The sequence below is a fragment of the Panthera onca genome, chromosome A1 (assembly GCF_046562875.1).
Source record: "Panthera onca isolate mPanOnc1 chromosome A1, mPanOnc1 haplotype 2, whole genome shotgun sequence".
NCBI classification, from domain to species: Eukaryota; Metazoa; Chordata; class Mammalia; order Carnivora; family Felidae; genus Panthera; species Panthera onca.
In genome coordinates this window covers 124,504,439-124,626,334 of record NC_138339.1, presented here as the reverse complement: position 1 = coordinate 124,626,334, position 121,896 = coordinate 124,504,439, and the positions used below count along the sequence as shown (strand labels likewise).

At 44.1% G+C, this 121,896-nt stretch overlaps 3 protein-coding genes and 1 long non-coding RNA gene across 7 annotated transcripts; 3 read left to right on the top strand and 1 right to left on the bottom strand.

Annotated features, from left to right (window-relative positions):
* The first annotated feature begins 576 nt into the window (after nucleotides 1–576).
* Nucleotides 577–70,140, top strand: KDM3B (lysine demethylase 3B). 2 transcript variants are annotated; one of them, XM_060636010.3, is made up of 24 exons: nucleotides 577–880; nucleotides 16,855–17,022; nucleotides 21,919–22,032; nucleotides 23,537–23,642; nucleotides 25,444–25,568; nucleotides 27,287–27,361; nucleotides 29,731–30,330; nucleotides 33,996–35,232; nucleotides 36,117–36,318; nucleotides 40,457–40,671; nucleotides 41,370–41,522; nucleotides 51,244–51,351; nucleotides 54,237–54,364; nucleotides 55,505–55,784; nucleotides 56,646–56,902; nucleotides 60,461–60,727; nucleotides 61,544–61,715; nucleotides 62,105–62,195; nucleotides 62,333–62,463; nucleotides 63,461–63,580; nucleotides 64,550–64,689; nucleotides 65,181–65,357; nucleotides 65,850–65,984; nucleotides 68,709–70,140. In XM_060636010.3, the coding sequence occupies exons 1-24, from the start codon at nucleotides 686–688 to the stop codon at nucleotides 68,787–68,789; spliced, it is 5,277 nt and encodes a 1,758-aa protein (XP_060491993.3). In that variant the 5' UTR covers nucleotides 577–685; the 3' UTR covers nucleotides 68,790–70,140. The 2 variants fall into 2 exon arrangements, with proteins under 2 accessions (XP_060491993.3, XP_060491995.2); XM_060636012.3 differs by lacking the exon at nucleotides 29,731–30,330 and having other exon boundaries at nucleotides 578–880.
* A 1,750-nt stretch (nucleotides 70,141–71,890) lies between these two features.
* REEP2 (receptor accessory protein 2) lies at nucleotides 71,891–78,591 on the top strand. 3 transcript variants are annotated; one of them, XM_060636026.3, is made up of 8 exons: nucleotides 71,891–72,104; nucleotides 73,960–74,032; nucleotides 74,316–74,392; nucleotides 76,083–76,203; nucleotides 76,440–76,553; nucleotides 76,908–77,049; nucleotides 77,157–77,287; nucleotides 77,373–78,591. In XM_060636026.3, exons 1-8 carry the CDS (start codon nucleotides 72,073–72,075, stop codon nucleotides 77,439–77,441), a joined length of 759 nt encoding a protein of 252 aa, XP_060492009.1. In that variant the 5' UTR covers nucleotides 71,891–72,072; the 3' UTR covers nucleotides 77,442–78,591. The 3 variants fall into 3 exon arrangements, with proteins under 3 accessions (XP_060492009.1, XP_060492008.1, XP_078306742.1); XM_060636025.3 differs by having other exon boundaries at nucleotides 71,895–72,104; nucleotides 76,902–77,049; XM_078450616.2 differs by having other exon boundaries at nucleotides 71,900–72,104; nucleotides 73,881–74,032; nucleotides 76,902–77,049.
* A 4,850-nt stretch (nucleotides 78,592–83,441) lies between these two features.
* Nucleotides 83,442–87,416, bottom strand: LOC132681492 (uncharacterized). Its single transcript, XR_009611079.3, has 2 exons — nucleotides 86,176–87,416; nucleotides 83,442–83,647 (listed from the first exon to the last, which is right to left on the bottom strand). It is a non-coding gene; the product is annotated as an uncharacterized LOC132681492 (long non-coding RNA).
* Nucleotides 87,417–92,806: 5,390 nt separating this feature from the next.
* On the top strand, nucleotides 92,807–96,649 carry EGR1 (early growth response 1). Its single transcript, XM_060636009.3, has 2 exons — nucleotides 92,807–93,384; nucleotides 94,090–96,649. The coding sequence occupies exons 1-2, from the start codon at nucleotides 93,084–93,086 to the stop codon at nucleotides 95,415–95,417; spliced, it is 1,629 nt and encodes a 542-aa protein (XP_060491992.1). The 5' UTR covers nucleotides 92,807–93,083; the 3' UTR covers nucleotides 95,418–96,649.
* Nucleotides 96,650–121,896: the final 25,247 nt, after the last annotated feature.

The window sequence follows — 121,896 nt, the reverse complement described above, 5'->3', positions numbered from 1 at the left end:
ACATTGGTCAATGGAAAGGAACCTATGAAGTACTAGTAGTATAGAATAGGATGGTACCATGTTATGGGCCAGTGAGAAGACAATGTGTCCCAGGGACCAGTGGGGAGAGTTTTCTAAAAGATAATGACAGGACTGATAGGGCATATTTTCAGGATAGGAAATGAATAGTTATTGCGGTGCTAACTGCTGAGCTCAAAACGCTACCTCTAGGTACCTTGCCCCTCAAGCCCCCTACCCCAGTAAAAGTCTTGGGTGTCCGAGGCGGGTAAGCTACAGCCTTCTCACATATGGGACCCCCCAGAAGGAAGGTTGGGACCAGGATGGTACCAAGGAAGACTGAAGGGCCCGCCCACTTCCCTACCCCCGCCTAAACTGCAATTCCCCTCCCTGCCGCAGGGGGCACTGCAGGCCCGGGGGAGGTTGGGGCGGAGCGCTGCGAGGGGCCCGGAGCTGCCGTCCCGCTCCAGAGCGCGGGGGGCGCTGTGCGGGGCCCGGGCTGCGGCTCCGCTCCCGGCCACGGGGGGCGCTGCGCGGCGCCGGTGGTTGGTGGTGGCTGTTGGGGGGGGGGTGGGGGGAGCCGCGGCCGCGGGTGGTGCGGAGGGAGGCCTTGCGGGCGGATCGGGCGCTCAGCGGCAGAGGTGGTGGGAGGCGGCGGGTGGGAGCGCGGGTCTGGCCGGCCCTGGCGATGGCGGACGCGGCGGCCTCCCCGGTGGGCAAGCGGCTGCTGCTTCTGTTCGCGGATACCGCGGCCTCGTCCTCGGCCTCGGTCCCCGCGGCGGCGGCGGCGGCGGGTGGAGATCCGGGGCCTGCGCTGCGCACTCGGGCCTGGCGGGCCGGCACAGTGCGGGCTATGAGCGGGGCGGTGCCCCAGGACCTAGCGGTGAGTGGCGGCCGAGGCAGGCACTTGAGGCCGGGGCTGCGGGGCCTGCGGGCGGCCTCCCCGGGGGCCTTTGTGAGGGGGCGGTGGGGTGGGGGTGACCCAGTTCCTCGCCCCCAGATCTCCTCAGCGCCCCCCACCGGCTCCTCGGCACCCCGAGCTCTGGCCGGCATGGCTTCCGCGTCGGGGTGCGCGCCCCGGTTTCCCCCGGGGGGCAGCCAGGGCGCCAAGAGCTGCTGCCTCCACCCGACAGGCCCCGCCTCCTCAGCGACCCCTTTCTCAGCGTCCCCCCCACACCCCCAAAACACGCCTTGCGAGCAGGCTCCCGAACCCTGGGCTCCTGGGCCCCTCAGAGTTCGGCTGGTGCTGTCGCTGCTCCCTGAAAGACGCGGACCTGTAGTTCGCAGCCTCCCTGGAAATCTGCACCCTGTTCCCTTCCTCCCGGGAGCCCCGAGTGGGGCGGGAATGTGGGCAATTGTGGGAGGCACAGAGGCTGCAGTTGGAGCTGCTCGGGGCTTTTTTATCAGGCAGTTACTTCCTCCTTGTCTGAGCCGGGCTTGGCCTGGCGGTCTCCAGAAAGGCCAGCTCTCAGGACTCTTCAGGCTCCCTTTCTCTTTGAGCTTCTGGGTGACAGGAGCTGCGGTTGTGGCTGTTTTTGATAAGTTTGAGATCTGTCTTAGGAGCGGAATGGGGCTGCTAGGTGGTGCTTTTTTGCTCCCAGCTCGGCTACTCCCTCAACCCTGGGAGAGGTTTTGTTTTGAAACTTTGTGTTGGAGCTTGGGCGTTTTTGAATACTTGGCCTTGGTGTATTTCGTGATTGAAGTTATTCAGTAAAATAGAACTTAACTAGCATTTGGGACCTTGTGTTATTTTTGTTAATGTGGCGGCACAATATTGTCTTTGAGCTTTGGCAAGCCTCTTTAGTTCCTCATTCTGATAGCAGCCCTAGCTTCTCTGTTAAGACTATGAAAATAGGGAGATTCTTTTGGAATGTAATAGACAGAAGGTAAATTTTCGTGATGAACTTGCTTCTGCAGATATTTTATTTGCTGTAAGTGGGAATGATTTCCTGAGATTTGATGTTAATATTGTAGGCTTCTGATACTCATTTTTCTACCTATTGATTAGTGGTGTTAGGCTTTTTTTTTTTTCTTTTTTTTTTTTTCTTTTCCTCTGATATGCAGGCTTTATGGGTTGTTTAGCTTGCGGCTGGCTTAGCCTTTCCTTCTGCTACTTGAGTTCACATTCTTTGATCTTTCTCCATGCTAAATAAGAAAAGGCTGTTTGGGCATTTATGTGGCTTCAGTGGGGCGAATTTATAAAAAGCTACCAGGAATATAAAGGGATGAGGGTGATGCTTAAGGAGGGGATTTGGTTGTAAAATACTCTGTGCTTTCTTTAAAAGATTGCTTTCTAGGTTGGGATGGGGGAGAGGTGTCTATCTCAGATCCAAAAATTTACTCCCATAAATGAAAAACATAATTAGGATCCACTATTATATGCATACTTCGACCTAAGGCCTAGTCTGCCCTAGCTTTTCAATTAGAATTTTATATTCTAGTTGTTTCCTCCATCATATGAATTGCTAATGAGCTCTGCACCTGAAATGGCTACCCATTCACTTTGTTGTTTGCTGAGCTCCCTAAGGACAGAGGTTTTTGAAGCTCACTGAAATGCTGGACACCTACTAAGCTAAATACTGAATAATTTTACCACTGGGCTCATGAAGTGGTTTCCCAAACCAAGTAAAAAGTTGCAGTGATTCTTGGAAATTAAAGTTAAGGGTACATTAGAAGTGTGTTGGGGTCTCATGGAGCTGTGTGCATACAGAAGCAAAGGCAGATTTAGTTTTGAGAATAAACTTAAGCTTGTATGTATATTAAGGGACATAGGTGAGAAAACTACCACAACAAAACTCACAGCCTTTAGAATTTTTCACCAGTTTGCGAAATTGCTCAAGAATTACAGTAGCTATGTTGAGGTTCTGTTAATGACAATGACTAGCCTAGGATGAGAACTGGACATTTGTTTTTCTTTTTCATTAAAGAGATTTCCTTTGGACCCTAGACATGTGGGCCTTTCCAATTTGCACCACACACCGTAGTAAACACAACCGTCTTCCAATCAAAAGTGTTCTTCCTGTACTCACGGGTGGAGTTTTCAAGCAGCTGGCCTGTGATTGGGCAGATTTTCATTCAGTTAGTTTAAGATGTTTTCAGGCATGCTTGGTTTTGAGCATCGCATAGCAGGGCGCCCCCTGTTAAGGATGAGTAATTGAGGGTTGGATGAATGAGTTTTTGAAGTGATTGAAAACACTTTTCAGTTTTAGGCTCCATTAATGGTCTCTTTCTAAATATTATTTGATCCTGAAATCTTTAAAAATGTAGTCCTGCCCCTTTTAATGAACCCTTTTCTGGAAAACAATACCAAAGCCATGTACTTCCTTAAGATGAAATATGAAAATAGAAAAGTCAGGATCCTGTTGATTGGGAGTTTGGTTGGTAAAGGTTTGCTAGAGGGCATTTTCATCTTCAAAGCTATGCTGACAAATAACTACTGAGAATTTTAGATGTAATAGGACAACAGCTTTTTACCACTACCCCCCCCCCCATGGAGTAGTAGCTTTATTTGTATTTCAAAATAGGCCTGTCCTGTTATGTTGAAAAAAAAAAAAATGTGTTGCTGCAAGATTAGTTTAATGGGTTTCTATGCATTTATTTCTGATTCTTCTAACTGTCCTCTTTGTGTTCCCAATCATTACTGGTCCAGATAAGTTGCAGAGACCTTGGGACCTTCATATATGTAGGTGTGGTAGTTAAACACACAGACCAAAAAAAACAAAAAAAAAACAAACATGGGTTTTCCTTTTTTTTATTAAAAGGCAAAACTTCTATTTTGTGAAATGTCTAATAACCAAAAGAATACACAGGAAAAGCCAACAGTATCTTTCACAGGCTTCCACTTTGCAAAAAAAAGGCTTTGCTTGTCTTTCTTAATTTTTTTAAGTAAAAAAGCCCAGCTTGGGGCTTGAACTCACAACCCTGAGACCAAGCAAGGGTCACATGCTCTGTTGACTGAGCCAGCCAGGCACCCCATTATCTTTCTTAATACTGGTACAAAAAATATAAAAACATTCATCTGTATACAAAAGGTTGCTTTTATTAGTGAATAGTATCATACTGCAGCCTTCCCCTCCCCCCCTTTTTTGTAAGGACTTTTTTTTTTTTTTTTTTTTTAAGATTTTGTTTTTAAGTCATCTCTTTACCCAGTATGGGGCTCAAACTTAGAACCCCAGGATCAAGAGTTGCATGCTCTATGGACTGAGCCAGCCAGGCACCCCTCCCCTTTTTTCCATTTACCATTATACCATGGACATCAATACCTATAAATCTTACTCATCCTTTTAGATAACTACATGATATTTCATAGAACGGATGTACCATCATTTGTTTAATCATTCCTCCTTATCCTGGATGTTCCAGTTAGTTATATTTTTGGCACTACAAATAATGCTGTGCTTAATAAACTTGTACACATATCTTGTGTAATCATGGTTTTGTTTCTTTAGTTTAGACACCTAGGAGTGGGTTAGGAATTCTAGGAAGTACATGAATCTTCGGTTGTATTAGATAATACCAGGTAGTTTTCCAGTAAGATGATAGCATTTCTCATGCCCACCAGCAGTGCATACATGCAATGCTGGTTTCCACCTTTCCCATCACTCGTGTCATCAGTCTGTCTTTTTTGGCAATCTGATGGGTGAAAAATAATACCTAGCAGTTTCATGACTACTGGTCTTTTTCTATCTTTATTGGCCTTTTATATTTTTAATGAGTTATATACCTATCTTTTGTCCATTAAAAAAAAAATAGGAGTCTTTTCACTCTGTACAAGTTCTGTGCATCTTAAGGATATTAACCCCTTTATCCCTCAGGTGTGTTACAATTATTTTCTCTCGTTTGTCTTTGAACTTTATGAGTTGTTTTGCCATACAGAAAAACAAGATGTTTATTTTACATCATTAAATTTCTTACACTTTTCTTAATGGTTTCTTTACTTGCTTGGGGATAGCTCCTTGCCCTTGAATCTATGTAAATGTTATTTAATGTTTCTGTATTTTTACCTTTAGATCTTTGGTCTGCCTGGAATATTTTTGTAAGTGGCATGTGCGGTGGGGGATCTAACTTGCTTCCTACTGAGTAATCAGTTGTGGTAGCACCAGTTTTATTAAATAAACTATCCTTTTCTTGCTGTTTGTTAGAATTAAATGATTCTTTTAGTAGCCAATGATTTGTTTTGAATGTGTATCTTAGCTATCGCAGCTATCCAGAATTTGCAAGAGGAGAAGCATATCTGCTTTATTGTTTTTATCCCTTAATCTTTCATCTTTATCTGGCAGAAAGGCGGACTCTAAAGTACTCCTTTCCTTTGATTCCAGATAATGTAATAATTGTAGCAGTGTCCAGGCTAGTACCATGTTTCTTCTATCTGGGAGTCTTCCAAGAGGAATGAAAACTTATCTGTATCTGCCTTATTTTTTTACGTCCTCCAACCTTTCTTCCTTGTCTCAGGCTAGGTGGACTTTAAAATACCTCTCTACTTTGTTCCTAGATAATGATTATAATCAGGTCTAGGACAGTACTCTGTTTCCAGGGCACAATCTCCACCTATGTTCACACAAACGTAGAACTCAGCCCTAATTGAAATGGGAGTTAATGATTATCCTTAAGTGTCCTTTACTTATAATTCCAGGAGTTTAATAAAAATCTGCCTGGTACATGATACACTGTTTATTAAAATAAATAGAATATGTTTTGTGGATCAGTGTACTGTTTACAGAACTGTAAATAAAAGTGAGATTATACAAAAGAATATGTAGTGTTTAAGTGTGAGCCCCTCTAATGTTTTTCATCTTAATTCTCTTAGAGCAGGAGGTCTATTTTTGAACATTAAGCCATCCTTGAGTTTTTCAGGCACTCAAGTGCTTCATATAATTCATTTTAAAAAAAAAGTTTGTCTTATTGTGTGTGTATAATTGTTAGTAGTTCTATCTTAATTTGCATTCTGTTGAGTTTAGAGCTGTGCAGTATGTCCACCAGTGATCACATACTCTGGCCATTTTGTCCATCCAGCATCCTCTCCCTTTAGTGCACAAATATTTCCTCTTAATTACCATTTATTTCTAAGAGTTGCTTCACTAATTCCCCACCTGCCAGGGGCTCAGTCCCTCCTTTAGTACTCGCTTGCCTACTTTTTATCTCCGACTTGTTATGGTTGATTCACTTGCCCCACTTCCCTTCTTGTAAATGGTGGGTGAATAACTGTAAATGGTGGGTAAGTTACGTGGCCTTTTCTGTTGTTAGTGATTTTCTCAACAGCTGGAGTTGATTCCTGTAGGGTTTGCTTCCACAAGGCCTGCGGGACTGACACCTGTTGCTGCTTCTCAGTTTTTCCACTGCCTTTGACAGGTTGGTGGTTTTTAAGCCCTCCCGACCCCACTATCCCGACTGCCAAAGTGTCTTTTACCCTTGTTCTGTAGGTGGATAAAACCTACCTGATGTTCAAGTAGTGACTCATATATATGACCTCTCTCAGTTTTGCAAGGGTAAAAACTCCACTTGTGTGTGTGTGTGTGTGTGTGTGTGTGTGTGTGTGTGTGTTTAGGGGTAATCAGGCTCTGGGGAACTGATTCTCACTAACCACACTCTCTGGAGACTGATTTGTAAATTCGCATATAAGGTTATTAATTTACAGTAGGAGATACACCTATCCAGAGATCTGCACAGAGCCTCTTCCTGGTCTACTCACGAGACCAAATTATAGATACGAAGGACCCTTGGTGTGCAAAGAATCTTATGAGGGAAATTGGGTGTTGCCAAAAGGATGTTTATAGCAAGCAGCCCTGATTCAGTGATCCTCCACTTTCTTAGTATTTTTTGGCTTTTATTGCTTTGGTTCCCCTTTCCTCTTTGCTTTTAATATTAACCATCAAAATCCTATAAAGAGAAAGTTTGTCCATTCCAGGTTCTACCACCTCTATAAAGCCTTTCTGAATCCCCAACATGTTATTTTTTTTCTTTGCTGTTGTAGCACTTTGTGATATACCTCTTTTGGAATATTAATCACATTTTTCTTCTTATAGATATATAACAAGATATATAGCTTATTTCCTCTACTAAATGTAAGTTCCATCAAGAACAGAATGTGAATTTTTCTGTTAGTATTTTTAAGAGGCCTTTTCTGACTACCATATCTTAAAAAGTAGACTAGGGGCACCTGGGTGGCACAGTCGGTTAAGCATCCGACTCTTGATGTTGGCTTAGGTCATGATCTCATGAATCATGGGTTTGCCCCGTATCAGGCTCTGCACTGATGTTGCAGAGCCTGCTTGGGATTCTGTCTACTTCTCTCTGACCCTCCCCTGCTTGTGCTCTCTCTCTCTCTCAAAATAAACTTAATTTTTTTTTTTTAAGTAGACTATGTAGAAGCCAGTATTAGATTGTTAACTTTCATTTCTGATTTCTTACGGAATTTCTGCTCTGTGGCCTCCTGTTTTAAGGTGTTTATAATTGATCTTTAACTTTTTCCTGTTTATATATATATTTTTTTTATTTATTTTTTTAACGTTTATTTATTATTGAGAGACAGAGCATGAGCATGAGCATGGGAGGGGCAGAGAGAGGAGGAGCATAGAATCTGAAGCAGGCTCCAGTCTCTGAGCTATCCTCACAGAACCCGACGCAGGGCTTGAACTCACAAATCGCGAGATTATGACCTGAGCCGAAGTTGGACACTTAACCTACTGAGCCACCCAAGCGCCCCTGTTTATATATTTTTATGGATATGGACTCACTACTAATTTTTTTGTCTTGAGATTATTGGAATCTTATTGGAGACCCCAATCCAAGGCCCATTGTCCACCTGACTTGTCACATTAGAAGCTTTAGATGTTTTATTTTTGTGGTTTTGTGGTAATGCATGCCTGTAATACAAAATGAAATTAATTTGATAATAATTTTAAAAGTCATCCCTGTATTCACAACCAATTAGAAACAGCTGTTCATATTTTGATACATATTTTGATACATATTCATCTAATCTCTTTTTAGAATTGTCAGAAGTTGAATTCGTACTGTATTTTCAGTTTTGTGTTTTGCTATTTTACTTAATGTAGCACTTTTCCTGTATTACTGAAAACTTTTGTATATGGGTAATTTTAATTTTCTTGGGGCTTTATTTTCCACAGGTAACATGTATTGCTCTCGTAAGTGAAAGGAAAACAATAAAAGCTCTTTAAGAAAAATTTTATAATTTTTATTCTGGATAAATTATTTAACTGTTCCTCTTTCATTGAATATTGAAATTGTTTAAGATTTTAGACTTTATCAATAATGCTGTGTGAGCATTTTTGTGAATAAAGCCTTCCCTCTGTTTAAGGTTATTTCCTAGAATTATTGCTAGGAGTGGTTATTATGAAGACCCAGAGTATGCACATATTTAAGATTCTTGATAATATGTTTTCTTGTTTTTAAATCATACCAATTTATAATCTGACCAGTAGTGTGAGTTTCTTAAGGAGTGCATGTTTTTCAGGAGCCCCAAATCTGCTAGACATTTTATGCTTTCATTTCATTTAATCCTTAGACAATCCTTTGAGGTACTTACTGTCCCTATTTATAGGCAAAGGAAATGAGGCTCAAAGAGGCTAAAGTGTCTTGCCCTGGGCTACACAGCTAAGAAATAAGGAAGTTGAGATGCAAATTCAGTTCTTTATGATGCTAGAGCCCCTAAAAACACTATATATTTGTATGCTTGAGGTTTTTTTTAGGCTATCCTTATGATACTCAAGTACTTAACATTTCATATATTGCAGATGTTAGAAATTGGGGTGGGGGTTGATGAGGTTAATTGTTAGAAAGCTATCTCTTGAGAAAAAAAAGAAAGCTATCTCTTGATCAGATGAACCATATAGAAAAAAATTGTTTTATATTTGAAAACAGCCATCTTCTAGACGTGCATCATTCCCCATCTTGGCTGTCAAGATATCCCACAGTTTTGTAAAATAATTTCTTTAAAAAAATTTTTTTTAAGTTTATTTTTCACAGAGAGAGAAAGAGACAGAGCATGGGTGGGGGAGGGGCAGAGAGAGGGAGACACAGAATCTGAATCAGGCTCCAGGCTCTGTCTGAGCTGTCAGCACAGAGCCTGATGGGGGCTGAAACTCATGGACCGTGAGATCATGACCTTAGGTTGGACGCTCAACCTACTGAGCCACTCAGGCACACCTGTAAAATCATTTTTAATAGACTTTACATTTTGTTTAGAATCATTTAAAAAATAAAATTCAGCTGGTAAATTTTACAGATCTTCTTGGCTTTATTCAACAATGCCTGAATCAACAGCATCCCTTCGAGCTGATAGAAAGGAGCTCCAGAGAGCTGTGCAAAATGAAAGACTTTAATAGGCAGAAGGAGGTGGCACAAGGTGGTTATTCTAGCAAAGAGCTGATTGTTTCAGACAAGGTTACCTTCCTTTGGGGGAGAGCAGGGGTCCATCAGGCAGATTACCTCTCTAGTGCTGACTGGGTAATTCCAGATTTACTGGTTTAAGATTCCCTTCCTAGGAGAAGTTAAGTTGTGGTTTGATGACTTGCGCTTAGCACAAGTGACTCCATTTTGGGCTTGTGCCTTTTTTAATGGTATGTAGGTAGGTAGTAAAATTGGAAAACTTAGGGACTTCGGGAGTTGAGTTAATCTTCCATTTCTCTTACTCTCAGCCATCATCATCTGTTATTTTTATCTCTGTAGTTTCTCAAATACACTTTGTTTTCCATTCATATCTTTTTGGATTAAGCCTTTTTCATCTTTTTACTGGATTATCATGACTTTGTAATTGGTCCCCCTGCCTCCAGTTTCTTCTCTCTGTAATTAATCTTCCACCCTGCTACCAAAGTTAATTCTTTCCTTTTTAAAAAGTGTTAATTATTTAAGCATTATATGAATATAGATTTTGTTTTGTTTTTAAAAAAGCATTTACTGATTAAGGCAAAAATGCTATTATCCCCTCTGTCCCAATCCTCCTATTCTCTCACATACACACCCTAAAATCTGCAACCAGCTTCTTTTGCATACAACACATCTTGGAGATCTTTCCATGGTAGTCTTCTAGATGTATCTCATTTTTTAAAACTTCTCGATATTTTTCTATAGTATGAATAAAGTGTTTTGCCATTCATCTAATTATAAAATACTTTGTAATTTCTATTTTGATTTTCTATTTAAATTGAGCATTGAGAAGTTTTCCCCCAGATGATATTATCTTTATAAAACATTGTACCATGTCTTCCCCCTCCCCATTTAAAACTATCAGTGGCTCCCTCAAGGCCTATATCAGGGAACATAAACCCACTTGTGTCCAAGGTACCAGGTGTATGAAAACAGCTAGATGACAGACTAGAGAATATAGTGGGTTGGCAACTGGAGAGTGCAGATACTGCCTACAGATGTTCAATGCACATTAAAAACAAATCAACAAAAAAACCACTCTGCTGGCCAAATATGATACCTTTGCCACCAGGTTTCAGTGCATCATGCATTAACATGCCAATCAGAGCCCTTACAGCTTACTTACTAACAGCTGCCACTGCTGCCTGGAACACTCAATCAGTTTTTATGTTTCTCTTCCTTTGCACCTGCCAGAAAGTCTTTCTCTGCCAGAAGGCAACTTGTCCTTTTAGACCCAGCTTGTATACTACTATCCCTTCTGTGAAACCATTCTAGTTTCTCAAGGCAGATATGTTTTCTAGCCTAACATAACATGTTTGTTATTGCCCTTATTACACAGCTCTGTAATCATTTTTATACCTCTGTGTTGACTCTTTTGGGGTGTGAGTCCCTCCTGCCAATTGCTACCATTATTCACCTTGATATTCTTGGTCAGTAAATGCTCTATATATACATAAGAGATGTTCTATTTTTGGTGAGCATGACTGAATGAATAACTTTATTAATTATAGTAAGAGTAGCCTTAGGCAGAACCAGAACTCAAGCTGATATTAACACAATAAACATGAAAGCTTATATTACTCAGGTTACTAGTTAGTATCTGATGTTATCAAACTTAGGAGAACTTAATTGATTTTATTAAAGAATTTCTTTGGTTTTAATGTCACTAAAATAAATGTAAGTCACATATATACCATAAAAGGAATTTTGAAATGAAAGCAAGAGTTTTACTACTATCTCTCCTTAACTCATGAAATATTTTACATCTACTGCTTGGATTCTAGCTATAGCATGTGTGGTTCTATTTGCTATTTTTATTCTAATAGTAGAAATTTTTAAAAGACTTTTTTAAATAATCAACTCAAACTGTTTTAGTCTTGTTCTATTCAGATTATCAGCCTGTCTTGGTCATCTGTGACTCAGTTCAACCACAGCCATTGATTTTTTTGTTAGTTTATATACCTTCCTCCTCTTCTCTGGTCTTGCCACTACCATTTTAAGAGTTCATGTTGTAGGTACTTTGATCTGAAATTATTGTTTACCTTATATGTTCTCCTTTGTTCCATTACCTAAGCTAGGAAGTAAAGCACAGTGCTAGGGCCAGAAATAAGCCTTAGTGTTCAGAGAACGTGCTTACATATATCCACATCCCATATTGCTCTTAAAACAGATTCATATTGGAGCTCCTGGGTCGCTCAACCAATTCAGTATCTGACTCTTAGTTTTGGCTCAGGTCTTGATCTTGCAGTTTGTGAATTCAAGCCCCTCATCCAGCTCCATGCTGACAGTGCAGAGTCTGCTTGGGATTCTCTCTCTCTCTCCCTCTCTCTGTCTGCTCCACCCCTGCTCGTGCTCTCTCTCTCAAAGTAAAGAAATAAACTTAAAAAAAAAAATAGCAAACATTCATACTGTTAGCCTTGAACTGTAGCTTGATCCCAGAATGTGTAGCACTGTTGTTGTTGTCAAAGTAAACACTTCATTCCATATATGTCCTTTGCTGGGTGGGTTGAAAGTTTATTTCCTTTAAGTTGGGTGAAATCTGGTTTTTCAGTAATTGAACTTTTCCCTGATGTTTTCAGGTAAGTGATGATAGGATTCCTGAATATTAACTTTTTGAGTGTTGAAGTTCTTTTGTAAAAGCAATAAAAATTGTTATAGCTATAGTACAATGACTTCTTTTGGTATTGTATTTGTGTATTGCTATAACTTAGAATTTTGTGACTCGCCTTTGATTTTTAAAGTGGTTTCAGCATGGCACCTTGCCATCAGTCACTATGGAGCCTCAGCCTCTGGCTTTCTGAGTGATGCCTGGTAGCGTACTCAGGGTCAGACTCAGCCAGGGCATTTAATACTCCATGCTGCTTTTCATGCTGTGCAAGGTCTTGTCTGTCCTCCAGCCATCTCCTCCTCTTGATATCAGTTATGTAATGGTATCACTCTGGTTCAAAATCCAAGTCATTTTAAAATTTTCCTTTATCCTTTTATCCAGCCATTCATCAAGCTTGATGATTCTTAACAACCACAAGTCACTTTTCTTCCTAGTCTCACTGCTCTCACTCTAGGTCATGTAAGAATACTCCCTATAACCTTCCCCCAACTCCAGTCTGTCTGTATCCACTGGTTAGTGGCTGAATTTCCTTAAAACCAACTACTCTGTTCATATCTTGACCTCACTTATAAACCCTTTAATGACACTTGTGTGCATGCACACGTATACACACCCCTCCCATTGGCAGCTAGATGAAGCCTCAATTTTTTTATCCCAGTATTCAAGGTTTGCCACATTGACTTTGTTTTTTTTTAAGCCTCATCTCTCACTCCTTCCCCCACAGTCTGCTTATATAGCTCCTGGCCATCCTAGAACTTAAGTGGACTTTTTGGCGGGGGGGGGGGGGGTGGTTAGGGGACTCAGCCCATATCAGTCCCCTCTGCACCCTTAAAGTGATCTCTCCTGCCTCTGAACATCCCCTGTACTTGATTTTTTTACTTTATTTCTCCTTATTTTATGGCATATTATGCTTTTGAATCCATTACTTTATTTGAACTTCACAACCAATCTATGAGATAAGCAAGACAAGTGTGTCTTATCACAGGGGAGAAAACCAAAACTTGAGGAGGGAAGAGTGACTTGTCCAAGTTTTGGGGTTAATAGAGTAGACCTCAGGGTGCCTGTGTGGCTCAGTCGGTTGAGCGTCCAACTTCAGCTCAGGTCATGATCTCGCGGTTCGTGGGTTCGAGCCCTGTGTTGGGCTCTGTGCTGACAGCTCAGAGCCTGGAGCCTACTTCAACTGGTGTGTCTCCCTCTCTCTCTGCCCCTCCCCTGCTCGCTCGCTCTCTCTCTCTCTCTCTCAAAAATAAATAAACATTGGGGCACCTGGGTGGCGCAGTCGGTTAAGCGTCCGACTTCAGCCAGGTCACGATCTCACGGTCTGTGTGTTCGAGCCCCATGTCGGACTCTGTGCTGACGGCTCAGAGCCTGGAGCCTGTTTCAGATTCTGTGTCTCCCTCTCCCTCTGCCCCTCCCCCGTTCATGCTCTGTCTCTCTCTGTCCCAAAAATAAATAAAAAAACGTTGAAAAAAAATTAAAATAAATAAGTAAACATTAAAAAAAATTTTTTTTAATTTTTTTTAAACATTTATTTATTTTTGAGACAGAGAGAGACAGAGCATGAACGGGGGAGGGTCAGAGGGAGAGGGAGACACAGAATCTGAAACAGGCTCCAGGCTCTGAGCCGTCAGCACAGAGTCCGACATGGGGCTCGAACACACAGACCGCGAGATCATGACCTGAGCGAAGTGGGCCGCTTAACCGACTGAGCCACCCAGGTGCCCCATCATTAAAAAAAAAATTTTTTTTAATAGTGTGAAGCTGGTACTCAAATTCAAGTCTCCTGGAACATAAGCCCCAACCTGTGTTTTTTATGCTGCTGCTACCTTTCTTGGTGCCTGAGTCTGCACATAAGTATAAGTTTGATTATCTCTTTCCAATGGTCTGCAAGTTATTTGAAGTTGTGTCTTATTCCCTTGGAACATTTATGTATATATAAGTGAGCCCATTCATGTATTATTAAATATATTGCAATTCATTGTTCTCCTCTTTCTCAGTAAAAATTGTGCTTCTCGTTTCTGAACCTTGTTTCCCCACTGTGTGTGTGTGGGTGGGTATATATATGTGTGTTTAATCAGAAGTGAAGCTTGGTATATTACAATAATAAAACTGGAGCTTTATATAGTGGATTTGATTTCTGGGATAACTTTTCAGCAACGCACTTCACATTCACAAGTATGCATTGACTGTGAAGAGATTAAGCCTAACACTAGGCTACTGCACAGTGCTTTCACACTTTGTGAATATAAGTATCCTAGATTTTCATTTAATTTTACCTTTAATTTTTATGTTGAATAGATGAGAACATGTATACCATGAAAGGCTGATATGAACTCAGTAACAATTTTAATGAATTTGAATTTTATTCATTGTATCATCTACACATATTTTAAAAATAACAGTACATACATGTACTGGAAGCTTCGTGTGAGAAATTTCTTATTGTGCCAAGAGGTTGGAAAAGCGTTGCTTCCCTGAGTAATTACTTTGTTTTCCTTTTAGCTCCTTTCCCCCGTGGGAGGAGCTCCTGGCTCCTCCAGTTGGTAGAGCATGTAAGTTCAAGCCCCATGTTGGGTGTAGAGTTTAATTAAAAAACAACAACAACAACAACAAAAAACCAGGCACCTGGGTGGTTCAGTCTGTTCAGCATCCAACTTTGGCTCAGGTTATGACCTCGCAGTTCATGAGTTCAGATCCGGGGTCAGGCTCTGTGCTGACAGCTGAGTTTGGAGCCTGCTTGGGATTCTGTGTCTCCCTCTCTCTCTCTGCCCCTCCCCTGCTTACACTCTATCTTCTTCTCTCTCGATTTTAAATAAATAAACATTACCAAAAAATTTAAAAAAAAAAGATGCTGACAGTGGAAACTATGCAACTAACCTCCTCATTTTCAAATTGGCCTTTAGGAAGCTCAGAGGCACACGTATCACTCGGTCATACAGCTGTATAGATCCTCGTGGCCAGCTTAAGTTTTCCCTTTTACACTTTCATAGTAACTTCTTGTTGTAGTTTGCTTGGCCTTGATTTTTTTTTTTTTTTTTCATTTGTATTTTGTCATTTTATTGCATGTGTTTCTCAAAAACCAACTAAAATTCTATGAAAATGAAGGGGCTATGAATAAAATAGTCTTTCTATCACCAGCTATAATTTAAGTCCTGGGTGTTTCTATGCTAACTATTGATACCTGTATGCATATGTCTTGCTCTTTATGCTGCATGTGAAACATACTCAGAAGTCAGAATTTATATAGAAAAGCCAAACCTAAGCATACTAGTTATTAGAAAAACGTAGTTTTGGGGTACCTGTGTGGCTCAGTCAGTTAAGTGGCTGTCTTTGGCTCAGTTCATGACCTCACAGTTCAGGAGTTCAAGCCCTAAACTGGGCTCTCTGCTGTTAGCATGAAGCCCACTTCAGATCCTCTGTGTCACTCTTTCTGCCTCTTCCCTCCTCCTGCGGGTGTACTCTCTCTCTCTGTCTCTTTCAAAAATAAATATTTTTTAAAAAGTAAAATTTAAAAAAAAAAAGAAAAATGTGGTTTAGGGGTGCCTGGGTGGCTCAGTAGGTTGAGTGTCCGACTCTTGATTTTGGCTCAGGTCATGATTCCTGGGATGTGGTATCAAGCCCTGCGTCAGGCTCCACATTCAGTGTGGAGCTGTCTCCCTCTGCCCCTCTCCCCCTCTCGCACTGTCTCTCTCTCTCTCTCTAAAGTAAAATAAAATGAAATAAAAGAAAAATGAAGTTTTGTTTAATCTGAATCACTTTTTAAAACTTTCTGCACTGTCTATGTAACTATCTCAAAAAGTAGAGTATCTCTGCTGGGAGGAAGCGAAGTATTGTTGATGTTGACAGCATGCCTCTTCTAACAGGTATGAGATCACTCCTGGCAGGAGCAGTTAAAAAATCCACATGCAGAACTGGGAAGGAACCTTTTTTTTTTGGTGTTCATCCTTTGAATTTTATATCATGTTGATACATCACCTATTCAAAAAAATTCCTCAAAGAAGTTCACTCGGGTGCCTGGGTGGCTCAGTTGAGAATCCGACTTCTGTTCAGGTCATGATTTCAAGGTTTGTAAGTTCAAGCCTTGCATCAAGGTCACTGCTGTCAGTACAGAGCCTGCTTTGGACCTCTGTCCCCCTCTTTCTACCCCTCCCCTGCTTGCACGCTCTCAAAAAAAAATAACATTTAAAAAAATTTTCTGTCATATTCAGTACAAGTGTAAAGAATTTCTCTCTAACCTGTTAGACTATGAGCTCCTTAAGACCAGGAAATATGTGGGGCGCCTGGGTGGCTTGGTCGGTTAAGTGTCCGACTTCAGCTCAGGTCATGATCTCACGGTCCGTGAGTTCAAGCCCTGCGTCGGGCTCTGTGCTGACAGCTCAGAGCCTGGAGCCTGTTTCAGATTCTGTGTCTCCCTCTCTCTCTGCCCCTCCCCTGTTCATGCTCTCTCTCTCTGTCTCAAAAATAAATAAACGTTAAAATTTTTTTTTAATAAATAAATTTAAAAAAAGACCAGGAAATGTGCTAGATTTCTCTATTTCTGAACCTAGCATGGTGTCTCATACATAGTAGGCCCCTAGCTGGTGTGCATAGATGTAAATTGGAAACCAAGAGTTACAAATTTCAATAGGATAACAGCTAAAAATTGCTAACTGTGGATGTGCCCCCTTAACTCTGCTACCCTTTTCAGAGTGAAGCTGAGATCAGCTTCCTTGCTCTGAAATAAGATGGATTTTTATTGAAATTCATCAAAAGGACTTAAAAACAAATTAGAATTTTTCCTAGTCACAGTTTATGTCTGTTTATATATTATAATGTGGGATTTTTCCAAATGTGACCTCCAAACTCCTTTTTATCTCTTTTTGCAGATCTTTGTAGAATTTGATGGCTGTAACTGGAAGCAGCACTCCTGGGTTAAAGTTCATGCTGAAGAAGTTATTGTGCTTCTGCTGGAAGGGTCTCTGGTGTGGGCACCCCGGAAGGACCCAGTCCTTGTCCAGGGTACTCGAGTCTCAATTGCACAGTGGCCAGCCCTGGTGAGTGACTTACTGCCTACGAACATATTTGAGCTTTACTCCTGTACTATAACTGTAACTATGGTATTTATCCAATAGCTGAACTCCTGGGGCGCCTGGGTGGCTACTCAGTTAGGTGTCTGACTTCATCTCAGGTCACGATTTCACGGTCTGTGGGTTCAAGCCCCATGTCGGGCTCTGTGCTGACAGGTCAGACTGGCCTGGAGCCTGCTTCAGATTCTCTTTCCCTCTCTCTCTGCCCCTCCCCTGCTCATGCTCTGTAGATCTCTCAAGAATAATAAATATTTTTTAAAAAATAGCTGAACTCTTTAGAGTTCCCAAAGCATGTATATTCCTAACATACTTTTATTCTGATGCTACTGAAGCAGAAAGTGGGAGATCTTTTCAACTGTGTCTTCTGAACTTGTTTTGTGTTTTTGAAATATAATTAACATACACTGTTTATATTAGGTTTAGGTGCACAGTATAATGATTCAACAATTCTATTCATTACTCAGTGCTCGTAGTGATAAATATTTCTGAAGTTTGACAAAATAATGCCATAAATTTAATCCTCTTTATTTCACTCATGGCCCCACCCATCTCCCCTCTGGCAACCACCAGTTCTCTGTATTAAAGAGTGTGGGGTTTTTGTCTCTTTCTTTGTTCATTTATTTTGTTTCTTACATTCCACAAATGTGGAGTGCCTGAGTAGCTCAATCGATTTAAGCATCCAGCTCTTGATTTCAGCTCAGGTCATGATCTCACTGGTCAGGAGATCAAGCCCTGTGCTGGACTCTGCCCTGATAGTGTGGAGCCTGCTTGGGATCCTCTCTCTCCCTTTCTCCCTGCCCCTACCCATCTTGGCACGCTCGCATGTGTGCTCTCTCTCTCACTCTTTTCCAAATAAATTAACAGTTAAAAAAAAATCCACATATATGTGAAATCATATGGCATTTGTTTTTCTGTGACTTATTTCACTTAGCATTATACCCTCTGAGTCCATTCATGCTGTTGCATATGGCAAGATCTCATTCTTTTTTTTTTATGAATGAATAATATTTCTGTGTGTGTGTGTGTGTGTGTGTGTGTGTTCTTTATTCAGTTATGGATAGACCTTTGAATTGCTTCCATGTCTTGCCTGTTGTAAATAATGCTTCAGGAAACATAGGGGTGCATGTATCTTTTTAAATTTGTGTTTTTGTTTTCTTTGGGTAAACACCTAGTTGTGGAATTCTTGGATCATATGGTAATTCTACTTTTAATTTTTTGAAGACCTTCCATACTATTTGCCATTAGTGTAAATGGTTACACTAATTTACCTTCCCACCAACAGTGCAGGAGAGTTTTTGTTCTCCACCTCCAACCCAACACTTTTTGATACTCTCCATTCAGACAGATAGATGTGAGGTGGTATCTTGTGGTTTTGATGTACATTCACCTGATGATTCGTGGTGTTGAGCATCTTTTTATGCACCTGTTGGCCATTTACATGTCTTCTCTGGAAAAGTGTCTGTTCAGGTCCTCTGCCCATTTTTAACTGGATTATTTGGACAGTTGTTGGTGTTACATATATTAACCCCTTATCAAGTATATCATTCTCTATGTATCTTCTCCCATACGGTAGGTTGCCATGTCATTTTTTGGGTGGTTTACTTTGCTGTGCAAAAGCTTTTTATTTTGATGTAATCCCAATAGTTTATTTTTGCTTTTGTTTCCCTTGCTGAGATGTATTGAGAAAAATGTTTGTATGACCAATGTCTACAAAATACTGCCTTGTTTTTCTTTTAGGAGTTTTATGGTTCCAGGTCTTACCTTTAGATGTTTATTTTTGTATATGTTGTAAGAGAGGGGTACAGTTTCATTCTTTTGCATGTAGCTGTCCAGTTTTCCCGGCACCATTTGTTGAAGAGACTGTCTTTTTGTCATTGTATAGTCTTGTGTCCTGTCTCAGAGATTAATTGATCATATAAGCTATAAGCATGGGTTTGTTTCTGGGCTCTTTATTCTGTTCTGTTGATCTCTATGTCTTTTTTTGTGCCAGTACTGTATTCGATAATATTTGATACTTTTATTTCTAAAGAATTTTTTCACCTTAGTGTTTTCTCATGTAAGGTTGTGAAACAATGTTTGTAATCCTTAAAGCCTTTTCTTTCCATAAGAACTCTTATTTTTTTTCCCAGCCTTACTGAGGTAAAATTGACATATAACATTGTGCAAGTTTGTAACAATATAATAATTTGATATATATTGTGAAATGATTACCACAATAAAGTTAGTTAACATATCCACTGTTCACAGAGTTAACATTTTGTGTGTATGTGGTAAGAACTTTTAAGATTTAGTTTCTGGGGTGCCTGGGTGGCTCAGTCAGTTGAGCATCTGACTCTTGTTTTTGGCTCAGGTCCTGTTCTCATAGTTTGTGAGTTCGAACCCTGCAATGGACTCTGTGCTGACATCATGGAGCCTGCTTGGGATTCTCCCTCTCTCTCTGACCGCCCCCCCCCCCCCCATTTGCATTCTCTGTCTCTCTCAAAATAAACTTAAAAAAAAAGAAAGAAAAGATTTACTTTCTTAGCAACTTTTAAGTATATGTTATTGTTTTTTTAATGTTTAATTATGTTTAATTAATAACATTTAATTATTTCTTTTTGAGAGGGGGAGGACCTAGCCAACCTAGCTGCTCAGGCGCCCCACATCATTGTTAACTATAGTCACCATGCTGTATGTTAGAACCCCAGAACTTATAACTGAAGTTTGTACCTTTTGACCACATTCACCACATTTCACATTCCCCACTGCCCACACCCATAGGAACTATAGATCTACTCTAGGTGTTCTTTTTTTTTTTCACACGTAAGTGAAATCATATAGTATTTCATTTGCATATGTGACTTATTTCACTTAGTTTAATGCCCTCAGGTTTTATCCATGTTGTAAATGGCAGGATTTCCTCCTCTTTTTTTTTTTAATTTTTTTTTTTAATGTTTATTTATCTTTGAGAGAGAGAGAAAGACAGAGAGCATGTGGGGGAGGGACAAAGAGAGTGGGAGACACAGAATCTGAAGCAGGCTCCAGGCTCTGAGCTGTCAGCACAGATCCCTACATGGGGCTCAAACTCACAAACCATGAGATCATGACCCAAGCCGAAGTCAGACGTCCAACCAATTGAGCCAGCCAGGCACCCCAGATTTCCTCCTTTTTTATGACTGAATAATATTTCTGTGTGTGTGTGTGTGTGTGTGCGCGTGCGTGCGTGCGCGCGTGCACGTGCATGCACATACACCTCACATCATTCCCTGTATCCGTCCATCACTGGAGGCTTAGGTTGTTTCCATATCTTAGCTGTTGTGAATAACACTGCAGTGAATGTGGGTGTGCAGATAATCCTTTGAAATGGTGATTTCATTTTCTTCAGATACATACTCAGAAGTGGGATTGCTGCATCATATGGTAGTTCCGCTCTTAATTTTTTGAGGAGCCTCCACACTGTTTTCTATGATGGCTGCACCAATTTATAGTCCCACCAACTGCACAAGGGTTTGCTTTTCTCTGCATCCTTGCCAGCCCTTATTTTATTGACTTTGATGATATGTCTTCTAACAGGTGTGAAGTGATGGCTTCTTGTGGTATTGATTTGCATTTCCCTAATAATTAGTGTTGTTCACCCCTTTTTATATACCTATTGGCCGTTTGTATATTTTCTTAGGAAAAATGTCTATTTAGGGTGATTTGCCCATTTTTAAAGTCAGATTATTTGGTCTTTTGCTTTTGAGTTGTATGAGTTCCTTATATATGTATTTGGATATTAACCTCTTGTGTGATACATGATTTGCAAATATTTTCTCTCATTCCTTACGTTGCCTTTTCATTTTGCTGATCATTTTTTTGCTATGCATAAACTTTTTAGTTTGTTATAGCCCCACTTATTTATTTTTGCTTTTGTTGTTTGTGCTTTATTATTGTTATTATTAAGTTTTGTTTTCTGAAGTTTGACAAAATAATGCCATAAATTTAATTCTGAGAGTATCCTTTTGTTTCTATCCTGTTAGCAAAGTAAAGGCATAAATGGCTACATTTAAAAAAAACCTACTTCTATGGCTAACCAGATCAAATAAATATTATTCAAAGCAAATTTTCTACTTAATTGATTATATGTAACATCATTTACTATACTCTCCTTTTTCATTTTTTTTTTTTTTTCCAGTTTATTCATTTTTGAAAGAGAGAGCGTGAGTTGGGGAGGGACAGAGAGAGGGAGACACAGAATCTAAAGCAGGCTCTAGGCTCTGAGCTGTCAGCACAGGGCCCGACTGAGGGCATGAACCATGAGATCATGACCTGAGCCAAAGTTGGACACTTAACCGATGTAGCCACCCAGGCACCCCCTTTTTTGTTTGTTTTTAAGTCCATTTCCAATTGAACTTTTGGAAGAAGCTCAAATGGACATGGGCCCCGGGTGACTTTTATAGGCTATTCATTTATGAGACAGCAATATGAATTCACCCATGAGCATTTATACCAGTGATTATTTTACATATCTCCCAAAGATTTTAGGAGTTCTAGAGACGATAATGTTGTAAGTCTTTATTTTGGGAATTTACTGTAATTTAGCCCTCTTGAAGCCTGGCAAGATTAGTCAGATCCCTAGAGGGAATTGGGAATTTCTTATTCTTTGTGTCCTTTTCAGCTGTAAATAGGAGTATTGGGCTGAGTTTCTGCTCTAGTTTGCTTCCTATGATTATTTGTGGGGTAGATGATGGGTTGGGAATGTTTTATGCTTTAGTTTATCTGTATTTACTGGGGTGAAAGATATATTAATGATGGATACTGTCTCTGAAGTTAGAGATGTGGATGAATTGTTACCTATTTTCTTTTCCAAGTTCTAATCAATTTCTTGTCATTTCTGTTTCACAGACTTTCACTCCCCTAGTAGATAAACTTGGTTTGGGTTCTGTGGTTCCAGTTGAATACCTTTTGGATCGAGAGCTTCGTTTCCTGTCAGATGCTAATGGATTGCATCTGTTTCAGGTACTTAATACTTCCTCTAGTCCTAAACTTATTTCCCTCCTTGCTAATTTGTTTGTTGATTATAAATATGTTTCCCCTTTTCTTTTAGTATTGAAACAAGTGCTTCCATTAATTCCCTGTGCATTTTAAAGCTTTTCTGCTACCTTGAAAGTCCATTCAGTGGCTGAGACTTGTTTCCTCTTCAGCACACCCCACCCTACCTTGAAACCACTTAAGACTTATGACCACAATTCTTTTTATTATTATTATTTTTTTTTAATGTTTTCATTTTATTTCTTAGAGAGAGTGCATGCGAGCAAGCAGGGGAGGGGCAGAGAGGGATAGATACAGAATCTGAAGCAGGCTCTAGGCTCTGAGCTGTCAACATAGAGCCTGACATGGGGCTCAAACTCATGAACTGTGAGATCATGACCTGAGCCAAAGTTGGATGCTTAACTGATTGAGCCACCCAGGTGCCCCAAAGACCACAATTCTAAGGGTCTCCTCAGAAGGTGGTTTCACAGAGGTGGCTGCTTGTATAACTTGAGGGGGTCTGTACTTAGGTCAGTGGCAGAGAGGCTGGGAGTTGGGGCTTATTCCAAGCAGCATTAAATATTAAAGAGCTTAGGCGTATCTCTACTTAGAAAGAAAAGGGGTAAAATTAGTAGTTTAAACAAACTAGCATCTGAGTTAGAGTTTGAAAATTTTTGGATGGTAATATTTATTTCTCACTTGTAAGATTTATTGTCTGAAGGCTAAAAATTAGGAAACTTCTAAGTTTTGCTGTCTTATTGAGGCAGCCAAGAACAGTATTTCCTTAACTGTGTTGTGGGAAATATTAGTGATGATTTCTTTGTTGATATGTCTTCCTTTCTCTTTCGGCTTCACTCCCTCTCACCACCCTTACTTTATTCATCTTTGCAATCTTAGTGTTTATATGAGTAGGCACTCAGTAAATGTTGAATAAATATCAACATATACCAAAAGATTTACATGGAATAAAATATTTTGTGGTCATATATGTGTGAGAAACCTAAACAAATTTTTTTTTACATGTCTTGTCAGAGCCTTTCATCTGCTACAACATATAGAAAGATAGAGTATATAGTATTTCCTATAATTAAATGATCCGAGCATCATTTTTTGCAGAACATCTCATGAGACTAGGGTTCTACGGAACATTCTTTGGTGGGGCGCCTGGGTGGCTCACTTGGCTGAGCATCTGACTCTTGATTTTGGCTCAGATCATGATCTCACAGTTTTGTGAGTTTGAGCCACATCTGGCTCTGTGCTAGCAGCGCGGGGCCTGCGTGGGATTCTCTTTCTCCCTCTACCCCTGCTCACGCTCTCTTTCTTTCTTTCCCTCAAAATAAATTTAAAAAAACAAACAAAAACAAAACAAAACAAAAAAAAACATTCTTTGGCACTGTCAGTATAGAGCTCCTCAAGGGTATGATTTTCTCACCTGGTTAGATATTGCTATTTATTTTAATATTCGGTTGTTTTCTTTGTTTGTCTTTACCAGATGGGAACAGATAGCCAAAACCAGATTCTTTTGGAACATGCTGCACTGAGAGAAACAGTTAATGCTTTGATCAGTGACCAGAAGCTACAAGAGATATTCAGTCGAGGTAAGAACAAGCAGTCTTCTGTCCTTGAATCCTGAATCAGGTATGTGGTCAGTGTTGAAGTGATAGTATGGGAAAGACACCATGCAACTCTAAACATTTGTGTTTCTTCTTGTGGGTAGAGTCCAGAGTATTTCCAGTTAGCAAGATCTCTAGAATAGATGGGAAAAATAGAATCTCGCTCAGACCCCAGTTACCTCTTTAAATACATTTCATAATATCCAGTTTTGTTGTGAGTTTTGTTTTGTTTTGTTTTGTTTTCCGTTTCCTAAATAGTTACCAAGGACAAATCTTGTACTAAACACAATGTTAAGGAACTAGAGCTAGAAAACCTCTGCCCTTATTGAGCTCAGTGTCTGTGAGATTCCTAATGACTAATAAGACCAGTAACATAAATCACAACCTAGAGTGCAAGGTACATGTTCATAAAAGAAGGTATCCACAGACTCATTCACATTAACAACATGTTATTTTTTTAAGAATTAAAACAAAAGAATCCTTAGCTGTTTCCAGTTCAGATACAGATTTTGCCCAAAAGTCTACATAAAGAATATTTATCCTTCCCTTAGTGTTGCACATCTACTCCTCTTTTTTTCTGAGCCTCTTGAAAATAATGATTTTCAGTGAAACAGGGTCCTTGGTTCTCTTTGTCAAACTGTATCTGAATGGGTAAAAGTAGGAAAACTGGCTTATTTGGAGAAGGAGAGTATCAGCATAAAGTGATGTTTAATGGTCAAGGAAAGATATGAAGGAGGAAAGAATGTGAGAAAAACTTGATAGAAGAAAACTGGACAGAATGAGAAGTGAATATGTATGTGGATACATAGAGAAACATTGAGGAAGCTTCATTATAGTTGTGAGAGATAATAATTTAAAATAAGTGATGACTTAACTATATAGTCTCAAATGTATGAGATAATGCAGAGGAGAGAAACTGTCCTTCTTGGAGGGCAAATGAAATTGCAGGTTAACATTACCTGCTGATAAAGTAATATCTTTAGAACTTTGTTTTCCTAGGAAGGCAGGTGCTATGTTTGTTCAGACTATTACTAGTGCAGAGGCTGGAGACTTCATAAATGGAACTCTCCACCTATTGCTATTGAAAGTCAGCAGAGTACAGATGGTTATCTAACATTCCTATGGTCACATGACAAAATAGTATGTTCAACTTACTGACCTCCCTTTTTTGTTGTTTTTAATTTTTTATTTATTTTGAGAGCAAGAAAGAGCGCGCCAGGCAAGGAGGGGCAGAGTGGGAGAGGGAGAGAGGGAGAGGGAGAGGGAGAGGGAGAGAGAGAGAGAGAGAGAGAGAGAGAGAGAGAGAATCCCAAGCAGGCTCTGCACTGTTAGGGCAGAGCTGGACTTGGGGCTCGATCCCACGAACTGTGAGATCATGACCTGAACTGAAATGAAAAGTTGGACACTCAACCAACTGGGCCACGCAGGCGCCCCACTGACATTTTTTTTATATGTGTATATCAGATGAGATACGTCTGATAAATTTTCTTACTACCTGTAGTTTTTGTTTGTAAGTTTTGTCTTCCTTCTATTCCTTCTAGAATCGGAAGTTTCAGATAGGGTGAAATCAGATTTGGAATGCTACAGAATCTCCACATAGAATTTACAAAGATCATGAGGAAAAATTATTTTGTTTTTAAGTGGCTTAATAACCATTTTATTCAGCTCTATACAAGAGAACTGAAAGTGCTAAATATTTACACCAAAGTTTTCTTTCTGCTTTTAGAAAGAACCATGAATTATAACTTTGCCAAACATTTTCAGTACTGACTGATCTCTCCTGTAGGTCCCTACAGTGTTCAAGGTCACAGGGTCAAAGTATACCAGCCAGAGGGGGAAGAAAGTTGGCTCTGTGGTGTTGTAAGCCATCAAGACTCCATCACCCGTCTTATGGAAGTGTCTGTAACTGAGGTGAGGTTTGGGGTTATTTCCTTTACGATTCATCCATCCTCTTACAGAGGGTGGTGTAGAGAAAGGGAGCATTTAGCTATATGTAAGAAGACTTAGGTTCTGTCTCCAGCTCTTTCACTTAATGACTGTATGATCTTGAGAAAGGCTATTCAACTTTCTTAACCTCTTTGCTCTCATTTGTAAATTAAGAGATAATTAGGTAATCCCCCAGCCCCACCTCAGCACTGTTTTGGGAACTGGGATAGTAGATCTGAACGTGCTTTGCACTCTGTAAAACAGTGTAAAAATGTGAAGTAGAATTATCATTATTTTATCATATCCATAAAGGTTAGTAGTTTAAAATCTAGTCAGTTAACATTTGCTTCTGTAATGCTTATGCCACTCCCCTTTGGACGGTGAACAGTATCTAGAGCGACCTGGAGAATTGTCTCAGAAAAACAATAGATGAATGGTTTTTTTTAACTTATTTTTGAGAGAGAGAGAGAAAGAGAGCGTGAGGGAGGGGCAGAGAGCGAGAGGGAGACATAGAATCTGAAGCAGGTTCTAGGCTCTGAGCTGTCAGCACAGCCCAACGTGGGGCTTGAACTCTTGAACTGCAAGATCATGACCTGAGCTGAAGTTGGATAGGCTTGACTGACTGAGCCACCCAGGCGCCCCTAGATGAGTGTTTTGAGGCAAACATAAATGTATTTATCTTTGAATTGGTTTCAGAGTTGTTCTTAACCACATATAATGTAAGCATAAATGATTTTACTTAATTTTTTACTGAGTTTTCAAAAAAATTACTAATTAATATTCATTTTAAAATTTCAAAAATACACATATATAAAGTATATATTGGAAGCCACCCCTTCCCTCAGGCAAATATCACTCCCCTCAGTGGTAACCACCAGTAACAGTTTGGTATGTATTTTTTATATTCTTCCAAATATCTTCTGTGTGTATGTGTAATATTTGTATGTTATCTATTTATGTGATATATATATGAACCATACTTTATTAACAAATGGAATTATACCATACATATAGTTCTTTACCTTTTTTACATAACTGTAAATTATCAGTATCTTTCTTGTAAATATACATAGAAACTTGCCTTATCTACTGAATGGGTATGTCATAACTAATTTAATCTAAAATTGGTGGACATTTACATAATTGCCATTATTTTCAGTAATACAAATAATGCTGCAGTGAATATCCTTAAATAGGTATCATTGTGTACTGCCACACATTGTTTATTGGAATAAGTTTTTACATATATAATTTCTAGATCATAGGATATGCACATTAAATCTGACAATGTCTGTCAAATTGGCTGCTCCCTAATGCTTTTATTCTTTATTAGTAGAGTGATTCCTTTAATGACTTGATTCTGTAGGTTTTTACTTTGATATGTACAGAATAGGAAGATTTTAGAGATGTAGAATTTGAAATTAACGTCTCTAAAAGAGACACTTGGTCATTGAATTCAATTCTTTCATTCATGTAACAAATATTTGAATGCTTACTGTATTCTAGACCTTGTTTTGGATGTTGTTATTCTGGCAGTGAATGAGATTGCGGGGATTCCTGGTTTCATGGAGCTTTCATTCTATTGGGGGAGTAGAAATAGATAATTACATGGATTAAAAAAATACATAATTATATCTTTGGACAGGGCTTAAATCTTTTTCCTCCCCTTTTTCATATTTTCTGCTATCCTTCTCCTACTCTAGAGTGGTGAGATCAAGTCCGTAGATCCCAGACTGATCCATGTGATGCTGATGGATAATTCAACTACTCAGAGCGAGGTACAGTAATCAACTGAGTCTCTGAGACTCATGAGCTTTCTTTATCTTATTATGCAGATTCCTCATGTGTGTGTTATCCATGGATGCCCTTTGGGTCTCCATTCTGGCCACTGTACATTTCTTGCTCTCACCACAGTCTTATCTACTTAAGGGAAATACCGTCTCAAGCAGGAGTTGTAGTCTAAGAAAACCCTTTTAATCATGACTGTGTTGCCTAGCCTTTTTAAAATCCATGGCCTAACAATTTCTTTTTACAGTCATTCAGGACAGATATATTTGAAAGATACACTAGACAGTTAAAGCTGTAATAAGCAGTAGTAATATTTATAACCCATCGAGTAATAAGAAATGGAGAAGATGTATCCTCTTTTTCTTTTCATTAGGTGGTAGTGAGCTCCAAGAAGTCTGAAATTTTGTACTCCAAGAAAACTCAAATCAAACAGGTGCCTAGTTCAGTGCTCAGCACACAGTGGATTACTCCATAATTACTGTGAACCAGGCCAACTCTTGGTTCATTCAGAATTATCATAACCCAAATAAAGATACATAATAAATCAGTACCTAAATCAATCAGGAATCCTGTTTGAATTTCCTTCAGTAAGACATTGAGTATGACAGCCATCTATCCACATATTCCTGACAGTCTCTTAGCATCTCTGTAATATTGCTGTCTTGGCCACTCCTCTGCTAAGTAAGTATACATTTCTTCACATTTATCCAGTCATTCTTGACTTGATATAACAAGATCAAATTAGGAAAAGAAGAATCAGGGTTGAATTCAATATCTTTTCACTACATGTTATATTGCCACAAGTAGGATATGCCTTTTGACTATAAACATGACTGAAAACACTTTTTACTTTGAGGGTGTGTTGGGCCCCTTTCTTATTCCCTTCCTTATTTCATTCATTCATTAACTACTACTTACATGCCAGCCACTATTCAGCTGGTCAGATATAGCTGGAGAGTACTAGTCTCAGTGTCTTATGCCATCTACTCACATGTGAGGAGCTCACTGTAAGTAGGACATACATATAATTTCAGGGAAGTTGCTGTGAGCCAAGATGAGCAACTTGGCTGGATGTGTTGGATAGAAGATCTGTGGTTTCCACAGCAGACTACCAACAGTATGGGAGGAACAGGAGTAAATCTTGGGTTTGGTTAAGAGCAGTAGAAGGAAATTAAGGAGAAAAGATGCAAATGAAGGCAGCAAAAAAGAGAGAGAATACAAAAGCTAGAACTGGCAAGATGAAATATAAAATTTGAAAAAGTTACAGTTATAACTATAGTAATGGTTACAATAAAAATATAGATCTGCTCAAAGATTCTATAAATATTCAAGAGCATTAAGAGTAGTTTAATGAAGTTGGTAAATATTAATGGCTAAATAACTACATATCACTAGCTTATTACCAGCCCAACACATGTTATTTGAGTAAAACTATCTGAAAGTTAACTGAATAAAGCTAAAAAAAAAAAAATTGCTTCATGGTGGGATACCAATCTAAGAATGTTCTAGACATAAGTTCTTGCTGCACAAAGATTGTTTGAGAGAATGGTACTGTGTTCCTAGCCCCTTTCCCCATGCTCTTGTCGGGAGAGGAGTTTATTCAGAGATAGGAATCATGTCTCCTAATCTACCTTTTAAGGTTGTTAGGCCTCTCAAATAAGACATAAGTAAGATTTCATAAAATGGGCTGAAATTATTGGAAAAGCTGCGGGATTTGGCTGTATGGTCTGTGGTAGCCTCCCTTTTTTGCTTTCCTGTGTCTAATACTTTGAAATAAGTTCTGGAAATTGAGTATTTATAGTGTCCACAAGAGCAATCCACGCTTGTCTTTGTTGGGCTCACTTTTCCTTTGGTCACAGACTCACCACTGTTAGTCGTCTTATTGCTAAGTTGTCCCCAGTTTTTTAGTGACTTCTGGATAGAGGAGATTTTTATATTTCAATACTTGAAATGCGATTGTCAGGCAAACAAGGAGAAAAATATGAAAGAAAGCAGATTTTTTTTTCATCAAGGGGCAATTGAGCTCCCAGCCTAGCAATAGCAGTCTTGTTTTATAAAAGAAATTCCACAAATTTTTAAAGCCCTCGAAAAAGTACATTTGAGGAAGCATTTTATTTAAGGGGAGGGTTTGCCAAGTGAGTGAACTTGTAGTAACTCTTATCTTGAATATGTGTGTAAAATGAGTCACAGGAAGATTGGAGCTTTCTGACTAAGGGGATGTCTTAGAGCTGGCATTGGAATGTAGCAATCTGCCTGCTTTCATTGTCTGCTTCTAGAGATGGGAAAGAGCTAATGGTTTATGGTTTTCACAGGATGGAAGGTTCCTTGTAATAAATCTTTTTTGAATTTTGTTTTGTAGGGGGGTACGTTAAAAGCAGTAAAATCTTCCAAAGGAAAGAAGAAGAGAGAGAGCATAGAGGGGAAAGATGGCCGGAGGAGGAAAAGTGCTTCGGACTCTGGGTGTGACCCTGCATCAAAGAAATTAAAAGGAGACAGGGGTGAAGTAGACAGTAATGGGAGCGATGGAGGTGAGGCGAGCCGAGGGCCCTGGAAAGGAGGGAATGCCAGTGGAGAGCCAGGGCTGGATCAGAGAGCCAAGCAGCCACCGACTACATTTGTCCCCCAGATTAACCGCAACATTCGCTTTGCCACTTACACCAAAGAAAACGGCAGGACTCTGGTGGTACAGGATGAGCCTGTAGGTGGGGACACACCTGTACCTTTCACTCCATATTCTACAGCCACAGGTCAGACACCTTTGGCCCCAGAGGTGGGTGGAGCCGAAAACAAAGAGGCAGGAAAAACACTGGAACAAGTTGGCCAGGGCATGGTGGCTTCAGCAGCTGTGGTCACTACCGCCAGCTCCACCCCAACCACGGTGAGGATCTCAGACACTGGCCTTGCAGCAGGGACTGGGCCGGAAAAACAGAAAGGCAGCCGGTTACAGGCCCCAGGAGAGGTGAGTTGTTTCAGGGGCAGATGTGCAAGATTTGGGTTCATTCTTTTACCCTACTTTATTGTTAACACATTAAGAAGCATCTAAAATGCCACAGGAAAGGAAGTATTTCTGACATGTGCTTAAATTGTGCTCTGAACAGTCCTTTACTGCTCATTGGGCAAATGTGTATATTTTCATAACTTTATCAGCTATTAAAAGTCACCCGAACAATTGCACTAATCAAAAACTGATGATAAAACCCAATTTAATGAGATATTAAAGTAGATCTGATGGGGAATCTTTTTAATTCAATTATCTATTTAGTTCACACAGTGGTTGAGCCTCTACCAGGCCTATGAGAGACAAGGTTAATGAATTACAGTGTTGGTAACAGTGAACACTATAATTAAGGCTATGTGAGAGCGACTATTACCATCCCCTGTTTTTAGTTCATCATTTTCTATGATATTTTCCTTTGAGGCTGGGCTTCTTTCCATGGTTTGATATAGCTATAAAAGCGTTTTGGTTTTTTTTCTTTTCTTTTCTGACTTAATCTTTTTAAGCCTTACTGGAAAATTTGATGGAATTAATCACAGTAGTATCCAACTTCCTATGTTTTTTATCTGATTTGCATGTATTGTTGCTGAAATGGAACTTCCGTTAAATAAAAGTTAACATTGGGGCACCTGGGTAGCTCATTCGGTTAAACGTCCCACTATTAATCTCAGCTCAGGTCTTGATCTCAGGGTTGTGAGTTCAGGCCCCACATTGGGCTCCACACTGGGCATGAAACCTACTTAAAAACAGATAGATGGATGGATAGATAGATAGATAGATAAACTTCTAAAAAAATACAAGTTAAATTTGAAACAATATCAAAATCATTTCTCACAGTCTTGACTCTTGTACACCACAGAATGATTTATGATGCTAGTCATTTTCTTTCAAGCTGGCTGTTTCTTCAAGCTGGAATATGAAATACAAAAAGTACTAAATGATTTAATTATGTATAAGAAACTACTGTGTGCTAAGTACTGTATATTATAGACAAGGAATTGAAATCCCTATTTGAAGGAGCTCACATCTTAAGATGGAATCATTATAGGCATAACAATGCCAGATAAAACATGGCATATACATTTCATCTGAGTTCGTCCCCTCCTAGCAAATGTGATTTGTGAATCCCTAGTGTGCAAGGATGGGCAGGGAGGTGAAATGTCCAGGCAGAAGAGAAGGTTTGTAAATGCAGATTTCATACTGATAAATGGTTTGTCCTTTGTTAGTTGACCAGCATTCCCAAGAGAAGTAGGTGAGGATCTTAAGTGAATTTCCACTGTGTATGTCATTATATTGCTCAAACTAATTAAAATCCACTCCATGCCGAAGGCTGTGTAGATGTAAAGGGGGTTACAAAGTAGACCAAATTTTATATGCTGGGAGATCCACTGAATGCTATTATTCTTGGGGTAGCAAAGCTGATTAGAAGAAATGTGGATTCAAAGGGCATTTCTTTTCCAAATAGATTGGAGAAGTTTCTGTGACTGTATCAGTGATTTTGGTAATGTGTCAGCCTAGGTATTCTCCTGGGATATGATTTAGAAGTACAGAAAAGGATGTTTCATTATGGTATCACATCTAAATTAGGGACATAGCCCCCAGGAAATTTCTTGCCCTAAAAATTAAGTTGAAATCAATTTGTCATCACTTTCTTATAAGAAGAGGATTTAGAATTTAATCATGTGAAGGAAAATGAAAGACCATCCAAATTATTTTGCATTCATGTGTATATTTATTTTCAAAGGGTAACTTTAGTAGTGAAACCTAAGCTACCCATGCTGGATCCTTGGAGTCATGCAGGTGTCAAGGCTTCTGGCCAAATTCTGCTTAATGAAACAACAGACAATTCTTAGGGCTGTGTCTTTCTTGTCTCTTCTTTTTAGTAGTTGATTAGTGGGAAGGAAAAGAAAAAGTATAATGGGGTTACTGGCTGGCTCAGTTGGTAGTAGAACATGTGACTCTTGATCTCCGGTTCATGAGTTTGACTAAGTAGAGTTTACCTTAAAGAAAATAAATAAATAAATAAATAAATAAATAAATAAATAATAAACAACTTTAAGTTTTTAACTCTAAAATGCCCTGAAGCAGCCTCTGTAGCAAATGTCAACTGGAGGCAAGCCATAGGTGGCATGCCTGGTTCTCATGCCTCTGTGCCATCCTCAAGGAAAGTCCTAATGTAGGCTCTTCTTGCATATTTAATGAGTACCTTAAGTAAATTAACACCTGTTTTTGAACAATAGACCTTTCATTTATCTGGGATAATTTTTTTTTAATGTGGAAAAGTAATAACCATTCGATTTACCATTTTAACCATTTAAAGTGTTCCAATACTGTAGTATTTAGTACATCCACAATGTTACACAAGAATCACCACTTTCTAGTGGTGATTTTCATCACCCCAGAAGGAAACCCCATATCCGTTAAGCACTCCTAGAATAATTTTTACTTGCCATGTTTTAAAATGAATGTTTAATGGTATCCTACTACTACTACCTGAAGGTTGATTTTAAATGTTCAAACCCACCTGTGGATGAATGTTTCCCTCTTTGCATAATATGTATGAAAGTGATCCTCCCCTTCTTTATGCACACACCTTTTATTTACATGCAGAAGTTAACATTAACAAGGTGAAAGAAAGGAAAATTTTTTTTCATTCTCCAATTTGTTAGGCTGAATGCTTTTGTTTGGTGGGTGTATCAGTATCTATACTTTTCTTGTTTGGAGGCTTGTTAGATCCTAATGATAACAGAAGGGTTCAGTAATGAGTGCTTTGTAATTCAACATCTTTTTTTTTTAACATCTTTTATTTTGAGAGAGAGTGAGTGAGCACGAATGAGGAAGGGGCAGAGAGAGAAGGAGACACAGAATCTGAAGCAGACTCCAGACTCCCGAGCTGTCAGCACAGTCTAACGTGGGGCTCGAACCCACGGACCGTGAGATCCTGACCTGAGCTGAAGTCGGGCACTTAACCGACTGAGTCACCCAGATGCCCTGATAATTTAACACCTTTAGGTCTAACTTTAATTGAAGTAGATACTCAACTTTTAGATTGATTTGGACGCATACATAAATGGCCAAATTCTAAAAGGGTCCATCTTGGGGAGTTTCAGACTAAGAAAGAGAATATTTTTCCTTGTTATGGGGCAGAAGTCACTTTTGTAAAATGGGCAGTTAGTTTAAATAAATCGAAACTTTGACAGTAGCTAAGATCATTGAGGGAGATTAATATAACAGGGTCACTAGGTACATTTCAGAGTAAAAGCTAGTATCTGTCTGTTCAGGAATCCTTTTCTCCAATTCCTGGTAGAATCTTCATTTCCAAGTAGAAACTGAGAATCCTACACAGCCTCCTAGTACTGTGACAGCCAGTTGGCTAACAGTCAAGGGAGTGGCAGGGTGAGTGACATCCTGCTGTCTCTAGCTCACCTTGTTAAAGATGCCCTCTGTGTGGTCTGTGGCAGGTGTCATCTCTAACACTGGTAAAATCTAGTTATAAGAGCAGTTTTCATGGAATTGTAGGGAAGAAAAGTTGATTTGACCCACAAGAAATGTTGGCCTAGGCCCAAGAAAGAGGTGGTAAGGTTGTCAAGAGAAACTAGAATTACTAATTCAGGCTATCTTCTTTTCAGAATTCAAGAAGTACTGTTCTGGCCTCTTCTGGATTTGGAGCATCTCTCCCAAGTTCATCACAACCTTTGACTTTTGGAAGTGGAAGGAGCCAGTCCAATGGGGTTCTAGCCACAGAGAATAAACCTTTGGGTTTCTCTTTTGGCTGTAGCTCTGCACCAGAGTCTCAGAAAGACTCTGATCTCTCCAAAAACTTGTTTTTTCAATGCATGTCCCAAACTTTACCCACCAGTAACTACTTCACTACCGTTTCAGAGAGTTTGGCTGATGATTCCTCCAGTCGAGACTCATTCAAACAAAGCCTTGAGAGCCTGTGTAAAGGCAGATCGGCTCTTGGAGCAGACACTAAATCAGGCTCTAAAGCTGGCAGCTCTGTGGACCGGAAGGTGCCTGCAGAGTCCATGCCCACCCTCACGCCAGCCTTCCCACGGAGCCTCCTAAACGCCCGCACCCCAGAGAGTCATGAAAATCTATTTTTACAACCCCCTAAACTATCCCGAGAAGAGCCCTCTAACCCTTTCCTAGCATTTGTGGAGAAAGTTGAACATAGCCCTTTCAGCAGCTTTGCATCTCAGGCGTCAGGTAGCTCTTCCTCTGCTACCACTGTCACCTCTAAGGCAGCACCCAGCTGGCCCGAGGCTCACTCTTCTACAGATTCGGCATCTTTAGCAAAGAAGAAAACCCTCTTCATCACAACTGACTCCTCCAAACTGGTGTCTGGTGTTCTGGGCTCAACTCTTACCACCGGGGGTCCGAGCCTCTCTGCCATGGGGAATGGCCGCTCCAGTTCACCCACCAGCAGCCTCACCCAACCCATTGAGATGCCTACTCTCTCCTCCAGCCCCACAGAGGAGAGGCCAACTGTGGGGCCTGGGCAACAGGACAATCCCCTCCTCAAAACCTTTAGTAACGTCTTTGGCAGGCACTCAGGCAGCTTTCTGTCCTCCCCAGCAGATTTTTCACAGGAGAACAAAGCTCCTTTTGAAGCTGTGAAAAGGTTCTCACTGGATGAGCGAAGCTTGGCTTGCAGACAGGACTCAGACTCTAGTACCAACAGTGACCTATCAGATTTGAGCGACTCTGAGGAGCAGCTGCAGGCCAAGACTGGCCTGAAGGGGATTCCAGAGCACCTGATGGGGAAGCTGGGCCCCAATGGGGAGCGCAGTGCTGAGCTATTACTGGGCAAAGGCAAAGGGAAGCAGGCCCCAAAGGGCCGGCCACGGACCGCCCCCCTGAAAGGTGATCTTGCTGGGCTTATTCATGGGCTTGGCTCTGGCACTGGCTTCGAATGCCTATTGTGGTCTTGGGCAGCAGAAGCCCTTTCTTTGATGGAAAGTTCTGTAATCACATAGAATAACATGGCCAAAAGGGCCTATTAGAGGCCCCTCATCAGACCTGTTGGTTCAGGGCAGGATTGCATCTAAACCCCAACACTGTAAGAGGGATATCTACCTGTATAATGAGGACAGAGAAAGGGAAGACCCCTGATACTCCTTTCAGTCAAGAGTTCTTTCCCGGTGTTTTTCTCATCCCTTTCTCCTTCTCTTTGGCCCATCCTCTTTAATTTACTTTAGAGGAATTCCTGAGTACTGGACTCTGTTCTCACATAGCAGCCTTTCATAGACTTAATTAGGCAAAAAGAATCACCCCTCAAATTTACTTCTCTCTGTTACATATATCAGGTTTTAACACCTCTTCCAAAAGCCATTAACTCCTATGCCATGAGCTTCTAGCCCAGGAATGTGTAAGGGCAAGCGTCCATTACTATTGTCATTAGGAATTGGTACCATGGGGGCCCAACAGTCTGTGATTAATAGAATAGTCGTATCCTGAAAGTCTAGAGGCAAGTGGCTACCTTCTGCCTTCTTGGGTTTTCCTCACCCATACCAGAGTTGTTTCCTTATAATGGGGCAATGCCCACAAATTCTCCATGGTCCTTAGCTTCCTTTTGAAGCCTCTTAGCTCCCTCCCTTTCTGTCACGGCTGGACATGATGCACACAAGCCCAGCCATGGCAAGGAGCAATGACCCAGGCCAGGACAAGAATTCATCCCCAAGAGGATTATGTTATTGGGTCTCATTAATACCAATCATGACCAACCGTTTCTCCTTCCCTTGCCACAGTTGGCCAATCAGTGCTAAAAGATGTGAGCAAGGTGAAGAAGCTGAAGCAGTCTGGAGAGCCCTTCCTGCAGGATGGGTCATGCATCAATGTAGCTCCTCACCTGCACAAGTGTCGGGAATGCCGCCTGGAGCGGTATCGGAAGTTTAAAGAACAGGAGCAAGATGATTCCACTGTGGCCTGCCGCTTCTTTCACTTCCGGAGGTACCCAAACCTGCCTGTCTCCTTCCCACTTTCCGTTAGTGATATACAACTCCCACTCTCTGAATCTGTAAGCATATGTCCAGTCTATTCCTTGTTTTCCTTAACCTGTTTGCTCTTGAGTCTTTGCTGAGGCTCTATCCATAGTAGCCATTCGGTTTGGATTGTGAAGTGACTTGTGGCTTTGTCCTTAGGGAACTGAATAGCTCAGCCACTGGCCCCTGAACTACGTTGAGTCATTCCTAATTTGGATTCCATTTGAAACCAGTGGTAGAAGCAGAGGATGCTATTTTGTATTATGGATGTGTCTGACCCTTTATTCCTCTACAGTGCTAGAGTAACTTGAGTCTCAGGGAGAAAGGCAAGTAAGATGAGGAGATATGTGAAGTGTCTTTGAAATAGATATAACTGATGAAAATCCTGGGAGTATCCCTGCTTTTATCAAACAGCAGATAGTCACTTTTTTCTGCTTGATAAACTTAGAAAAAGAATTTCTTCTAAACAATCTTCCAAGAATTCTTAATTTTTAAGAAACAGAAATCCAAATGATTTATCCACATAGTGTAGCTTCACTTATTCTGCAAATGTTTACTGAACACATACTCTGTGCCAGCCATCGTTGTAGGCATTGAGGATTAAACACTGTATAAAACCATAAAAATCTAGCCCTTAAGAGGTTTGCTGAGGAGGCAGACAATAAATAAGGAAAAGAGATTAAATGTATGGCATGTTAGCTGTTAATAACTGAGAAAAATAAGGACAGGAAAGAGGATTGAACTGTGGGGACGTTAGAAAGCCAACAGTTTAGTGAGGGGTTTTTGTTTTTGTTTTTTTGAGAGAGAGCATGTGCATGTGAGCGAGGGAGAGGCAGAGGGAGTAGGGCACAGAGGATCCAAAGCAGGCCATGTGCTGATAGCAGTGAGCCCAACGCGGGGCTCGAACTCACGAACCACAAGATCCCGACCTGAGCCAAAGTCAGACACTGCACTCACCGAACCACCCAGGCGCCCCTAGAGAGGCTATAGTTTAAATAGGATGACTTGAGAAGATAAGTAAGACTTGAGTAAAGACATGAAGGAGGTGAGGGAGTGGACCACACATGTCTCTGAGAGACAAGTTTTCCGGGTAGAGGGCACAAGGGCAGCTGTCCTGAGGTTGGAATATTCCTGGTGTGTTTGTGGACCTAGGGTGGCTAAAATACAGAATGGGGGCAGGGGAATTGAGGTCACAAAATTAATGATGAGTCCATATTTTAAAGGACTAATCTAAGGGCCTTGGCTTTTGTGCTGAATAAGAAGTCATTGGAGGTTTTGAGTTGATGAGTGACGCTGAGGAATGTTTTAAAGGATCACTGTGACTACCTTACTGAGGATAGATTATATTGAGGCAAAGGCAGGAGCACAGAGAAATTAGGAGGCTGTTGGAATTATCCAGGTGAGAATGACAGTAGCTTAGTGATGGAAGTGATGAGTCCAGTTGGAGTAAGGATATATTTTGAAGGTAGAACTCACAGGATTTTCTGATTGATCAGATGTAGAGCATGAAAGAAGAAATGGATTCTACAGCTTTTGACCTGAAAACTGGAAAAATGGGACTGCAATTTACTGATAAGGAGATTCCTTAGGGAAAAGCGGGTTTGGGGAAGAAAATGGGAACTTTTAATTTGGGCATGTAAAATTTGAGATGCCTATTAGATTTCTAGATTGAGGGGCACCTGGGTGGCTCTGTCGGTTGAATGTCCAACTTTTGATTTTGGCTCAGGTCATGAAATCAGGGTTTGTGGGTTAGGGCCCCACATTAGGCTCCATGCTGACAGGGCAGAGCCTGCTTGGGATTCTCTCTCTCTCCCTCTCTCTCCCTCTCTCTCTGCCCCTCCTCTGAATTAACTAACTCTCTCTCTCTCTCTCTCTCTCTCTCTCTCTCTCTCTCTCAAAAATAAATGAATAAACTTAAAAAAAAAAAAGATTTCTAGATGGAGGTGTTGAAAGGGCAGCTGGAAACTCAACTCTAGAGTTGAGGGGAGAAGTCCAGGCAGATAAAAATTTCGATGTCATCAGGTATTTAAGCCTAATTGAGATCACTGAAGGAGTCCAAATGTAGACAAAGAAGAGAAGCATTCCTAGGACCGAGTCCTGGAGTTCTCCCACATTGACAGATGGGAAAGATGAGGAGGAGCTAGTAAAGGCAGCTAAGAAAGAACAGCCAGTAAGGTATCCTGGAAGGCAAGTGAAGAAAGTATTTCCAGGAAGGAATAATGAACTCTGTCAAATACTGGGGATTGGGTCAAGTCAGATGAGAACGGAAAGTGACCGTTAGATTTAATGAGGGGTAATGACCTTATCAAAAAACAGTTTTGGTATGTTGGTGAGGGAAAGCCTGATTGGAGTGGAGTAAGAAAATGAAAGGGAAGAGGAGCTGGTAACAATCAGTATAGACAACTCGGTCAAGAAACATTGCTCTTACAAGCAGATAAATGGAGGGGGGTGTGGGATCGAGAGGATTTTTGAGATAGAAAATTCTTAGAGAATTTTTGAGATAGTTCAAATACAAGAATGATTCAGTAGAGAGGAAGATAGATGATGTAGAAGAAAGAATATGTGGAGGGCTGCCTACGTGAGAGGATGTAGAGGATGTAGAGCATAGGTGGAGAGATTGGTCTTCGCTGGGATCCTAGTTCATTCCTAGCAGCAGCACGTCAGATGGAACATGGGCCCAGTTGCAGGAAGGCATGGTAGTATGGTGTTGGGAACTTGGGGGACATCTCTTCTGACTTCTTGTATTTTCTCCATGGAATACATAACAAGGTCCTCATGAGAGAATTATATTGGAGGTTAGAAAAGAAAAGAGAAGCTACGAAACAGGCATCTAGGAGAGGGCATGCACCAGGAAACTGTTGTAACTGGAAGGCAACATGAAGGGCTCAGCTGACATAGTTAGACGTGAATTTCAAATGTGACAATGAGCATGGCTATTTTCCTCTGGTCACGTTCAGTGGTGTGGGTGCACACCACTCAGGTGGATAGAGAAACTGAAAGATGTTTCTTGACACAGCTTTTTAAAGAACCCAGACATATTAAGTGTTAATAATAAACCTTTCTACTATTGCAGAGAATGTATACTGTGTTGGTCAAATAGGGTGAAAATTCGTTTTTATTTTTATTTTTTTGTTTTGTTTTTATTTTTTGAAAATGAGTTTTTAAACAAAATTTGGGGGCACCTGGCTGGCTCAGTTGGATAAGCGTCTGACTCTGGCTCAGGTCATGATCTCATGGTTGGTGAGTTCAAGCCCCACATCGGGCTCTGTGCTGACAGCTCGGAGCCTGGAACCTGCTTCAGATTCTGTGTCTCCCTCCGTCTCTGCTCCTCCCCCGCTACACTCTGACTCTCTCTGTCTCAAAAATAAATAAACATTAAAAAAAATAGATAAATAAAATTTGGAGGGGTGCCTGTGTGGCTCAGCCAGTTAAGCATCTGACTCTTGATGTTGGCTCAGGTCATGATCTCACAGCTCATGAGATCAAGCCTCACGTTAGGCTCTGTGCTCACGGCGTGGAGCCTCCTTGGGATTCTTTTTTCTCCCTATCTCTGCCCGTATCTATCCCTCTAACATTCTTTGTTTCTCAGAATAAATGAATAAACTTAAAAAAATTTTTTTTTCCTTTTTTTTATTTATTTATTATTTTTTTTTTTTTTTACGTTTATTTATTTTTGAGACAGAGAGAGACAGGGCATGAACGGGGGAGGGTCAGAGAGAGAGAAGGAGACACAGAATCTGAAACAGGCTCCAGGCTCTGAGCGGTCAACACAGAGCCCAATGCGGGGCTTGAACTCACGAACCGCAAGATCATGACCTGAGCCGATGTCGGACGCTTAACCGACTGAGCCACCCAGGTGCCCCTTTTTTTTTCCTTTTTAAATATGTCTACACCCAATGTGGGGATGGAACTCATAAACCCAAGATCAAGAGTCACATGCTTTTCTGACTGAGCTAGCCAGGTGCCCCACTAGGGTGAAAATTCTTAATGCACTCTAATGCCTTTTAAGGCTCATTTAATTTTTGTAGATCCTAGGCTTTTAGGTGTGTTTTAGTTTGCATGGCTGCTGTTTACCATGTATTTGATTATCTGCCTTCCTATCTCAGGTTGATCTTCACTCGAAAGGGAGTACTCCGTGTGGAGGGGTTTCTGAGTCCCCAGCAGAGTGACCCTGATGCCATGAACCTGTGGATTCCCTCTTCCTCCCTTGCAGAAGGAATAGACCTAGAAACCTCAAAATACATCCTGGCCAATGTTGGGGACCAGTTCTGCCAGCTCGTGATGTCAGAGAAAGAGGCCATGATGATGGTGGAGCCACATCGTAAGACACCCACTTCCTTGTCTTCCAGGCACTTCTATTTGGGAACTTGTATTTTCTGTTACGTCACAGGAGTAGAAAGAGTGACAAATGGCATTCTCTGTGGACAAATTAAGACTGATAAGACTTCTCTTTGTAGCAAACTAAGGAGCTGAGGCTCTAACTATATCCAGCAGACATTATTCCTTCCTTGATCCCTGTCTGGGTTTGGGTCACTCTAAATACTTTGAGTTTGCTTTGAACCTATTTGTATTAGTAAGTGATATTATATGGTTTGTGAGTAGATGAAGTGCTAGCAGGTACGATGTTTCATACCTAGAACCCGCTGTTATTCAGACACTGATGATGTTTCCATATCTGTGAGATACTGTACCCTATTTCTACACCAAGGAAAATTCTCCCAAGACATTATACCCTACATTTCAAGTGAAGAATCCTCTTATTTCAGACTCCCCCACATTGACATTTTTACAGTATCTTTAAATAACAACACGTGGCATTTATATCGTTGACACTTGTTTAGAAATATTAACAATTCCATCTATTTTGTTTCTCTTACATTTATAGAAACACCAGCTTCTTGCATCTTTGAGTTTGATTGCTGGACAAAACAGTTTGAGGAGCAGTCAGTGGATCTGTAGTCTTTTACTGTTATTCAGGATGATCAATGCCAACAATATCCCTCTTCCTCTTTCCACCAGAGAAAGTGGCATGGAAGCGAGCAGTGCGTGGTGTGCGGGAGATGTGTGATGTATGTGAAACAACTCTCTTCAACATCCACTGGGTTTGTCGCAAATGTGGATTTGGGGTCTGCCTTGACTGTTACAGGCTCAGAAAAAGCCGTCCGCGCAGTGGTGAGCAAATATTGTCCTGTTCAATTCTAAAGGTAACCTGTCATTGGAGGTATGGGACTTGAAGCAAGAATGGGTTTGTGCCCCCATTTTAGCTGCTTAGCTTCACTCATTTTTGTTGCATTATGAGGCGTTATGGTTGCCAATATTCCAGCCTAACTGGGAAGGCTAAAACAATCCAAGGAAAGTTATTCTTCATCTTCCCTTGTGTGTTTTTTTTTTAACAACATCTTTATTGAGATATAATTCACATGCCATAAAATTCACCCTTTGAAAGTGTACAATTCAAAAGTTTCTAGTATATTCTCAAGGTTGTGCAACCATTTCCACTATCAAATTTCACTTTTGTCTTTCCAAAAAAAAAATGTAACCCGTAGCACTAACTCCCTATTTTTCTCCCTCTCCTCAACCCTTGGTAACCATTAATCTTCTTACTGTCTCATCTCTCCCTGTTCTGTACATGTCATATAAATGGAATCATACGATATTTGGCCTCCTGTGACTTGACTTCTTTCACTTTAGCATACTGTTTTAAAGCTTCATCCATGTGATAGCATGTATCATTAACTCATTCTTTTGTGTTGCCAAATAATATTCCATTGTATGGGTGTATTATATTTTGTCTATCCATTCATTAGTCAGTGGACATGTAGGTTGTGTCTGTTTTGAGCTATTATGAAAAGTACCACTATGAACATTTGTGTACAGGTTTTTGTGTGAACATAGGTTTTCATTTCTTTTGAGTATATACTTAATGGATTTTATGTGTTATATGGCAGTCCTATGTTTTTAATTCTTTCAGAAACTGCCAAGTTGTATTCCATAGTAGCTACATCATTTTATAATCCCACTAGCAATGCACAAGGCTTCCAGTTTTTCCACGTCTTTGCCAATGCTTATTATTGTCTGCCTTTTAGGTTATAGCCATCACAGTGGCTATGAAGTAGTCCCTGTTTCATTGTGTGATTCTGATTTGCATTTCCCTGATGACTAATGGTGTTGACCATCTTTTCATGTGCTTGTTGGCTGTATTCATCTTTGGAAAAAGGCTATTCAAATCTTGTGCTTCCTTTTTTCCTTGCTTTATCTTACTACTTGCCCCTTAACCTCATCCTTCCCTCTTCAGAGATATTGTGCAACCATTGGAACATGGTGGTTTAGAGGTATGCAACTGGGATTTGAATCCTACTTCCACATCTTTTATACCACCTGTGGTATCTTGGACTATTTTCTTAATCCCTCAGAGCTTCAGTTTCCTTATCTATAAAACAAAGATAATATGAGTATTTCTCTCACAGCATTGTTGTGAGGATTAAATGAGATCATGTACTTGAAATGGTTAGCACAGGGCCTGACATCCACTAGGTACTATGTGTTATGTAGCTGTTAGATCTTCCACTTCTGCCCACGAAAGATTAACTTCTACAGGAATTGCCCTCCTGCCATAAACAATAAGAAAACCAGACTAAATATATGAAATCATGGATTTAGACATTGGACAGCAGGCAGCATGAGTCTGTCTCTTAAGAGAAGGGAAGAAACAAGGCACATCCTACAATTGCTCCCGTTTACTGCCCGCAGGCAGTTTCCAGGCTGTAGTAGAGGGAAAAGCAACTACACCAGTTTGACAGTCTCACTGAGCTGAAACAGAGATAAGAGTCTGAGAAGAGTGAGGCAGAGTGCTGAAGACGTTAGAGCTGCAGAGAGATCACCTCAGTTTTTGGCTCTGTAGTGATCTGCACACACATGAGGTGAAACTCCTTAAGGCCCAAAAAGGAACTTTCAGAAAGCAATTGACTGAATAATTTCCAGAACTTACCATTTGTATCGCCACAAGCCAGACTGGAAAGACTCTGGATAAGAGTGCACAAGGGTCACGTTTTAGCAGTGGGACTAATGTAGTCCCAGAATAATGGCTGCTGTGGAGATGCCATAACAAAGTGTAAAGCAAGCCTTGGAGGGATCAAACTGATCTGCAGGTTACTTAACTATGCACCAGACTAAAATCAAACATTCTTTAAAGGATTACAACAAAATCCAGTACTCTGAAACATTAAAGTCACAAAGCTCTGCATTCAATCAGGAAAAATCAGGGTATGAGTAATAATCAGCTAAATGGCTGGCTCATTCGGTAGAGCCAAGGTCTTGAGTTTGAGCCCCCCAATGAGGATAGAGTTTACTTAAAAAAAAAAAAAAAAAAAAAAAAGCATAATCAGGTGTGAGTCTCTTAAGTAAATGGTGCTGAGAAAACTAGACAGCTACATGCAAAGGAATGAAACTGGACTACCCTCTTACCCCATACACAAAAATAAACTCAAAATGGATTAAAGAATTAAATGTGAGACCCAAAACCATAAAACACCTGTAAGAAAACACTGGCAGTAATCTCTTGGGCACTGGCCATAGCAACATTTTTCTGGATATGTCTCCTCAGGCAAGGAAAACAAAAGAAAAATAAATGAAAGCTTTTGCACAGCGAAGGAAACCACCAACAAAACAAAAAGGCAACCTTCTGAATGGGAAAAGATATTTGATATTTGCAAATGATATATCCAATAAAGAGTTAATATCCAAAACTAGAATACTTACACAACTCAACACCAAAAAAAAAAAAAAAAAACCTAAAACTGCCCGATTAAAAAGTGGGCAGAGGACCTGCATAGACATTTTTTCAAAGAAGACCTACAGATGGCCAAAAGATACATGAAGACACGCTGCACATCACTCTCATCAGGTAAATGCACATAAAAACTACAATGAGATACCACCTCACACCTGTCAGAATGACTAGTATCAAAAAGACAAGAAATGACAAGTGTTGGGGAGGGTGTGGAAATAAAAGGAACGGTTGTGCATTGTTGGTGGCAATGTAAATCTGTGTAGCCACTGTGGAAACAGTGTGGAAGTCTCTCAAAAAATAAAATACAGAAATGCAATCCAGTAATTCCACTACTGGGTAATTACCCAAAGAAGATGGAAACACTAATTCAAAAAGATATATGCACCCCTATGTTTACTGCACTGTTATTTACAACAGGCAAGATATAGAAGTAGCCTAAGTGTGTATATACATATACACACCTACATATACATTATGGAATATTACTTGGCCATAAAAAACTATGACATCTTGCCACTTGCAGCAACAGAGATGGACATACAGGGTATTACACTAAGTGAAATAAAGATACCATATTTTTCACTTACATGTGGAATCTAAAAAACAAAACAGGGGTGCCTCTCTGGCTCAGTCACTAGAGCATGCATGTCTTGATCCTGGGAACATGAGTTCACGCTCCACGTTGGGCATAGAAACCACTTTAAAAAAATAGGGGTGCCTGGGTGGCTCAGTCGGTTAAGCATCCAGCTTTTGCTCAGGTCATGATCTCATGGTTTGTGAGTTCAAGCCCCACATTGGGCTCTCTGCTGTCAGTGCAGAGCCCGCTTCACTTCCTCTCTCTCCCTCTCTCTCTGCTCCTCCCCTACTCTTGCTTTCTCTCTCAAAAATGAAACTTTAAAAAAAATAAAAATTAATTAAAAAAAAAAACAAGACAAACTCATAAATGCAGAAAACAAACTAGTGATTGCCAGAAGGGAGGCAATGGGGGTGGGGCGAGTGAAATACGTATCAGGGATTAAGCAGTACAAACTTCCAATGATAAATAAGTCAAAAGGATGGAAAGTATGGCACAGAGAATATAGTCAATAATATTGTAATGACATTGTATGGTGACATATGGCAACTACATTTATTATAGTGAGCATTGCATAATGTATAGAATTGTCAAATCACTGTGTTGTACACCAGAACTACTTTAGTATGTTAACAGTACATGTCAACTATACTTTAGTGATAAAGTTTTGTTAAATAAAAGAATAATCGGGGCGCCTGGGTGGCGCAGTCGGTTAAGCGTCCGACTTCAGCCAGGTCACGATCTCGCGGTCCGTGAGTTCGAGCCCCGCATCAGGCTCTGGGCTGATGGCTCGGAGCCTGGAGCCTGTTTCCGATTCTGTGTCTCCCTCTCTCTCTGCCCCTCCCCCGTTCATGCTCTGTCTCTCTCTGTCCCAAAAATAAATAAAAAACGTTGAAAAAAAAAAATTAAAAAAAAAAAAAGAATAATCAAGTATGCAAAAAAAGAATGTGACCAATAATCTGGGGGAAAGAAACATTCAATAGAAACACATCCAGAAATGACAGTGATGATAGAATTACTGTAAAAAGGCCTTAAAGCAGCTATTATAAATCATATGAATATATTTAAAGACATAAAGGGAAGAGCACCTGGGTAGCTCAGTCATTGAGCATCCGACTCTTGATTTCAGCTGGTTGAACATCCGACTCGATTTCGGCTCAATTCATCATCTCACGGTAGTGAGATCAAACCCCACGTTGGGCTCCACACTGGACATGGATTTTCCCCCTCCCTCTGCCCCTTCCTCACTCAAGCACATGCTCACTCGCTCTCCCTCTCCCTCCCCCTCCCTGTCTCTCTCTCTCTCTCAAAAAATAAAAATAAATACATAAAGGGAAATATGAGAGAAATAGAAAATACATAAAAGACCCAAATAAATGGTCTAGAGATTAAAAAATCCCCCAAAAATTATACTAGGTGGGATTAATGACAAATTAGATACTGCACAAGAAGCTGAATTTAAAGATGTAACAATAGAAACTATCCAAAACTAAGCACAAAGAGAAGAAAGACTTAAATTTATAAGTTAAAGAGTGCCTTGTTTATGTATAGGAAATATCAGGCAGAAATGGTCAGAGAGCAGATACAAAAAAATACCTGAAAAATTCCAAAAATTTTCCAAATTTGATGAAAAGCTATAAAACCACAAATCAACAATAAATCTCAGAAGAAGCATGGGCACATGGGTGGCTCAGTTGGTTAAACATCCAACTTTGGCCCAGGTCATGATCTCATAGTTTGTGTGTTTGAGCCTCTTGTCGGGCTCTGCTGACAGCTCAGAGCCTGGAGCCTGCTTCCGATTCTGTGTCTCCCTCTTTCTGTGTCCCTCCCCTGCTTGCACTCTGTCTCTCTTTCTCAAAAATAAACATTTTTTTAAATTAAAAGAAAACCACACCAAAGTACATCATTACCCACCTTACTGAAAAGCAATAAGGAGAAAATCTGAAAATCACAAGAGGGAAAAAAAGTACTTTATATATACAAACTAACAAAGATAAGAATGACAGCCAAGTTGTCAGAAACGCTCTTCCACTGAAGACAACGGAACAGCATCTTAAAGTGCTGAAAACCAATTATTAACCTAAAATTCATACCTAGTGAGAATATCTTCAAAAACGAGAGTGAAATAGTCTTTCAGACAAAGAAAAGCTGGTAGAATTCATCACCAGCAGATTCACAGTGCAAAAGCAGGGGAAAAAAAGATATAGTAAGGGAATTTGGATTTACACAAAGGAATGAAGAACATCTGTGGGTAAATATGTGAGTACATATAAAAGACTTTTTCTTATTTTTAAACTTTTTAAAAGATAATTGTTTAAAGCAAAAGTAACAAAGTAATTTGGGGCTTATAATGTGTAAAATTAGGGGTGCCTGGGTGGCTCGGTTAAACGTCCAACTTCGGCTTAGGTCATGATCTCATGATTTGTGGGTTCAAGCCCCGCATTGGGCTCTTTGCTGATAGCTCAGAGCCTGGAGCCTGCTTTGGATTCTGTCTGTCTGTCTTTCTGTCTGTCTGTCGTGTCCGTCTCTCTCTCTCTGCCCCTCCCCTGCTTGCACTCTGTCTCCCTCAAAAATAAACATTAAAAATTTTTTTTAAATGTGTAAAATTAAAATATGTAATAGCACAAAGGAAGGGGAAATGGAAGAATATAAGAATCTTACACAGTATGTGAAGAGTGGTATACTATTTGAAGACAGACTGTGGTAAGCTAGAGATACTACAAACCCAAGAACAAACAGTAGCAAATAAAGAGGTGTATATAGCCAGTCAGCCAAAAGTGTAGACAAAGGCAAATCATACAAAAGCAGTTAATTCAAAAGAAGAAGGAAAATGAAACAGTATATACAATACAGATCTGTACTATATCTTGCATTCAGTTTTCTTGGGGTGGGTAGTATAATTACCAAAAAAAAAAAAAAAAAAAAAAATGTCTATAAAGGTCTTGGGAGGGAAGTGATAAAGAAATAAGGGTCGAAAAACACTGAACCTAGGTATAGATAGGAACATCTTACATAATGCAAAAGACTGAATATTTCTCCTTAAGATCAGGAGCAAACAAAAATACCTGTTTTCACAGCTTCTATTCAGCACTGAGCCGGAGTTACTAGTCAGCATGAGAAATAAAAGACAAAGAAAAGCATAATGCCATCCCTCCCGCAAAAAGCATATACTGGAATGAAGTAAAAAAAATTTTTAAGATTTATTTATTTTTGAAAGAGAGACAGCAAGTGAGGGAGAGAAGGATGGGACAGAAGATTCGAAGCAGACTCTACACTGACAGGAGCAAGCCTGATGCAGGGCTCGAACTCATGAGCCGTGAGATCATGACCTGAGCCAAAGTCAGCCATTTAACCAACTGAGCCACCCAGGTGCCCCAAGTAAAATGTGTTTTATTCTCAGGTGACATGATCATCTATATAGAAAACCCCAAGGAGGGCTCCTGCCTGGCTTGGTCGGAAAAGCATATGGCTCTTGATCTGGGGCCATGGGTTTGTGCCCCACGTTGGGTGGGGCGCCTGGGTGGCTCAGTCAGTTAACTCTCTGAATCTTGCTTTCAGCTCGGTTCATGGAATTGAGCTCAAAGAGCTGCGCTGAGCTCTTTGCTGAGAGCATGGAGCCTGCTTGGGATTCTCTCTGCCTCTCCCCTGCTTGCACTCCCTCTCTCTCTCTCTCTCAAATAAACTTAAAAAAAAACTTAAAAAAGAAAACCCCAAGTAATCTACAAAAAAAGCTACGAGAACTAATAAGTGAGTTTAAGCAAGATTACTGGACAAACTGAACAAAAATTAATTATATTTCTATATGCTGTCAATGAGCAACTAGAAATTGAATTTTTAAATTAATATCATTTATAGTAACATCAAAAAACCATGAAGTGCTTAAGGATAAATTCAATTAATAGGTAAGAAACACATGGGGTGCCTTGGTGGCTCAGTTGATTGAGCATCCGTCTCTTGATTTCGGCTCAGGTCATGATCCCAGGGTTGTGGGATGGAGCCCAATGTTAGGCTCCGTGTTCAGCATGGAGCCTGCCTAAAATTCTCTTTCTGTCCCCCACTCACACTGTCTCTCTCAAAAAATAAATTTAAGGGTGCCTAGGTGGCTCAGTTGGTTGAGGGTCTGACTTCAGTTTGGGTCATGATCTCATGGTTCATGAGTTCAAGCACCATGTTGGGCTCTCTGCTGTCAGCACAGAACCTGTTTTGGATCTTCTGTCCCTCTTTCTCTCTCTCTCTCTCTCTCTGTCTCTCTCTCTGCCCCTCCTCTGCTTGCATGTTCTCTCTCAAAAATAAACTTAAAAAAAAAAGACTAGAATAACGAAAACAATTTTGAAAAAGAAGGCATTTGGAGGATTTATACTATTTCATTTTAAGACTATACAGCTACAGGAATTTAAGGCACTGTGGTAATACAACAGCAGAGATGTACACACATATATAGTCGGCTGATTAGGTAATGAAGGTGCCAAGATAATTCAGTTGGGAAGAGATAGTTCAACAAACGGTACTGGGATAATTGTGTATCTGTACTAAATAAAGTGAGCTTTATTTGTTTATTTTTTAGTGTTTATTTTTGAGACAGATAATGAGTGGGGGAGGGGCACAGAGAGAGGGAGATGCAGAATCTGAAGCAGGCTCCAGACTCTGAGCTGTCAGCACAGAGCCTGACGTGGGGCTCAAACTCATGAACCGTGAGATCATGACCTGAGCCAAAGTCGGGTGGACACATAACTGACTGAGCCACCCAGGCGCCCCAAATGAGCTTTATTTTTACCCACACGATATATCAAAAGTAAATTGTAGGCCTAACCATAAAAAGCTATAACTACAAAATTTCTAGAAAAAAAATAGGAGAAAATCTTTGTGTCCTTGAGTTGGATAACTACTTGTATGGACACAAAAAGCAAAAGAAGAATTGTTATCAAATTTGAAATATTTTGCTCCTCAAACAACACTTTGAGTAAATGAAAAGACAAGCCACAGATTGGGAGAAAAGATTTGCTGATTCCCTATTTGTTAAAGGACTTGAATCCACCATAAAGAGCTCTCACAACTCAGTAAGAAGACAACAACCTGATTTTTAAGTGAGCAAAAGATTTGAACAGATACTTTATCAAAGAAGATAGATCAATGGAAAATAAATGCATTAAAAAAATTACCACTACTCATTTGGAAAAGGAAAAAATAAAACCGTAACGAGAAACCCCTCTACCCACTTAGAAGACTAGAATTTTAGAAACTGACAGTACCTGGTGTTTCCAAGAATGTGGAGGAACTAGAACCCTTAACAGTTGCTGGTAGGAATGGAAATTGGTACCATCCTTTTGGAAAACGGTATGACCATGTCTTATAAGTTTAAACATAAATTTTCCATATGACCCAGCATCCCACTTCTACATGTTTATGAGAGAAATGAAAATGTGTCCACACATGGGGCACCTGGGTGGCTCAGTTAGTTGAGCGTCCGACTGCAGCTCAGGTCATGATCTCACAGCTTGTGAGTTTGAGCCCAGAGTTGGGCTCTGTTGCTGACAGCCCCGAGCCTGGAACCTGCTTCGGATTCTGTGTCTCTCTCTCTCTGTCTCTCTCTCTCTCTCTCTCTCTCTCTCTCTCCCCCCCACGCTCATGCTTTCTCTCTGTCTGTCCATCTCATAAGTAAACATCAGGGGCACCTGGGTGGCTCTCTTGGTTAGGCGTCTGACTTCGGCTCAGGTCACAGTTTCACGGTTCATGGGTTTGAGCCCTGCGTCAGGCTCTTTGCTGATGGCTCTGAGCCTGGAGCCTTCTTTGGATTCTGTGTGCCCATCTCTCTCTGCCCCTCCCCACTTGTGCTCTGTGTCTCTCTCAAAAATAAACACATAAAATAAACATTTTTAAAAATGAGAAAAGAAAATATGTCCACACAAAAGATTGTACTTGGATGTTAATAGTAGTTTTATTCATAATAGCCCCAAATTGGAAATAATCCAACTGTTCACCAGCTGGTAAATGGGTAATAAAAATGTATATCCATACCACAGTATAGTATTCAGCCATGAAAGGAAATGAATTGCCAATACATGAACAATATGGATGAATCTCCAATCATGCTAAATGAAATAAATCCAACACAAATGACTATATACTGTATGCTTCCAGTTATATGAAATTCTAGAAAAAGCAAAAATGTTAGTATTAGGAAGTTGACCACTGGTGACCAGGGGTTAAGAAAAGGCTAATGACTTTAAGCAAAGGGCTCGAAGGAACTTTAGGAAGGAAGATGGAAATGTTCTATGTTATGATTGTGGTAGTGCTTATGCAGCTGTATACATTCATGAAAATTCATGGGAGTGCACACTAAATTGTTGGATTTTTTGTATGTAGATACAATAAATAACAGTAAATCAGTGAAGTCGATTTTTTTAAGTTAGATACTATCTTCTTTGGCTGAAGAAAAAAATGGCCTTTAGGATCTGAAACTCTGACTCACTAAGAGGGATACATCTTATGACCCTAGTAATATAAATAAAGTCGTTTCATTTCTGTTTCAGAGACAGAGGAGATGGGTGATGAAGAAGTTTTCTCCTGGTTGAAGTGTGCAAAGGGGCAGTCCCATGAACCAGAGAATCTCATGCCTACACAGATTATCCCTGGCACAGGTAAGGGAGTTCTTTTTTTTTTTTTTTTTTAAGTTTATTTCTTTTGAGAGAGAGAAAGAGTATGCAAGCAGGAGAGGGGCAGAGAGAGAGAGAGAATCCCAAGCAGGCTCTGCACTGCCAGTGCAGAGCCAACTTGGGGCTTGATCCTATGAACTGTGAGATCCTGACCTGAGTGGAAATCAAGAGTTAGATGCTTAAATGACTGAGCTGCCCAGGCACCCAAAGGAGTTCTTTTTTAAATTTGATGAAAGAGTGGCTCCTGGCTGACTCAGTCAGAGGAGCATGTGGCTGTCGATCTTGGTGTCATGAGTTCGAGCCTCACATTGGGTATTGAGATTACTTGAATAAAAAAACTTAAAAAATAAATAAGTAAATAAATAGGGGCACCTGGTTGGCTCACTCAGTTAAGTGTCTCACTCTTGGTTTAAGCTCAGGTCCTGATTTCTGGGGTTTGTGGGATCAAGCTGCGCATCCGGCTTTGCTCTGACAGCAGGAAGCTTGCTTGAGATTTTCTCTCTCCTTCTCTCTCTGTTCCTCTCCCACTTGCACACTCTATCTCAGAATAAATAAACCTTAAAAAATATTTTTAAGCAAAGAAAAAAAAAATACGTAAATTTGGTGGAAAAAAAGTTTTTTGTTTTTTTTTTTGTTTTTTTTTTTTTAATGTTTATTTATTTTTGAGACAGAGAGAGACAGAGCATGAACAGGGGAGGGGCAGAGAGAGAGGGAGACACAGAATCTGAAACAGGCTCCAGGCTCTGAGCGGTCAGCACAGAGCCTGACGCGGGGCTCGAACTCACAGACCGTGAGATCATGACCTGAGCCGAAGTCGGATGCTTAACCGACCGAGCCACCCAGGCGCCCCGGAAAAAAAGTTTTTTATTTAGTTGAGGTTTAATTCATACATCATAAGATCTGGTAAAATGGTTTTATCTCAGCCTGATTTTTGTTAAGCTTCCCCAGATTTTTCTGAGTATTTGAATCTTCAGATATGTGTTAGATTCTATGCAGCCATTGCACACACTATGCCTCACCTTTCAGGTTAGAGAAGTTGGTTACTTTTCTACATAACATTTTACATTCCTGTGGTTGGCAGGACCAGAATAGAAAAAAGTCCCACATGCTTCCAGAAAGACCTTTGCTTTTAGGCTTGTAAAAATCCAGCTGAAGGTAAGCAAACCTTTTGAATCCATGAAGGCAGCCTATGAATGGTCATGTTTATGTCACTATTGAAATCATTATTTCAATGATTCCTCCAAAAAGTGTGTTTTCACCTTCCATACTTACAATAACACACATTGAAGATGGTCAATCTACTGCCTATATTCTCCTCCAGTGTGGCAGAGGGCACTCGTTGGATCCTTTATACCCCAGCGCTTCCAAGCAGAGGGGCTCCTTCAGGGCACTGGTAGGATGCTTGCTCCCTACTGATCTAAGCATTGGTTAAATGTTCACGTTAAGTTTACATTGGTCTGCTTTTTCCCCACTTTTCCTTTTTTTTTTTTTTTTTTTTTTTTTTTTTTTTTAGATATAAGTTAAAGTATATAAATCTCACGTGTACAATTTAAAATGTTTACATGGTCGAGAAGCCTGGGTGGCTCAGTGGGTTGAGCGTCTGACTTCAGCTCAGGTCATGATCTCATGGTTCGTGAGTTCGGGCCCTGCATCAGGCTCTGTGCTGACAGCTCAGAGCCTAGAGCTTGCTTTGGATTCTGTGTTTCCCTCTCTCTCTGCCCCTCCCCCACTCAGGCTCTGTCTCTTTCTGTCAAAAATAAAGAAAACTAATAAAAAAAAATTAAAATGTTTTACATGCTCTTGAACAGAAGGGAATCTACCCCCTAGAGTTTCTCCTGCAAGACACCTTAATATTTACTGTAACAGGGAGAGAGTGTAACTTGTTAAGAGTACACAGAACTTTAGGCTAGTTATACTTGGGTTAAAGTATTAGTACTTCCATTTACCAACTATATGTATTTGAGAAATGATGTTCTCTGAGTATCACTTTCATCATCAAAAATTGAGAGTATGGGGTGCTTGGCTGGTTCATTTGGTGGAGTATGAGACTCTTGATTTTGGGGTTGTGCGTTCAAGTCCCACATTGGGTGTAGAAATTATTTAAAAACTAAAATCCTTAGGGGCACATGTCTAGCTCAGTTGGTAGCATATGGCACTCCTTATTTTTATTTTTTTAATGTTTATTTAAATGTTTATTTAATGTTTATTTAATGTTTAATGTTTATTTTTGAGAGATGGAGACAGAGCATGAGCAGGGAAGGGACAGAGAGAGAGGGAGACATAGAATCTAAAGCAGGCTCCAGGCTCTGAGCTGTCAGCACAGAGCCCAATGCAGGCTCGAACTCACAAATGGTGAGATCATGACCTGAAGTCTGACGCTGAATTGACAGAGCCACCCTGGTGCCCCGCACATGGACCTCTTAATCTCAGGTTTGTGAGTTCAAGCCCCATGTTGGGTGTGGAGCCTGCTTAAAAAATGAACTTAAAAAAATAGTCCTTTTTTTTTTTTTTAAGTTTGTTTATTTCGAGAGAAAATGGGAGAGGGGCAGAGAGAGAGAGAGAGAGAGAGAGAGAGAGAGAGAGAGAAAGAATCCCAAGCAGGCTCCACAGTCAGCACCAGAGCCAGACTCGGGGCTCCATCCCATAAACTGTGAGATTACAACCTGAGCCAAAATCAAGAGTCAGATGCTTAACCGACTGAGTCACATAGGTGCCCTAATAAATAATATCTTTAAAAAAATGTTGAGGGTAATAGCTGCCACCTCATTGAAATGTGGGTAAGGATTGAGGAAGATAATGTAAATGAGATCGCTAGCACAATATCTGGCACATAAAACATTCTGAGGCTTCTGTTGCTCTCTTTCTCCCAGCTCTTTACAATATTGGAGACATGGTACATGCTGCCCGGGGCAAGTGGGGAATAAAAGCAAACTGCCCTTGTATTAGTCGGCAAAACAAATCTGTGTTGAGACCTGCTGTCACCAATGGGATGTCACAGGTAAAGTGGTATGTGTGGGTATGAATGAGAGAAACTTCTCTTCTTAGTACCAGGAAATGCCCCATTTTCACCTGTGTTGTCCTAGGCTACTGTAGGATTCCTGAGGAATTAGGGGATGGAGAAGCCTATCTAGAGAGAACCCCCAAAAAGTTACTCAAGGGATTTTAATTCCCTCCAGCTGGTATGAGTTTCTCTTTATTTGTCTTTAAAACCAATTCAGGCTGGGTTGATAAGTAGCACAATGAGATTCTTTTCATCTTGTCAAGATTTATACCTCAGGGTCCTTGTATAGGTGAAGAGTATAAAAAAGGTTAACAGGAAGGCAGTCCAATATGTGTGCATGGTCCCTGTCCTTGTCATGTTAGGTACTGAGGACAGAAATATGAAGATTGGCCTGCTGAGCTGGGATCATTCTACTCTGAAAACAATCCCAAGCCTCCAGAGAGGCAGTGGTTTGCTCATTGCTCTATCAGAGGTGGAGGTCATTCCGGTTTGATGGTAACTGTTTTGAACAAGAGGCCGTTTTAAACACACACGCACGCGCGCGCACACACACACACACACACACACACACAGCTAACTTGCTTATATTTGGAGTGCTTTCCAGGAACACTACTAATTCATGGTCTGTAGGAGGTACAGGAATTAAGGCTGAGGGATCTCAAGATATATTTTCAATAGAGTTGACATATTAGAGCAAATCATGTGGAAAATTCAGTAATAGAATAGTAAACATTTATGGAACATTGATGTATGCCAAACACTCTACTAAGCTCTTTGCATATACTATCTCATTTAATACTCAGAACAGCTTTATGAGGTCACATTTTAATCATCGGTTTACCATTGCAGAAACTGAGCCTCAGGCATGCTAAATAAATATATTTTAATATTTTAAAATAAATTGTATTATTTATTTTTATGTTCACTGATCTTTTCACAGAACCAAGCATAGTTTCTGTCATGTTGTAGGACTCCTTAAATATGTGTTAAATTAATCAATGAATGAAATAGTTTATGAGACAGTTTCAGGTTGTTTTCCCAGACTTTTTTAGTGTCAGTAGCCCTTGCTATGTGTTTGTTTTTTTTTTTTCCTACACAAGAACAGCACTCTAACCATGTTGGCCTTCTGTGCTTTAGCTCCCTAGCATAAACCCTAGTGCCTCTTCTGGAAATGAAACCACTTTCTCAGGCGGAGGAGGAACTGCAGCAGTAACAACATCAGAGACTGACCATGTTCCCAAAGCTGACAGCACTGACATCAGATCTGATGAGTCTCTGAAAGCAGATAGTTCGACTTCAAATAGCAATAGTGAGCTAAAAACCATCAGGCCCCCTTGCCCTGACACAGCCCCCCCCTCATCTGCCCTGCACTGGTTGGCGGATTTAGCAACTCAGAAGGCTAAAGAAGAAACAAAAGGTGAGATTCTCGAACACAAGCCTCTGCCCTGCCTTTGGGTGGAACCTGGACTTATTCCCGGATTCTTCAAACTCACACATGACCATCCATGTTTATGAAACATGATGCTTGCTTTTTCTGGGTAATCACATAAAATGAGGGAATTGCTTTCAATATTTTTGCAGAAGTGGAGCTTTTTTAAAAAAGACATATGCCTGGGTACCTGAGTGGCTCAGTTGGTAGAGCATCCGATTCTTGATCTCAGGGTGATGAGTTCAAGCCCCACATTGGGCGTGGAGTCTACTTTTAAGAAATAAAACATAAAACTTCAAAAGAAAAGGCACATGCCTGGGCTGTACCCCAGACCTCTTTAGTCAGAATTGATAGGAGATTTTTATTAACCTTCCAGTTGGTTCTGTTATGCAGCCAGGGTTGATTTTCCATGGGCCCAAGAGTTGCCTGGGGAATTATTATAAATAGAGATTCCTGGGCCCCACCAGAACTATTAAATGACATTCTCTTAGAGTACAAACAGGAATCTCCATTTTTAGTAAACACTCCAGGTGATTCCAGTACAAGTATTCTGAAGACCCCCTTGCAGAAACACTATGTTAGAAAGTGAGGGAGATGAAAGATGGATTGGAACAAAAGGAAATTTGAAATCCAGATCTGGTAAAGGAAGGAAGAAGTAGGAGAGCTTCTCCTTGGCCGTGATCCTGCTATAGTCATAACCTTGTCAAGGTTGGCCTGGACAAACTGTGTGTAGTTTGTGGACCAGGGCAGGGGAAAGTCCTCCTCCCCTCTTGGCTCATTTTTAGGAGTCATTTGCTTGCTGGGTATTACTTGTCATGCCTAATGCTATTCCTGGTTATGTCCTTACAGAAGCAGGGTCCCTGAGGTCGGTGCTCAGTAAAGAGTCTCATTCACCCTTTGGGCTGGACTCGTTCAACTCCACTGCAAAGGTCTCTCCATTGACTCCAAAGCTTTTTAACAGTCTGTTACTGGGTCCCACTGCCTCCAACAACAAAACCGAAGGCTCTAGCCTTCGAGACCTCCTTCACTCCGGACCCGGAAAGCTTCCTCAAGCCCCCTTGGACACAGGCATACCCTTCCCCCCGGTCTTCTCTACATCCTCAGCAGTAAGTGTCCTTTCTACAACTCTAGCCTTTGCTGCTTTTCCAAGGAAGAGCCATCAGAGATCTGATAACTGGATTAGAGTATATATGGGTAACTTGTGTTATCTGTGTTGTCTGTCCAACTGACAAGTTACTTACATCGCGTTTGGGAAATGTTTGAGATCCGTTTAAATAGTGAACCTTGGGGCGCCTGGGTGGCTCAGTCGGTTAAGTGTCCAACTTCAGCTCAGGTCACGATCTCACGGTCTGTGAGTTCGAGCCCCGCGTCGGGCTCTGGGCTGGTGGCTCAGAGCCTGGAGCCTGCTTCTGATTCTCTGTCTCCCCCTCTCTCTGCCCCTCCCCCGTTCATGCTGTGTCTCTCTCTGTCTCAAAAATAAATAAACGTTAAAGAAAATTGTTTAATAAATAAATAGTGAACCTTTTGTGCCATGTTAAGAAGTCAATAGGGGCACCTGAGTGGCTTGGTCGGTTAAGCGTCCGACTTCGGCTCAGGTCATGATCTCACGGTCCGTGAGTTCGAGCCCCACATCAGGCTCTGCTGACAGCTCAGAGCCTGGAGCCTGTTTCAGATTCTGTGTCTCCCTCTCTCTCTGCCCCTCCCCTGTTCATGCTCTGTCTCTCTCTGTCTCAAAAATAAATAAACGTTAAAAAAAAATTTTTTTTTTTTTAAAAGAAGTCAATAGAAATTGAGACATTGAAATTTTCAGTCAGCAGGAATCACTATTTTCTTGACAATAACAGGCATTATTATTTTTTTTAACCTAGACAGTACATTCATACTGCCTTTTCTTGGGTATCTGTAATAGACACCTAAACCTAACACATCTAAGACCATATGCCTGATCTTCTGCGTATAAGCCTCCTTCTCCTGTAGTTTCCTCTCTTGGTCATGAGCATCTGCATTCTTCCAGTTGCTTGGCCAAAAATCTTGGAGTCATTTGGGACTCCCCTCTCTCACATTTCCTATCTAATCTGCCAGCACATCCTTTTAGTCTGATCTTTAAAATGTATGCAGGGGCACCTCAGTGGCTCAGCCATTTGAGTGTCCAGCTCTCAATATCAGCTCAGGTCGTGATCCCAGTGTCATGGAATCGAGCCCTGTATCAGGCTCTGTGCTGAGCATGGAACCTGCTTAAGATTTTCTCTCTTTCCTTTTGCCCCTCTCGCTCTCTCTCTCTGTGTCTCTCAAATAAAAAATAACATGTATTCAGAGTCCACCCATTTCTCATTAGCTCCACCACTTCCTCTCTGGTCTGAGCCAACATCCTCTCTTGCCTGCATGTTTGCAGTAAACTTCTTACAGGTCTCCTTTATTTCTTCCCTTTTCCACTCTATAGTCTATTGTCAACACAGCAGCTTGAGTGGTTCTTTTTAAATATGAGTGGTTTCATTGACATGATTTTTGTTAGCTCTGCTGAAAATCCTTCAAGGGCTTCCTATTTCTCTGATAATATAAACAGAATCCTTTCAGTGGACAATAATGCTCTAGCTTTATCTGTGCAAGACTTCTTCCTTGCACTTATCTGACTTCACCCACCACTTTCCTTGTTCACTCTGCTCTGACCACACCCACCTTCTTACTGACCGTGACCAGGCAAGAATCCCTCTTCAGAGCCTTTGCGCTTACCCTTTTCTTCCACTTGGAACTCTCTTTGCCATGTAACCATATGCTTGCTTCATCATTAATTTCATCTCCTCCCTTCTGAAATGTCACGTCCTGTAAGCCTTCTTAAACCACCCTTTGTAAAATCCATCACAGCTCCATCCTCCATATCTGTTTTCTCTGCACTTACTATTTTTTCCATAGCATTCATTACCATGATTGATTTGTTGTCTGTCTTCCCTTTCCTTAAAAGATTTTTGACTGTTTTATTCACTGCTGTATCACTAGTGCCACAGTGTTTGATACATAGTAGGTATTCGGTAAGCATTTACTGAATGAATGAATTCACAAGATAAAAATTTAAATGATGTAGTGAAAAGTCTCCTTCCCATCATCATCTCCCAGCCACCTGTTTTCTTTTCTGCAGGTCAGTCATTGTATGGTTTTTTTCCTCCTTTTTTTACTCAGATGCTCTACACCTTGCTTTTCTGTTTTCACTGTGTATTGTCTTAGAGATCATTTCAAGCAAGTACATAAATATATTTCTCATTCTATTTTATAATTAGTGGCTAAAATTCAGTGAGCTGTGGATGGTTGAGCCATGTACGATGTGGGTTATTTGTTTCTTTTGCATTAGTGACTTGAAAAAATTACTTTTGGCTCTCTTTTATATGTACTTGCTCTGACCTTCAGTTCTCCTTTTTCTTTTTTGATTTTCCCAGGAAGTTCTATGATTACATGTACTTTGTACAGATAATAATTAGTGATACTTCAGACTTAGGAATACTTCAGGCTTTTTATAAAAGCCCTCTCAGTTCTGTGACATTAGGTATGTCACTTTGATTTTTGAGCCTGGTGATTTCATCACCTGGAACGTGTGAGAGATTCTCAGTGGGGTGATAAGCAAGGGAAGAATTGAACATTAGGAGACTACTTTCAGAATATTTAGTTCCTTTTGAATACTTTCATTTACCACTTTTTTGGGGTATACTCCCTGGTTAAAAAACAAACAAACAAACAAAAAACCACTGCCTTGGCACCTGGGTGGCTCCGTTGTTAAGTGTCCAACTTTGACCCAGGTCATGATCTCACAATTCGTGAGTTCAAGCCCCGCGTCAGGCTCTGTGCTGACAGCTCAGAGCCTGGAGCCTGCTTTGGATTCTGTGTCTCCGTCTCTCTCTACCCCTGCCCCGCTTGCACTCTGACCCCCTCTCTCTCTCTCAAAAATAAAAATAAACATTAAAAGAAATAAAAAACACTGCCTTGGGGCGCCTGGGTGGCTCAGTCGGTTAAGCGTCCGACTTCAGCTCAGGTCACGATCTCGCGGTCCGCGAGTTCGAGCCCCGCGTCGGGCTCTGAGCTGATGGCTCAGAGCCTGGAGCCTGCTTCCGATTCTGTGTCTCCCTCTCTCTGCCCCTCCCCCGTTCATGCTGTCTCTCTCTCTCTGTCTCAAAAATAAATAAACGTTAAAAAAAATTTTTTTTTAATTAAAATAAAAAACACTGCCTTGATAAGTCACTTTATTACTTAGTTGAAGTATCCTTGGGCATGCTAGCCAGAAAAAAATTTATAAGCCTCAAAGTAAATAATCTTTTTCACTCAGTTAAAGCATTTTGTGATCCTTGTGGTCCACATGCAAATCCTTAATACAAGGCTGGATGGTAAAGACATTTCTTAGGTCTCTAGGCTCTTGAGGCAGATGGGATCTTTGCATACTTTTCTTGCATAAATGTAAAGCACAGTATAAAAGATGGAAATTTAAGATACTGACTTCATAAACCCCCATTCAATTACAAAAAGTATCTCAGAAAAAAAAAAAAAAGTATCTCAGAAACGTTTGTGAAACTTAATCAGGTAAGTCAGAACTCCTTCTTGTGAGTACAGTTGTGAGACAGTTTTTTGAATGCTCTTCTCATGGTGCCTCATTCATACTTACCTGATAGAATTGTATCTGGCAGGGAGTGAAGAACAAGGCCAGCCTACCCAACTTCCTTGACCACATCATTGCCTCAGTGGTAGAAAATAAGAAAACCTCAGATGCTGCAAAGCGGGCCTGTAACTTGACTGATACCCAAAAGGAAGTGAAGGAGATGGTGATGGGGTTGAATGTGCTGGACCCCCATACATCTCACTCCTGGCTCTGTGATGGCCGACTTCTGTGTCTTCATGACCCCAGCAACAAAAACAATTGGAAGATCTTCCGGGAATGTTGGAAGCAAGGCCAGGTAAGTAAGGATAAGTAGCTACCAGGACCAGCTGGCTGCTTGCCCACCACAACTACAACAATAGTTTCAATTCTGTCTGGGAGATTTTTTGACAGGGAGATTGAGACATAGTAAGTTCACCGAAAACTTCCTTGCTACTTCGATTTTACTTGGATTTTAAAAAATCAGAAGATTCCTGAAAATATATTGTGGTTCCTTCTATTTCTAAGCTTTATAGGTCTGTGGTCTGAAAAGGGTAGTTGAAATTTCTGGGAAGTGGTGATCTGGCATTAATGACACTTTTAGAGGAAAATCCTTAAGTGTGATAGGGGTAAGGTGAAGGTGGGTAGAAATGGGTAGTACAAAAAAAAAAAAAAAAAAGAAATGGGTAGTACTTTTCTAGGTAAATGTTCCAAGGCTGCACAAATTTGGATGATAGTGTGATAACACTTCCTAATTTTTATACTTTAGCAGGTGCTTGAAAAACGGGGAGGTTATGGAATTGTCTGGATAGTTCTTCATTCTCACTGTGAGGAAGTATTCTCAAAGTTGCATTAGTCAGCTTTTTGTTCTCTCACCTCAAAATAGTGGTAGATACCAGAGCAACAGAAGTAATTTCTGTAGCATGCCTCCCAGCATGAAACTCAAAAATTATAATGGAGAAGTGGTTTCCATTTCCTGCACCTGACATGTTGAAACCTATAGATTCTGAAGCTGGGACAGAACAGTAAATCATCATGAAGAAGAGGTTGTCCTCAGGAAACCTATCCTGTCCTTGAGCTCTGAGCTAAAAAGTATTTCCTAAATCGTTCTGATTGGCATATTTTGTTTCCGCAGCCAGTGTTGGTTTCAGGGGTACATAAAAAGCTCAAGTCTGAACTCTGGAAGCCAGAAGCCTTTAGCCAGGAATTTGGAGACCAAGATGTGGACTTAGTGAACTGCAGGAACTGTGCTATAATTTCCGATGTGAAAGTTCGGGATTTCTGGGATGGCTTTGAGATCATATGCAGTAAGTAGTTTTTGATGAAGGCAGACTGGAAAGGAAGTCCAGCTCTGCCCTTGGACACAAATCATACCCCCTTGGCGGGGGGACAGTCTGTCTTGGTGCCAACCAAGCTAGCTCTCCTGGCAATCATTGGCTCCCAGAGCACACCTGGGCTTAAGCACCTTCTCCCATGGGTTGTGTGGAGCACTTTCACTCTTGAGGCTGGAATTCTTGTGAGATGGAAAAATATAGCATGTGTTAAATAAAGCAGTGGGCGAGGAAAACAAAGCTCACCTAGTCCATTAGGACGGGTTATAAGTGTGAAAATAAGTTAGTCTCCTAAAACTTGCAGTCTTTGGAAAACCAGGCAGCAGCCAAACAAGCAGATTGTGGGAGTGCTGTCTGTCTTTCAGAGCGATTAAGATCAGAAGATGGGCAGCCTATGGTGCTTAAACTCAAGGACTGGCCTCCTGGGGAAGATTTTCGAGACATGATGCCCACAAGGTTAGTGAACTACAGTAGGTCATCTTGAGACCCTGTGCCTTGCTGAAGCATCACAAAGTAATGATAGAAAAGTGGACTTTGCCTCTTTGCTTTTTTCCCTCTTAACAAGCTAAGTCAGCTTTCCTGATCTTCTGTAGGTTTGAAGATCTGATGGAGAATCTTCCTCTGCCAGAGTACACCAAACGAGATGGCAGGCTCAATCTGGCTTCTAGGCTACCCAGCTACTTTGTAAGACCCGATCTGGGCCCCAAGATGTACAATGCCTACGGTATGAAGAAGCTAAAGCCGTAATTGCCCTTTTGGGATACTACTGTTCCCCATTTCACCTATAGAGGGAGATATTTAGTCAGGGTCCTGTGTAGAGCTAATAGAGCACAAAGTGACAGGTGCTAAAGAATTTAACAGTAGCCATAATGGTTTGAGGTTTGTTTGTTTGTTAAGATTTTTTTTATTTTTAAGTAATCTTTATACCCATTATGGGGCTTGAACTTACAACCCTGAGATCAAGAGTCACATGCTCTACCAACTGAGCCAGGCACAGGCCCCAGGGTGGATTTAAATGCTATGGCTTTTGTCATACTGATTTGTATCACATCTATACTTTGTATATCTACAATAATTAGAAAGTTTCCTCTCAAACATTCTGTGCAAGAAGACATGATTCTTAGTTTTTAAGAGCCTTGATAAAATAACAGTGAAGAAGACAGAGTTCCATACCACCCAGCAAGCTCTTTGTGAAGTCACAATAAGGCCGTAAATCACTGTGAAAGCCAATTCTCATTTGTATGTCAGTAATGCACATATCTGTTTTTCTTTTAAAGGAAAGATTGTTGGGGTGCCTGGGTGACTCAGTCAGTTTAGCATCCAACTTCAGCTCACATCATGATCTCACAGTTCATGAGTTCAAGCCCTGCATTAGGCTCGCTGCTTTCACTGCAGAGCCTGCTTCAAATCCTCTGTTCTGCCCCTCTCCTGCTCATTCTATCTCAGAAAGAAACATTAAAAAAAAAAAAAAAAAAAAAATAGAGTGTTGTAGGGAGTGGAATTGGTTCAGTGAATGGCCAAAACTATAGTGTCAACCGAACTAGAAATCAATCTTAAAACACTAGAAAAGAGATGAGAGTGATTTTTTTTAATAAACAGATATACTTCACTCTCCCTGTTACCCATTTAAGAACATCTTAGAGTATGTTCTCACTTGTAGAGTTGGTATGGATTTTTCACAATATTGCCCTCTCACCCTGCATATCCTCCTTTTCCCTCAGGCTTAATAACCGCAGAAGATAGAAGAGTTGGCACAACAAACCTTCATTTAGATGTATCTGATGCAGTCAATGTGATGGTGTATGTTGGGATCCCCATCGGGGAGGGTGCTCATGATGAAGGTACTATTTCTATATACCCACTACTTCAGGATGGTGAGGCTCAACATCAGGAGTAGAATCGGGTGTCTTTCTCCTCAGGGCCTATGCATAGTAGGTGCCCAGTAGATGTTGCTAAGTGAAAGGAGGTTTTAGGAAAGAAGAGTGGTACTTGTGTATCTCTGACCACAGTCATTCTCTTTCTGGGAATGCTCCCTTTTCCACTGAGTATAGAGCATCAGAAATAGGAGCAAAGAAGGAAGGGTAGTCTGGCTCACTTGCCATCAGCCAGATCGGTTTATCAGATGATAAAGCCAGCTTATTTGCGCAGAACGAAAGCACCAAAGTGATATTTTGCTGCATTTTTACTCCCTGCCATCTCAGTATAAAATTAATATGTGTTAATTATGGACATTTTAGAAAATGTACAAAATGTTAAAGAAATACGTAATTCAAAATCTCACAGTTCAGGGATTATTGGTGTCATTATTTTGGATATTTGCTGCCACACATTTGCTTTTAATGCGATACACCTGCAGATCCTTCCGTTAGTTGTCCTTTAGAGGATCATAATAGACAAGCATTAGAAGTCTACCCTCTTAACTTGCCAGAGAAGCTTTATGTTTCATGGCCTTATATCCGTAGAACCCTAGAGTTTATAAAGAGGTCTTGAAAAAGTACATGGAGTCTGTCTACTTACAGCAGGAAATAACCTGCATGTTGAACATAAGATGTGGCTAAACAGTTTGAGCAAGAAATATGTTTTAAAAGACTACTCTCCCTCCAAAAAAATGCAGTCTCTATTAAGGAAGATTTAGGGTTGCTCTTACTGTGTATAGAAAGCTTAGGCAAATATGAGTTTTGATTCTTTGATTCTACCTTACATTGCTTCAGAGAGATGGAGAATAGTAGAGACTAAGCTTGTTTGAATTGAACATTTTGCTTTACTCAGAAGAAGTGAAATGACTGGAAAAGTAATTTTGCTCTTTTCAGAGGTACTCAAGACAATTGATGAGGGAGATGCTGATGAGGTGACAAAGCAGAGGATTCATGATGGAAAGGAGAAGCCTGGTGCTTTGTGGCACATCTATGCAGCCAAGGATGCAGAAAAGATCCGGGAATTGCTACGAAAGGTATGCCCCCAAGTAGGCTATCCACTCACGGATGAAGGGTCTGGGGGTGATGAGACCACCTGTTTAGGTTTCTCGTGTGGGGTTTCTTGGCTTTTAAGACCTGTACTTTTGGGACGGCTGGGAGGCTCAGTTAAGTGTCTGACTTTGGCTCACGGTTTGTGAGTTCGAGTCCCGTGTCTGGCTCTGTGCTGACAGCTTGGAGCCTGGAGCCTGCTTCGGATTCTGTGTCTCCCTCTCTCTCTGCCTCCCCTGCTCATTCTCTGTCTCTCTCTGTCTCTAAAAAATAAATAAATGTTAAAAAAAAAAAAAAAATTAAAGACAGGTACTTTTTGTCCAAATGCCCTGAAGGCCTGAATCCACACCTGGAGGGTGTTGAATAGAATAAAGCAGAAGACTTTGGCCCCACTAGGGACATTGCTGCAGGAAGTTGGGTTTATGCTATAATTTTTACGCATTGATTTTTCCATCTTTGGGTTTGGTTATGGCTTCAGGTTGGAGAAGAGCAAGGCCAAGAGAATCCCCCTGATCATGACCCAATCCATGACCAAAGTTGGTACCTGGACCAGACCCTCCGTAAGCGACTCTATGAGGAGTATGGTGTGCAAGGCTGGGCCATCGTTCAGTTCCTGGGAGATGCTGTCTTCATACCTGCTGGAGCCCCACACCAGGTGGGTTCCACTGGATTCCATCGGCTTCCTTATTTCTGAGTTTCCTACTAATCTGGCAATAGATACATATAAATGGCTGCATTAGGCTGACTGTTCTTAAACTGCAGCTTCTTTTTTGCTCTTTAAGTTTCTTCAGTGTAATTCTCAATGCACGTTTGAAAATTTTTAAATAAGGGAGAAAGTTAAAGTCCCAACTCGGCTACCTGTGCCATGCCCCTTTTCCATCCCCTCACCCGGCTTTCTCCAGAAGTAGCTTGTGGTTAACAGTTTGGTGTATATTTTTCCAGATCCTCTTCTGTGAGAATACTAACATTTTCATTTATAAATATATACTTGGAATTTTTTTGCTTTTGTTTTTATGACAATGGAATATCATAAGCATTTCTCAAGTTTGGGGGGTTTTGTCTTCTTTTTAAAACTATATCATGGATATTTTCCATATATTGCTGAACATCTCAGGGCTCTTTTCCCTCTGAACTTTTCCTCTCCCAGGTGCACAATCTATACAGTTGCATAAAAGTAGCAGAAGACTTTGTATCTCCAGAACATGTAAAGCACTGTTTCCGCCTGACGCAGGAATTCAGGCATCTCTCTAACACTCATACAAACCATGAGGATAAACTGCAGGTAAATAACTCCTCCTTCACCCCCACTCTCTCTCCTTATCTCCTGCTTGCCTACATACATAGGATGAGCATTCTGCTTTCTGAGGGTATTCTATGGGAGGTATTACTGGAGAGATGATCCTCTTCCACAGAGTATTTAATGAGTCCTCTTCCGATTTGCTTTTAGAGGATACACATCTATTAACCTAGTCATTTCTGCTATCATCTTCTATTTCTCTGCCCCTGGGAGATAAAGTATTTCAGTGTTAATAACTGACTAGACTGACTTTTCCCAGTTAGATGGCGAAAGCACTGTGGCAGAGTGTTCCAAGCATGTTTCCAAGAAGGGCATTTCCCCAGAGCTGCTTCTCACAGCATGTTTCTGTGCAGGCTCCATTCCTTAATGCCCTGCTAGGTACTGCAATCCATATCCCTAAGAATTGTTGGGTGCTTTAGTAGCATTAAAAAAAAGAAGAAGAAGAAGGAAGCAAGATTTCCCAGGCAGGACTTCAGCAATCTGAATATAGTCTCCCAGCCTCCCGCAGGTAGATTCAGACATCTTCAACCCTGAGTCTCCTCATTTTTGCTGTTCCTTTTTAAAAATTAAGAACATTTCAGGCTGCCTGGGTGGCTCAGTCGGTTAAGCATCTAACTCTTGATTTTGACTCAGGTCTTGATCTGTGGGTTTGTATTCCGAGCCCTGCCTCCAGCTCTATGCTGACAGCGCAGAGCCTACTTTGGATTCGGTCTCCCTCTCTCTCTGCCCCTCCTGCTTACACTCACTCTCTCTCTCAAAAATAAATAAACTTAAAAAATTTTTTTGAACGTTTCAACCTTAAAGTTCTTATTACAAAGTACAATCACATTGATAGATAACATTGATATTATAGATATAATGCAAATATGCAGACATATGTATTTTCAGATCTCAGCTCCATTAGGTCTCTACTTATAATATGTCACCTCCAACACTCTCAATCCTCTGTCACTGCTCTATTTTTGTCTGTAGTATTTTTTATTGTCTAACATACTATGTATTTTTTCTGTTTGTTTGTATCCCTACTAGAATATAAGCTATTTAAGCTCCATGAAGGCAGGAATTTTACTCCTTTATTCACTGCTTTTCCCTAGCATGATATCTGATACATACTAGGTACTCAGTAAAAATATTTGTTGAATTAGGGGTGCCTGGGTGGCTCAGTCGGTTAGGCATCCGACTTGGGCTCAGGCCATATTCTCACGGTTTGTGAGTTTGAGCCCCATGTCGGGCTCTGTGCTGACAGCTCGGAGCCTGGAGCCTGCTTCAGATTCTGTGTCTCCCTCTCTCTCCCTGTCCCTCCCCTGCTCACACTCTGTCTCTCAATAATAAATAAACATTAAAAAAAATAAATAAAAAAAATATTTGTTTAATTAATACAAAAATTATTTTTTTTTAACGTTTATTCATTTTTTGAGAGTCAGAGAGAGAGGTTAACACAGAATCTTAAAGAAGGCTCCAGCCTCTGAGCTGTCAGCACAGACCCCGAGGCAGGGCCTGAACCCACAAACCGTGAGATCATGACCTGAGCCGAAGTCGGAGGCCTAACTGATTGAACCACCTAGGCGCCCCAATACAAAAGTTTTTAAATAAAAAATAGCAAAAGGGAGCTTATGTGCCCATCCTTCACCTTAAGAAATAAAGCATCCTATACATACTTATTATACAACATACACATATAGAACAACTACATTATTGAAGCTTCCATATACACTTCCCCATTCTGTCTCTTTATTTCCCTCCCCAGAAATAATCACTATCTTGGTTTAAAACTGTCTTTAGCCTGTTCACTTAATTTTAGTAACTCTAACTATTCCTTCCTGCTTCACGTGTAATATGTGTTCTTCTTAGACAAAATAGAAAATATTTTTTCTCAGTTTCTCATCTGTAAAAATGGGGATGATAATAACAGAACAGACCTCAGGGGCACCTGGGTGGCTCAGTTGGTTGAGCGTCCGACTTTGGCTCGGGTCATGATCTCATGGTTCATGAGCTCGAGCCCTACGTCGGGCTCTGTGCTGACAGCTCGGAGCCTGGAGCCTGCTTCACATTCTATGTCTCCCTCTCTCTCTGCCCCATCCCCACTCATGCTCTGTCTCTCTCTGTCTTAAAAATAAATAAAACATTAAAAAAAATTTTTTTTTTTAAAGAATAGACCTAATAAGACTGTGGTAAGGATTAAGTGAAAGTCCACATAAAAAGCTTAGCAATAGGGCACCTTGGTGACTCAGTCAGTTAAGCGTCGGACTTCAGCTCAGGTCATGATCATGTGGTCCATGAGTTCAAGCCCCACGTCAGGCTCTGTGCTGACAACTCAGAGCCTGGAGCCTGCTTCGGATTCTGTGTGTCCCTATCTCTGCTCCTCTCCCACTCACACTCTGTCTCTCTCTGAAAAATAAACAAACATTTTAAAAAATTAAGCAACAAAAACAAAAAACTTAGCAATAGTGTGCCCAGCATGTACTAAGTACATAGATGATGGTGATTATATAGCCTTTCAAATGATTTCATCATTCTTTTTTGAATATAGACCTTCTATCCTCTGTGATTTGTAAATCATCTATGGGATTGATTTGGGAAGTATGCAGTCCTCGTTGAAGGATTTCCTCACTCACTAGTAGGCTTTATAGGTTGTTTAAAATATATATCTTCATTTGAGAATATAATATGAGGCCACCATGAACTGACTGTGCCGATTGCTCTCTCCAGGTGAAGAACATCATTTATCACGCAGTGAAAGATGCTGTCGGCACCCTCAAGGCTCATGAATCCAAACTGGCAAGATCTTAGGCATGGAGAAATTGTTAACTCCCCTGTGAAGCAGGTCTTTCACTCACAACACATACAGGGAACGGCAGGGTTCTCTGCTGGAGCAGAGGCCCTTCACTGGGAGCCTGTGTGGTCAGTATTACAAACTCTCCAGCCACTCTTTTCTACGCTGCCTCAACACTGAAGGTTGACCCAGGAAAGTCACACTGTTCACACACACAGTTTCAGACTCCAAGCCAAGGGTGCCACATACCCATCCTGTGGTCTTTGGGACTCTGAATTGCCTGAACATTGCTGGGCTTTCCTGCACATTCTCGTGACTTGAGATTCATGGAAACCGGGAATGTGGGCACACCTTTCTTTTCTTTGTTCTCTCGTGCCTAGTTAAGTGGGAATGTGTTTGGAGGTAGGGGGAATCACATAACTGGTACAAGTAGGGGCTAATTGCTTAAACACACCTGGTAGAAGCCTGACAGTGTCTCTGCACGTGACCTCTGACACAGACCATCCCAGGAGACGGGGTGAAGCCATTCCCCACAATCTCTCTCGTGAACACTGGAGTCTTGCAGGACCCAGGGAGAACCCACTGCTTTTCCCAGGAGGCTCCAGGATTAGGAAACGTGTGTATTTAGTGAAAAATAGGTTTGTAGTGAAATAGTTACTATTTCATGAAAGTAGATATTTTTAGAATTTTTGAAATACCACAGTTGTTTTCCTGGATTATGAGGAAAGGCACATTACATTTAGTCTTCCTTTCGATAAAAATCTTTGAAGAATTATGATTTTTAGAAATCACCTGCCCATTATAGCACAAAATCAGCCAAAGCAGAATTGAAAAGAATTGGCTTTTTAGGATTCTTTTAGTTTCTTCCCTTCCCATCTCAGTCCTATCTTGAGGGAACAGCCATCTGAGAAAGAACTTTGTCATGTCTGAGCTGTGGTGTGTTTTACCGATACACACACTGGTGTCGCAGGAACCATTTTCACATATTACCAGCGTTCCCTTGGGACTCCTCTTAAATTTCCGAATGCAAAGGAAAGTTTGATTTCCTACATGAGTCTGTTTGGTTTTTTGGGTTTTTTGTCCAAAAATGTTTTCAGCAAAACTTTCCAACTCTGTGGAGTTTTATTAAGAATTTATTTGAAAACGATGGAATTCATTAGCCCATAGATACATTGGAAAATGTATCTATCTTCTTTCCAGCTGTACTGTAGTGCCCTGCAGGCTTGTTTATATGTTCACAATTACCTTTTTTTTTTTTTAATAAAAGTCATTTACTGTAGAATACTTTTAATTTCACTTTCTGTATTTTAATTTTGTTGAAGGGCTGATTGGGATTTCCATGTTCTTATTAAAAATCTAACAAATCTGTTTGGAGTGGACTAAATTCTTCTGTGCCGGCCATTCTAAAAAGCAAAGGCAGGTTGAGGGCGGGGTTGGAGGTGGCGAATGGTTCATTTTCTGACCTTCATTACATTGCTGCATCCGATTACCCTTTACTTCCTGAATTTGTGCCCATTTGAGAGAGGAAAGTGCCAGGTCATTGTGGTTTGTGGGTTTGGGGGGTGAAGGGAAAAGAGTGGCAGAAAAGATGGGTTTTCCATTGTTGATGCTATGTGAATGGAGTGGGAAAGATGAGGTCTTTAACCTTCCTAGAGCAGCTGGGGGTAAGCGCATTGGGGGACAGCCTGAGCAAGGTTTTGTGTGATCAGTGATGAGGTTCCTCAAAGCAGGAGGCCCAGCTGCCCACATATGAAACATGTGGCCCTAGGTCCACCTCAGTTGGTGGGAAAAGACCCAAATGGATTTTTTGTTTATAAATCAGCAATTAAAGTAGCTTGAGGAGTAAGGACAGACTACATTCCAATTAGAAAAGGCCTTTTGAAGAGGAAGTTGTAAAGAATAGCAAGAGGGGTCATTGGAGGCTGCTTCTCCAGACTCTGTTGGAAAACATCTTCCAAAGTGTTTGAGCCTGGAAATACAATTATCAGGGTGGAAATAGACCATTGTGTGGTTCAAGGATACTGAGTTTGAATAGGACCATAACTGAAATACAGAGCTCTGAACGTGTCCTTTCAGGCTGGATGGGCACGGGTCGAGGCTGTGGTCACCAGAAGACTCACACCTCCACTTAAAGAATGCAGAAGCTTTGAAATGGGACAGGAAAGGAAAGCAATGGGGAGAAAGGGGGTTGCAGAGGTTGGAGCTTTGTTGCTTTGGTGAAAATCAGGAGGCGGGCTAGCCTACATTCTGGATATAAATGTCTTCAGAATTAGGGCATACACTGCTGCCAGCATTTGCTGATGGGGGTGGAACTGGAGGCCCTAGATCCATCTCCAACCCAGACGCCATGCCTCCCTACCCCTTTGTTTAAAGAGGGTCTACCCCTGGGTATTCACCTTGAGAGCCTGGGCTCTGTCCCTGCAAAGCTTAGCAAGCGACAACGTAAAAAAGCACATCAGAGTGGGGGACGGGTCCTCCAACAGGATTGATTGGTAGTGGCCACGAAGGGGTGAGGTGGACAGGTGTAGCTATAGCTATACCTTTGACTTGAGAAGTTCTTGGGTGGGTGTCTACAGGGCCTGTAATGGAGGAAGACAGTTTGCTAGTCAGCAGTTAGGAGAAGTGGCCTGATTAAAATAGACTTCATGGGTTCATACCTTAGCATGACTTAGTGGTTTTGTGACCTTGGCAAATTATTGAACTTCCCTAAGCTTCCCATTTCCTTATCTTCAAAATGAGGATAATTATAACCTCTGCCTTATGAAATGAGGATTCAGTGAAATAATGCATGTGAAGCTCTTAGCTCAGAGGCTGGCACAGTAAGCACTCAATAAGTCCTAGCTAGTATTCCTGGGGGAATGTTTAAACCTTTCAGCCTGATGTGGGCAAGGCAGGAGGAGGGCTAGGACGTCAGGATGGAACCTGAAGGCCTGTAAGGACCTCAAGCCACGGCTTGGAATCCAAGGAAGACGAACAAGCGATTAGACGAAGGCAGGGCGGTGAGGGTCAAAGGCGCATGCCCGGTGATAGCAGGTGCAGGGGGGCGCGCCGCCGCCGCCGCCGCCGCCGCCGCCGCCGCCGGCGGGCCTCCCCTTTAAGAGCCGCCGCCGCCCACGGCCCGCCGCTGCGGCAGGGACCTCCCCTTTAACCGCGGCTGCTCGGCACTTCGCGGCCCCCGCGGCGGCTGCTGCTGCGGCTGCTGCTGCTATTGCGGCTCTTGCTGCCGCCGCCGCTCGACCTCCGGCACCTGCATCCTCCGCTCGGGCCGGGTCCCCGCCCCGCGCCCCGCCCGGCCCCGCCATGGTGTCCTGGATCATCTCTCGCCTGGTGGTGTGAGTGCGGCGGTGGCGGGGCGCGGCCGGCAGGGAGGGGGATGGGGAATGGGAATTGGGGGCTGAGGGGTGTTGAAGCCCAGCATGGACCGTTCCGTGGCTTCATACAACAGAGTCCCCTAAAGGAACATCGTTCCTATTTGGGGTTCCCAGAGACAAGACATGGAAGAGTAGGACCCAGGACCTGAGGGGGGAACATTAGAGGAGCATAGTAAGCCTGGCTTCCCACCCCTTTTATTTTCAATTTTCGGTGTTCCTTCATCCTAGGGCTGGGCAGCATGGCTTGATTTATGAAGGGGAGGCAGCATGTCCCCTCCCCCACCTAGCAGATCTGGGCTGAAGGAGCAACTCAGACCTGGGCCGTCATCTTCATGCGGGGAGAGGGCTAATGGAAGAGCGGGGAGCCAGACAGGGCCTCATCATTCCATTGCTTAGGGCCGTAGTTAGCAGCCTTGGCCTCCTCTCTCTTGCACTATCAGGACTCTAGAGATGAGGGCATAAGCTCTGAAGGCCCCCCAGGGAGGACATCTGGGTGTTGGGAAGCAGAGATGCTTGGAGGACAAAGTGTGGGAGGTAACCGGGAGGGGATATGTGTGCTCAGCCTGGATTTGTGAAAGCCACAGAGGGGAGGGCCTTAGGTGGCCTTCATTCCAGGCTGCCAGCTACATTGTGGAGCTCTGTCCCTGCTCCTCCCCCAGGCTCCAGGAGGGAAGCCTGCTCCCACACCCCACACTTTGTCCTTGAGGACTCCACCCCCGACCCCTTCTCCACAGGTCGGTTTGAAAGTATCTTGCCTGTAAAAGGCAGGTCCCTGGGAGAACAGGCAATACCCACACATGGTCAGGGGGCTGGGCCCAGCAGGGGCTTTGCTTGGGCCTCAGCCAACCCCTACCCTGGCTCAGGACCCTGCCCCAGGACCCTGCCCCTCAGCCTCTACCGCGGGGGACTGACACCCCAGAATTCCCTCCCCCTGCCTTCTTCCCATTCAGTGCTGTTATGTGCTTGTATTCTGGCTCCCTGTCACTGGAGTCTCCCTCCTTCCTCTCCCCCATCCCACCCCAGAGGTTATCCACAGGCGTCATACCTCCCTGTGCCCTTCAGAGTGGCTGCTTCTCTCTTGCCTGGATGAGCTCCCTGGGGAGCATCAGTCTTCTCCTTCCCTCACCTGTGTCCTATATATGGTCTCTCTAATGGGATCACTACCAGGTTGTACTCCAGCTAGGGCCTCGAGCCCAGGACCCTCCCCTGAGCTTGGTCCAAGTGTACTTATGGGGGAATAAACCTTTTGCCCCTCTTAGGGCCTCCTGCCCCTGTGCCCTCTATGCCCCAGGTCCCCAGAGCCACAGAGGTGCCTCTGATTGCCACATAGAGTGCCCTGTTACGTGGTATCTGGTTCCCCTACAGACCTGGCCCTAAGCAGCCTGGCTCAGAACTAGAGGTAGAAGGTAAGGGCAGACAGGTATGAATGAGCACAGTATCTGGAGAAGGGAGACACCCTGTTGCAGTGACCAGACCCCCACTCCCCACAATACAGATAACCAGTGATCATGGGTGAAGATACCACATTGGACCCTCTGGCCTCTGGGTCTTTCTTTACCTAAGGGGCTGGAGAAAAACTGAAAAACAGAGAGGCGAGAGACATCACCTTCACTGGCTGGGGACCTCCAAGCTTGTCACCTGAGGCTTAATGGCTTTGACTGTAACCACTGGCCTGAGTTCATCAGTCCAGTTGATGTGGCACTCTGGAGTTCTGTCCTTCTCCCCTTACCTACCCAGGGACTGACTGATGCAGAGCTGGGAGGGAGAGGCCACTGCTCTTGGCCGAGGGGACCAGTAACCATGCCTGCCTCCCTAGGCTCATCTTTGGCACCTTGTACCCAGCCTATTCTTCCTACAAGGCCGTGAAGACAAAAAACGTGAAGGAATATGTGAGTTTATGACCCTTTAATCTCCTACCCACCCCACGTGGCAAAGATAGGCCAGTGGATCACAATACAGACAGTAGTGACTTTGTGCCAGTGCTTCAGCACTAATGAGACCTTACTTCAAGGAAGTTCCTTTGTGTTCCCTTTCCCCTGTGGTGTGATCCACAGGCAAAGTTGAGGTCCCGAGTGTCCCTTCCCCACAACACCTCCAGCATAGTTGGCAAGAGAGATGGGGTCCTGGGTGTTCCCTCAAGGCCCCAGCTAATACTGCTCTCTGTACCTTCAGGTGAAATGGATGATGTACTGGATCGTCTTTGCCTTCTTCACCACGGCTGAGACACTCACGGATATTGTGCTTTCCTGGTGAGGTCCAGCATCCCCAACCTGCATCTCAGGGTCCAGAGTTTAGACTCTCTACCCCCACCAGCCCAACAGAAGATTGAGACCCAGGGTAGAGTCCTCCCACAGTTCCATGGGGTCCTGGATGTCCACTCTCCCCCCGTGCAGGCCTGGCTTAATCAGTAGAATAAGAGACCCAACCCCCACATTTCTACCTGATGATAGCCAAAGCACCATAATAGAATTCAGGAAACCTGCTTCTGCCAGACATCCTGTATGACTTTGGGCAGGTTTCAGCTTCCTAGGTCTCAGTTTCCTTATTTGTAAACTAGGCATATGATTCAATCTTATAGACATTCAGTGCTAGTATTTCAAAGCACTACTAGACTATGTTGTGAACCCTTGAAGGACAGAGAATGTCTTAATCACCTATATGTATGTTCACAGCAGGAGCTCAAAAAATGTGTACTGAGTGAGCAGATACCTCTTGGAAGAGAGTACTAACAAAGCACAGAACACTAAATCAAGAGAGAAGAGAGTTTTATGGAGAGGTAGAGAACAAAAGATGATTGCATTGGCTTGCAAGGGCCAATGACCTTTGAGAAAAATAGTTTTAGCAGAAGTTGAGTAGGGTTAGATTAGGAAAGAATAGTGGGTTAAAAATTGTGAGGACAGTGAGCATAGATGCTTCTTTTTTTTTTAAGTTTATTTATATTTATTTTTGAGAGAGAGAGAACCAGCAGGGGAGGGGGAGAGAGAGAGGGGTCAGAGGATCTGAAGCAGGTGCTGTACTGAGAACAGAGAGCCCGATGTGGGGCTCAAACTCACAAACTGCAAGGTCATGACCTGAACCAAAGTCAGACACTTAACTGACTGAGCCACCCAGGAGCCCCTAGCATAGATGCTTCTTGCCACAAACAAAGGAAAGTGCTTTGTGAGGATGTCGGAAACATGAAGGAGTCTGGCCTGAGGAGAAGGAGCCAGGGAATGGACACCAATCCTTAAAAGTAAGAGGCAGCAAAGAATGGGATCCAGAGCACAGCTGGAAAAGCTTCAGTCTTCCTTGTGGGAGGAAGGGCAGGAAGAGAAGGGGGTGAGGACCCAGGAGTGGACCTGGGAGGTTAGGAAGCTCACCTTTGTGTTGGCCCTGGGATAGACAAGCAGGAGTGTTCTATCAGAGTGAGAGGCCTGGGACTCCCAAAAGAAAAATGTGCAGAGAGCCACTGCAAGGGGAATTCTGCTGGAGGCACTTACCATCCCCCTTGGAATCTCAGCTATGCCTCCCATTTTCCTTGAGATTAGAAATGCCAAGGGGCACCTGGGTGGCTCAGTCAGTTAAGCATCTGACTCTTGATTTGGGCTCAGGTCATGATCTTGTGGTTCTTAAGTTCTAGCCTCTCATCAGACTCTGTACTGACAGCCTGGAGCCTGCTTGGGATTCTCTCTCTCTCTCTCTCTCTCTCTCTCTCTCTCTCCCTCTATCTCTGCCCCTCCCCTGCTCACACTCTCTCTCTCGGTTTCTCTCAAAATAAATAAATAAACTTAAACAATTAAAAAAAAGAAGGAAAGAAAGAAGGAAATGCCCAGTCTCCTGAGCCACATGGGAACCCCAGTGCACTAAGGGGTGGGGAACCAGGCAAGGTCTTGCAGGGGATCAGCTCACCTCCTGACTCCCTATCCCAGGCTCTGCCACTTGCCTCTGTCCCACCCACAGGTTCCCCTTCTACTTTGAGCTCAAGATCGCCTTTGTGATATGGCTGCTGTCCCCTTATACCAAGGGCTCCAGCGTGCTCTACCGCAAGTTCGTGCACCCGACACTGTCCAACAAGGAGAAGGTTTGCCTCCACTCTCAGCTGACTTCCTAGCCTGCCCCAGGCCATGGCAGCCCAGTGTCTGCAGCCACGTCCATTCCTGGCTCTCCTTGTGGGCACCCAGAACCTGAAGTGATCTGGCAGGGCCCTGGCCTCCTGGAGCAGGCAGTGCCTTTGTCTGGGTGTGAACAGGGGCAGGGAATGGCCTAGCCAGCAGGGACCACCCCTCACCTCCTACTCCTTCCCCTCCCACCTCTCAGGAAATCGACGAGTACATCACACAGGCCCGAGACAAGAGCTATGAGACCATGATGAGAGTGGGCAAGAGAGGCCTGAACCTGGCTGCCAATGCTGCAGTCACCGCTGCTGCCAAGGTGAGATGGGGGCAGACCAGGCTCCCAGGGCCCCACCTTGCTCATTTCATCCCCCTGGCCAAGCCTCTTTGCATCTAACCTGTCCTTGGTGCTGTGATGGTTTGGGGCTTGTGCAACTCAGGGTTGTAGGCCTGGTTCTAACACCTTCCAGCCAAGTGACTTCAACTCTCTGAGCCAGTTTCCTCAACTGTCCAAAGGGAAATGATGGGCCTTTCAGTGCTGCCAAAGGACTGGGTGAGGATAGTGTGAGGAAAGCACTGAGCTCAGTGGCTGCCCGTGCTCTATAGTGACCTCTATCTCCACCCCGCCCCTTCCTCCGGTTCTCCCGGTGCGTGGTGGTGACCCTAGGGCCAGGGGGTGCTATCAGAGAAGCTCCGAAGCTTCAGCATGCAGGACCTGACCCTGATCCGGGACGAGGATGCACTGCCCCTGCAGGGGCCTGACAGCCGTCTCCGACCCAATCCTGGCAGCCTCCTGGATACCATTGAGGACTTAGGTACAGGCAGGGCCCAGGACTGGGCAGAGGGAGGGGGGACCTCAAGGGCATGGAGGCCAGGTAGGAGAGCCACCAGACCTCTGTTCTCCTTTCTTCCCCCAAACCAGGAGATGACCCTACCCTGAATTTAAGATCTAGCACAAACCAGGCAGATCCCCGGACAGAGACCTCTGAAGATGATATGGGAGACAAGGCCCCTAAGAGGGTCAAACCTGTCAAAAAAGTGCCCAAAGCTGAGGTGAGAGCCCAGGCCAGAGCAGGGGGAAATGGGGAGGGGGTGTGACCCCAGGCTGAACCTCTAACTTCTTCTCTCCTTCCCACAGCCACTGGCTTCCAAGACACTGAAGACCCGGCCCAAGAAGAAGACCTCTGGTGGGGGTGACTTGGCTTGAGGTTCTGACCCCCCGGAGGCTGCACACTGTGCCAGTAACCCACACGCCTCCGGCCCCAGGGCCCCTCAGATGGCTGTTTCTGGTGCCTGCCCAGTGACCACTCCTCTGGAAGGGCTTGGAAAAGGGGAGGGAGGCCCTGCTATGGGGGTGGAGGGTAGAGGCTGGAGGAGTTACTGAAGACTGAGCCCCCCAAGGAGGCGGGGGCTCCTTAGAGCCCAAACTGCTATTCTCCCTGCTCCAGTCCTGCTCCCACCCACCCAGTGCCTTGCTGAAGACCATGGCCATCCCCTTTTCTGAGGTCCTAATATGCCCCCACTGCTCTCTCCGGGCTGGGGGAGCAGTCACAGCCCAGACTGACCAGAGATGGGCCTGAAGGCACCTGGGAGACAGGGAGGGAGAGGGGAAGGCTTCAGAGAACTTGTGGCACAGGCCACAGATGTGAATGGAGGACAGGGGCTTAGCATGTGCTTAAATGACCAGGATGATGAGGCCAGAGCTGCAGCTGGGGGCATTGGATAGGGCTGTGTGCTACATGTCCCCACTAAAAAGAAGTGGGGTCCTAGGGGTGTGAGTGTGTGTGTGTGTGTGTGTGTGTATCTTTCTAGGTCTAGGGCTGGGAAGATTTTGAGTAAAGGACTTTCCTGCCAGCAGTGACCATCCCCCACCCTAAGCCCCACAGCTAGCTGGCCCTTCCCTGCTTTCAGCCCTCCCTCCTACTCTCAGAGCCTCAGAGGAGCTCAGCCCAAGAGAGGATGAGGCTCTGAAGGCCTCTTATCTCCTCCTCTGCCCTTGATACCCTTTTGCTTCCTCCCATTCCTGCCCTGCCCCTGGGCTGGGCTCCTCTACCCCTCAGGGCCCATTGTAGAGGGCCCTGCTGAGCCAGCTCCTTTCCTCCTCACCTGGGGGCCCATCTTCCTTTTCTCCAGACTCCTTTTCCTGTGCCAAGCAAACTGAGCCCATGTAAGCAGGCAGACCCTTATTAGCCCAGCCTTTGCCCCACACTCTACCCCAGCTTCTGCCGTGGCTTCAGGAGGAATGTGTGAAGAAGAAAAGAAATATTGGAGCCAAAGTGCTTCCAATTCTATGAAAAGAGGGTGCCCATTGGACCTTTGGCACTGGATGAGCCAATAAACCAAATTCTGGCACCTCATATATTTTGGCCTCTGTACTTTGTTCTTGCTCCTCCAGTCCCCAGGTGGGAAGGACCTCAAGTAAAAAGCAGGGCTCAGCTATAGGAGGAAGGGGGGACAAGGTCAGAATGTGAGACCCAAGAGCTCTGATCTCCAAGATAAGAGATAGGTTTGAGCTGGTCCATCTGGGAAAATGGTTTGGAGGTTCAAGATACAGCCAGAGGAGTAGGAGGGATCATGACTTATGAAGGCCTAGGGGTCTCCAACTGTCAAGGTTGTCTTGTCCCTTGGAATTCTGCCCAGAGACCTCCATCCCCAGTGGACCTCCTGGTACCTTATGGAAAGTGTCAGTATAAGCTCTGAGGATAAAGACCCCCATGAGTGTCCCAGGGAAGAGGGAATAGGATTTCGGGGTTGCTGGGCAAGGAACTGGTTGGCCATGCTGCTTAGAAAGGCTTAAGAATGTTGGAGGAGGGCTGAGAGGGAGAGACTCTGAAAGGAGGAGACAGGCTGAGGGAAGAGGTAGAGATGGGGAACCAGCCTCACAGTGCATGTCTGAGCCTGGGGACAGAGAAGGATGACAGGACACCAAGGACTGGAGACAAAGAGATAGTCCCTGTGGCCCCAGGAGGAAAGGCTTGAGCCCTGGGCTGCTTGGCTAGGTTGGAGGAGACAAGGAAGGAGGCTGCAGGGCATGGGGTCTGAGTCCTTGGGAGGTAGAAGACCACCAGGGGCCAAGGGGAACAACTGGCTGGGGATAAGCCCTGCAAGGCGGTGCCCAAGAGAATGGAAAGGATGGCAGAGGAGCAGAGGCAGCATGGGAAGAGAAAAACAAAGGGAAAGAGTGGAGAGGGAGGGGGGAGAGAGCAAGGCAGGGAGGAGGAAGGGAGAAGGAAGGGGAGAAACAGTAGTGCAGCTTTGTAGAAGGAAAATGAAGGAAGCAGAGCATGGGGTGTGGCATGGGGTGTGGCATAGGGTGTGTGGGGACCTAGCCCCAGGCTCTGGACCCCACAGTTGGCAAAATGCCCCTACAGCAGACTTCCCTCTCCCTTCCCCGGCATCACAGAGGTATGTCCTCTCCAGCCTCACACTCAGGCCAAAGTGGCCAAGAACTTCCTGAACTGAGGTCATGGTGGAGGTGGAGTGTGAAATGCCCTTTTCATCTTCTCTGGAATCCTCCAGTCAACAGCCCTCTGAAGGTCATTCTTTTCACCACTGGCCTCTGAGCAAATTGGTCCCTTCCTCTAGAAAGGAGAGGATGCGTCAGGATAGGATTCAGGGAGAGACTCCTTTGTTCTAGAAAGATCTCGAGAGAGTAAGATGCTGCAGTCTCATGCTAGCAGCTACCATATGGCCAGAAAACCAGGTTAGGCCCTCCCTAACCTAAATCCCATTTGCTGCATAACACACAAATATGAACGCGTGTGCATGGATGCACACAGATACATGCTTGCACCCACAGTGACCACTTGCTAAGAAGGTCACTGACAGATTCCCCACTGCCAGGCTCTCCATGCACATCTGGGTTTCTCTGTGTCAACAGGAACATGCTCAGATTTCCAAGCTCCTTGGTCCGTTGCCGTGGAAACAGTCTCCTAGAACTCGGCACAGGGCCTGGCCCCTGTGGTGCAGGGGAGGAGAGGAAAGATGGAGGGTGACAAGAAGATGGAGGGATCAGCTTCTTGGAGGGGCAGGCAGGACACATTTGGGTCTAGGTGACATCTTGCCATCTCATTCCTTAGGACCACCTTCTCTCTCCCCTCCTCCTCAGTAGACCTCTAGGCCAGGGGAGTGGGGAAGAGATGTCACAAGACAGGTGTATGGTTAAAACTATGTGGAGAATTCTTGTTCACTCCCTGGGTCCCCAGTGAGCATTGAGAGATATTAGCTTTTGAGTGGGAGCTAAGGTCTAGCCCTCTGTCCCACCGTGCTGGGGGACACTGGACAGCCCTCCAGGCCTGAGGTCCCTGGATAGAATGTCCTCATGGCTGGAGCTGCTTCAGCTGGCTCCCCCTCTCTTTCTTGTGTGTGTCCCACACCCAAAGAACCTGCTTAAAATGGGATTTCCAGGCTGTGACGTCAGAGGAAAGCCAGCAGCTCCAGCCTGTGCCAGTTCTTCCTTGATCAACAGAGCTGAGCCCAGTCTTGCTCAGCCTGGAGGAAAGGGGGTTGGCAGAGGAGGGAGTGGATCCAAGGGCTCTAGGCCATGGACACCGTATCAGTGGCATCCATGATAATAGGGAGAGACTGTAATAGGAAGAGTCAGGCCGAAGCCACTGCTGGCTTCCCCACTGCCTTAAATTTCAGCCATTTCGTGATCATTTCCCTCCCAAATTCCTCTAGTTTTTCCCTCTCTGAGCTGAGATAGGCCTGTCTGGTGGAGAAGGGCACTTTAGTATTAGAGCCATTTGGGTTCTGCCTGACAACTTGTCCCATATCTGGGCTGGAGGCAGGGATGGGTAGGAGGGATACCAGCAAGGAGGGGGGAAAAAGCCCACTAGGTGGCGCAGCTCACTCCCAGTGTGGGATTCCCAGCCCCTGAAGGGGAGAATCTTTTCCTGCTGTCAGTCAGCCTTATGGTCTGGTGAGCAGGGTGTCTCATGCCCCACTCGCTGGAGTTGTAGGTTCATGAAGAAAACATTCTTGCAGGTGCATGGAACAACTATGGATTTTCAAGCAATTACTTCCTAAACCCAGATTGTGTACCACCCCCTGCACACTCCCCAGGAGAACGTCAGGCCCAAAGGGCAGGTACTCCCTTTTGGTGAGAATCAGGCACTGTCCTAGAAGCAGGGAAGGTGACAAGCTGACTCTGGGAGGGTCCTGCAGCCCAAGGGACCCAACATGAGTTTCTGAAATGACATCAACAAGGCCACTGGAGCTAATTTCAAGGTCAGGTGAGGAGAGGAACCCAACAGGTGGCAAGGGGTGGGGAACTTGGGAGAGGCAGGCTAGGCCCAGAGGGATGGCAGCTCGCCTGACTGCAGGACTCTTTTGGATATTATTTCCCTGATGGCCATAGTGACAGTCCCAGGCCAGGCCCAAGTGTTTGTGTTTCCTGTCCCTTCCCTTATTTTATCTGATCCACTATGAGATTTAAAAAGGAGAAAAAAAAGACCCTAATTTCCAAATTCTGGAATCCCAAGGTACTTCTACAAGAGCCAAGGTTGGGCCTCCTTAGTAACCTACCTTTCCCTGACCTCCTTCCCAAACTGACCCCACCAGCCCTGCATCCCTAATGAATTACCCTCTCCTTTTGTCCCAGCCAGATGAGTGATCAATAAATAATGCTGCCTGAAATATTGATGGTGAGTTTTACACTAGCATCCCTTAGCTGTGCCTGTCATTGGGGAATTTGAGAGCTGACAGAGAAATGCATGGCCACCAGAGAGCTCTTTTCTATCTCTGCCAAGAGGGGGTCTTTCTTTGCCAAGATTTCAACCTGTTCCCATCTCAGCCAGAATCATGACTCATTCCCATCAAGTAAGATGAGGACTCAGCCAGCAACCTCCAACCTGGGAAGAGTCAGGTAAGCTAAACAAAGCAGAGACCCTTCCTGATACTTTTGTCTCAAGACAAAGAGATCCCATTTCCTCTGTTCCATGTCCATCTTGGACCTTCCAGGTCCAGCTCTCTGAGCAGGATCTCAGAAGGAGAACTGCAGGTTCCCTGTCCCCCAGGTTGACTGTTTAAAGCATGAACAGAAGGACTCACATGCTCCCAGACTTCTCTGGTCCAAGTCACTGTCATCTAGTTTTGTTCTCCCTGGAAGAAGGGTAGGGGAGAGGAGGAGCAGGTAGAAACTCTTGAGCCCTGTTGAGCCTGACTCACCCGATGCCAGGGCCCTCCTTGGCAGAAGCTAGGCACACTCAGATCTTTGCATGCACAATGCCCTCGGCCTAGGCACTGTAGTTCTGCTCCACTTGGTCAGCTGCTGCATACACTTCAAGTCTCAGTTTAGAAGTGACGTCCCTGCCCCATCCTATCCCGGTCCCTGTGGCATTCTGCTCTTCCTCCCCAACACCTCCCCCTGTTTGGTCATTGCCTGTTTCCCCACCAGACTGAAAGCCAGGGCATAGGCAGTGAGTGGGTCTACCTGATGCACCACGGTTTCCCCAGCATCTAGCAGGGGTCTGGGCACACAACAAGCACTCGGCACATTTTTGCGGAATGTTCTAATGATGTCCTGTAGTGCTTTTCCACTCCTGAAAAAAACATCAACCTTCAAACTTCACCGTCTCTCTTGACTGAGCTGTTTGCCTGCACCGGAGGATGGGTGTCTGCACTAAACAGCAGCAGCCCAGATCAGCCTCCCTTGCTCTCACTTCTCCTGCATGTGTTCATGCTCATTTGCTCTCCTTTCTCTCTCACACACACAGATGGGAGTCAGCTTTCCAGCCACATTCAGTTCTCACTTTAATTCAAAAGCTAAATTGGGAAGAAGAGCAGCTTCACACTCCTAATTTAGCCTGGGAGAGAAAAAGGGAGACAGCCTGGATTTGCCAGGGAAAGGAGAAAGTTGGGTGTGGGGTGGGGAATGGTGGCAAACATACCCATAGCCTAAGGGAAGACAATGAAACTCTTACCACCCAGCTCCTAAAAATAAACCATCTACAGCTATGACCCCAGAGTGACCCTTATTAAGCCTCTTTCCCATACAAGTGCAGCCATTCCGGGCATTCCCCCAGTCTAGGGGTAGGATTAAGGGAGGCAGAGATTGTGGTTATTAAAACTATGAAAAGAGGGAGATGCTGCTGCTTTGGTCACTGGTAGTACAAAATCAGGAAGTCCTTCTTAAATCTAACTTTAATCCCTCTTTTGATAGCTGAAGTGGATGATGAATAAAAACAGTCTGCAGGTACTTGCCCACTAATATTCATAGCAGTGTTATTCACGAGAGTGAAAAGGTGGGAACAGTGGCGCCTGGCTGTCTCAGGCGGTTAAGCATCCAGCTCTTCATTTCAGCTCAGGTCATGATCTCATGGGTCATGAGTTTGAGCCCCACGTTGGGCTCCATGCTGGCAGTTTGGAGCCTGTTTGGTATTCTTTCTCTCTCTCCTTCTCTCTCTGCCACTCCTGTGCTCATGAAAAACAAATAAATAAACTTAAAACAAAACAAAACAAGAGGTGGAAATGGTCTAAATGTCCATCAACAGATGAAGGATTAAACAGAATGTGGTATATACATACAATGGAATATTATTCAGCCTTAGGAAGGAATGAAGTTATGACACATGCTGCAACATGGACAAAGCTCAAAAACATTATGCAAAGTGAGATAAGGCAGTCAAAAAAGGGCAAATATTATGATTCCACTTACATGTAGTACCTAGAATAGACAAATTCATCAAGACAGAAACTATAATAGAGGTTACTAGGCAGTGGTGTGAGGGAGCAGGATGGGTACAGAGTTTCTCTTCAGGAAGATGAAAAAGTTCTGGAGATGGATGAAAGTGATGGTTGCACAACATTGTGAGTGTACTTAATGTCAGTGAATTGTACACTTAAAAAAAATGGTTAAACTGGTGGGATGCCTAGCCAGCTTGGTTGGCCGAGCCTGCACCTCTTTATCTCCGAGTCCTGAGTTCAAGCCCCACGTTGGGCATAGAGTTTAGGTTTCAAAAAATGATTAAAATGGTAAATATTATGGTATGTATATTTTATAAATGTCTTTATTTTATTTTATTTTATTTTATTTTATTTTATTTTATTTTGAGAGAGAGACAGCACAAGCAGGGGAGGGGCAGAGAGAGAGGGAGAAAGAGAATCCCAAGCAGGCTCTGAGCTGTCAGCATAAAGCCTGATGACACAGGGCTTGATCCCACGAACCATGAGATCATGATCTGAGCTGAAAACTCAGGTCAGACTTAAGAGTCGGACACTTAACCGACTGAGCCACTCAAGTACCCCTATGGCGTATATATTTTACTGCAATACATTTTTTAAGAAGGCACTGAGTCCAATGTTGGCTTGAAGACTGTCACCCTGCCATGATGACTCTCTGAGGCATGACCAGAGGGAAACTGAGTCCTAGAAGTTCAAAAGACCCCTCCCCTTACTCACAGGGACAGAAATGCTGCTTCTGCCTGGAGTACAGAGAAGAACCCTCTGGGGCATTCCTAAGGATAGGAGCTAACTCTGCCTACCTCTTATCTCTTCTTATCAGTATGATAATCTGGAGGGAAGTTCTTCTTCCTGGCTCTGGATTCCAGCATCCTCTTCAGTCACTTCTTTTGACTTTGCCCTAAACAGGGTTCTTATATGGGTGTAGTAGATAAGGGGATGGTTAGAGAAGGGAAAAAGAGAAGACCCTTCCATCCAGCCTCTCCCACTTCCCTGTGGCCACTGTACCAAGGAAAAGGGATGTATGCACCTTTGGGCTGAGCTGCCTGTCAGTAAATTTGGGTGTCAAATTTTCTTGCTCTCTGCGTCTGTCTGGGTAGCACCTGAAGGGAGTGTGTGATAGCTGGTACTGATGCATCCAGACCTCACCCTCTCTCCTAGATGACTACATGATTTCCTGCCTGGTCTCCCCACCAGCACTCCCCACCCAGCCTCCTGCAAAATGGCCAGTTGGCTCCCCAACTGCCTGGGAAGCACTTCGGTGGGTAGGAGATGATTAGGGGTTCCACAGTCACTAAGCTTCCCCTATGATAGCACATTTCACACTGTTGTGATTGCCTGTTTATCTGTCTGTCTCCCACACCCAGACTACAAACTGCAAAAGAGGAGTCACCTTTTTACTTCTTTTTGTATCTTTAATACCTAGAGGAGCAGATGTTTGATAAGTAACTGTTGAAATGGTCTGTTCACATGTCTGTCTGCCCTACTCGACTTGACTCAAGAATCCCTGGAGGGTGGGGGTGCCTGGGTGGCTCAGTTGGTTAAGCATCCAACTTTGATTCAGGTCGTGATCTCAAGGTCTGAGTTCAAGCCCCATGTCATGCTCTGCGCCGACAGCTCAGAGGCTGGAGCCTGCTTCAGATTCTGTGTCTCCCTCTCTCTCTCTGCCCCTCCCCTGCTCATTCTCTCTCTCTCTCTCTCAAAAATAATAAATAAATGTTAAAATGTTTAAAATAAATAAATAAATAAATAAATAAATAAATACAAATAAAGAATCCCTAGGGGTGAAAGCTTTGTCCAGTTCATTCTGGAACCCCAGAGAACATGTTGTTCTTGGTATGACTTTGGTTTCAGCCAGAGGTTCTGAAGCCAGACTGTCTGGATTGGAATCCTGGCTCCCCCATTGCTCAGCTTTCTGACCTTAATCAAGTCACCTGCCCTCTCTGAGCCCCCTTCCTCATCAATGACATGGGGGTGAGAATAGTACCTACTTCATGAGGTATTGTGAATACAAATGTCTGTCAAATGTTTAGCACAGAGCCTGTCACATTGTAAATGTGTCTTATGGGTGAGGTGGGGGTAGAGAATGCAGCTAGATGTTAAGAAGAATCAAAAAAAACAAGCACCCACAGCTCATGGCTGCATCCTGGTATTTGGGGGTAGGGGGTGAGGCCAGTGCCACAGTGACACAACCCCAGGGGCTGCCTGTCCCCTACTTCCCTCCCCCTCCCACCAGGTCTACAGAGTCCAAGCTCAGCCACCATGAAGCTGAGCACCCCGGCGCTGGGCTGGGCGGCGGTGAGGGGCCAGAAATAACCGCCGTTGCTATTCCTGCTTTTCTAGGCTGGATGGGAACGCTGCCTCTCTCATCTAAAGGCTGCTCCAGACTTCCTGCACATCAGTGGGCTCTTATGTAACGCTCCCCTCCCTCTGCCTGCCCAACACGCTTCCAGAGATTTCTGCAGCCAGCTTTGCTGCACACTCAGCTGAGGGGTGGGGAGAGCAAAGAATCCACCACCGGCCAAATTGTCCTGTAAGTCCAGGGTCTTGACAGCCCCAGGCCTGGGAGAGGATCCACACAGCACAGGGCAGAGAGACTGATGTCCAAGGACAGCAGCCTCTTTCTGCATCTGCAGGTTACTCTGAGGCAGAAAGGACCAGGAGAGCCCTATCTGAGTGTTCACCCTCTCCCTCTGCCCAAAACAGATGCTCTGTGCCAAATTATTATGCTTTAGTGTCTCCACTTTAGACCTAACCTGTGTCTGGCACACAACCCATCAGCCAGACTCTGAGGATGGCAACACAGACCCCAGCTCTCTCAGGCAGATCCCCTAATCTTGGCCAAATCCTCCATGTCCCTTTCCTGAAGCTCCTAGAACCCACCCCGAGCATGCCAGGTACCCTCTTCAGAGCCAGGGGCCCCTGTGCCTCAGGCCTCAGCATCACTCTCCATGAGCCCTTCTTAGAACTTGCCCCTCTCTGGGCACCTGTCAGTTAAACATCTGGCCCTTGGTTTTAGCTCAGGTCGTGATCGCAACATTCTCGGGATTGAGCCCTGACAGCATGGAGTCTGCTTGGGATCTCTCTCCCCATCTCTTTCTGCCCCTCCTACGCTCTCTCTTAAAATAAATAAACATTTAAAAAAACATTAAAAAAAAAAAAAGGACATGCCCTTCTCCACCTGGCTTAGGAGTCAGGGTTTTCCTCTGGCACCCGGTTTCCCCACCTGTAACTGGAGCAAAATACAATGGCTTCACACTCCAACACCTCAAGGGGATTTTCTCTTTTATCTCCCCTGGTCATTCTTCATGTCTCCATTTCTCCTCTTCTGTCAGTGCACTTTCTGTCCCCTCATTCGACCCCCCACCAGATCTGGCCTCTCCAGAGGTTTCTCCTCACCTCTCACAACCCTTCCTTCACAGGGTGGGAGTAGAGCTGTACCCAGACCTATTGAAGGCCAGGCCATCCATATTTCCGGCAGAACCCATCAGCCATCGGAAAGTGTGACAGGCACCCCAGACGGAACTGAAGGGAGAGTCACTTCCTGAGCCCCAGGCTGGCCACAGCAGTGGCAAACCACGATCTGAGCAGCACATGTGGGTGCTGACGTAGTCGGGGTTGAGGAGGAGGAAGTGGCAGTGGAAAATGGGGCTTGTTTTCCTCTGACAGATGCTGGGTGCTCAACAATGGGTCAAGTTTCTGAGACATAGTGATTCCCACTGGCTTTTGCTTGGAGCCCCAGATGCCCTGGGCAAGCTCAGTTCTGCTCTCACCTCTGTTCCCTACTCCTCTCCTGCTTGCAAGGAAAGTCGGAGTGTAGACGGCAGCCCAGACCTGCACCCCTTCCAAGAGCTTCTCACCTTTTCCAGGGCTTCTGGCACCAGTCACCCAGGATGCAAGGTGTGAGAGTCCCACACTCATCCCTAATGCTCCTGGAAACCCTGTAGATCCCAGGTCAGGGTGCAGGAGTGACTCTGAGTCTTGTTTACCCCCAGTTTCATTTCCATTAGAACCCAGGCTGGTTGTCAGGTTTGTTGGTCACAAGTTAGGTAGGTGCTCAAAAGCCCACCTGAGATTTGGCTCCTTGGGAGGGGTCAGTTCTTTTCACTCTGTCTCCTCCTCACCTTCCAGTCCTCCCCCAGCCCCCACCCATGAGAGCAACCAGGGGTGTGCCATTGCCCAGAAGACAGAAGAGAATGGGGATAACCTAGATGCTTCCAGCTGTATTGCTGAGAAGGCAGGCCCAGAGCATAACTCTATCCAGGGAGAAGACTCTCAGACCCTCCTTCTCACTGGTTTCCCAGTCAGAGAGAGGGCTAAGGTCTGTGCAGTGTGTAGGGGCTTTGAGCCCGCTCCTCTCAGTGCTCTTCAGGGGCGTATACCATGAAGGCAGAGCAGGGTAGAAAATGATACCTCCTCCTCTGTATGAGCTATAGAGGGCAGAATAAGGGAGAAGAGGGTGGAGGGGTACAGTTGAGCCCTAAACATTCTCACTGCCCATACCTTAGCTTGAGGCCCTAGACTGATCGCAGCCTTTCCCTCCTGAGGCCTTTGCACAGCTGTTCCCTTTGCCTGGAATGCCCTCCCCACCACACTCCTCTATGCACAGTTGGTTTCCTCTCATCCTTTATGTCTCTGCATAAATGTCACCTCTTCTGAGATGCTTCCCTCACCTCTCTAGTATGTTTTATTTACCATAATCTGAAATCATCCTTTTTATTTACATAGTTGTTTACTTGTGTCACTGAATAGCAGTTTCCAAGAGGGCATAACTCCATCTGCTTTCTTCATTGCAGAATCCCCAAGACTTAGAATTGTTTCTGATACAAGCAAGGGCCAATAAACCTTTTAAAAAATAAATCAATGTGTTTTTTTGTAAATGAATGTTTTACTCAGCCTTACCTCCTGCTATCTCCCAATTGAAACCCTCTCTACTCTAGCGCTTTAAAAAAAAATATTTATTTATTAATTAAAGTTTATTTATTTATTTTTAGAGAGACAGAGACAGGGTGAGTGGGGGAGGGTCCGAGAGAGAGGGAGAAAGAGAATCCCAAGCAGGCTCCATGCTGCCAGCACAGAGCCCAATGTGGGGCTCAAACTCATGAAACTGTGAGATTATGACCTTAGCCAAAACCAAGAGTCAGATGCTTTACCAATTGAGCCACCCAGGTGCCCCTGAATGTTTATTTGTGTGTGTGTGTGTGTGTGTGTGTGAGAGAGAGAGAGAGAGAGGGGAAAAAAGCGAGCCAGAGAGGGGCAGAGAGAGAGGGAAACAGAGGATCTGAAGCTGACAGCAGAGAGCACAATACAGGGCTCAAACTCACCAACCATGTGATCGTGACCTGAGCCAAAGTCAGACACTTAACCAACTGAAGCACCCAGGTGCCCCTTAGCTCATTTTTTCCAGGCAGATCACACAAGGACTGTTCTGGCCAACCTCCCCCCAACCCTGGTCTGAAAGTGCTTCACTTCCTCACCACAACGTTTGGTTCTTCTCATGTTCGCTCTCCTCTAAAATCTTTTTATCATCTTTGTCCCCTTCCCTGGAATCTCTGCCTCCTCTTATCTTCTGTGTTCTTCAGCACAACTGACATTTGGAGGCTAACAGGGCTGCTTCCTATTCTTAATTCTCTTGCAACATGGAATCCAGTCTTCTTTTACCTAACTGTAAGCTTCTTAGAGGCCGGGGTGTATGCCATAGGCCTTCCTAATCCTTGCCCACAGAAAGTCCTCAGAAAAGTTCTTTGTTGTCGTGGAAAATGGGTGTATTAATCAGAAACTGCTGGATTGTGAGTAACAGAAACTGAAAGGAGCCTATTTTATTAAATCAAAAAGAAATGCATTGGCCTGCATAACTAAAAACCTCAGGCTGTATCCAAAGACTTACTCTCTGTATGTAGAAGCCTTCTATGTTTTCCTCTGCATTGGCTTCATTTTCAGGTAGGCTTTCCAGTCCTCATGGCAAGATGGCCTCCAGGCTTACATTCCATTGGCTTAGTACCATCAGAGAGAGAATTGCCCTTTTTCAAGAGTTCCAGAAAAAATCCCAGAAGTGCTTTTCATTAGCCTTGTTTGGGTCATGTGCCCATCCTAACTCAGTTGCTCTGGCTAGGGACATGGAATGGTCCTAGGATGGAGCATTCTAGATGGATGGCCAGGTGTGGGTGACATACCCACTCCTAGGTCTAGAACAGGGTTGTCTTCCTCCAACCACATGGACTGGAGTGGTTCCCCAAAAGAAACCGTTGTCTGGGGAACAATTATGAAAAGAGAGGGGAATTGATGTTACATATGCAAAACAAAAGATATAGACTATAAGGATTTCCATTGCCCAGCTTCAGTGAGGATCTGAAGATAACTTAGGTCAACTTCCACATGAGAATCATAGGGGAATTGGTTTGTTCTGGCTGTGCTCTTGGGATCTGGGCAGCTCCCCAGGGACAGAAGGAGGATCCTAGCTAAGATGAGGAATCCACTCAGTTCAGTTCTGGCACTCACAAGGTCAGAAAAATTATGACTCAGTAGGTCTAAGGTAAAACTTCTTCTTCTTTTTTTTTTCCAGAGCTCCAGAAGTGATTCTGTCACACACACAAGGTTGTAAAATTCTGTTCTAGGAAGTGATGTTTTACTTCAGCAAGAAAGATTCAGATTAGCTCTTCAGGACATGTCCCCTGTGTTAGAATTGGAATGTTTCTCCCTTTCTGCACAGTTTTTCAGAAAAGGATCACTGGAGTTTGCTTGGAGGCTGAAGACGGGTGGGTGAATTGTGGGTGACCCTGTGGGTCAAAAGCCCCTGAAAATAACAATAGTCACTGTTTATTGAATGGTAATTCCAAGGCAGGAACTGTGCTTTGGGACTTCAGTGATGTCAGTCCATGTAAGCTTCAATTTTTCACAACAATTCTTCCATGTGGGTATCATTAACATTAGCTCTATTTTACAGTTGAAGAAAGTGAGATACAAAAAGCCTGGCCAAGATACCCAACCTGGGAATGGCATTCAGACACAAGGCCATCTGACCCTGACTGGCAGGAGGCCTCAGAGAAGATACATCACTCATGGCCCTAATGGACAACACGGTTAGGCATTAGGAGTGGGCCTCTCACCATGCCCTAGCCATTTGGGTTGGGGAGCTCAGAGCACACAGGTTCATTGCTAGATTCCTTAAATAGATTTTTATAAGAAAATGTGTGTGTGTGTGCCTGTGTGTGTGTTGGCATGCGTGTGTGCGTGTGTAGAGGATAGAGAAGGATGAAGCCCAAAAGTTATTGCCCCTCCCATTTAAACCCCAGGACTCTGACCTGTTTGGGTTCACAAGGACCCCAGTCCTACCCCCGTCCGTCCCTGTGTCCTCAGCACCCTCCTTCCACACAAATTTTGTGCTTTCTTTTTAAATTCAGAAAAACAGCACCTCTCTGGATTGAGAGCTAGAGCAGGAGCCTTCCCCTCTCGGAATCCCTGTTTTCTTGGGGTGCGCATTTAAATGCGGGGGTAGGGATGGGACCGAAAGGGCTTCCCCATTCGCGTCCTGCTCCTGGAAGACCTGCGGGAATCGTTCCCGCCTACCCACCCCCGCCCTCCCGCCCTTAGGCTGGTTCCGGGAGGGAAGTGTTATCTCGCCTGGAGTCTGGGCGCCTCGGCGGTGGCGGCTCCCCAGGGACTGCAGGGAGAACCCAGGCTGCGGCGCCTGCTCAGTTCGCGCTCACTGCGTCTAAGGCTCCCCCGGCCTGGCTACGCGCCCAGCACAGGAGCAGGGAGGGGGAACCCGAAGCCGGCGGAAGAGCCCACTCGGCCCGGGGCCCGGGGAACTGAGCTGGAGAGGGGACCTCCAGGGGGCAGCACCAGGCCGCTAAGCAGGTCCTCTCGGTGCCAGCCTAGGGGTCCCCAGACAGCCCATAGGGAAGCCTCCTTTTCAGATTGCCGCATTGCCCGCCCATCTCCATTTGTTCTGGATAAAGGTGGGAAAGTCTCCCACCACCACAAGGACCACCAGCTCCTGGTTGAGAAGCTCCTGGTGGCCCACCGCAACCCAAAGAGACCTAGGGAACCACCTAGCGAGTATTTCCTAGCCTCAGTTTCCCCCATGACATCTGGAATGGCTTCGTGCCATTGGTCAAGGCCGGGGGGTCAATGCCCCGCCTCTCCTGGGCGGCCTCTGCCCCGGCCAGCCCAGCCGCTCCTCCCCTTAGCTCCCGCCCCGCTCCCACGGTCCCAGAGGTGGGCGGGAGGGCCCTGGATGACGGTGGCAGAACCCCGAGCCGACTCGCCCTCGCCCCCGCCCCGGGCCCGGGCTTCCCCAGCCCAGTCCCCGCTGGGGAGTCGCCTGAGCCGCGATGCGCCAAGCGCTACGCGCCCGGAGACCTCCACCAGGGCGTCCCCAGCTCTTGCGCTCATTCTGGCTCCCGGGGAGGGGGAGGGGGGGCAACCAGGGAGCAGCGAGCAACGACCCGGAAACACCATATAAGGAGCAGGAAGGATCCCCCGCCGGAACAACCCTTATTTGGGCAGCGCCTTATTTGGAACGGCCAGATATGGCCCGGCCGCTTCCGGCTCCGGGAGGAGGGAAGGAGGCGGAGGGAAGAGGCGGGGGCAAGGCTGGGAACTCCGAGGCAGCCTGAGTCCGGGAGTCCCCAGCTGAGGCTTGAGTCCTAAGCTTTCTCGAAGCCTAGACGCCCAGGGTCCAGGAGTCCGCGCAGGGGCCGGGGTGAGGGATGGCGGTGCCCACAGCTCTAGGATAGGGGGCTTCACGTCACTCTGGGTCCTCCCGGCCGGTCTTGCCATATTAGGGCTTCCTGCTTCCCTTATATGGCCATGTACGTCACGACGGAGGCGGGCCCGTGGCGTTCCAGACCCTTCAAATAGAAGCGGATCTGGGGAGTCGCGAGAGATCCCAGCGCGCAGAACTTGGGGAGCCGCCGCCGCCGCCTGCTGCCATCGCCACCAGCTTCCGCCGCCGCAGGACCGGCCCCTGCCCCAGCCTCAGTAGCAGCGCCGCGTCCACACCCGCTGGCTGCGAGGGCGAGCCTAGAGGCCCCACCTGCTCCCGCCACAGTGTGCCCTGCGTCCCGCATGTGACCCGGCCAGGCCCCCGAGAGTGTGTCCCCCGCAGCCACGGCTCCGGGCTGCGCCCACCCGCCCCAACACCAGCTCTCCAGCCTGCCCGTCCGGGATGGCCGCAGCCAAGGCCGAGATGCAGCTGATGTCTCCGCTGCAGATCTCCGACCCGTTCGGCTCCTTTCCTCACTCGCCCACCATGGACAACTACCCTAAACTGGAGGAGATGATGCTGCTGAGCAACGGGGCTCCCCAGTTTCTCGGTGCTGCCGGCGCCTCAGAGGGCAGCGGCGGTAACAGCAGCAGCAGCAGCGGGGGCGGTGGAGGTGGAGGGGGCGGCAGCAGCGCCAGCAGCAACAGCGCCTTCAACCCTCAGGGGGAGGCAGGCGAGCAGCCCTACGAGCACCTGACCGCAGGTAAGCGGTGGCCGACGCCGAGGATTAGCCCCTTCGCCACCATCCTGGCATCCAATCCTTCCCCACAGCCTTGCAGCGCCCCCTTCACCGCAGCAGTGCTCCTGGACCTCAGGGATGCAAGTGGGATTTCCCTTCCCTTCCTCGCATCCTTAGGGTCATGTGCTAGAGGGATACCTGGGGACACCCACCTCACCCTCACCCTCCTTGTCCCTAGCGGTGCGCAGAGGAGCGAGCTTCTGTTTTGGATGGAGAGCTCGGGCTGCGTGGGTGGGTGGAGGGGGGAGGGCTTGTTTTGAAGAGCAGGGCTGCGCCCCCCTTTCTCCAGACATCCTTGCGTTGCTTGCCGCCTGTGCCCAAGGAAGGGCCGTGATCCGTGCCCAGGGATGTCCTGGCAGCCCGGGGTAGGGGGCGCGCACTAGCCGCGGCGGAGGGGTTGCTGGCGGGAATCCCTCCGTGGCGCAGCCGCCGCTGCGGAGCGCGGTGAGCTGCAGTGGAGGGGGATTCTCCGTATTTGCGTCAGCTGTTGTTGAAATGGGCTCTGCCGCTGGAGCGGGTCCAGGAACATTGCAATCTGCTGCTATCAATTATTAACCAGCTCAGGAGTCAATGGTAGCCAGCCCGACCTCTTGCCTGGCAGCTCGGGTCCTCGTCCTCCAGTGATTGCTCTCCAGTAACCGGGCCTCCTCCCTCTCTCTCTCCTGCCAGAGTCTTTTCCTGATATCTCTCTGAATAACGAGAAGGTTCTGGTGGAGACAAGTTACCCCAGCCAAACCACCCGGCTGCCCCCCATCACCTACACTGGCCGCTTCTCTCTGGAGCCTGCACCCAACAGTGGCAACACCTTGTGGCCTGAGCCCCTCTTCAGCCTGGTCAGCGGCCTCGTGAGCATGACCAACCCACCGGCCACCTCATCTTCAGCACCATCTCCAGCAGCCTCCTCCTCCTCCTCTGCCTCTCAGAGCCCACCCCTGAGCTGTGCAGTACAGTCCAATGACAGCAGCCCCATTTACTCAGCAGCACCCACTTTCCCCACACCTAACACTGACATCTTCCCTGAGCCACAAAGCCAGGCCTTTCCAGGCTCGGCAGGCACCGCGCTCCAGTACCCGCCTCCTGCCTACCCTGCTGCCAAGGGTAGCTTCCAGGTCCCCATGATCCCTGACTATTTGTTTCCACAACAGCAGGGGGACCTGGGCCTGGGCACCCCAGACCAGAAGCCTTTCCAAGGCCTGGAAAGCCGTACCCAGCAGCCTTCACTCACTCCACTGTCTACCATCAAGGCCTTTGCCACACAGTCGGGCTCCCAGGACTTGAAGGCCCTCAATACCACCTACCAGTCCCAGCTCATCAAACCCAGCCGCATGCGCAAGTACCCCAACCGGCCCAGCAAGACGCCCCCCCACGAACGCCCCTATGCCTGCCCCGTGGAGTCCTGTGACCGCCGCTTCTCCCGCTCAGATGAGCTCACCCGCCACATTCGCATCCATACTGGCCAGAAGCCCTTCCAGTGTCGCATCTGCATGCGCAACTTCAGCCGCAGTGACCATCTCACCACCCACATCCGCACACACACAGGCGAGAAGCCCTTCGCCTGCGACATCTGTGGGAGAAAATTTGCCAGGAGTGATGAACGCAAGAGGCATACCAAGATCCACTTGCGGCAGAAGGACAAAAAGGCAGACAAAGGTGTTGTGGCTTCTTCTGCCACCACCTCCCTCTCTTCCTACCCGTCCCAGGTGGCTACCTCCTACACATCCCCAGTTACTACCTCTTATCCGTCCCCAGCCACCACCTCATATCCATCACCTGTGCCCACCTCCTACTCCTCTCCTGGTTCCTCAACCTACCCATCCCCTGTGCACAGTGGCTTCCCCTCACCCTCAGTGGCTACCACATACTCCTCCGTTCCCCCTGCTTTCCCAGCCCAAGTCAGCAGCTTCCCTTCCTCGGCTGTCACCAACTCCTTCAGCGCCTCAACAGGGCTTTCGGACATGACAACAACCTTTTCTCCCAGGACAATTGAAATTTGCTAAAGGGAAAGGGGGAAAAAAGGAAAAGGGAGAAAAAGAAACACAAGAGACTTAGGACAGCAGGAGGAGATGGCCACAGGAGGGGGTTCCTCTTAGGTGAGATGGAGGTTCTCAGAGCCAAACCCTCCCCCTCTACTCTACCCCAGGGTCGGCGTGGAAGGTCTATTGGCCTGCAATCCTCTCTGCCCGCTTGCCCTTCCTCCCCCGTCCCTACTCCCTTTGACTTCAGCTGCCTGAAACAGCCATGTCCAAGTTCTTCACCTCTTTCCAAAGAACTTGATTTGCATGGATTTTGAATATATCATTTCAGTATCATCTCCATCGTATGCCTGACCCCCTGGTCCCTTCAATGCTAGAAAATCAAGTTGGCAAAATGCGGTTTGGGCCGTAAGAGCCCAGCCCTGCACCCTTGTACAGTGTCTGTGCCATGGATTTTGTTTTTCTTGGGGTACTCTTGATGTGAAGATAATTTGCATATTCTATTGTATTATTTGGAGTTAGGGCCTCACTTTGGAAAAAAAAAAAAAAAAAGAAAAGCCAAGCAAACCAACGGTGATCCTTTATTTTGTGATGATGCTGTGACAATTAAGTTTGAAGCTTTTTTTGAAACAGCAGTCCTTGATATTAATCAGAGCATGTGTCAGAGTGATGTTCCGTTAACTTTTTTGTAAATATTGCCCGACTGTACTCTCACATGTGACAAAATACGGTTTGGTTTTTCTTCTTTTTTTGGAAAGTTTTTTTTTTTTCGTCCTTTTGGTTTAAGGAGTTTCACGTCTTGGTGCCTTTTGTGTGCTGCGCCTTGCTGACAGCTTGACTCATGCCGTAGTGAGGGACGTGCTCACCTCTAGCCTTAAGGGGGGCAGGGAGTGATGATTCGGGGGAGGCTTTGGGAGCAAAATAAGGAAGAGGGCTGAGCTGAGCCTCAGTTCTCCAGAATGTAAGAAAACAAAATCTAAAACAAAATCTGAACTCTCAAAAGTCTATTTTTTTAACTGAAAATGTAAATTTATAAATATATTCAGGAGTTGGAATGTTGTAGTTACCTACTGAGTAGGCGGCGATTTTTGTATGTTATGAACATGCAGTTCATTATTTTGTGGTTTTATTTTACTTTGTACTTGTGTTTGCTTAAACAAAGTGACTGTTTGGCTTATAAACACATTGAATGCGCTTTATTGCCCATGGGATATGTGGTGTATATCCTTCAGAAAAATTAAAAGGAAAATAAAATAGTTGTGGTTGGGTGCGTGTTTCCTGGGGTGGGAGAGGGGGCGGCCCTTTTGTAGCCATCTTTATCGAGGGTTTTGAAGGGCTTTTACAGAGACAGGGAGATTCCTTTCTTGTTTTTTAAGATTTTATTTTTAAGTAATCTCTACAGCCAACATGGGGCTTGAACTCACAACACTGAGATCAAGAGTCACATGCTCTGCAGACTGAGCCAGCCAGGCTCCCTGGAGACAGGGAGATTCCAGTCAAAGTCGTGCCCGCTGTGTGTCACTGGAGTGAATTTTTTGAGAACTGTGTGTGGGTCTCTTGATACTGGGCCTTTTCCTTAGTCTAGCAGACTGGAACCTTAACTTGGTTAATTAAAGCTGAAGAAGGCTACAGGTAGAAATGGAACATGAAGGGCACCTGGGTGGCTCATTCGGTTGAGTGTCCGACCAGACTTCGGCTCAGGTCATGATCTATTGGTTCTTGAGTTCAAGCCCTGCGTCGGGCTCTGTGCTGACAGCTCAGAGCCTGCAGCCTGGCAGATTCTGTGTCTCCCTCTCTCTCTGCCCATCCACTGCTTATGCTTTGTCTTTCTCTGTCTCTCTCTCTCTCTTAAAAATAAACATTAAAGAAAAAACAAAAAACAAAAAAATAAAAAGTGGAACGTGAGTGCCCAAAAGCAGTGCTATTCTCCTGGCCCCAAATGTTTGGCCGACCCTGCCCCCTATCTCTACCCAGGGTTGGGGAAAGCTATGTTCTTGGGAGTTCCTGCCATATATACTTGGGGGAGATAAAGGGTGGGCCTGAGGGCTTTGGGAAGTAGTAACAAGGCTGGAGCTGACTCAGCCTCTCTTTCCCATTCTCCACGTCCCCAGAAACCTGAGGGTATCGAAGAAGCCTAGAAGAGGCGAGGGCCAGTTCTCAAGCCAAGAATCCTTCCAGGAAGAAATCTAACTACTTGCCAGCTGGAGCTGCGATCCTTGGCAGCTTCTGGGGAACACAAGGCAGAGTGGGCAGGAGGCTGGCCTGGTATTTAAGGTTCCCATCCAGACCAAGTCTGTTCCCATTGTGTAGGAGGCCTGAGGTTCTAGGTTCCCTAGCCCCAGCTCCCTGATGGTGCACACTCATGGCTGGAGCAATTCTTATGGGTTTATTAGCATCTTCTGCTCTGTGAGAGGCCTTGAGCTGGTCACAACAATGTAGACTGTTGAGGACACGGATATGTAGGCCAAAAATTATAACATGGTGTTATATAATATGGACAAGCATGGTGCTCTCTGAGAGCAAGGAGAAGGACACCCAACCCCCACAGGAGCTTAGGAAAGGTGGAAAAATTGAGTTGGGAAGGCTAAGTAAGAGTCAACTCAATTGACTTACTTTTTATGTGTGAGCTAGGGAGGGTGTTGGTGAGTTTTTACCTGGGAGAATGAATGAATGGGTAGATTACTGAATGCAAGCACTACCTCCAGCCCTGATTTGAGTCTTCTGTAAATGGGTCAGACACTACCAACCATTGGTCATTTGGGTACAATAGATTTGATGTCCTGGAATTCCCAAGCCTTGGATCCTGTCAACTTCTGATCCTCCCAGTCAGGAACAATGAAGTATATTCTATACCCAGTGTGGTTATCAGCCTTTGAGTGAGGGTGAGGTCTAACCTGCGTCCTCCATTCCTTCTCCCTCTGAGGGTCTCCCACACTACTTCTGAAGCCAGGGAAATTCCAGAAGTCTCCTGGCATTAGTCCAATTCTTTCTCTTCTATTCTAGCCCTCAGCCACCAACACTGTTGATCTCTGCCCTTTCCCATGATACCACACTGCTCAGTCTAGAGCAGGAGCAACCAAGCCACCTTCTCCAGCTAAGGTCACATCCCCATGAGCGTTCTGGCAAAGTTGCCAGGTCCTGATGGGACAGTATTTGCATTGACACACCTTTTCCCAGCCCCACCTACCCTTCCGCATCTCACTCTGGCCCCAGAAACACAAGTCTATGCCTGTAACACAGTCTTAATAATTTCTCACCACAGACTACCAAGGCAAGGGTGGGCACGGGAGGACATGGCAAGAATAAAATATGTAAGAAGGAGCAAAGAAACTCTATTCCTTTAAAGCAGAAAATCTCCTATGTTATTACAATGCATTAGAATCATTTTCCCAAGCCCCATTCCCAGAGCATCTGATTCTTGAGGTCAAGGTGGGGGCCTGGACCTGGTCTTGACAACAAGCATGCCAGGCAACTCTGATGTAGAGGGTTTGTAGAGAAATTCTGCCAGTATTGCCAGCTAATTTTTATTAGTCCTGTTACCAGGGTTCCTTTGGATTCTGTCACTTGAAACTCAAGTTTCTCTGCATAGCTGAAATAGGGCAAGACTAAAAAATTGCCCCATTTTATAGTCCTATAGTATTAAAAAAAAAAAAAAAAAAGGAAAGTATTTTAACTCCTGCTTCTGTGAGGGAAATCTGAAACCAAGGGCACAGGGTGGTGCTGATAAAAGCTCTATCATCATAAAGGCTGAGGTTTAGGAAGGGACCCAGATAGTGTTGAACAATTGATTGCTACCTGGGGACATTGTCTAGGGCTTCAAGGATGTTGAGGACAGAGGAGTGGGGTGGAAGAAGAGAAAGGGCAGGGCAAACTTGGCCAGCGAAGGATAGGTTTAGATTCTGAATTTTAAAAAGAACCTGGTTTTAAGGACCCTTGACCCTTCTTTCTAGTACCTGAGAGGTACTCTTTTCTCTTGAATTTCAGGAATGTTGAGTCTATGAGGCTTTCCATTTGGAAAGATTCTAAGCACTCAGGCAGAGTTTAGCCTGGTTGTCAGGCTGAGTTTGAGGTGTGCTTCCTTCCTTCTACCTACCCCCCTCTTGGAACCTCCAACTCTAGGAAGCAGGAATGGGTACTAGAGGGTTAGAGGTGGTTCCTGCAATGTCCCTCTCACTCCCTATCCCTGCTGTTTTCCCTGGTTCAGCCACACTTAGTGTAGTTTGAAAGGCAAGGAGTAAGCAGAGCAAGATCTCAGTGGTCCTAAAGGACCAATGAGGCCGAGTCTAAAAGAATCAGGCACTGAACAAACAAGGTTTCAACATTTTATCTGTTAGCGTCCAGGTGCTATTAAGATTTTTGCCTCCAAATAGCAAATCTAGCCCTTCACTGCAGTGAGTTTTCTTTCTATCTCCCTTTTCCCATTACTAGAACCTAGGAAAGCCTTTTGAGACAAAGCTTACTTGAGAACTTCTCCTCGGTCAAGTTGGCAGCTCAGCTTCTCAGTTGTAAGTAAATCTATTTCATTTCCTTTTTTGGGGAGCTATCTCAGACAAGCCTATTCTCCTCAGTGCTTAGGTTATTTATTATTATAGCTTTTTTGAGTACAACTGATATACAATAAACTGTGCCATTTGATGAAGTCTTGATGTATGTGTTCGCAGGTGAAACCATAACCACAATTAAGATAATGAACATATCAGGGGTGCCTGCCTGGTTCAGTTGGAAGAGCATGCGGCTCTTGATCTTGGGGTCATGAGTTCAAGCCCCATGTTGTGTATAGAGATTATTTAAATAAATAAATACTTAAGAAAAAAAGATAATGAACACATCCATCACCTGCAAAACTTTCCTTGTGCCCCTTGGAAATGTTTCCTTCTTCCATCCCTGTCCCCAGGCATCCACTGATCTGCTTTCTTTTGCTGTGTAGATCAGTTTGCATTTTCTGGAGTTTCATAGAAATTCACTAATTCTGTATGTACTCATTTGGGTCTTGTTCTTTAACCTAGCATTATTATTTTGCGATTCATCCATGTTATTGCTTACATAAATAGTTCACTCCTTTTTATTGCTGAGTGGTATTTTGCTCTATGGCTATAGCACAATTTGTTCACCCTTTCACCTGCGGATGGACATTGGGGTTGGTTCCCTCTGGGGCTATTATAAACAAAGCTGCTATGAACACCTGAGTACAAGTCTTTGTGTGGATGTGATCCCATTTACTCCACAGCCCCTGTTCTGACTCCTTCTTCCCACCATGTCCCCATTTACTCACCTCCCTCTTACTAGAAGCAATAATTCCCCACCTTCCCCCACACTCACATAGTGAAGGCCCAGCCTTCTAAAAGAACTGCTTCATTTAATCTTTCCTCATGTAAACAGAGCCAGCCCTTCATCATTTTTATTGCCCTACTTCAAACTCCCTCCCATTCATTTATACCTTCTGGTAATGAGACGTCTGGGGCTAAGCAACGTATCCTGTTGCTATTTATTCAGCTTAGCAAATGTACATGAGTCCTTGGTGATACTACTCTAAGGTACCTGGTAGAGGGTGGACTACGTATCGATGAGGCATTTCTACCTCATAAGGAGGAAGGAGCTAAGCTCAAATGGTGTGGGAAGCTGCCCTAGGGTACTAGTCCTTTGAGGTTATCTGTCCATGTTATTACTATATCCTATGGGCTCTTCCCTGGGTGGGTTTTCTGAAACACAGGCCCCACTCACTCACTAGTTGTGAAAAACACTATCCTACCAAATTCCCACTTCTCAATTCTGAGGTAATGTAACTATAGCTTCTCTTTTTCTCTTCTTTGGGCCTAGGGAGCCTAGAACTGAGGAGCAGCCTGAGAGTGGAAAGGGCAGCTAAGGCTCTGTGTTCTCAACTCTGATAAATTGGCACTTGTTGCCTTCTGGGGTATGAGTTGGGGTTGGGGTAAGGAGAGATGGCTTTACTTATTTTAGAAAGTTATCTTGGGATGCCTGTGTGGCTCAGTCAGTTAAGCGTCAGACTTCAGCTCAGGTCATGATCTCATGAACCCGGAGATCATGACCTGAGCCAAACATTTAACCAACTGAGCCACCCAGGAGCCCCAAGCAACCAACTCTTGATTTCACTTCAGGTCTCACCATCGTGAAATCAAGCCCCGAGTCAGGCTCTGCATTGACAGCACGGAGCCTGCTTAGGATTCTCTGTCTCCTCTCTCTGTCCCTCCCCTGCTTACACTCACAATCCACTCTCAAAATAAGTAAATAAACTTAAAAAAGAAAAAAAAAAGTAAAGACTATCATTTAAAAAAATATCTTTTTTAAGGGTGCCTGGGTGGCTCAGTCGGTTAAGCATCCGACTTTGGGTCAGGTCATGATCTCACAGTTTGTGAGTTTGTGAGTTTGTGAGTTTGAGCCCCACGTCCGGCTCTATGCTTACAGCTCGGAGCCTGGAGCCTGCTTCGGATTCTGTGTCTCCCTCTCTCTCTGCCCCTCCTCCGCTCTCTCTCTCTCTCTCTCTCTCTCAAAAATAAACATTAAAAAATTTAAAAAAAAAATCTTTTCTTTCCCTGTCTTTGAGTGCCCATTCTCCAGGTGGGCTTTGCAGTGTTAATTCTACCCTACAGATCTGTCCTCCATCCTTATAGGTATACATCTTGGGTCCTCTCTCCTGCCACCTGCCTTGGCCTGTGCTCTGACAAGATCCTCTGCTCGGAGGACACAGCCCTCTAAGATTGTGGTGCTGATTTGCAAGCTGGAGGCCTAAGAGCAGGCCTTATGGTAGTGGGGGTGGAGGTCTTCCTAAGATTTGCACTTAGGGACTCATTTTGAAAGAAGGGACTTTAAAAATCTGAGGAGGCAAATGCATGGAAATGAGTCTCTGCTGGAGTGTCTTGTCCCATCTCTGTGACCCAGGTAAATCAGTCTGCCCACCTGGGTTAGAGTGCCTCCTCACTTCCCAAACAAACCTGGAAGTCGAGTTGCCGCAGAACCACCCACAGTGGGTGCGCTGCTTAGAGAAAATGATTTTAGCCTTCTCTGAAACTCTTTTCTCCTTAGAACCAACTTCTCACCCTAGAATCTTTTCAGATCCAATAACCAGACTCCTGAGAACCAAACTTTACTTCATTTATTCAACAAATTGGTGGAACATCTACTAATGCTACCTGGGAGCATCTCCCAGGGGTCTGAGAGAAAGAGAAACAAATCCATCCCAGCCTGCCAATCACCTGTGACTCTCTTTAGAACCAATTTTGGGTTCCCTCAAACTGGCTTCTCAGTCACAGTGAATAACCTCCAGCTTTCTTATCAGAACCAATTGTCAGTCATCTCAACACCAATTGTTCATCTCAAACTGTGTTCTCAGAACCACCTCTTCACTATTCTCAGGTCCACCTGACTTAATAATCCTTCCCAAATCAGTGATGAGGCTAGCAGTACCTTGGTGAGTGTTCCCAATCTTCTATGAATGATGTAAACACAACTTTATGATTGCCCCCAAGTCTCTATAAAACAGAAACCCTGAAGTGGTAACTGCTTCCAGTCCTATTTCAGCAGCTTCAGAATTTCGTTCCCTCAGATTTGTGATGACTCCCCGGAATTATCTCCTCAGAACCATATTTCTTTCTCTTCAAAGCCAGATTTCATTTTTGGCTAATGAGACTGCCAAGGTCCTTAGAATTTTCTTCTCAGAAGCATGTTGATTCTATCCAGAAACACTTTTTTCAACGTCCTCAGACCCAACTGTCAGGCTTCATAAAGCTGTTCTTTTTAAGTTATTCACCCATGTACCACTGTCTTATGGGAAAATGTGTATTTTCTTCTTTTTCAAATAAAACAAATTTTCTTCCTGATTACAAATATACTCATTGTGAGGAATACAGAAAGTCTTACCTTTTTCACTTTGACCACGAAACTCACACACTGGTGGAAGGAAGATAAACTGGTATAAGCTGTCCCGAGGGCAATTCAACAATGTGCACCAACAGCCTTATAAAAGTTCATGCCCTCTGACCTAGCAATTCTTCCAGGACTGCTGTTAATTACAGTATTTTTGGTAATGGAGAAAAACTGGGAACAACATAAATGGCCAAGAGATGATGGCTGAAATAAATTGTTATCTGATGGGCTATCATTATAAATCATGTTCTAAAATAATTATTAACCTGAAAAAAATGCCTACAATATAATTTTAAGTGATAAAATAATGTATAAAACTTTATATGGCATGATTTCAATTTTATAAAATATACACATGTGCACACACATACATCAAATGTTAATGGTTGTTACTTCTTTGTAAGTTTATTTATTTATTTTTGAGAGAGAGGGAGAGAGACAGCACAAGAGAGGGGGAGGCAGAGAGAGGGAGAGAGAGAGCCCTAAGCAGATTCCCTGCTGTCAGAGAGGAGGTTCAAAACAAACTGTGAAATCATGACCTGAACTGAAAGCAAGAGACAAATGCTTGACCAAATGAGCCACCCAGGTGCCCCAATTCTGATGGGTTTATGGAAACTTTTTATTTAATTTTTATACTTTTCCTTATTTTTCAAATAAGTAGGTATTTTTTAAAGTTCATTTATTTGTTGAGAAAGAGACAGAGAGAGCAGAGGAGGGGCAGAGATAGAATCCCAAGCAGGCTTCGCGCTGTCAGCACAGAGCCCGATGTAGGGCTAAGTCTCATGAACTGTGAGATCATGACCTGAGCCAAAATCAAGAGTTGGATTCTTAATTGACTGAGCCACCCAGGTGCCTCTGAGCAGTAGAAAATCATTCTAGGGGTGCCTGACTGGCTCAGTCAATAGAACTTGAGACTCCTGATCTCAGGATCATGAGTTCAAGCCCCATCTTGGTCATAGAGCTTACTTAAAAAACAAAACAAACAAAACAAAATATTTTATGCCTTAAACTTTCACAGTGTTATATATACATATCAATTGCATCTTAAGAAAGCTGGTAAAAATGTAAAAAAGACGGGCACCTAGCTGGTTCAGTATGTAGAGCCATACATCTCTTGATTTCTGAGTTGTGAGTTCAAGCCCATGTTGGGTGTAGAGATTACTTAAAAATAAAATATTTGAAAAAAAGGGAAAAAAGGAAAGTCATTCCATTTATGAAAGAAAATGAAAAAAATAAGACTAAGAAAATAATTATTTTTTAGTATCTGGTGTGATGTACAGGTCTTCATGAAGGTCCTCTGATAGAGTATTCTCTCCCCCTGCAGTGATCTGCCCCTTCATTTGTAAGGTGTTAGAGAAGAGTGCTAAAGAAAAAAGAAAGATTTTCTAGAGATTTAGGGCTCTAGGTCCCTTACTATGTGGACACAAGTTGGCTGTTTCCCTGTAGGTGGGTCATCTATTGGGACTGACAGGATGGAAATACCAGAGAGCTGCTACTGGCTTCTAAATTTGAGGGATGTAGGTTTTTTAAAAATCAGGAAGGGTTGTGATTTTATTAATTCTCTGAGCTCTCTCAACTATGTCTTAGAGAACTCTTGAGATCTTAACCCACCATTGAATTATCTCTACCCCCATATCTTCCCCCCCTTTTTTTAATTTTATTTTTTATTTTTTAAAATTGACATCCAAATTAGTTAGCATCTAGTGTAACAATGATTTCAGGAGTAGATTCCTTAGTGCCCCTTACCCATTTAGCCCATTCCTCCTCCCACAACCTCTCCAGTAACCTTCAGTTTGTTCTCCATATTTATGAGTTTCTTCTGGTTTGTCCCCCTCCCTGTTTTTGTGTTATTTTTGTTTCCCTTCCCTATGTTCATCTGTTTTGTCTCCTAAAGTCCTCATATGAGTGAAGTCGTATGATTTTTGTCTTTCTCTGACTGACTAATTTCACTTAGCATAATACCCTCCAGTTCCATCCACGTAGTTGCAAATGGCCAGATTTCATTCTTTTTGATTGCTGAGTACTACTCCATTGTGTGTGTGTGTGTGTGTGTGTGTGTGTGTGTGTGTATATAGGACATCTTCTTTATCCATTCATCCATCAATGGACATTTGGGCTCTTTCCATACTTTGGCTATTGTTGATAGTGCTGCTATAAACATGAGGGTGAATGTGTCCCTTCAAAACAGCACACCTGTATCCCATGAATAAATGTTTAGTAGTGCAATTGCTGGGTATTAGTAGTTTAGACTAAGTTTAAGTAGTTAAGACTTAGTTTAGTAGTGCAATTGCTGGTAGTTCTATTTTTAGTTTTTTGAGGAACCTCCATACTGTTTTCCAGAGTGTCTGTACCAGCTTGCATTCCCACCAACCATGCAAAAGAGATCCTCTTTCTCCGCATCCTCACCAGCATCTGTTGTTGCTTGAGTTGTTAATGTTAGCCATTCTGACAGGTATATTTCCCCCCTTTTTTTTTTGAGGGAGTGAGAGAGACAGAGGGAGAAAATCTCAAGCAGGCCCCACCCTCAGCGTGGAGCTTCATGCAGGGCTTGATCCCACAACCCTGGGATCATGACCTGAGCCAAAATCAAGAGCCAGAGGCTCAATCAACTGAGCTACCCAGGGGCCCATTCCCACTTCTAATATACAATTCATGCATACCACTAAGCTCAGAACCTTTCTCTTAAATTTCTTTCTTCTACTTATTACTGAGTTGATATTAACCTGGTGATCTTGTTAGTTATTCTTTGATCAGGCTGCTTGCTTTGTTGTGTCCTAACTTAGTAGGCACATAAAGGGACAAGTGCAGGTCTGGGTAACTGGGCTATCCAAAGTCTATGCTGCTCCTTCAGCCCCCGTCTGTTGTCCAAAAAACATTTATCAAATACCTACTTTATGTCAGACCCTGAACATGTAGAGATAAACAAGATAGAGTCTGGGGCAGCACAGAATTGGGTGTGGGGGAAATTTAAACATAAATAATACCTTACAGTGTGATATATCAGAAGCACGTACAGAACAGGGAATGGCTAATTCTGTCGAAGAGAAGGAGACATGTGTAAAGGGTGTGAAAGAAAGATTGGGAGTTCACAGAAGGATTTGCAGGCAAGGATTTAAAGGCAAGGGAGTCGGGGCGCCTGGGTGGCTCAGTCGGTTAAGCATACGACTTCAACTCAGGTCACGATCTCACGGTCTGTGAGTTCGAGCCCCGCGTCGGGCTCTGGGCTGACGGCTCAGAGCCTGGAGCTGCTTCGGATTCTGTGTCTCCCTCTCTCTGACACTCCCCCGTTCATGCTCTGTCTCTCTCTGTCTCAAAAATAAATAAACGTTAAAAAAAAATAAATAAAGGCAAGGGAGTCAGTATGTTCAGAAACCAGTGAATTACTGGCGGCCAGGAATCAAGGAGAGGAGGGTGAGGAAACAAGGCTGGAAAGGCAGGTCAGGACCGGATTTGGAAGCTTGTACTTTTCCTAGAGGCAACAAGGAGTCAGGTGTTGTTAGAGGGAAGATCAACAACTTAGTATGACTGTGTTTCTTGGTGTATGAAAGGCTATACTACTTCCTGGCTCCTTGGGAGGGTCCTGGTACCCTTGCAATTTAGCTATTGCAATAATAACAGTAGTGATTACAATAATTTGGGCTGGTCACTTCAGATTGTGCATATGTTCTTTAATTTCAGCTTTTAATAAAGTAGGAGTCATCTCAAATTCAACTATTCGATCTCAGCCCATTTTCCTTCAAAGAAGATAGACTTTCTAAATATACTCCAATTTAATGGATAATCCAAGCCTCATATATATTTTTTAAGATTTTATTTTATTTTATTTTTTATTTTTTTAACGTTTATTTATTTTTGAGACAGAGAGAGACAGAGCATGAACGGGGGAGGGTCAGAGAGAAGGAGACACAGAATCTGAAACAGGCTCCAGGCTCTGAGCTGTCAGCACAGAGCCCGACGCGGGGCTCGAACTCACGGACCACGAGATCATGACCTGAGCCGAAGTCGGCCGCTCAACTGACTGAGCCACCCAGGCACCCCTAAGATTTTATTTTTTAAAGCAATCTCTACACCCAGTATGGGGCTGGAAATCACAACCCCCAAAGAGTTGTATGCTCTACCGAGTGAGCCAGCCAGGTGCCCCGTAAGTCTCATATTTTTTAAGTTTTTAAACATTCACAAAAGTAGGAGAGAATAGTGTAATAAACCTCTCTGTATCTATCAAGTAGTTCAACAACTGTCATTTCACAGATGGTCTAGTTTTGTCTCTACCACCCTCCTCTACCAGCACACACTGGATTGTTTTGAAGCAAATTCTGGACATTATATAATTTCATGTGTAAATACTTTAGTGTATTTAGTATACACACACACACACACACACACACACACACACACACATATACATATATATGTATGTATATATATATATATTTAATTTCATTTATTTATTTTTGAGAGAGAGAGAGATAGAGAGAGCACATGAGCAGAGGAGGGGCAGAGAGAGAGAGGGAGAGAGTGAATGCCAAGCAGGCTCCCAATGCGGGGCTCAGTCCCATGAACCATGAGATCATGACCTGAGCCAAAATCAAGAGTTGGACACTTAACTGAGCTACCCAGGTGCCCCACTTAGCATAATGTTTTTAAGGTTCATTCCTGTTACACTATTCATCAATACTTCATATCTGATTTTGGCTGAATAATATTCCATTGTATGAATATGCCACATTTTTGTTTATCGATTCATCAGTGGATGGACTTTTGGATTGTTTCCACTTTTGCCTATTACATAATGCTAATGCTATGAACATTATGTACAGATTTCTATGTGAATATGTTTTTAGTTCTCTTGGGTGGTCTCTTTTTGTGATGTTAAAATTAATTGGTGGGCTTAAGTATTATTGGTATTATAAAGTTCCTTCAGTCTTTGACCCAATAGAATCCCTGATGATTGATGATCCTTGTCTAAATCCTTATCTCACAGAGGTTACAAAATGGTGATTTTATTATTCTGTCATTCCATTTGCACTTATTAGCCAAAATTTGACAATAAAGACTTTAGACTAAATCAAGTTGTTAAGGGTTCCTTGGCTAGTTCAGTCAGTAGACCATACAACTCTTGGTCTCGGGGTTATGAGTTTGAGCCTCGCATTGGGGGTAGAATTTTATTAATTAAAAAAATTTTTTTTAATTTTTATTTATTTTGAGAAAGAGAGACAGAGTGTGAGCAGGGGAGGAGCTGAGGGGAGGGAGACACAGAATCAGAAGCAGGCTCCAGGCCCTGAGCTGTCAGCTCAGAGCCCAAACCAATGAACCGTGAGATCACAACCTGAGCCAAAGTCGAACGCCCAACCGACTGAGCCTCCCAGGCGCCCCTAGAATTTTATTAATTAAAAAAAAAAAAAACATAGCTGTTAAAAAAAAAAAAAAAAAGGCCAGGATAAATACTTGCCTGTTCTCTTTCTTTCATCAAATAATGATATTTTATAATTTCCTGTATGGAATCTTAGTAATTTCTGGGTCCCTACATGGTCAAGTCTCTAGGTGGAGTTACAAATAAAGAATTATAATCCTGGAGACGCCTGAGTGGCTGGTTGGTTGAGGGTCTGACTTCGGCTCAGGTCATGATCTCTCGGTTCATGGGTTTGAGCACTGCATCAAGCTCTGGGGTGACGGCTTGGAGCCTGGAGCCTGCTTGGGATTCTGTGTCTCCCTCTCTCTACCTCTCCCCTACTCGTACTCTGTCTCTGTCTCTCTCTCTCAAAAATAAATACAACATTAAAAAAAAAGAATTATAGTCCTGGAGCCAGGGAATAAAAATGGTATTTCAATCTCTACTTGAGGAATTACAGGGGATCCATTTAATTCCCCACAGTGACCCTTGATAAAATTCCTCCTAGTGTTCCTTTTGCAACCCATCTCTTTGTCTCCTTCCCTTCCTTGTTCTTTTTTTTTTAAGTTTATTTATTTTGAGAGAGAGAGCGAGAGAGCATAGGCATGTTTGTGCATGAGATGGGGAGGAGCAGAGAAAGAGGGAGAGAGAGAATCCCAAGCAACTTTCATGCTCAGCATCAAGCCAGACAGGCCTCAATCCCACCATTTTGAGATTATGACCTGAGCTAACCTCAAGAGTCAGATACTCAAACGACTGAGCCACCCAGGTGCCCCACCTTGTTCTTTATTATACAGATCAATTTAGCCTCTCTGCCCCAATTTTTCCTTCTCCCAGCCTCTCAGGCTCTACATCTCATTCTCTGTTTCTAACCAGTAATGACCCCCTTCCCTTCCCTAGCATTTACGATTCTATAGTTTAAAAGATCCAGGAATTGGTCTGGCAAAGACCAAACTCTATTTATTTACAAAATTTTTTTTTTAATGTTCATTATTTTTGAGTGAGAGAGACAGAGCATGAGTGGGGGAGGGGCAAAGAGAGAGGGAGACACAGAAACAGAAGCAGGCTCCAGGCTCTGAGTTGTTAGTACAGAGCCTGATGTGGGACTTGAACCCACAAACTGTGAGATCATGACCTGAGCTGAAGTCGGACGCTTAACCGACTGAGCCATCCAGGTGCCCAAGATCCAACTTTAAACTAGAAAGTGGGATAGGATTCTAAATTGTAAAACATTTCGTGGATGGGCAAGAGGAGAGAAAAAAATGGAGGAACATTCATACTAATAAGTCTTATTATCTTCACGTGTATTTTCTGCAGTGAACATGCATAAAAAAGACATAAATGGAATAAAAAATACATAAAAAATATTTTAAACATAAAAGAGATGATAGGGAAGGAAATGAGTACTATACTTTCTCACTTTCCAGTTCCCCTTCCTCTCTAGATAGACTGACTGCTGCATCCTTGACATTCCAGGGAAAGTGAAGTGGAACCTTTTCTCTGACTCAGGATTTCAAGTGTTTCCCACCCCCACAGCCCTGCAGCATGGGTGGGAGTGGTGGAGTTGGCTCCTGTAACAAGGCAGAGGAGCCTTTGGGAGAGGGCCCAGGGAGCCCGCCTAGCTGGAGAGGCTGCCACTCTGTGGTCTCCCTGATTGATTGCTGGGTTCTCCAGACTCTTCTCCAAAAAGTACCTCCCTTGGGCATTAAGGAGCCCTCCTGAGGGCTGTTCAATTTATGTTTTTGCATCTCTTCCGGAAATGTCAAGGCGTGGGGAAGGTAGAGAAGCCCTCTCAAGGTTCCTTCTTGCCTTGGGAATCTGGATTGAATGTAATGAGAGCCCTATGACACAGGGCCCATGTTACCCTGGCCCATCTGTCTAGACCCTAGAAATACTCTGGTGGCAAGTCTGAACTAAAGCAAGTGAACATTCTTGGCCAGGTTTTTGCCTGTGTGGCCAGCACTACAGAAATGTAGGTGTGGGCAGATTTTTGTGGTTTCAGCCTATGTGAGAAGGAGCCCTGGAAGATGTGGAGAAGCCTTGGTGTCAGCAAGGCCAAGTAGTCAAGCTCTAGAGTCACATGCTCTAGAGTCACACATCAAATTGTAATCCTTTACTCTGCCACTTATATCACTTAGTGATCACAGACAAGATCCCTACTTCTCTGATCCTCAGTTTTCACCTGTAGAAAATGGCCACAATGGTTTCATCTCATTGGTTTGTGGTGAGGATTATATAAGATAATGTCTACAGAGTGCTTGATCCACTCTCATTAATTGGGAGCTATTTTTATTGAGGAGCCCATAAACCTCAGTTTCCTTATCTACAAAACAGGGATAACGGTGGGATCTACCTGAGGGAAGGGATTCAGATAATAAATAAGGCATGGTCAGCACACTATAAATAAATATTAACTATTAACACTATTAATACTTCCTATGTTGGGGCACCTGGGTGGCTAAGTCAGTTAAGCATCCGACTCTGGATTTCAGTTCATGTCATGATCTCATGGTACATGGGTTCGAGCCCCACGTCAACTCTATGCTGACAGTGTGGAACCTGTTTGGGATTCTCTGTCCCACCCCCCTCTCTCTGCTCCTCCCTCAGTCATGCTATTTCAACAATAAATAAAATAAACATTAATAAAAATACTTCCTATGTTTTGCTTGAGGTCATTACCTGGTAGTACCCTCCTCCTACTGCTTTCTTCCTCACCCTGTTCCAGTTGCCAGTACTCTTCTCATTTTTTTGGACAGAAGACTTGCAGAAAGAAAAATGATACCTATGAAGTAGCACATGAGGAGACCATGAGGAGATCCAGGAGTCTCTCTCCCTCCTGAGACCTGCCTCCTCTTCTCTCCCACCACAGTCAAATCCAGGCTTTCCTACTAATGTCTCTCCTGGGCAAAGCTCTTGCCCAAGGGTTCATTTTAGAGTCTTCCATAATCTCGAGAGGATCAGTATTAATCTTCCCCACCTACAAAATGAGTGACAGCTTGAAGCCAAGTGCTTCCCAGCCGGGGAAAAAAATGGAAGTTTCCTTTTTTTCTGTGTGTCTCTCTTCCCCTCCTTTTTGCGGGGGAGCTGAATGTGCTCACTCTGGAGGGACTGAGGGAAGCCGGGGCTGGCTGTAATGCAATTTTGCCTAGACGAAGCTGGCAGCTGGGAACCACTTTCCCTCAGCTTGCCCTCTGCCGGGGAAACTCCATGATGAGACAAGGCAGCTGGCAGGGGGAAGCCTCAAGTTTGAGGCTGCTGCTGCTGCTGCTGCTGCTGCTGCTGCTGCTGCAATGCCACACAGAGCCACACAGGACCTCGTGGCCATGGAGATTGATGCTAATGCCCATTTTGTTCCTGTGGACCTCATAGAAGGGCAGTGCCTTGGGTTCCTGGGGGAAGGATTTCTCAGTAGCAGGATAGTAAATACAAAGGAACACAAAACCTAGTAAAAAGTGCGAGATTGGGAATCTGAACACCAGGGTTCAAGTCCTGATGCCACCACTCCATGGCCATGTGATTTTTGGTCAAGTTGTATAAGATCTTTGTTTTTAGTTTTTTCCATTTGTAAAATGTCCTAATACCTCTCTCATAGGGACTGTGGGAAGAATTAGTTGAAATAATGTATGTGAAACTGCAACACAGGAAATGGTTAATAAATATTCATTTATTCCACAGAGGGACTGAGGAGAAAGGAAATCATTGGATTCTGGAGGCTTTCTGGTTTATCAGCTTATTCTACAGAATTAAGCACTGGGCCTCATGCCATTTGTTGGGTGCCTGATTTTAGTGAAGATGTGTGTTTACCATTCACTATGAGATGTCGAGAGGCCCCCTAAATATTCTGGGCCTCAGAACTGGTTTCTCTGGGCGGCAGAGGATCAACATGTAGGACAGAAGGAACCTGTTCTTCAGAGATCCAATCAGCGTGTGCCTTAGGCCCTTTGCTGCTCTCCTGAACCAAACCTCCTTTTGTGCCACCAGCACCATGTCCCCATTCTGGAGGAGGCCAGAATGACACAGCTACGTGTCACCCAATGATCTATAGAGCAGGGAAGGAGCTATGTCCCTGCTGGAATTGAAAAACATCCTTGAGGGCTGCAACTTTTATAGGGAAGGTTACCATGCCAACAACAGCCTCCTTGCCCAACAAGGATGAAAGGAAACAAGGCCGTGGGTGACACACATCTATTGTGTATGTCCACAAACTTGCCTGGAACCTCTTAGGGTTGCAGCTCAGCAGGATGGGACTTCGACTGAGAGGCAGGAAGATTCAGGTTAGATATAAGTGGGACTCCAGGACAGGGAAAACTGATGAGGGCAGGGCAGGGACAAGGGAGGATTGGGAAATGTATTTCTGAGATTGATACCCATCTCTTGCTGAAATGTGTGGGTGTGGTAGTGACAGGCTGTGGGAGGGTACGGTGTCCTAGATACCAGGTTCTGGCTGTGATGGGAACTTCAACTTCCTATAAGTTCTTTTGCCCTTGCCAGACTGTCCAGGTCACCTATGCTCTGGGAGTAGGTAGAGAAGAGCAGCAGCAGGGAAGACAGGTTATTTGGGTGGTGGCTGAACTGAGAAAGGGGGGCATTAGGGCCACACACACTTCTGGCAAAGGTATCATATCTTGGCAATAAGGCCCCAGAGATGCCAAAGAAGGGACAGAAGAATGGCCAACTACTCAATCCCTTCATATCTTCTCCCACCTCCCATTTGGGAAAGCGCACCGAGAACTGAGGAACTGACATCAGTTCAGCATTTACTCAATGTCAGGTACGTTATGCACACACAGGCTCCATTTCATTTGATTATCATTACAGCCTTGCAAATCAGAAATTATTTTCTCCATTTTACCTATGAGGAAATTAAGATTCAGGAAAGGGAAGTACCTTCCCAGCATCAACCAGTTGGTAAGAGAAGCTGGGGTTGGAGCTCTCTCGATGTGAACCTCACAGACTCGAAGGGAAAACTCTAGACCTTAAAGTTGCCTTATTTTCTTCTGGAGCGGTCTCTTCTGAAGCCGTCAGCTCCCATACAGCCTTTCATTCAGGCTCCCCAGTAGTTGGCGGGGGAGGGGTTTAAGGGACACAGACCGTGGGTGACTGGGAAAACCGCCCCCCCCGCCCCTGCCCCCAGCCCTTCAGTTGTTAGGGTGACAGACTGTCACTGCGGGCCTGGCTCGCTCGAGGAACTGCTTAACTGGTGTCCTCTCATTTTGTCCCCACAATCCTCGGAAGAGGAATCTGAGAGACAAGGTGCTTGGCCCAAGGTCACAGAGCGAGGGCATGGTGGAGCTGGGAATCCAGCTCGGCTCGGCCAGGCGTCTAAGCCGGGCTGGATCCCCCGCCGCGCCGGCCCCCGAGAGTCCCCTGCGGCCCCCCCATTCCTGTGGCCCGGGCCCGAGGAGTGGGATGGAGTAGGAGGGGTGGGGTAGGGGGCGCGGGCCGCGGCCGGGGAGGGGCCAGAGGCCCGGGCGCGCGGTGGGGGTGGTACGGAACAGGCGCCGGAAGCTCGCTCCATTCCGGGCGGACTGCCCGCCCCCGGCCCATGCCCGCCCGCCCCTCGCCATGTATGGCGCTTCCTCCCCGGGCCCTACAAGGCGCTTCCTCCCGGTCCTAGGCCCATACAAGGCGCTTCCTTCCCGGCGCGTCTGGCAGACGGCCCGCGGGCGGCTGTGGGCGGGAGCCAGCGGCCAGGGGATCCGCTGCCAAGGAGGGGGCGGCTGGCGGCGCTGGGAAAGCGCGGCCTGGCCTCTTCGCGGCCGGGCCTGGCTGAGGTAAACGCGGACAGGCGGACTGAGGAGTCTGTATGTAGGCATGGTGTCTTGCTCCATCCCCAGGTCTGAGGTTCCCACCGGCCCCACCGGTTTCATTTTTTTGGCCCCCTCTTCTTCCCCATTTCTGAACACAGCACGCCTTGCTGGAGATCCCTCCGCGGTTGCCAACCCCGGGCCTGAAGCCCCAAATCCTAAACAACGGTGTGAGGGCCTACCGCTCCTCCCTCACTGCTCCCCTTACGTGTCGCAAGTGGGTGTTTGTTATTTGTTCTTGCCGCCCTCCTTGCTGTTTCTTGAGCCTTCTTGCCTTTACTCAAGCTGTCTGCCCTCCCTGGAGTGCCTTTCCCAGGTACAACTGCTACTCATCCTTTACCTGGTTGAGACATGCGGCCTTCTGGAAATCCTTCCCGCCCCCAACTCCTAGGCACGTTATGCACTTAACACAGTATTATATACCTTTTTATTTATTGAGACTGCTGTTTGATCTTACTCCTCTTTGCATTCCTGGTGCCTAGCTCAGTGAGTTATATCTGGGTGAGGAGAAAGAGGGGGAAAGGACCCCATTTTTAGGCCAACTACACCGTTTTTTAGGCCGTTTCACCTTGGACAAGCGTCCCTGACTTAAGGCTGGGCCCCTAACACGCTGTGCGGTGCATCCTGTGGTCTGGAAGTTTGTGAGCCCCAGAACTCTATCTACATCAATAGTTTGACTCTGTAGAGAAAATTAGAGGGATGGTGTGGGGTCAGCCAGAGCTGGGGCAGGTATACAGCTGCAGTGGGGATGAGGTCTGGAGCAGGGCACACTGGGTGCCCCTACCACCCAGAATGGCCTTTGCTCAGCCTGACAATTCTGGTTTATCCACTGCAGGAACCAGCAAGTCCTTACAGGCCCTTCCAACAGCACCTCCAGAGATTTAAACGTGGTTCAATCACATGGTTACTCTGATCTGTCTGCCTGGAGATGAGCACAGGTCAGAGTGAGGGACCAGACCTCAGCACAGACCAAACCAGCAGCAGCAGCTCAAACGCCACCCTCCAGCTCTTCCAGAAGTGCAACACATCATCAACGTACAGGCATTCTGGTGGACCAACCCGTGAGACCCTGACTGTTCTGCTTCAGGTGAGGCAGGGAAAGAAAAGCTCAGTAGGGAATATGCCCTGGAAGGGGCTTCTAGCACCAAGCAGCCTCTAGACTTGATCACTCACAGGTTTCCAGTTTTTTGGTTGTGCACATGTGTGTATATGTGTGTGCGCACACACACACACACACACACACAGTGAATAAGGTCAAAAGATAAGGAGCTTTGTTGTTTTCCCTGACTCCAGGTGGGCTGAGTGCCTGTGAATTGGATGCATGGAGAGGAGATGATCTCTGAAGTCCAGGACTGAGGGTTTAGGGGTTAGCTTTTGGGGAAAAAAAACTGGGTTTCAGGGCCTGGACTGCACACCCAGGGCCTAGGATTCCGCTGGCCTTGTTTTCCCTTCTAAGGCTTCAGGCTCCTAGCAGCCTCCTCTTCCCAACTATTGTCTGGGATTGTGGGTAATGTAGTCCAGGGGCCAGCTTCTGTGTGGTGCTTGTTCCTGCCCTTCCCTCCTCTCCTCTCCTTCCCCCTTCCAGCCACCACCCCCTTCTGCTCCAGGCTGAGGGCAGCACTGGGTGAGAAGGCGGTGCTTGCTCCTGCAGGGCTGGGAGATCCCCTGCTGGAAACCAACTAGCTATTTATAGCTGAGCCTAGCAGAGGGGGAAGGCCTGAGAGAGAAACCAGGGAGCTCCAGCAGCCTCCTCTCCAGCTACAGAATTTACAGGAACCCCAGGCCTCTGCTGGGCAGGTCTTGTGTTCTATTCTGGGTGAAAGGGCTTTGAGCCTCAGAAAGCCTATGAAGCACTAGGGATACTGGGTTGCTCCTTGCTTTGAGAGAGTGAGGTTACTACTTGGGCCTCTCTAAGGGTGGGGATATTTGGAACCCGGAAACTGATAAGCTGAGATTTTTGCAAAAAAAAGTCAGTGTGACACCCGGTATGATGGTCACCTAATACTTACATACATTTTTCTTCTCAATTGTTTTCCTGTGCTTGCTTTCTCAACCAAGTTATTATCTTTAAGGACAGGAACCAAACCTCTTGTCGGTAACACCAATGCTGTCTTCATGCTATAACAAGTGATCTTGCCAAAAGGAAAACCAAACCCTCCCTACCAAGAATGGGTTGGGTGTGATTTTTATTCCCACCACTACCCAATCCTTCTCCCAGTGCCCTGTGCCTTTCTCATCGGAGCACCAAATTTTTATTTGACTGGGTTCTTCACCAGATTGGGCAGTCCTTATTGACATGGATGGGTCTGTCTTGTTGACTACGATAGCCCCATTGCCTAGCATCATAAATAATTGATGAATGAATATGAATGAATGAATATGAGACTATGATAGCCAGTACTGTTTGTGGAGTACTTGATACATACTTGTCACATTTATTTATTTATTTTTGAGAAAGAGCACGAATGGGTGAGGAGAAGAGAGAGAGAGAGAGAGAGAGAGAGAGAGAGAGACTCCCACATGGACTCTATGCTGACAAATATGGGGCTTGATCCCAGGGACTGTGAGATATGACCTGAGCCATAATCAAGAGTCTGAGGCTCAACTGAGCCATCCAGGAGCCCCTTCACTGTTACATTTAATCACAGGGTTTTACAGGTTGGAAAACAGCTCTAACTGTTTAAGTATCTTTCACCAAGATCTTGTTAAGTGGTAGAGTTGTGATATGAACTAGTCTGACTTCAGAGTATTGCTTAGCCATGGCAAGAGGTTGCCTTTATGCTGGCACCCAGTAGGTACCTCTGGCTCCCAAGCAGATAGATGGGTGAGGTGGTTAGATGAGGTGGGCAGACATGGTTGACCTGGCCTGGCCCCATGACACAGCTAGTGCAACCAGCCAGGAGAGCTGCCAGGGAATCCTCAGAAGCTTAATGAGAAAGACCTGCCCTTATCTGCCAGAGAGAAAGTTCTGAGGCAGGTGCCATGGGGGCTGGAAATGGCAGACAGGCTCTGAGGGCTGAGCAGTGGTGTTGGGGGGCTCCTCAGATGTTACCAGGGACCTCTTGTTTCTTGAGTAGATTTTTTAGTCCTCTTCTTCCTTCAGTAATTTTCAACGGCATTTGACTTGTATGTGACCATCTCTTCTTTTTTATAAATATTTTTACTTATTTTTGAGAGAGAGAGACAGAGCACAAGTGGGGGGAGGGGCAGAGAGAGAAAGAGAGAGGGAGACACAGAATCCGAAGTAGGCTTCAGGCTGTGAGCTATCAGCATAGAGCCCGAGGTGGGGCTCGAACTCATGAACCCCGAGATCATGACCTGAGAGGAAGTCAGATGTTTAACTGACTGACCCACCCAGGTGCCCCTGTTCATCTCTTATACCCTCTCTCTCGGCTTATATGTTTTGAACAATGTTCTAGTTGGATATTAAGTGCTTCAGGGCTCAGCCCCATGCTCTCTTCTCACATATAAAACAGATTTGAAGTTTGAAAAACAAATCTGAGTTTTCATCTTCTTGCTTAAAACCCCTGAATGGCTTTTCATAATCTTTGGAATAAAATTTCAAATTCTCAGCAAGGCCTTGAAGCTTAGCCTGTTCTGTGCTTGCTGGCCTCTCTTCCAGTTTCATATTCTATCGCATGTCTCCTTCATTCTTTGAGCTTCTTCCACACTTCCACACTGAGCTTCTTTCACCTACCTCCTCAACTGTACTCTGTCCCACCTCCCAAGTGTTCTCACTTTGTTTGGGATGCTCTTCTCTTCTTTGCCTAGTTAACTCCTTTGTGCTCAGTTCAAGCATCAGTGTTTTTTGAAAAGCTTTCTCTGGACTCTGGCCAGGTCAAAGTCCTGTGCAACAGGTGTTAATTGTAATAGGGATTTCACATTCATTGGGGTGGTCCACTGGCCTGGAAACCCACTGGGATGGCAGTTGTGTGTTTTTTGCTTCTGACTGTAATGTAGGGTCTAGCACAACGCTTGACTGGGGTAGCCACTTATTTTATGTAACAAATGGAATAAACTGTTAAACTTGAACGAAATGAAAGAGAAGTTAAGCAAGGTTAAGTTAAATTATGCCCAAGGTCATGCAGTTAGTAAGTGGCAGAGTGGGACAATAGTCATCTGGTTCCAGTCCCTGTGGTCTTAACTTTCTGACCTGTGCTACTCCTCTACTTGTTAAGTACTTTTTGAAAGTAAAGGGAAAGGGAAGAAGGGAGTAAGGGTATCTGAGACAAAGGGATTCCCTGTCTCCACTCAGAGTTGGAGATTAAGAGTTGGAGATTAAGAATGAAAGATTAAGGGGGGTGCTGGGTGGCTCAGTCGGGTAGTCAGATAAGACTCTTGATTTCGGCTCAGGTCATGATTGTAAATTGGAGCCCCAAGTGGCACTGTCAGCGAAGAGCCTGCTTGGGGTTCTCTATCTCTTTCTCTGCCCCTTCTCTGCTTGCTCTCTCTCGCTCTCTCTCAAAATAAATAAACTTTAAAAAATTTAAAAGAATGAAAGATTAAGATGGTAGCTGTCCTTGTGGTGAGCATAGCAACTATAGAGTTTTGGAATCAGTGTATTGTAAATCTGAAGCTAATGTGATATTGTCTGTCAACTGTATTTCAGTTAAAACAAAAGAAAACACTGGAATAGGATAAATAGGTCTGGAGGAAAAAAAAAAAGAAAGATTACATTCTGCCAAAAGAGATATATGAATGGCCAATAAGCACTTGAAAAGATGCTCAACATCATTAGCCTTCAGGAAAATGCAAATAAAAACCAGAATGACATCAGCAATGAACAATCCAAAAAGGAAATTAATAAAACAATTCTACATTAGCATTCAAAAGAATGCCTAGGCATAAATTTAACCAAGGAAGTAAAACATTTGTACACAGAAAACTACAGAACGCAGTTGAAGGAAACTAAAGACCTAAATAAATGGAAAGACATACTATATTTGTTGATTGGAAGACTTAATATCTTCAAAATGGTAATATTACTCAAACCAATCTACAGATTCAGTGCAATCTGTATCAAAATTCCAGTGGTCTTTTTGCTGAAATGGAAAAGCTGATCCTCAGATCCATATAGAATTACAAGGAGCCCTCCCAATGCTTCAGTATGTTCACCAACCTGGAAGCTCTCTGAACCCCATAATTTAGGGGTTTTAAGGGAAGCATCATTATGTAGACATTGTTGACTAAATCATGGACCATTGGTGATTAACTTACCCTCCAGCCTCTTTCCCTTCCCTTGAATTGAGACTGAAAGTTCCAACCCTGTAATCACACTTTTCTGCCAACCAGGCTCCATCCTGAAGCCATCTAGGGGCACCCAGACACCAATTCATCTCATTAGCATACAAAACACTCTTATCACTATGCAAATTCCAAGGGTTTTAGGAACTGTATGTATACCTGGAACTGGGGACAGAAACCAAATATATATAATTAAAAATTCTTTAAAAAAATAGATTTTTAAAATAATTTTTTTAACATCCATTTTTTGAGAGAGAGAGTGTGAGGGGGGGGAGAGGGGCAGGGAGAGCAGGAGACAAAGAATCTGAAGTAGGCTCCAGGCTCTGAGCTGTCAGCACAGAGCCTGATGTGGGGGCTCAAACACACGACCTGAGCCAAAGTCAGATGCTTAACCAACTGAGCCATCTGGGTGCCCTTTAATACATATTTCTTATTGTATCATACTCCTCAACAATAAAAAGGAACAAACATACAACAACATGGATGTATCTAAAAAATTCATCTGAATGGAAGGAGCTAAGTCAAAGAAGCATGAACATATAAAAGGCTACATAGGGGTGCTTGGGTGGTTAAGTTGGTTGAGCATCCAGCTCTTGGTTTTGACTCATGTCATGATCTCATGGTTCATGAGATTGAGCCTTGAGGTTGGGCTCTGCACTGAGAGTGAGGAACCTGCTTGGGATTCTCTCTCTCTGCCCCTTCCACACTCGTGTGCGCGCTCTCAAATAAAATAAACTAGAAAAAAAGTACAACTAAAAAAAAAGACTACGTATTATATTAGTCCAGTAATACAGAGTTTCTAGGAAAGGGCAAACTGGAGAGACAAAGCTGATCAGTCGTTGGCTAAGGCTGGGAGTGGGACCAGGATTGACTGCAGAAGGGCAAAGAAGACCTTTTGGGGGTGATGGACACTGGATTATGTTGTTTGCATAACTGTACAGATTTATTCCAGAGAGCCATTAAACTATATTTACAGTGGACAAATTTTAATAGTATATAAATTATACCTCAATAAATAGACCACAAAATAAAGTGATAGCAAGATGAAAAAAATCAGTGTCCTGAAATCTAAGTGGCATCCTGGCCTTTGGATCAAGACAGGACCAACTCATCTGCCTCTCCAAACTCACTTCTCATGTGTCCAAGCTGCCCTGCTGCTTCCCAGGTGGGTCAGGCACTCCCAGATGATGTGGGAGCCACCCTTATATTCTAACACTCCTTCCTCTGTCATTCCTTGCTAATTGCCTCTGCTGCTGAAGGGGAGGGATAGTGCCTGTGTTGTTCACCGTGTTCCAGCATCTAGCACAGGCGCAGCACACAAGAAATGTCTGTAAATGCTTGAACAGAAGATTTATATCAGGGTTAATCTAAGTGTCATTTAAGGAATAGAGGAGGCAGTGGGCTCTGTCTGTGGAAATTGAAAGCTAAGGAAACTGGGTTTCTAAGGCCCTTTGCTGTTTCCCAGGGAGAGTCAGAGCCCCTTCGGTGCTACATCTCTTCGTAATCAGATTTTGACACAGGTGCAAGGGAGGGCCTCTAGTGCTGAGCACGGGAATGCAACTTCATCTAGAGGAACTTTACTTCCTCTTCCCTAGGTGACATCCTGCCATATTACTGATAGAGTCCTCTTCTGCAGGCTTTTCAGTGGGGATTGTATCATGAGCTGGTTGTTCCATTTCCACCCCTTGGGGAGCCTAGGCTGAGAATGTACTTGGCTCTGGACAGCCATGTAACATGGGGCAGGTGTCCCCACCTCACTCCCATGATTTTTCCTCCTTAAACTAAGCGGTCTCCCACCTACCTTCCTCCCAAGTAGCAGAATATCTTTGCCTTTACCTTAGAAGATCTTTGCCATTCCTCAGAGAACCTCTCTCTGAAGTTTTCACTCTTCTTTCCTAGTTTTCAGCGTTCCCTGGGAAATGGATTTACCCTCTAGGTTTCCTTTATGTGGGGAAGGAGAACTGAGCAGAAGGGGCTGAGCCCAGTCAGGGTCTCTCAGCAGAGCGGAAGAGCTGGAAATCTGATAGGGAAGCCTAGATGGGGCTAATTTGGAACCCTGGGGGCTGGAGAAGCAAGTTAATCTACACACTCAAGCCAACCCTGACTCACAGGGAAGTGACTTCAAAACAGCTTTCATAACCCCTCTGGATGTTGGCCACCTTCCCCCTCCCCAATGTCTTTG

Excerpts from the sequence above, each read along its gene's own strand:
- KDM3B (XM_060636010.3), top strand. The coding sequence starts at position 686 with ATGGCGGACGCGGCGGCCTCCCCGGTGGGCAAGCGGCTGCTGCTTCTG. Across the intron at positions 63,581-64,549 it reads GGAGGGTGCTCATGATGAAG|AGGTACTCAAGACAATTGAT; the intron begins GTACTATTTCTA and ends TGCTCTTTTCAG. Across the intron at positions 64,690-65,180 it reads TCCGGGAATTGCTACGAAAG|GTTGGAGAAGAGCAAGGCCA; the intron begins GTATGCCCCCAA and ends TTATGGCTTCAG.
- REEP2 (XM_060636025.3), top strand. The coding sequence starts at position 72,073 with ATGGTGTCCTGGATCATCTCTCGCCTGGTGGT. Across the intron at positions 74,393-76,082 it reads ACGGATATTGTGCTTTCCTG|GTTCCCCTTCTACTTTGAGC; the intron begins GTGAGGTCCAGC and ends TCCCACCCACAG. Across the intron at positions 76,204-76,439 it reads CACTGTCCAACAAGGAGAAG|GAAATCGACGAGTACATCAC; the intron begins GTTTGCCTCCAC and ends CCCACCTCTCAG.
- EGR1 (XM_060636009.3), top strand. The coding sequence starts at position 93,084 with ATGGCCGCAGCCAAGGCCGAGATGCAGCTGATGTCTCCGCTGCAGATC. Across the intron at positions 93,385-94,089 it reads CTACGAGCACCTGACCGCAG|AGTCTTTTCCTGATATCTCT; the intron begins GTAAGCGGTGGC and ends CTCTCCTGCCAG.